The sequence below is a fragment of the Rhinolophus sinicus genome, linkage group LG01, assembly GCF_036562045.2.
Source record: "Rhinolophus sinicus isolate RSC01 linkage group LG01, ASM3656204v1, whole genome shotgun sequence".
Lineage (NCBI taxonomy): Eukaryota > Metazoa > Chordata > Mammalia > Chiroptera > Rhinolophidae > Rhinolophus > Rhinolophus sinicus.
Genome location: NC_133751.1, coordinates 96,961,752 through 97,105,930, shown reverse-complemented (window position 1 = coordinate 97,105,930; position 144,179 = coordinate 96,961,752). Strand labels below are relative to the sequence as shown.

Below are 144,179 nucleotides of genomic sequence, written 5' to 3'. Positions count from 1 at the left end.
CACTGAACCAGCTGAGTTTCTTTCAGATCCCAGTTTGCTGGCTATGCTGCTGAAATTTGATTTTCTGGCCTACAGTTTCCTAGAAGCAAGAGTCCTAGCAGTTATTTCAAGGAGAATTTTTCAGCCTCCTTTCATTGTTATGAATGTTGCTGTAGCCCCTGGATTTCAACTTGGAGTCTAGTTTATGTGGAGGACATTTAATGCATGTTCTTGGGCATGACCTTCTCTAAGATCTGGTCAGTGTTACCTGTTTGTTAGATGGGTGCTTAGATCCAAAGTTTTAACTTCACTCACCACTTTGTGTTTCTGTTAGGTTCTCCATTTCCCTAAGTAAAATACATATTAGTGTATTTAGAGCACACATGTCAGTTCTTAGTTCTTTTTAATTTTCCTAATAATTTTCCATGTATTTGGAGCAGGGCTTACTTAAAATTTGAAAGTGTAGACATCATAAAAATGACGGCGTGAGGTGAGCCTCTTGAAATCTCCTCTGAAATTTACAACAAATTGAAAAACGATAACTCCACAAAGGACTCACTGTCCAGCAGACAGGCAAGACTAATAGGCACACTACAGAAATAACCTAAAGGTGGGCAAATTGCAAAAGTGGGGGAGGAGAGAAGGGAGAAGTGTGGAGATGGGGCCGCGTGGGTGCAGGACTCAGACGTAGCTCAGTGCTCCGAGCTCGCTGCATCCCAGAACTACCGCAGCTGCGGGAAAGGGAAGAACTCGGACTGCTAGGACTCCGCTTATGGCCCACAGGGCTAAGGGGACAGCATATAACACGGTTGAACCCAAAGCTCATGGCAGAGACCTCAGAGCAAAGACTGAGGGAAGAAGGCTAAAAACAGTGGTTTAAGCCCTCACTGCTGAGCAGAGAATGGAAGACTTAGGCAGTGAAACTAGCTGCCCCCTCCCTACCCTCACAAAGCTCACCCCGCCCCCATCTGCCCAGTACTAGAAGTGGAACAGTAGCAGTGTCAGATCAAAAGAACAGACTATTTGCTGTTCTGAGAACTGGGGTCTGAAGACAGATTCACAGCCCAACTAGTTCCGGCAAAGAGGAGATAACTGTGGATGCCGGACTGGCTGTGGTGGTGGTCCCCGCCATTGCTCTGGGTCACCTCTCACAACCCACCCTGCCCCTGTCCTCAACTATCTGGGCAGATCCCTGCAGGTGTAAACAGAACTGCTGAAACACACAACCTCTGAATCTGGTGCAGGAAGAGCTTTGGAACTTCAAAAGCTCTCTGCATCCCCACACGGACGCGACACCCTATGACCCAGGTGAACAGTTAACAGAGGAGAAGACCACCTTCTAGGGAATCCCCCCATTGTGTGACAAGCTGGAATAGTGCAGAGAAAACATCACCCTACAGTGTGAGAGAGAAAAAGGCTGCAGTCAGAGATAAAATAAAACATTCTACGAACATATACTGGAAAACAAAAGAAAGACCTCTTCCTATCTACCTGTTGCAGAATCCACTCCTATAGCTGTCCAGGAAGAGAAATAATAAATCATTACTTGCCATGAATAACCAAGGCAACAAGATAGCCCAGAAAGAAAGTGAAAAGACTCCAAAAAATGAACTAAAAGATATGGAAATATGTTATTTAAATGACAGAGAATTCAAGATTGCAGGTCTGAAAAAACTCAACGAGATGCAGGAAAACACAGAGAGGCAGTTTAATGAACTCAGAAACACATTCAGATAACAACATGAACATTTTACCAAAGAGACTGAAATTTTAGAAAAGAACCAAATAGAATTTCTGGAGATTAAGAACTCAGTAGAAGAAATGAAGAATGAAATAGCCAGTTTAGATAGTAGAGTTGACCAAATGAAGGAAAGAATCAGTGATATCAAAGATTGAAACCTGGAAATGACATGGATGGAAGAAGAAAGAGACTTGAGACTTCAAAGAAATGAAAGAAATCTACAAGAACTTTCTGACTCCATCAGAAAGAGCAATATAAGAATAATGGGCATACAAGAAGGAGAAGAAAGAGAGAAGGGACCAGAGAGTATATTTAAAAAATTGTCAATGAGAACTTCCCAAACATGTGTAAAAAACTCGATCCCCCAATCCAAGAAGAAAACAGAGCATCTAATTACCTCAACCCCAACAGGCCTTCTGCAAGGCGCATTGTATTGAATCTGTCTAAAATCAACGACAAAGAAAGAATCCTCAAGGCAGCCAGGGAAAAGAAGACAGTAATATACAAAGGAAAGCCTATTAGAATATCATCAGATTTTTCAACAGAAACTCTACAAGCCAGGAGGGAGTGGAAGCAAATATTTAAACTATTGAAAGAGAGAAATTATGAGCCAAGAATAATATACCCAGCAAAGATATCCTTTAGATATGAAGGAGGGATAAAGACCTTTCCAGACATACAGAAGCTGAGGGAATTTTCTAATGCATGACCTGCATTACAAGAAATACTAAAGGATGCTATTAGACCACCATCAACAGGGACAATTTGTGGCAACCAAAACATAAAAAGGGGGAGAGTAAAGACCTGAACCGGAATACAGGAATGGAGAAAGTAAGTATGCGGAAGAAAATGGAATACTCTAAATATCAAATTTTCTTTTACATAAACTTAATGGTAACCACTCAAAAAAAAAAAAAATCCAAAACTGAAGTATGTACTGTAATAAAAGAAGAAACAGTGGGAAAAATCATAGAATACCACCATACAGAAATAATAGACAACAATAAAAAGGCAAAAAAAACAATGGAGACACAGCCTTACCAGAAAACTAAAGATAGAATGACAGGAAATCCTCACATATCAATAATCACCCTAATTGTAAATGGACTGAACTGACCAATAAAAAGGCAGAGTAGCAGATTCTATCATAAAACTAAACCCAACCACATGCTGTCTCCAAGAGATACATCTCAGCTATAAGGTCAAGCATAGACTCAAAGTGAAAGGGTGGAAACTGATACTCCACGCAGATGGTATCCAGATAAAATCAGGTATAGCCATACTGATATCAGATGAAACAGACTTCAGGGTGAAAAACGTAAGAGACAAAGATGGACATTTCATAATGGTAAAGGGGACTATACAACAAGAAGACATAACAGTCATCAATATTTATGCCCCCAATAAGGGAGCACTGAAATATACCAAGCAACTACTAACAGAACTAAAGGGAGAAATTGATCAAAACACAATTATACTAGGGGACATAAATACATCATTGACAGCTATGGATAAATCATCCAAACAGAAAATAAATAATGAAATAGCAACCCTAAATGACACATTAGATGAAATGGACATAATGACATTTATTAGAGCATTTCATCCTAAAATATCAGACTACACATTTTTTCTAGTGTACATGGAACATTCTCAAGGATAGACCATATATTGGGGCATAAAACTAGCTTCAGCAAATTTAAGAAGATTGAAATCATACCAAGCATATTCTCTGATCATAAGCCTTTGAAATTGGATATCAACTGCAAAAAGAAAGCAGGAAAAACCACAACTACATGGAGATTAAACAACATGCTTTTAAAGAATGACCGGGTCAAAGAAGAAATTAGAGGAGAGATCAAAAGATACATAGAAACAAATGAGAATGAAAATACATCCTACCAAAATTTTTGGGATGCAGTGAAAGCAGTTTTAAGAGGGAAATTTATATCATTACAGGCCTATCTCAAGAAACAAGAAAAATCCCAAGTAAATAACCTCACATCACAACTTAAAGAACTAGAAAAAGAAGAACAAATGAAACCCAAAGTCAGCAGAAGAAAGGAAATAATAAAAATCAAAGCAGAACTAAATGAAATAGAGAACATGAAAAATTATAGAAAAAATAGACAATAGAAAAATGAATGTGACAAAGAGCTGGTTCTTTGAAAAGATTAACAAAATTGACAAATCTTTGCTAGATTCACTAAGATAAAAAGAGAAAAGAGAATAATAAACAAAATTAGAAATGAAAAAGGGGAAGTTATCATGGATGTCACAGAAATACAAAGTATCATCCAAGAATCCTTTGAAGGACTATATGCCACCAAATTCAATAACCTAGAAGAAATGGACAAGTTCTTAGAAACATACAGCCTTCCAAGGCTGAACCATGAAGAACTGGAAAGTCTAAACAGACCAATCACCAGTAACGAAATTGAATCAATCATCCAAAACCTTTCCAAAAGCAAAAGTCCGGGACCAGATGGCTTCACTAGTGAATTCTACCAAAGCTTCAAAGAGGATCTAATACCAGTCCTGCTCAAACTCTTCCAAAAAATTTAAGAAGAGACAATACTCCCTAACTCATTTTTTGAGTCCAACATTACCCTGATACCAAAACCTGGCAGGGACAACACAAAAAAAGAAAACTATAGACCAATATCTCTGATGAATACAGATGCAAATATTCTAAACAAAATTCTAGCAAATGGAATGCAGCAATACATTATAAAGATTATTCATCATGACCAAGTGGGGTTCATCCCCGGGGCACAAGGATGGTTCAACATCCGCAAATCCATCAATGTGATACATCACATAAACAAAATAAAGGACAAAAATCATATGATTATATCAATTGATGCAGAAAAAGCATTTGACAAGATACAACATCCATTTATGATTAAAACACTTAATAAAATAGGTATAGAAGGAAAATACCTTAACATAATAAAGGCCATATATGACAAGCCCTCAGCTAATCTCATAATTAATGGTGAAAAACTGAAGCCCTTTGCTCTACGTTCAGGAACATGACAGGGCTGTCTCCTATCACCTCTGCTTTTCAACATAGTGTTGGAAGTCCTTGCCAGAGCAATCAGGCAAGAGAAAGAAATAAAAGGCATCCAAATTGGGAATGAAGAAGTTAAATTATCACTCTTTGCAGATGACATGATGCTATATATAGAAAACCCTAAAGACTCCACCAAAAAGCTATTAGAAACAATCAACGAATACAGTAAAGTTGCTGGCTACAAAATCAACGTACAAAAGTCCATTGCCTTCCTATATACTAACAATGAAATCTCAGAAAAAGAAATACAAAAAACAATTCCTTTTGCAATTGCAGCAAAAAGAATAAAATACCTAGGAATAAACTTAACCAAGGACGTGAAAGACCTATATGCTGAAAACTATAAGACATTTTTGAAAGAAATTGAAGAAGACACAAAGAAATGGAAAGACATTCCGTGCTCATGGATTGGAAGAATCAACATAGTTAAAATGGCCGTATTACTCAAAGCAATATACAGATTCAATGCAATCCCCATAAAAATCCCAATGGCATATTTTAAAGAAATAGAACAAAAAATCATCAGAACCACAAAGGACCCCAAATAGCCAAAGCAATCTTAAGAAAAAAGAACAATGATGGAGGTATCACACTTCCTGACTTTCGCTTGTACTACAGGGCTACAATAATCAAAACAGCATGGTATTGGCAGAAAAACAGACACATAGACCAATGGAATAGAATTGAGAACCCAGAAATAAAACCACATAAATATGGACAGATAATTTTTGACAAAGAAGCTAAAAACATACAATGAAGCAAAGACAGCCTCTTCAATAAATGGTGCTGGGAGAATTGGATAGCCAAGTGCAAAAGAATGAAACTGGACTGCTATTTGTCACCATGTACCAAAGTTAATTCAAAATGGATCAAAGACCTAAGCATAAGACCTGACACAACAAAATGCATAGAAGAAAACATCATGCTTCTTGAGAAATTGCCTTATTTTGTGCGTGGCTCCTCAACACTTAAAGTCTTGTTTGAATTTCTGGCTCTCTAATAAGTTGTGAAAATGCCTTTGTTCACTTTCTTGTTCACCATTGAAAACTGACATACCATAAACTTAATCTTTCTGCCCAGGATAATTTAGATAGGGTACTATACAAAGGTGGGTAAATAGGTTAGACGACTTTTCAAGGAAAATTAACAATCTGTTATTTCTTGACTCATAAACGTCTTTATTGCAGGAGGGCTCTATGGACAGCTTATATGAGCCAGTCCCAGAGCAACAAGGTAACCAGGAAAGCACCTCTGGTAGAACTGGTTCTTTCGTCTCACCTCTTGGGGAGAATGGAAAAGCACACGACAATCTTTTCATGGTGAGTGACCCCTTGAGTTGAGTGGATTGCTTCTGTATTATAAATTTAGAATCACTTGCTTAATGATACCTGTTAATATAGCAAAAATCCATTGTTCTCAAAAAGTTCTTCGTTTACTTTTAGTGTCTGATTTTCTCTTCATTTTGTCTCTTTCATGATATTGGCTTATTAATATGAAGTACCATTTATAGAGTATGCATTAGGTGATTACATGAATTAACTCAGTTAATCCTCAAAGCAACTTTATGACAAAGAAACAATTGTATCATTTTCCAGATGAGGAAACTGCAGGAGAGAAAGGCAAAATAACATTCTAAAGGCTATAAACCTTAAGTGTTAAAGCTGTCAATTAAATATATATATGTGTCTGCATCAATAGCTTGTCAGCAGTTACTAATAAACCAGGTCCTCAGGGTGGACAGAACCCTGGAATAGCAGCATTTACCAATTGCCATGGTGTAAATGCTCTTACTATGGTCAGTTTCAAGCTACCAATAATTTAATAACAGGCTTACAATATGTGAATATTTAATTACTCTTTATCTCCAGGGCCGACTCTAGCACACCACTGGTGGCTTTAAAGTCTGTGCTAACCACTTATTAAGCTGCTTATAAAATTTATGGATACACACCATCAATTTAAAAAACACGAATATTACTAGAATACAAATGCAAATGGCTTTTGTGAATTATCGTTATCATTACTAGAGGCCTAGAGCGCTCCATGCTCTGCAAAATCAGCCCTGTTCTTGATTAACAGTGTTCTCTTAGTCAATTGTGCTGTATTTAAATTAACACCCTACTAATAATCTTATTTTGCTTCTATTGTGGCTTTGGACAATAAAAACCATTGTGTGTCTGCTGCAAATAATGAATTTCCCTATACTTAAAGATTTAAGTGTCATTTCTTATCCTTATAATCACACTTTTACCCCATAGCAACACAAAATTTAATATTAACCATCCCTTATTCAGTGCATCCTTGTTCTAAGGCACTGTACGAGGTAATGTTATGTATGAAATTATTTGTGTCGATCTTTAGAATAACTTTAGAGAGGGTTAGCAATATTGAGAAAGGTTAAATAAGTTTCCCATTAAAGAGCAGATGACCCAGGATTCAAATCCAGATCTTTTTGTGCTCTAAAGAAAGGGTAATATATCATTGAATTTTATACGTACCTTCACACCTACCTGTTTCATTCTTTGGGGACATTGAACACTTCTTATTTGCATAGGTTATGGGGCATTTCTGTTTCCCAGAAACTTAAATCAACTAAAAGGCGATGTAATGTTAGTTAGAAAACAAGTTCAATCATAAGTCTCAGTAAGTAAAGTTAACCCAAGAAGATTTTTATTTTTTATTTTATTTTTTTAACTTTTCATTGGATTTTTTTTTATTAGTTTCAGGTGCACAAGACAAAGTAATATGTAGACGTTTATCATTTATATCCCTCACACTGTGTGAACCCCCCTCCCCCATCAACTATCCCTCTGACATCGCACACAGCCATTATATTTCCACTGTCTCTCTTCCTAATGCTGTACTCTGCGTCTTGTAAGTATATACATACATATATATGCATATATATATATATATATATATATGTATATATATGCATATATATATATGTGTATATATATATATGTATATATACATATAAACTTGTAGTTGACATTCATTATTGTTCAGCTTCAGCTTCAGGTGTACTGTGATGAGATCAGGCATCTACATCACCCCTGAGGTGGTCTCCCAAATGGGACAAGTGTCCATCGGATACCATACAAAATCTTTACAACATTTTGATTTCTGGGCTCTCTATTTTGTTCCATTGATCTATGTGTCTGTTTTTATGCCAGTACCATGCTGTTTTGATTACTGTAGCCTTGTAGTATAGTTTGATATCAGGTATCATTATACCTCCCACTTTGTTCTTATTTCCCAAGATTTCAGAGGCTATCCGGGGTCTTTTATGGTTCCATATAAATTTTAGGATTATATGTTCTATTTCTGTGAAAAATGCCGTTGGTAGTTTGATAGGGATTGCATTGAATATATATATATATTGCCTTAGGCAGTATGGACATTTTAACTATATTAATTCTTCCTATCCATGAACATGGTATGTGTTTCTATCTATTTGTATCTTCTTTCATTTCTTTCTTCAGTGTCTTCTAATTTTCTGAGTACAGATCTTTTACTTTTTTGGTTAAATTTATTCCCAGGTATTTTATAGCCTTTGAGGCAATTGTAAATGGGATTTTTAAAAAATTTCTCCTTCTGATGTTTTATTATTGGTATATACAAATGCTACTGATTTCTGAATATTAATTTTGTACCCTGCTACTTTACTAAATTCATCTATCAGCTCTAATAGTTTCTTGGTGGAGTCTTTAGGGTTCTCTATATATAGTATCATGTCATCTGCATATAATGACAATTTTACTTCCTCCTTATCGATTTGGATGCCTTTTATTTCTTTTTCTTGTCTGAGTGCTGTGGCTAGAACGTCCGGCACTATGTTGAATGGAAGTGGAGAAAGTGGACAAACTTGCCTTGTTCCTGATCTTAAGGGGAAAGGTTTTAGCTTTTCCCCATTGAGAATGATGTTAGCTGTGGGTTTATCATGTATGGCCTTTATTATGTTGCGATATGATCCCTCTATTCCCACTTTCTTAAGGGTTTTTATCATAAATTGCTGCTGGATTTTATCAAATGCTTTTTCTGCATCTATTGATATGATCATGTGATTTTTATTTTTCATTTTGTTAATGTGGTGTATCGCATTAATTGATTTGCGGATGTTGAACCACCCTTGCATACCAGGGATAATCTCATTTCCATTTGCATAAAATATCTTACTCCAACCCTTCACTTTCAACACTTTTATAATCAGAAATGAAAGAGGAAAAGTGACAACAGATACCACAGAAATACAAAAAAAAAAAAATGAGAAATTACTATGAGCAACTATATGCCAACAAATTTGACAATCTGAAAGAAATGGACAATTTTCTAGAGGTGTACAACCTTCCAAGGCTAACTCAAGAAGAAACAGAAAACCTGAATAGACTGATTACCACCAGTGAAACTGAATCAGTAATCAACAATCTCCCAACAAGCAAAAGCCCTGTACCAGATGGCTTTACAGGTGAATTTTGCAAAACGTTCAAAAAAGAATTATCGCCTATTCTCCTCAATCTCTTCCAAAAAATCCAGAAGGATGGAAGGCTCCCAAACACTTTTTACGAGGCCACTATCACCGTGATCCCAAAATCAGACAAAGACACCACAAAAAAAGAAAACTACAGGCCGACATCTCTAATGAACATAGATGCAAAAATCCTCAACAAAATATTAGTGAACAGAATTCAGCAATATATTGAAAAGGTCATACACCATGATCAAGTGGGATTCATCCCTGGTATGTAAGGGTGGTTCAACATCCACAAATAAATTAATGTGATACACCACATTAACAAAATGAAAAATAAAAATCACATGATCATATCAATAGATGCAGAAAAAGCATTTGATAAAATCCAGCAGCAATTTATGATAAAAAACCTTAAGAAAGTGGGAATAGAGGGATCATATCTCAACATAATAAAGGCCATACATGATAAACCCACAGCTAATATCATACACAATGTGGAAAGCTAAAACCTTTCCCCTTAAGATCAGGAACAAGGCAAGTTTGTCCACTTTCTCCACTTCCATTCAACATAGTGCCGGACGTTCTAGCCACAGCAATCAGACAAGAAAAAGAAATAAAAGGCATCCAAATCGGTAAGGAGGAAGTAAAATTGTCATTATATGCAGATGACATAATACTATATATGTAGAGAACCCTAAAGACTCCACCAAGAAACTATTAGAGCTGATAGATGAATTTAGTAAAGTAGCAGGATACACAATTAATATTCAGAAATCAGTAGCATTTGTATATACCAATAATAAAACATCAGGAGTAGAAATTAAAAAAAAAAAAAAAAAAATCCCATTTACAATTGCCTCAAAGACTATAAAATACCTGGGAATAAATTTAACCAAAGAAGTAAAAGATCTGTACTCAGAAAATTAGAAGACACTGAAGAAAGAAATGAAAGAAGATACAAATAGATAGAAACACATACCATGTTCATGGATAGGAAGAATTAATATAGTTAAAATGTCCATACTGCCTAAGGCAATATACATATTCAATGCAATTCCTATCAAACTACCAACGGCATTTTTCACAGAAATAGAACATATAATCCTAAAATTTATATGGAACCATAAAAGACCCCGGATAGCCTCTGAAATCTTGGGAAATAAGAACAAAGTGGGAGGTATAATGATACCTGATATCAAACTATACTACAAGGCTACAGTAATCAAAACAGCATGGTACTGGCATAAAAACAGACACATAGATCAATGGAACAAAATAGAGAGCCCAGAAATAAATCCATGGCTATATGGCCGTTTAATCTACGACAATGGAAACAAGAATGTATGGTGGAGTAAAGACAGTCTATTCAATAAATGGTGCTGGGAAACCTGGACAGACACATGCAATAAAATGAAGCTGAACCACCTCCTTACACCATATACAAAAATAAATTCAAAATGGCTTAAGCACTTAAATGTGAGATCTGAAACCATAAAATTCCTAGAAGAAAATATAGGAAGAAACTTCACAGACATTATCTGGAGTAAGATTTTTACTGATGTATCGCTTCGCGCAAGGGAAGCAAGAGAAAAAATAAACATGTGGGATTACATCAAACTAAAAAGCTTTTTCACAGCAAAGGAAACCATCAATAAAGCAAAAAGTGATTCTACTGAATGGGAAAAGATATTTGCCAATGATATGGGGTTAATATCACAAATTTATGAAAAAAAACTCACTCAACTCAACTCCAAAAACACAAATAACCCAATTAAAAAATGGGCGGAGGACATGAAGAGACATTTATCTAAAAAGGACATACAGATAGCAAACAGACATATGAAAAAATGCTCAACCTCACTAACCATCAGAGAAATCCAAATAAAAACCACAATGAGATACCACCTCACCCCAGTCAAAATGGCTATCATCAATAAACCAACAAACAAGAAGTGCTGGTGAGGATATGGAGAAAAGGGAACACTTGTGCACTGTTGGTGGGATTGCAGCTTGGTGCAGCCACTATGGAAAACAGTATGGAGGTATCTCAAAAATCTGAAAATGGAACTACCTTGTGATCCAGCAATTCTTCTCCTAAGTATCTTTCCAGAGAAATCCAAAACTCTAATTCAAAAACCTTTATGCACTCCTATGTTTATTGCAGCACTATACACAATAGCCAAGACACAGAAACAACTGAAATGCCCATCAGTAGATGACTGGATTAAGAAACTGTGGTACATTTATACAATGGAGTATTACGCAGCCATAAAGAAGAAAGAAATCTTATTTGCAACAACATGGATGGACCTAGAGAACATTATGTTAAGTGAAATAAGTCAGACAGAGAAAGACAATTACCATATGATCTCACTTATATGTGGAATCTAAAGAAAAGAATAAGTGAATGAACTAATCAGAAATAGTTTTGGAGACATAGAGGAAAAACTGAGGGTTGCTAGATGGGAGGGGGGCTGGCGATAAGGGGGAAGGTGAGGGTATTAGAAAGCACAGTCAGTAACCACAAGATTGCCGTGGGGATATGTAAGTTAATTTGGGGAATGTAATCAATAACGTTGTAAAGATTTTGTAGGGTATCCGATGGACACTTGTCTCGTTAGGGACAGTATATATATATATATATATATATATATATATATATATATATATATATATATACTGTACTTACAAGAAGCGGAGTACAGCATTAGGAATAGAGACGGTGGACATGTAATGGCTGTGTGCGATGTCAGAGGGATAGTGGTTGGGTGGAGGGGAGTTGACACAGTGTAAGGGATATAAATGATAAACGTCTAAGTATTACTTTGTTTTGTGCACCTAAAACTAATAAAAAAGAGAAAAATAAATAAATAAGAATATATGCATATACACAACATAAATGCATGTGTGTGTATACACTGAAAGGCACCTAGTTCAACTCCTGATTTCATTAATTATTTAATTTTTGAATTATATCAATCCTATCAAGTTATCACTGATACTTATTTTATTTCTAATGAAAATGATTCCACAGCTTGGATAAAATAAAGTCTATCTTTTAAAGTAAAATTTAGTGATTTAGAACTTTCCTGATTTCCCCTCCAAGCCTCCAAAGAATGGATGCTGTTTTTCCTCCTAGAAGTCTCACTTCCTGTTTTTTTCCTAACTAAAGGAAAATAAAGTTTTAGATCAGTATTTACAGTATCATAAAAAGATTATTATTTTAGATTCATATTCTAGAAATACTGTAAAGTCATCCCAAAGTTAATGAAATTATGCCTCAATCTCTCAGTCCTCAACCCAAAAGTATTTGTAACTTTCCCCGAGATGAGAGGTGCTCCCAAATTCAAACTCAGAACAAATCTAACAGCAAAGCTAGCTGTTACAGTGGAAATTATAGGCATACTGAAAATAATATCATTTGCCACATGAATTGAAATGAAAAATCAAAATGACAAAAGAGTCCTATGCTTCTTGGTTTCCTTTAAAGATATTTTATTTATGTGTATGTATTAGGAGTTTTACTAAATGGAAAACACTGTTTTAAGCAAGGCAAGACTTACATAGATGAGCATAAGATGGTCTAGTGTCCCAAAGGAAACGATCCAGTGCAGACCAACTGCACAATTAAGAGGTATTAAAAGAAAAGATGTTTATTTGGGTATTTTAAATGAGGAACGTCAGAAATATCCAGCTTGCATTTTAATTGCAGTTCCAGGAAGGTTTGGTAATGGAGAGCTGGTCCAAAGAGAAATCAATTTAAAATATGACTTTATTAAATTTTGTGGAGAAGAATAATAAGTGATCCACTTATAGTATATTAGCAAAGCCAGAGAGGTTTGGAGGGCTACTTACAACAAATGAAAAAGTAGTGGGTAAAAGTTTTATAGAGTGAATAATCACACAAGTAAATAAATATGCTGAAAGAAAATATACTAATATACTAGCCTAACTAGGAATCACTGCTTCATTAAAATGTAGGCTGTTACTCCTTGATTCTGGACCTATTTTAGTACCTATTTATTATGTCTGAAGCTAATAAAAGATCTTGAATTAGAAATAGAGTGAGAATATAAAATGTTTGTACCTCTGCCAATTTGGGGTTAACTGGATCAATCTGAATTATCTAGTTTGCCATCTATATTGATTGAAGTAAGCAAATAATTGTCAATTTTCCACTTCATTTTGTATCTCATAAATTAAATTGGTAAGAAATTTTAGCCTTTCCAAAAATGAGCTTAAATGTGGGACAGGGACAATGTCTCTATTATTTATATGTTACACATATTATTTGTGTGTTGCACAAATACTCATTCAATAAATATTTGTAATCTAACCGAATGGATCAGTGAGGGTTCATTAACCAAGCTAAAGAAAGTCTTGATAATGGAGAATGTATGATGTGGTATCTAAAAGCATGAGCTTTGGAGTTGGGCAGATAGGAATTTTCATTCTAGCTCCGCCTCTTACCAGCTATGTAACCTGGGGAAGTTGCTCAAACTCGCTAGACCTCAGTGGCCTCGTCTGTACAATGGGGAGAACAATGCTCTGTGTAGATTTAGCCAAGTTACATTGCACAGAAGAGAATCTCCTCTTGCTACCCTAGGCAGGGAGGATTTAACACAGAAGTCAGAACCATAGGAAGGGCTGATGTGTCACACCGTAGCTGAAGCTGCAAACTACAGCCTGAGGCAGCCTGTATCTGTACAGCACATGAGCTTTTACACTTAAAACAAAATTTTGCTTAAAAACAAAAACAAAGAAAGAAAGAAGGAAGGAAGGAAGGAAGGAAGGAAGGAAGGAAGGAAGGAAGAAAGGAAGGAAGGAAGGAAAATGAAAGGAAGGAATGGAGAGAGAGAGGGAGGGAGGGAGGGAGGGAGGGGGAGGGAGGGGGAGAGAGAGAGAGAGAGAGAGAGAGAGAGAGAGAGAGAGAAGGAAGGAAGGAAGGAAGGAAGGAAGGAAGGAAGGAAGGAAGGAAGGAAGGAAGGAAGGAAAGAAAGAAAGAAAGGAAGAAAGGAGGAAAGCAGTGCTCTCTCACGTCTGGAGCCCCTATATAGTGCTCCGGGAGGGTGGCTGGCTTTCTGAAGTTGCTGTCCTTTGTCCCTATAGAAAATGATTTGTATCACTCCTACCTCAGGCTTACAGTTTTATGCTAACATTTAAAGTGAGTTAACTATAACAGCTCTTCTGCAATATTTGGGTCTTATAAAGTGGTAATACATGAAGCCTTTTTATTTTTTTCCAGTTTAAATGGAGAGAAATCACACACACACACACACACACACACACACACACACACACAGCCAGACTATCTAGTATCATTACGTTAGAAAATAAATTACAAACAAAAAAGTTGCTATAAAATGACTTTGCTACAACTTCTGGCAGTCATTCTCAACAGAGGCTGTACTTCTGGGTCACCTGAAGATACAGATATCAAGACCCCACTCTGGATGTACTACGTCAGTAAGAAGGAACTAAAATAGCCCTGTCCAGTAGAAATACAATGTAATCCACAGATATAATTTTAAATTTTCTAGTAGTCACACTGAATCTTTTTAAAAAGATAAACAGGTGAAATTAATTTTAAGATATTGTATTTTAGCCAGTACTTCCAAAATGTTATCATATGAACATATAATTAATATAAAACATTAATGAGTATTTTATATTTTTGTTTTTAAACCAAGGCTTTGAAATATGGTATGTATTTTATACATCTCAAGTCAGATGCTAACATTTCAATAACTAAAGTGAAATCCAGTCATAATGAAACAACAAAAAGTGTGTATTTTTTACCCAGCTTCAGATTTTAAATTAAATTAAGTTAAATTAAATTAAAATTTAGTTCCCCGGTCACACCAGCCACATATCCATTGCTCAATAGCCACGTGAGGCTAGTAATGGCTTCTGTATTGGACAGTATAAGATTTATAGGCTTGAAGTTGCTAGTGGTATTGAGGCATCAAAATAACTGGATAACATCATACTCCACTTCACTTAGGAACTATAGATATTAAAGTATTAAAATGCTTGATGATACACATTTAGTTATATACTTTTAGAAAGAGATGAAACCATAGGGAACAGGTGTGTTAACCAATGAGGAAGTTGAGATTAGTGACATGCCTGAAAAGACAGATGGAGCCTGGCTTCCCAAATATTAATCTTGTTTTTGGCCTCTCTGCCACCAGTGCGTGTGTGTGTGTGTGTGTGTGTGTGTGTGTGTGTGTGTGTGTGTTGTGGTACGCATATGTGTGTAAGCAAGAGTTAGAAAGAGTAAGACAGGAATGAGTGGGCGAGTGTATTTTTGGCAGATGAAAAGTGAAGAGGAGGGAAAGATAGTAGAATAAAGAATCCGACCTCGTAACAGACATGCTAAACATAATTTGATGATATATGATATAGGGAACATAGCAGCAAGAACTTGAGATGGGCAATATAGTTAATAGACTTGAGTTTTATTCCTGCTCCCCAGGCGGATGAGAACTGTGTGTCCTTGAGAATGTTACTGAACTTCTCTGACCCCAAATTTTCTGAGCAATAGAATATAGATACAAATTTCTATCTCTTGGTTTGTACTGAGGATCAAATATTATCACACATACCAAGCACCTAGCATAGTGCATGTTAACGTCCATTTTCCTTCCTTCTGCAGCCTATTACACCAGGGCAGTGATCCTTTAATTTAATAGCCTTGATTCAATGACGTTAAGTCAAACTCTCACTGGAGCTTGGATGTTGTTTTAAAATAACTGCTTAAAATAATTTGTAATCAACACTCCTTACCTAAAAGCATTGATTTTTACCAGGCTGGACAAGAAGAAGCAACAGGATTTATTGTTGATGTGCATTAGAAAACCCAAGATTGTAATCTCCACAAATTACCTCAAATCATGAACACTCAAGTTGAGTGCAGTTTTTGACAATTCAGCCCTAGATGTCCCACCATGTGTAGACAGCAGTAAACAAGAAAATCTATCACAGTTGCTCTTGTTAGCCTAATTCATATTTCAAGGTGCTTTTTTATCCATTTTAACTTAAATATTTTTAAGATGCTAGTTAATTTTTTTATATGCTCTCCAATCAATATTCTGCAGTGATTAAAAGTGCTGGAGAAGTCAGTTAAATTGTTTCCAGCTACCAGATGTTAATGAGAAAGTAATATAGCAGATTCAAACATAGTTTTAAAGCAAACGATACAATGCATGTCTAACAGTTGGTTTGAGCTCAGCACTAATGAGGCCACGGTCAGGGGTTTAATCCCTTTATGGCCAGTTATTTTTGCTGTGCCCCGTCGCCACTGGCAGCATCCATGACCCCAGCCTGCTGTCTTGGGTACGTGCATCATTGATCATTAAGAAATCTGGGTTGGAGGATGGGGAAGCACCAGCACAAAACCATTGTAAGAAGAGCAACCCCAGGGAAGAACAGCCCTGCTAACTAGTAGTTATTTGTCCATGAACATTTTCCTTTACCATAATCAGACTTCGGGCCACCACCGCAATTCTCAGCCTTCAACTTAGGCTAATTCATGAGGCAATGCTAAGAACATTAAGAGAGAAAACCAAGTTCTTGCCCTGGCTATGTTCCTAAATAGCACTGAATAAGTCATTACACTAATCTGGGTCTCAGTTTCCACTTCTATAAGATAATAGGGTTAGACTAAATGGTCTCTAAGGCCTCTTGCTGCTCTAACAGAGTTCCATGAATGTATTTTAAATGATTTGGAATAGGGAGTATTGTCTAACACAAAACTATTATTTTCCTTTTAGAACTACAGAAGTCAGTCTTGTAAGATGACTTCTAATGAACCCTGCTGTGTTAGTCACGGCATTTTAGAGACACAGAATAGGATGTGGACCTGTAGAGAGAGACATTTGAGGAACTGATTCATGTGATTAGGGAGGCTGGCCAGTCTGAAATTTGCAGGACAGGGCAGCAGCCTGGACACCCAGGAAGGAGCTGGAACTAGAATCCAAAGGTAGTTTAGAGGCAGAATTCCCTCTTCCTTGGGATTCTACAGTCTTTTTGTTTTAAGACTTTCAACTGATTAGATGCGGCCATCACCACATTATGGAGGGTAATTTGCTTTACTCAAAGTCTACTAATTCAAATATTAATCTCACCTAAAAAAATACTTTCACAGTGACTTCTAGGATGGTGTTTGACCAACTATCTGGGTACTGCGGCCTACCTAAGTTGACAAATAAAATTAACCACGACATCTGCCTTCTGGTATTTATGTCCTTGTGTAATCCCCACCTTTGTGTGTAACTTGATTCCTATAGAACTTGGGAAAGGTGATAAGATGTGTCTTTCATAACTAGGCTACAAAAGACCGTGACTTCTGTCTTGCTAGCAGGCTTTTTATTGCCTTCCTGGCTTGAATATTATGATGAAGCAAGAGTCCATCTAGACAGGACCATATGACAAGGAACCGAGAGCAGCTTTCAGCCAACAGCCAGCAAGGAACTGAGGACTTTCATTTCAACAGCCCTCAAAAAATTGAATTCCACAATTACTGCGTAAGCTTGGAAAAGTGTCCTTTCCCCCAGTTAAGTCTTTGGATAAAACCTCAGACCTTTCAACCAGCAACTTGATCACAACTCTGTAAGAGGCCATGAAACAGAAGATACATCCATGTCATGCCCATATTCTTAAGTCACAATAACTGTGAGATGATAAATGTGTGTTGTTTTAAGACTGCATTTTGGAGTTATTTATTGCACAACAGTAAATAACTAATACAGGAACTAAAATGAATTTGACAACTTAAAATTAATTTGATTGGGTTATTTGCAGATAATGAAATCCATACTAGCTAGTTTAAGGAGAAAGGAATATATTACAAGAGTTCAGAATTGTTGAGAGGTTGAAGACAGATACTCTAGCTGAGCTTGCAGGAATTACTCTGAGAATCACACTACAAAACTTGCTTCCTAAGAGAACTGCTGCTTTTGCCACAATCAGGAAGTGGCCAAATCAAGAAGCCATCATCAGAGCAGCAGGCTTCAGAACAACACTGTCTCTGCTGAGATTTGTTACATTAAAAATGGGTGCCCACAGCATGTCTTTTCTGCAAGGTTAGCTGGTTTTGTTTCAGTGTCTTAAGTTGGTGCATTTGTGGATAGGACTTAAACCACACATCTTATTCTAGTAACAAGGGAAATCCATCTTTCCTTTCTTTCCTTTCTTTCCTTTCTTTCCTTTCTTTCCTTTCCTTCCTTTCCTTCCTTTCCTTCCTTTCCTTCCTTTCCTTCCTTTCCTTCCTTCCTTCCTTCCTTCCTTCCTTCCTTCCTTCCTTCCTTCCTTTCTTTCTTCTCTCTCCCCTTCCCTTCCCCCTGTCCTCTCTCTTTTTTTTCCTCGTCGTCTTCCTTCTACACATTGCTTTCAGGCTCCGTGAATGATAGATGTCCACTACAGAAAGAAATATGTATACCCCAAATATCTAGAGAGTAACATAAATAACTATGGTATATTATAAGCACTTATGCCCAACTCCTATAAGAATTCTTAGAAGGAATTTCAAAAAGAAAATGATGTACTTGTCAGGAGCACCAAATTTGGGAGTCAAACAAACACTATAAAAAATCCCAACTTTGAAATTTACTAATTATGTGATCTTGGACAAATTCCTTACCCTCTGTAAGCCTGTTACTTCTCCTATAAAATGAAGAAACTGTTTCTGTTATTCATCATTTGAGAACAAAAAGTGACAATGTAATTAGCATTATTCATGCAGAGGCTAACACAAGGTAAACAATCAATAGTAAGTGCTGTCTCTAAGAACATAACGGTGGTTTGCGATTTAATAGTTCACGTTCCATGGAGAAGTTAAGATTTAAGCTGGACTTGAAAAGGAAGAACTAGAGTTACAATTGGTGAAAGGGAGGTGGCTAGACATTATCATTGCACACTGTCCTAGCATGTTTCACAAAAGGCATTACAAAGCTCTTAGAGTGAAGTGTCTTATAAATGGATAAATGGACACATTGAAATGTGACATGTCATCTTAGAATAGGTGAGTAATGGAGAAGGCAAGGTAAGTGGCTCCCAGGTTGGTATTCTAACCACTCAACAGCATTTCTTACTTGTCTCCAAACTATTAAAATTGGGAGTTTTTTGTTCTGTCTGCATATTAGCATCAGCATTGACATATCTATTAATAACATAGACATTGAAGGGAGAAAATGAGATTAACAATGTCATCCCATCAGCTAGGTCTTCATCAAACTATGAACAAGAGAAGTCAGTGTCAAAACAGTGCATGTAATCCTTTTCTTGATTACTAGATTATAAAATGACTTATAACAAGCTGACATATAAAACATAGATTATAACTCCATCAGAATGACTGGTCTTTTATTTTTTTACCCATTATATCTACGATCACTTACAGCTGTTGTTCTGCCACCAATTCATATGTGAACAATTTCTGGTGTTTTTAATTACTTTCCTCTCATACACAGAGACTAATGTTAAAATAAAATGAAATCAATAGATTAAGGTTAATTATGCTCCACTCTCTTCATTTTCAAAACTTATGATGCAATTACTAATTGAATCTAAAGAAAGCCATGGTTATCTCTAATCATGTTTTAAAGGAAAAAGCTGTAAAGCAAAAAGGCCCATCCCTACTTTTATTTTCTCTTAAAAGCTTCTGTCATTCATACTGCCTGGATTGGGATACTGTAGATAAGAAACCATGGATTGTTTCTACTGGAAGAGATTTTAATATTTTTGCTCACCAACCTTCATTCTATAAATGTAGAGGCTGAGGTTTTGAGAGGGTTCTTGGATCCTGCCCAGTTTAGTAGCAGACCTGGGAAAGCCAGCCAGGCTCTGGAGTGCCAGTTCAGTGTTTTTCCATTGTAAGGATGAAATTTGATATTTTCACCCATCTTATTTCCTATCACACTTCTTGCAAGTTTGTTTGGCTTGCTCAATTTCCATCTGTGGCTATGAGGATTAAACAAGATACTGATATACGATTAAGTGGCAGGACACAAGAAACTTACTAAACGTTAGTTGTCCTTCCCCGTTCTAAAACCTTGTGGAAATATAATTTCATAAATCACAACACACTTAAGGATACTTAAGAAAGTTCACTATTCCAAGAAATCTGAAAGGGGATCTTTTTGAAAAGAATCTTTTATAATGCATATAACCATCCCCTAGGTAACCCGTTCTGCCATCCTGGATATTTGTAGTGCTGTGAGAGGAGTTTGTCAGTCCAGGATTGGTAGAAAACTTACTTAGCACACCAGTAGAGAAATGGCAAAGTTCCATGCAATTTACCAGCTCTGTCCCTGATAAATTAGATATGGTACATGCACATTCTTCAGGCATTAGCAGCTATAGGATCTGCCCTAGGATGATGAGGCATGCGGAGATGCTATATACCACCTCCTTCTCTTGGGGAAACCAGAATTCATTAGCTGTATAGGGTTGATACTCTTTGACAGGAGCTGGACAGCCTGGCAAGAAAGTCTACTTTTTCCCATCAAGATAAGCTGACGTTGCTTCTTTTTTTTGCTGCGTTCTCCTGGAGGGAATGAAATCTGTTTTCCCTGAGAACCATAACATTATTACAGTAATATACTGGGGAGCCTCCAATGAGCAGACTGTCATCTAAATTCAGTGATTCCTAAGGTGCCCAGTTTTAATTAAATGGGCTGTCATAAATTACTGGGTATTGTTTAATGATGATGATGATGGTATCCACAAAATGATTAATACCTTTAAAACAAATCCATGAGCTATCTCCATACTTGTCTTCAAACAACACTAAACTATTAGTATTAGTGCTTTAATAAGGGTGTGCTTTCTGAGGTTTGTTTAACAGTGGCATACAGTATTACATTTTCTCTGCATTTTTGTAACCACTCTCCCTCTGGCTCGTTTGTGAGGTCTCTGATCTAGATGGCAGGTTGTTTCTGCATCTGTGCAGCCAAGTATAGAAGTTGTGTTGTGTACTAGTTAAGACATCAAGCATAAAATCCCATGGTCGACACTTACTGGCTTTGTGATCTTAGGCAAGAATCTTGACTGTTTTGTGCCTCAGTTTACTCATCTATAAATTAAGACTGATTGTGATTAGGATTGTTGTGGGGAGCAAATTATTTACTACATGTAAAGCATTTAGAACTGTGTTTGAAAACACATGAGTGTTCTTCCATTATTATTGTGCAAATGTGTTAAACCAAGAAATTAGAAAAGCAATAAGATTGAAAGTCTCGTCATTCTTAGCAACTTGCTTTAACCTACTGGGCTCAGACCAGCTACACTTACTAATGTTCCTCTTTGCTGTGTGATCTATTTGATAAACTAGGAGACCTCTTTGTTCATAGGTTTTTTTCTCCACACATTTGAAATCAGGTGTAGAGGACACCTAAGGAGAGCAGCTCATGGACAGTAGGTCTCTTTTCCATGGGTGATGGCTTGTCACACAAACCTCCTCCTTGTTTGGAGCACAGAACTGATAGCTGGGTGTATGAGTTTTCATCTGTCTGGTGGGTTTAGGTGACCCGCAAATTGAGTCTACTTTATTAACTTTGAAGCATCATAATCATTGCCATTGCCAGAAGTCCATTACAATTTTTAGAAAAGGAACTTATATTTACTTCCCTGTATTCTTCAGACATCTGTGGGAAACTTATTGAAGAATAAGAGGCCAAAAAATGTCAAAAACAGGCTCATTCAGATTGGTTGTGGCATTCCTGAAATCACTGCATTTTAATATTAGTAAAACCATTTTAGTTATGCAAATGCATAATCTTCATTCTTGCAAGACAATGAGATGAACAAAATAGATATTGGGTTACCTCATTTCAATGAAAAGTTGTATGAAGTATACATGGGTGTGTTTAAATTTCTGTTCAACTCTTGCCTCAATATCAGAATTCTATGTAACTGTTAATGAATATACAATCTAAGGAGAAATAATATCTATAGGTATCTTCAATGTGTTTGGCATTATATAAGGATTTTATAAAGGATTTTTTTAAAGTTGAGAAAATCATGGAACTCAGCAGGATGCTAAGATCAGCAGTCAATGATGGTGAATACCTGAGAGAAAGCCCACCTGTAATTCTTTGCATCTTAAACAGTGTCTGGTATATAGTAGATGCTCAATAAATGATTGTTCAATGAACTGTGGATGTATGAAACAAGGAATTATATAACTCCAAAGGAATATATTAGAATGAAAATAAATGACTAGCATTTAATCAAGATAAACTACTATATGCTTGACCATAGACAAGTCCATTTCCATGTGGGCTTCAGTTTATTCATTTGCAAATCAAAGGTCAGATCTCATCAGCTCTACAGTCTTAAAAATTCACCATGACATTTACACCATCATTTACTGCCAATCAGTTTTCTGTGGTGCAGAAACACCTTTCACATTTCCGTTAGCTAGGCAACAACTCCCGGCATATTCACTTCATTTTTTCTTTTGATTTTGTGATTTGAAAGTAAGATTAAAAACCAATAACACAGGAAATAGGCACACATTAAACGCAAGCCCAAAGGACAGTCAACTGCAACCTGTGCGTGAGAACAGAAATATAGCAATTGGTATCCAAAATTTCTCTCTTCTTTTAAACGGCATCTTCTTCTTCATGTCTAATTGTGTTTTGTAATTTGATCTACTTTTACCTTGTTTCAGGATTACGTGAAGATGATTTGTTCCTAGAGCTTAGTCTTTACTTGAAAAGTAACACAGGTTGGATATATTCTTTAGTTTCTACTGGCCCATTTGTAATAATTTGCCTACATTTCATTTCTTATTTTCCTAATAATTGCCAGGGGTTAAAATTCAATCAAGCCACAAACTCCCTAGTGAATGAAAAGCAAGACTAATGATTAGTGCTTGATTTAGGGGATAATGAAATGAAGGCTAGCAGGAGCAAGTTTTGCCTGGTATTTATGGAAAATGTCAAATTAATGGACTTGACAGAATTATTTCATTGACTCTCTGAAGTGGTATCTACGTTTTGGAGAGAGAGAGAGAGAAAGAGAGAGAGAGAGAGAGAGAGAGAGAGAGAGAGAGAGAGAGAGAGAGATCTAAAAAGTAAAGCTATACAAGTATACAGTCTTTCTTTGACTTGCCTTTCTAGGAATAAAGAACCCAGGGTCTCAACTCCAAAGGACATGACAGTCTGCTTATGTAAGCAGAAGTCAGAATTTAAAAATAGGTGCTTTTATTCTGGTATAAGCAGTACTAAAAATTGCTTAACCAGTTCAGTAATAATCTACAACTAGGCAACACCCAGGAACCAGGTATATTATTCTAATTAAGTAGATGTTGCCCTATTTGACTAATCCCTTTCCTTCATGTAATCGCACTTCAGACAAGCTTTTAATGTGTTTGACTCTCTCCCTACCCTCTTGTAGGAAGCAGGTGGCCTAAGCAGAACTACATTCACTCTTTCATCTTAATAGGGATTAAAAAGAAGTTTTAGCTCGAAGTCTGTTTCAAAGTATTCATTACAAGAAAACTCTTTAATCGAAGATCTCTAAACCTAAGCTGATTCATTACAAGCAAAAATGGATGACTTGGATTCCAGTAAAACAGTACAAAGTAGATAGTCCCTAGAGAATGTTGTTACAATATATGCCCTGAAAATAACCAATCTCTATCTATGGTCTCATGAAATTCCTTCAGTCTTGGTCCAGATGTCTCCAAACCTCAGCCCAGAAGTTAATTATGTCCCTTTCACCATAATCAGCAACCACAGATCTTTCACCAGCATTATGTGAGCCCAACACCTGATGTATGAATGTAGCCAAGGTTTCACTTAGGCAAAGCAGAAGACTGTGCTTGAGAAATATGCTCCCTGCCCCAATTCAAACACTTGGGGCTTAACTGTATACACATTTTGTGAGACATCTGGAATTCATCTCATTGGTAGAAAAACAATGAATTACTGATATAGTAAGTTGATGCAAAAGTACAGTTGACACTTGTACAATATGGGGGATAAAGGTACTGACTTCCACACAATTGAAAATAACTTTTGACGCCCTCAAAACTTAACTATAGTTGTCTCTCGGTATCACAGGGGGTTCCAGGACAACCACCACTGGTGCAAACACCAAAATCCTAGGATGCTGAAGTACCTAGGATGCTGAAGTCTCCCTTCTATAAATTGGTGTAGAACAGTGCATGCAGTCAGCCATCCACATCCACAGATTTCCAACCAAGAATGAAATACTATTTTAACGGATGGTTGAATCCATCTGTGGGAAACTAACAGATACCGTTTTTATTTAAAAAACAAAAACAAAAACAAACAAAAAAACAACAACAACAAAAAAAACACACAGACATGTGAGTAGACCATGCCATTCAAATCATGCTGTTCAAGGATCAACTGTACTGTGATTCGAATTATCAAAAATACAGATTGCTAATGTTTCGCATCTTTGTTTTTGCAAATCCACCTTTTATACTGGTTAACTCTAGGCTAGACACCTCTTTTCTCTATACTCAAAAGAGGTGGAAACTATTTTGAAGATTGCAGGATTCTCAATGCAAAGAGACTTATGTAAACCCATACAGCAAATTAATGATAGTCAGGACAGTGGACTCTCATTATTGAGACATATTTGTCCCAGACTGCATAGCTTATGTGAACATGGAATTTGCCTCTTCCTAGCAATTTCAAATATATATGACAGCAAAATGCTACTACAAAGATGGATGGTCATCCTCTTTCTCAATGATCCTCACAAAGCTGGTGTGGCTGCTGATTGTGGTGAAAGGGGCACAATTAGCTTCTGGGCTGAGGTTTGGAAACATCTAGACCAAAACTGAAATAATTTCATAAAAAGACCCTGGATAGAGATTGGTTAATTTTAGGACACGTGATGACAAAGCGTAGGGAATTGAAGAAGTGGTCAGTATAACCTTTAACTCTTCAAAGCTCTGTTGCTATCCCAACTCAGCTCAGGGCTTGGTTCTTGACTCCCATCTCTTTACCTCCACTCCCACCTGTCTCCTACTAGACGTTATCCTCTGGGTGATCCACAGACATTCTAAGTTTGCAAAATTTGTTCCTCAAGTTCAGGTGCTAATTGTTTCAGCATATGGGGTTTTCAGTGATGTGCTACTCATCAGCTTGAAATAGGTAACTCAAATTATCCTTGAGAATTAAATCTTGATAAAAACACAATAAAAATTAGAGGAACAGCTCCCTCAGTTACTACGTAGGGGAAAGGGTATCCTGGACTTGACAGCGCTCAGACTAATAACTATCAACTGTTGGAATAATAAAACCATCTTTCCTTTTTATGATTTTCACTAACCACTCTCCCAGCCTTTACATTGTGTTTTTCCCACTACGTGGAATATTGGTTTCAACAATTATTTACTACATAAATTCTTACCATGCCAAACAAACCTCTCCAGAACATGAACTGTTGCCTATCATGTAGTAAATGTTCAAAAAGTACTTTGAACATCAAAAACATAAATGGTTTTACAATGAAGGAGTGAATGAATGATAACGAGAGAATCTGAAGAGTTCTTAAGGGTGCCTGGGAGCTTTTTCAAGGATGGTGGAAGGTGTGGTGACACATTCTTTCCCCAAAAGTCTAAGGGATTTTACACAATTCTCAGTTCCTCTGAAGACAAATGCCAGATGAATCACAGGTATATTTCTACACACTCAGGGTAGGCTACTTTCCATCTTTCTCAAAGAAAGGTAATCTATAATGTAATTAATCTCGTATGGAATGTATCTCTTCCCTTGGTCTTAGTGGGTTGAGGGGGTATAGAAAATTGGAATCATGAGGATTTCATTGTTTATTTTTACTTAAAAGACTTGCTTTATTCACTGGCAAAGGCTTAGAATAAAGCATAAGACCTAGTTAATAAAGAAAGCATTCGACATATCTCATTGTTACCAAGATAAAAGGAGGGAACAAATAAAAGCTTGAATCAAGATTCTATGATATATTACTAAAATACAAGGGGGAAACACCAACCATTTTACTAGGAGAAAGCAAAATGAACTATATTTGGATTATACTCGAAAATGAACTATACTTGAATCCTCTTTCTGATTTTGGTGGTAATATTATTTTATTTTATTTTATTTTTTATTCTACAGGAAGTTTCTAATTTTGAGAATGTAAAACCAAAAAGAAAGTAAGTACAATTATTTTGAAAACTTTATGTTATCTTCTGTAACGCGAAAAGGAATATTTTAGTGGTTTTCCTGTCAATGTGCTTTTTTATAAGTTGTCATGTGTAAATCTAGGTATGTTTTACTCTGCTACCATTTATCTGTTTATGCTGATGCATAAGAAACCTACATTGTGACATTCCTATAGACAGGGATATGGAAATTAAGTTTTCAGGAGAAGAAACGTGTTTAAACTAGGGTCAGATTAAAGTAGAAGTTTACTTGAAAACGTTTCTATCAGTGACCTATTAATCTTCTGAAGAGTTCTAATCCAAATAAAAATGTGTTTGCAGAGAGATTTGGGTTATTTAGGTCAGGCATTGCTTTACATTCAGCACATCAGGACTCCAGAGGACGTGACACATACGTGTTGCATAGGCAATGGGATTTTAACTAATAAGCAGGAAATACATAGGGACGGGAAGTGGTTTATGAGGAAATTTCCAGACTTGTTGCTGATGACACAGAAGAATGGCTTTCTTGCACTCCAGAACAGTCTGAGACCAAATTGGTAATATGTGAAACTCTGAATGCAGTTTTTTGTTTTTGTTTTTGTTTTGTTTTTCCAACAGACCTTGCTCTCACTGCCTCATAACCTGCTTCTCCAAGCACTGTGTGCTTTCTTAGTCTTTCTTCCCTTTCCAGCTCAATGTTTTCTCCCAGTAAGGATACAAAATGCATAACATCTTAGAGTGCCTGCCAGTCAAGGGTAGTTGTGTTTTAGACACAGTTAGCTACTTAACCTACACCAGTGGCATTTTAAACATGCGCTGCAGTAAAGGAGGTTTTTAGTTATTTTTGTTTTTTGTTTCTCAGGGTTCTTCTCAATCTTAAAAATTACCCCACCTATGTAACTGTTTATTCTATCCATGAATAAGGAACTCACTAATTCCAAATCAGATATTTAAATGAAATTATAGCTGTTGACTTATGATTGATGCTTCTACACATTCGAGGATACCAACACAAGGAGGGGCAGAAAGCAGATGAATGAAAGGGAAAATACCTCATGCTGACTGAATTAGGATTTTTCAAACATAAACCAAATTCATTAATGTGCTCCTCAGAGTCCAACCAGTTAAAACAAGATTGAATTGTTTTTGGAGTTCCTCCATTTTTTTTGGTCCACTACTCCCCTGAACAAACACCCCATGTTGTTGTATACCTACCTCACTTTATAATATTGTAAATAGCTCTTTTGGAAGATTTCTACTTGCCAACAGAGGTTTAAGTGTTTTGCATGAAAAATAGAAAAAACAAACCCAAATAAAAGGGTTAAGAAAAGAAGAAACATTATTATGTGTAGGGTTTTGCCTACCACTTTGAGATTTAAAAAAAGTTGGACTTGGCTTTGATTTAATGACTACTCAGAATGTAAATACAGTGTTTCCCTGAAAATAAGACCTAACCAGAAAATAAGCCATAGCATGATTTTTCAGGATGACATCCCCTGAACATAAGCCCTAATGCATCTTTTGGAGCAAAACTTAGTATAAGACCCGGTCTTATTTTCGGGGAAACACGGTAGTGGAAAACATTCAAGCTATAACAAAGTTAGTTATACGTACAGGATATGTGTGTGTTCACCCAACACATAAATTGATTAACATGGTCGAGTCAGCATAGTCTTATCCTCTGTTTCTGTTTTAGACAATTTATTATGGACATTTTCAGTTATACACATTTTCAGTTATAACATTTAGTTACACACTGATGAACTCACATCTCCAAGTCTGAACAAGTATCAACTTGTAGTCAATTTGATTTCATCTCTACCCATTCGACTTCCCACTTGCTCACACTCCCACTGGTTTGTTTTCTTTTTAAAGAAGCTCCCAGACATATATTTTAATGTTTCAATATTTATCTTTAAGAAAAAAAGAACTTAAAAAAAACATAACTACAATACCACAACTGCACTTACACAAAATAAGAAAAATGACATATCACCAAATATACTGTCAATGTTAAAATTTCTTTTATAGCCTCAAGTAATTTTTTATAGTTAATTTGAATCACAATCCAAGCAATGCTCATGCAATGCATATCTCTCTCTCTTAACTGGATTGTGGAATTGAAGAAACTGGATTGTTTATTCTGAGGAATTTTCCATATTTTTGAATTTTGTTGGTTGCATCCACTTTAAAAAACATATTTGTCTGTCCTCTGTTTTCTGTAAATTTTTAGTTAGATCTCAAGGCTTGATAAGATTCAAGTTTTTTCTTTTCTTTTTTTTTTTTTTTAAAGTAGTTCATCAGTTATTTTGTACTTCCTTTTGCATTACACTGGAAGCCCATATATTTGGTCATCTCTATTTTTGTGACTGAAATTGGTTAATAGGTTCAGACTTATCAAGTTGATCTATCCAGCACAAAGTTACCCATTAACCTTTCAATTAAAAGCTTTAAAAGCAATTGGTGATTATTGCCCAGAACTATTGTTTTAAGGATTTTATGATGCTTATATTCAATTTGCATCATTCTTTCTGTATTTATTGAACATAATTATTTGAAAAAGAACTTTTTCACATTAACTATTTGATTATATTGTGGTACATGCATGTAGAAGTGGCCAGTCTTTTTTTTTTTTTTTTTAATGAATGTTAGTTTTTTCAGATTACATGGAAATTTCCAGGCCAAGATTATACTTGTATTAACTGCACTTTGCCATCTAGGGTCAGAAAAATTCAGGACCATCTGTAGACCTTAGTTACAGGTAGAATTTATTTCTATTGTTAAAGGCATTGCATACATGTCTAAATGACCTAATTTCTGTTTGGTAAAAGTATTATTTATTAAATATAGACTTAAATATCTCTTTATTTTATTTTTCTAGGTCAATCCAGAGATCCATGTCTGAAAACAATGGATTTGGTTAGTAATTCATTAGATTACTCATACAGATGATGTGCTCTGTTTCCCTAAAAGTTATTTTCTTCTGCTACTGCCATAAAGCAACAATAAGTGATTAATGAAAATCAAATGGACTTGTCTTTTAATTCTATCAAATAAATTTTTTTAAAACTATGGTTCGATTCTAACTTTAAATGGCTAAAACAAAGAAATCATTGATTTATTCTGAATAACTTCCTTTTATATTAAAAGGTAATTTTCTTTGGTGATGTATTAGTTGATTATGTTTCAGCTTCCCAACTTTAGCTTGGCTCACTCTGTCAAGTTGACCTCTTAGATAACTTTTCAGATTTAGAGACCTCGGAGTTAATAATAAAGAAAAAGAAAATGGTTGAATTACAAGGACTCTTCCACAATGTTTCAAAACCCAGTCCTTTTCTTTAGTTTCTGTGATTCAGTACCCAGAATAATAATAAAGGCAATTGGCGTGATTTGTATTTCAAATCTGAAGTAAATCTCTAATTCTGTTAATTACTTTTTGAAAGCTAATGGATAATGTCTTTCCTTCCCTTACAGAATATAGGGTGTCACTAATTATTCACTGTGGCAGACTGTGAATTCACAGTGGCAAAAAATTTGGGTTATTCATTCAATAATTCGTTTTTTAATGCATCTCATCAAACTTATGGATACATTTTCTCATTTCTTTCTCCCCAGAAGAATCTAGGGGTTGAATGCTCAAACTACCCCCCCCCCTTTTCAAAATCAGTTTCCTGGATAGTTCTGTACAGCTCAATGGGACCAAGGTGATGATGATCAATCCTCCAAGGGTGTCTGTGTCTGCTCTTCTTCCAATGGCAACATCCTCAGGGCAGGGTCCAATCTCATTTGGGAAGGTCTTGTGGTTAATTAGTTGTTAACTATTTTGAATATTAGCCCTGATTTGAATAGTGCATACTCTTAAAGAAGTGAAGCAAAAATTTATTTCCCATCTAGATCCATTCTCATTGTACGCTATTGTCAGAATTTGTACACACAAGACTACAAATGTTTCCATCCTAATATAATTTTTGACGATCAATTGCCTTCTCTGTAGTCAAACATAACAGTAAATGACTGTAAAAACAGCACGGCATGCCGACTTTGTTTCCATGGGATGCTTTGATTACATTATTTAAAATTTACTTTATCAATGGTATGATACAACATGTGGAATGATTAGCCTTTGGTAAGTAGATTCAAAGGTTCCAATTCTTCATTTCTGTGCAGTTCAGTTCTTCACAACATACCCAGGCCCTGCTCCAGGTATTAGAAGAACAAGACTGAGTTAATCATGGTTCTTACACTGCAGGATCTTAGGGTTTCTTGAATGTATCACAGCTCAATGTTCTCTCTACAAACTTAATCATTTTGTTAAAAATTGTGAGGAATGTGGAGGGTAGGGATACTTTAACTTATGCATAAAAATAAATATTTATTAATTCAAGAAAAATACTCCAAAGAGTAATGTAATCATAAGCTGTTAAAAGTTATTTCAGTAGCAGCATTCTACCGTATACTCCTTAGGGGCTCATGGGGTATCCATCAGGGACTAGAACTCCCTAGAATGGATCACAGAGCTCTCATGTCATATCACCAAGTTACAACCTTGTGCTGAACTTGTTTTGATTTCAAATTTTTTACACTTACTGTAAATTCTGCTAACCAATCCTCTGCTTTACTTTAGAAAAGAAAACAGTCAATGATATCATCTGGCAGGAATCCAGCAAGCCTGAGAATGATTCCCACATCAGAAGACTCTGTCAGCTAAAAGGTAATTGCTAAATTTAGTTCTGCTGACTTTGCATTTTCCTAGCGTAGTTTAAAGGGCAGGTGAGAAAAATTTCCATCTTTCTCCATTAAAATAAGCAGAGCATCGTGGTCTACTTAAAAAAGGAAAGACAAGTAGAGTAGAATAAAATGCATTTATTATTAATAGACTATATACATGTGAATGTAGATACACACAGACATACAGAAAGGAAATGGAATTTAATTAAGTTGCCTGTTGAAGCAAAGGATCAATTGCAAATAATATTTGAAAGTCTTTAAGTCTCTAAAATAATTTAATATTTTAATAATTTAATAATTTATAATTAAAAATCAGCACAGAAAAACCTAAAATAACTCCAAATATTAACAGTTATTATATTTAGGTTTTCTTTTAAAATTTAAGAAAAATTAACCTTGATCGTTAATGCAAAATTATATCATTTTATAATTTAAAAATTCCCAATAGCAAATTAGCAGCCAGATGTAAAAAAAAATATTAATAATAAATCACTTCATAATTAAAATTACTTAACTTTGGGAAGGTAAGGAATAAACTAAAAATTCTTAAGAGTTCACAAAGATGAACAACAGAATAAAAAGTTGATTTAGTTGGTATTCTCTCTCCAGTGTTGCTGGAATAAGCAATATTTGATTATATTAATTATTGATTATTTAAGAGTTTCTGATTTAAAATTTTTTAGTTTACAGATGTAGTCTCTTTTAATAGCACAGATAGTTAGAATTTTTTTGTTAATCTAAAAAGTTAAGGTTTTTTAATATCTTGGGATAAAGGAAATTATAGTGTATTTTTATAGCTAGCTTAACGGTTTGATTATACACTCTGTTTAGATTTTGCCTTTCGTTTTTTTTTTTTTTTAACAGCTATTAGCTTTACAAAGTAATTATTTATGAAAATAATCATTTTTCTCTTGAAATATTTCAAATTTGTCAAATATTATATAACATTTTGGTGAATAATTTTAACTAAATTTTAAAATATTTACAATTTTCTCCATTATAAACAAATAAATAGGTGAGACATTTTGGGGTCATTTTAATATTTTCTTTCAGTTGCAACATAGACAATGTTTTAATAATACCATGTTTTGATTGGACTCTATCTTTACCTCATGGGTGCCAGCTATCTTCATGCACACTTTCAATAGGTTAGTCAAACATCCATACACCCATCCCTTTAATAAATACATGTTAGTTTTAGATTATGGTATATTGACCTATGGATAAAGAAGGTATAACTGTATTATTAATTTTAGTTATAAGTTTGACCATAAATCTCTACCAAGTATTCTAATTTCTAAAACTACTTTTCTGTGAAACTTATTTTTTTAAGAGTAATAAGTAGGTAATTCTATTATAGCTACTTCTGACAAAGCAGCAAAAAACCTTGGACCCTAGGTGAGGTGCTTTGGACTAGTGATATCTGTTTTGTCAGAGAAGAAAGAAAGCCTGTATAGAAAACTTCTCAGCTTTGATATTTCTCAGATTCTTGAGTGACTGCTTGCAGTGTGCGTGCGTGCATGCGTGGGTGTATAAGAAGTTTAGCTGACATTTCAGCAGTAACAGCTGAGTCATAGAACATTTCCTTGGGATAAATGATGGGCTAGGAAGAGTTGATGGTCTGAGACCAAGGCTATTGATGCCACTGTAAATTGAAGGGAGAAATGCAGTGGGGGATAGAGGACCAAAAGTAGTGGACTTCAGTTTTATGGGTATAGTAACTTCATTTGGAATGATCAGAATATTTCTAAGCAATTAGTGCCCTACATATCAACGCATAATATTTCTTTCTCATTTTAAACACCACTTTTTAACTGTTCATTGCATAATTGCTTAAGGCTAGTTTACTGTGCCTGAGGATAGGCAGTCTGTGAAGTTTAGTGAGATGAATATTAGAAGGTGCAATATTGCTATCATCCACAGCCCATGGTTTTATTGAACACTAACGATGAAATTGTAAAGACAGTCTCAATAAAACAGACAAATACATGTAGGGAAATAAGTGGTAGGAGTGCCATTAACTCCCGAAGAATCTGTTATAAACCCCAAGACCAAAAAAAAAAAAAAAAAAAAAAAGGCCATTTCCCTCAATTTCCATTTCAAAATGGTATTCCTATATGACCCATATTACATTAACAGCATTGCAGTCCTAAAGAGTGTTGGGGCCCCATGAAAGAAACATCTACAGGCTATATTTAGCCAAGGATTGTACCTGATGTTTTAGTCCATAAAGAAATTTACATAGTTTGATAAAATGACTGTTGTATCAGTTAAGACAAAATTTATCAGAACAAGTTGAGTGCCAGAAGCATAAAATTTTTAGTTTATCTAGTCCATTTCCTTCTTCTAAAAGGATTTTGTCCAAACCTATGTCTGTGCTATTAAGGGATAACATCTGTGAAATAAATGTAGGATAAATTGTGTGCTCAGGACTTTACAGCTGAAAAATTGGCATAGTTTAGATACCAAGGGAAATTAATGTGTAATTCATATTGTTGCATTTTCAGCATCATAAGCAGGCAGAATATTCAGAATATCCATTTTAGTAAATTAAAATCAATTTTAAAACCTTTATGTTTATTTTGGTTTTACTCTTATGAAAAAAAAAGGTACGCCTGAAAGAACAAAAGTTTGAAATCTATGAATTGAAATTTATCTAAGATCGAGTTATGATTTAAGTAAAGAGACTTTTAAGTACAGGTTTTCATATTTTATACCAGAAAGTACAAAGAATAAAAACAAAGCAAACTTTAAAAAAAATTATTAGAAAGGAAACAAAACATGTTTGGAGATTTAGAGATTTTTCAGTGTGACTGCAATAGACTATTCCATAAAACAGAAAACATGCAAAATAAATTGACATGTTAGTAAAGGATGTAGGGACTGGATAAGGTCAGGAAACACGGTTAGTAATGAAAAGAGTATTACCCATATTGATGCAAAATCATTTAAAAATACATCCTATTTAGATATCGTTTCGATGAGATTTACTTTATATATATGTCGTTAAGGCCTTCCAGTTTAACATTCAAATTGCCATTGCTTTGAAACCTTTTTCCAGAATTCTAGTCAATATTATTATTTGGCCAACCTCTTGAGAGTAAGTATATAAGTATTTTGACTTAATTGTTCTAGACCTTATTCATTTTTTTTTCTTTATTGGCTAGATACTCTCATTTTCAAGATGGCAAATGTGTAAAGTCACAAATGTATTTACTATTCTGTTTAATTTTCAGGAACTACAAATTAATTTAAAAATTGTTCCCCAAGAGCATGTGATTTAAATCTGGTTAGACTGGACTACGTGAGGAATGACAGAGAGAAGTCCTATTTCACAGCTGAACATCTGCTTATGATGTGGGAATAAACTCCCTGAGCAAAGGCTGCCTGCTGAGCAGGTCGCTTCTTTTTCCATGAAAGGCTTTCCGAATTGAATGATGAGAATACTCAGAGTTCTAGTGTTCTATACAAATGAATCTTGGGATGACTTCAATTCATGGGGAGTCCTTACCAGGATTGTAATTACCTGAGCATAGTCAGAAGTATCTCTGTTAGAATAACCTAGAAGCTTACTGGAAATACTCATATTGTTTGTTTGTTTTAATTTTACTTAATCCCATTTTTTTCTGCATCTGCTTTTGAGGAATAGTTGGAGTCTGATGTTTATGATGGATGGTACATGTTTGTGTACACTCTTACTTGTGACCCACTTGTGTAGTTTATGCATGTTCTGATGACCTATTGCTGCAAACAAACCACCCTAAAACTTAATGACACCAAACAACATTTCATTAGTCTCATAGATGTTATGGGTCAGGAATTCAGTCAGGGCCATGCTTCATAATATCTGAGCCTTCCTCTGGGAAGACTTGAATGACTGGGGAAGACTTAAATGTCTGGTGGCTGGAATCATCTAGAGGTTTCTTTTCTTACGTGTCTGGTACCTGTTCTGGGATAACTTGAAGACTGCTCAGCTGGGACTGTCAACTGGAGAACCAATATGTGGCCACCCCATGTGACAAGCTTCTCCCAGGTTAAGAGCCGGTTTCAAGAAGGAGGGATGTGAAAGGTAGCTACACACATCACAGGAGGAAGTGCCTGGAGAGTGAGCTTTCCAAAATATCAAGGCAGGAGCTGCAAGCCTTCTTCTGACCTAGCCTTGGAGGTGACAAAACATTACTATCACTGCCTTCTACTGTGACAAGTGAGTCACTAGTTTCAGTTGAATTCAATAAGAAGGGAATTGAACTCCATTTCTTGATGCAGGAGTACCAAGGTCACATTGCAAAACATGTGATTTGGAAGGTATTTTTTTGTCCATCTTTGGAAAATACAAGGGCATATTGCCTAATTCTACTATTGCAACTTTGTTGCTACTTAGGACAATATTGCTTCTGTTTTTATAAATGTTCTCTTGTAAGGTAATATTTGGACAATTACAAATAAATAAGAAATGTATAAGACCACAAAACAAATGGCTAATCTTTATAAAATTCCATTTTCCTGGTGTCCCTTCCTTAGTGCAAAACCCTTCAAGGTCCTCCATTTTCCGTAGCAAAACTCACAAACTGGTAACTCTATAACTGAATTTATTTTGAGAAAAAGCTTGCTTGGGCCATATGATATTTTAAAAATCAGGAAATTTTACATTAAAATACATATATTTACACTCTTTTGGAAAAAAGGAGAGGCACAAACATCCTGGAGTCAAAGTCTGAGGTGATTTCAAGTGAAAAACTTGAGAGCAATGGCTGCCCTTTAGCAATGGTGGCCCTTCAGCTCACCACATACCTTCCACTGTCTCCTTGACAAAATTCACTTTATTTAGTTAAGTTACATGTTTGATTCCTGTAGATATTTATATTTGTAATATTGGTTTAATGGGTTATGTCCAAATTTTTCCACCTATCACTGAAGGCCCATTAAAATTTGGTCTTATTTACTCTTCCAGCCCTATCTCCTATGCTATACTCAGAATTGCTTATTCCAGGCCCAGTCTCAAGCTCCGCACCTAATTAAATATATTCCACTTATTTTACACTATAGGCTAGTATTCCTAACATTGCCATTATATTTGTAACTTTCCTTTTTCTTTTACCTTTCCAAACCACATCCATTTTTCAAGCTTTCATGGCCATCCTTCCATGAGTACGCTGGTCATAGTGATCTCTCCCTATAGTAGTGTCTGAATCACTCATTTTATCGCCTTGCATCATTATGTAAGTGATGTAAATGTGTTGTGCATGTTTCTCAGCTGCTTCCAGATTCTAGAGTACAGGTGATGACTTTACTGTTCTTTTCCTGTATCCAGAAGAATAATTAGAGAAGAAGATCTCTAAAACTCATGTTAAAGGGATCAAAAAAAGGAAGAGATGGAAAAGAATAAAGGAATAAAGGAAAAGACATTTTTATTTTTCTAAATACTGAAATTTAAAAAAAAAATAAATAAAACTGCACAATTTTGCTTCTAGCATCCTGACTCTGTCATGGACGATATTGCTTCAAAGAGCCAGACCACAAAACTAGCTCATTATAGTTCTTTTTGTTGTTGTTGTTTAATTTTTTTTGCCTATGAGACATTTAAAATATTTATTTATTTATTATTTATTTAATTTCAATTACAGTTGACATTCAATATTATTTTATATTAGTTTCAGGTGTATAGTATAGTGGTTAGACATTTATATAATTTACAAAGTGATCCCTTCCAAGTAGTCTAGTATCCACCTGGCACTATACATAATTATTACAATATTATTGATTAGATTCCCCATGCTTTACTTTACATCTCATTGACTATTTTGTAACTACGAGTTCGTACTTCTTAATCCCTTCATCTTTTTAAAACCAGCTCATTTTAAAACAAGTATTTTCTAGAATTTTGTTGTGTGGTTTCTCTGATTTTAAATATTAAGTTACTGGTATAAGTACCTCTGAGACTGAGCTGTGAATTTAACATAACTTTTAACCACAGCTCTGATGGGAATTTGAAGGGAAATCTGCACTTATTTTTTACCGAGCATGAAGGCTAGATCTTATCTGCCCTTTCCTCCCTGACAGAGCATGTGAGTAAGGAATGGTGGAAAATTGAAGTAATGATTTCAAGTATAAAGGTGTGAAGGTGAAAGGAAAAGTCGCCAGTCTGTGGCCAGTGGCTTCTGTGGGTGTCAGTATCCTCGTCTGTAAACTGAGGGGCTTGGATTAAGTAAGTGATGCACCAAGTCCGGCCCTCTTTCAGCACACTGCGTATTCCAGATTCAAATAAATGGAGCCCAATAAATGGAGCCCCTTTTACAGGGCTTGAAAGGGAAATGCTACCACTTTTTGAAAAGGTTTAGCTGCAAGCAAATGGATGCCAATCCAAAACTTTTACTAAAGTGTGCACACAACAATTTCAATATAAATGATTCATGTTGAGAAGGCGTAAACTAATGAAGCCTCAAACTTCCAGGGGTGGAAACCTTGGTTTAACAGAAACTGGTGTGCTGATAATGTCATAGAATCATAGCATTTGGAGTTAGAAGTAGCTTTAGTATCTATGTGCTACTCTTTTATTACGGACAGGGAAACTGAGTCCCAGAGAGGTTCTGCTTGTGCCGGGACACAGCTCATCAGTGGCATTCTTCATTTTAATTTTGTTAAATTTCTATTTTATTTTCATCTGTTTCTAGTAAGAATAACATTGTAAAGAAAATAAACATTTATGATCTAGTCAGTATATAATAGTACCTTAATAGGCTAAAGAAAAATAAGAGTATGAAATTGCACTCAAGGTTCTTAAACCCTATAATTTCTGATAATCTACATATAACATGTATTTCTTTTCCTAGATCTAAATGAAGATGGTTTTCCTTTGAGTAATAACATACATACTCTTCAAGGAGAAAAACTACAAGACATTTCCTATCAGGTAATGCGAATTATCAACATTTACGTAGTATTTTGGAAAATCATCTTATTATTGAGCTCTGTAATGAGCTAGAGTCGTGTACAATACTGAGACAGCATTGCAGCTGTTTTGTATTTAGTTATTGTAGGTTGTTTTGTAATTAATATGCTTATGTCCCTGTGAATTGAAAAATAAAGGAAAAAATCAAATGACGAGTTAATAAACCATTTTGATTATGTGAAACATCATGCTCTACAGCCTGTTGATAAACAACTCTGAGCCTGTTAAATTAATATACTGGGGTTTTCTCTGACAAGACCTGCTAAGTGCTTAGAACCATCTGGCAACCTTCAGCATGGGGTACATGCCTTGTTTTCTTACGTTTGCTATAAAAACATATAGTGTGATTCCTGACATATCCCTTTTAAAATTGCATTAATTTCTCCAAACAATTAAAATGCCTGAACTTTGGGCCTCTCTAATAATAATAACTTAACATTCACTGGCAGCCAGAGAGTTGCTATTCACCCTGTAATGAGAAACAGTGTTTGTGTCAATAGGACCAACTCAGGCATTAAACTGATTTTTGATGTTTCTGACAGCTATGCGGTTCTCTTTAATCATTCTGATAGTTTTACTAGAAAATTTAGAACTACCATTCCTTGGTGCAGTAGATTGATCAATAGGCAGAGGGTATATAGCATATGAATTGTGAGGGGCTGGTTTAGTGAGGAAAGGGAGCTCGGATTCCTAAATCCAGTCTGATTTCTGAGGCTGTCAGAGGCCCTCCAATGAGTTAAACAGTGGACCATAACTTTTGATCAGCCGCAGTCTCTGCTGCCTGTTCTGAAGCGTCTGGAGTGATTGACCTGTGGTCTCGAGGCCGGCTGCACACGGCTGCACATGGCCTGAGCACCTGTCAGCCAGTGGGGTTCTCCTGCATTGCAAGGTTGAGAGCTCTGAAAACAGACAGAGCCTTGTCAGAATCTTAGCTTGGCCCTTAGCAGCTATGTGACTTTGGGCTATTTCCTTAATCTTTCTCTGCCTCAGTTTTCATCATTTGTAAACATCAGTCTATAAAAAGCCTATATATCTTATGGTTGTTGTGAGAATTAAGGGAAATCCTTCATTACAGCAGTTAGCTTCATGGCTGGCATATTGGAGATGCTTTAAAAAATTCTTGAGATTCTCATGTTAAGTGAAATAAGTCAGACAGAAAAGGTCAAGAACCATATGATTTCACTCATACGTGGGATATAAAACTGAAACAAGACAAAGAAATAAGCAAAAGTCATAGACACTGACAACAGTTTAGTGGTTACCAGAGGGCAATGGGGAAGGGTTGGTGGTAGATGAGGTAAACGGGATCAAATATATGGTGGTGGAAGGAGAACTGACTCTGGGTGGTGAATACAGAATGCAGTATACAGATGATGTATTATAGAACTGTACAGTTGAAACATAAAATTTTATTAACCAACGTCCCCTAAATTAATTAATTAATTAATTAATTAAAAGACTAGAGAAGCAGGAGGGCATGGTGGCTGAGAATGTGAACTCTAGTGCCAGACTCCCTGTGTTCAAGGCAGCTTCCGCCGCAGTCTCTCTGTGGGACATTGGTAACTTACCTCAATTATCTGTGCCTTTGTTTCTGTGTCTATAAAATTGTGATAATACTACCTACTTAGAGGGTTTCTGTGAGAATTAAATGAGCTAATAGATACATTACTATGAAGAACATCAAAAAAAGAAAAATCGATTGTTGTCATTCAGGCTCCTCTCTTCTCTTCTCCCTCCCCTTCCTCTTTCTCTTACCCTTTGCAAGGGCTTAATGACACTTTTACAAGCACAGCTGGCAGATCATCTCTGAAATATGCAGTCTCATTCTCCTAAATTTAGACGAGGCCTCAGATATAGTATCTAAGTTAAACACTGTCTAATAGCTGGGGAAAAATAACAACTGGTTTATAGTAAGAGCTCCCAGACACGTGTTGTACCAAGAGAAACCCATCTTTAGTTTTTTGGTAGAAAAATAGAACCGATTCTTAGAAATAAGAAAATCATATAGAAAGTTCTTAGAATAAGAAAGGGTTAAAGATAAAACTTCACTCTAGGACCAACCTTCCTGGGTATTTTAACTGGCCGTGAAATGATCCTCCTAGAAGGGTAACCATGCAATTCTGCTCTGTATTAATAGTTTGTCACTAAAGATTAGTTGAAGATGTTCATTCCCAGTAACAGACAAGCAGGGCTCTTTCATCTAGATATCTTTGTTTGAGAGTAGGGAGTGGTCTTATCTATTTTTAATCTCTCTCTTCTCATTCATTGTAGGCATTCAATTGAACTTTAACTAAGAAACACTTTTTTCTGTCTGACAGAATACTTGGGTGTAACAGTATTATTAACTATTAGGAAGGGTTATGCAAATGATGAATGTATTAACTCCTTGTGACTGAGGGAAAGTAGAAACAGTTACCCCCTGAGAGATGGGGCACAGAGGGAACTATTCTCAGAAGGAGAAGAAACTCTGGTGTGAATGGGGAACATGGTCTGTGCTATAAGCACAGATTCGGGCACAGACTGTGGCCTCTCAAGAGAGCAAATGACTTAGAGCAATGCTTCCCCAGCTGTTGCCCATTTGTATCAGAATCATTTGGAGTGTTTATTTAAAAATGCAGACATCTGAGCCACATCTCTGTCCAACTGAATTGTCATGCCTGGAGCCCAGGAATTGATATTTTTGTGAAAGTTTCCAGAAGATGCTCAGTGCAGAAACCACCAGGCAGACTCTCTGGGATCAGGACAATTGGTGGACGCTTGTCTACAGACATCGCGCCCCATGAATTGTCACTGTATGTGGGGACAGAGCCCCAGAAAGTAGTTTACAGGCTCTCGGCCTCACGTGGAGGAGTGCTGGCTTGGGTAGTAGATGGCCGTCAGCTGTGGCTGATTGGCCGTCAGCTGTAGCCAGTTAGCCAATTAGCCGCTAATATAACTGCTGCGGCTACAGAGGAGAGAGAGAGAAGAGAGGAGGAAGAATGGGGGCTAGCAAGAAGATGGTGGCTGGGCTGGCAAGTGTGGATGGCGGTTTGCGGACAGTGTGAATCCAGCCTCCATTGAGAGTATAGTACCGCCAGAGAGAATATAGTGGTATGACTCCCCTACCTATGGCTCCGTGGGTGTTCCTTTTTGGCCTCACCATATCCTGCGTTCTTGTATGGGGAGCGGGAGCAGAGACCGAGCAGGGTCTCCCGTACGACACTGTACAAGCCCAGACTTGTCTCAGGTCTCATCAGGGAAGACAAATTGAAAACTGATTTTTGTTCCATATTATGGGAATGATGTACATTGATTATTGAACTTTTCAAAACTACTTGTATGTGAAAGTAGAAAGAATTGAAATGAAGACTATCTTAACAGGGTAAATATTTTCATATGGCTAGCCATTTTACTGAATATCATTAACGTGGGACGAACTTCATAAGATGTAAACCATATTAGTAATTACAATGATCATCTGACCATACCTAGAAAATATACTTTGGACAATAAAAAATATACAGAATAAAAGATTTAATCATTAACTGAGTTCCCAATCAGAAAATATTCAACAGGTGTGTTTCCTTCATGTTCTCAAAATGGGAGGAAAGATCTTAGACATAGAAGAAGGTACAAGGAACCAAATGGCGGATGTTTATGGAATGCTTTCCCAAATGCCAGCTTTGCTCCATGAATATTTCTGACTGCTTGGCCTGAGATAAACTTGCTGGAGAACCCGGCTTGCGGAAGTGCTGATGGGTCGAGTTTGAAGCAAAGCAGACTGCTGGTACTGCGATCATTACACTAACCATAAAGAGCATCTTGAGGGTAACTTGACTCCCAGCATTTATTTTTGTATCCTTGTTCTTGTTTGTTCTTTTCTGGCAGCATTCAGTTAATGGCTCAAACCCTTTGTAGCATATTGAAAAGGGTATAAAATATGCAGTAATACAGACTTTGGGCTAATATATTTTCAAAAATGGTTCATGCCTCATTTCTCACGTAAATTCTTAGGTTGCATTCAGCCTTCAGAGCGTCATTCATATTCATGATAGAAAAGAGGGATAACATTTATTACCTTCAGAGCTGGTGATATTAAGCACTGTCAAACACACCCACCCAGAACTGCACCAAAACGTTTTCTCCCTGAGCTCCTTCAGTAGAAAGTGTTGCTGAGTGAATTATATATATATATACACACACACACATACAGGCTTAGGTCCCCTTCTGTGGCAGATATTAACATACTTAGGGTTAGTACTAAGGGTTTAAGTACTAACCTTTAAAGTACTAAGGGTTAGATCACTCCACACACATTTCAAGCAATTTCTTTCTTGACGTTCTTTTCTCTAGAGCCTGTAAGTTTAAGTATCTGAATTCTCAGAATCTACTATCATTTGGGGTGGTCATGGGATCCATTTCTGGCCAGTGAGATGTTGTCAGAAATGCCTAGGGAGGACTTTCTTTACTCAAAGCAAAAACAAAAGCAAAAGAGAAAACAAAGTTTCAAGAGGAGAAAGCTTTGTCCTTTGTCCTTCCTGCCTGGAACTGGGTGGGACATGATACCCGGAGAGTTAGCCGCTGTCTTCCAGTCACCAGGGCATTAGGCACACGTGAAAGATAGCAGAGTGTGCAAATGCATGGAGCCTGATGCATTACTGACATGCTTGAGTAGCTGCACCAGTGCTGAACCACCGATATCTGGACTTCTTACTGTGTGGAAATGTAAGCCCCATGTCAGTTTGAGCCATTGTTATTGGGTTTCCTGTCCCTCAAAACTGAATGTAGTCCTAACTGATACACTTTATTTTTAAAGTTGTTGCTGTTGCTCGTGCTGAACTCTAATTGCTCTAAGACAATAGATCCAATTGTGCTCATGGAGATGGATGGTGTGTAGACACAGCTCTGACTGTGCAACCTTGATTAGCCTCCTTCAGGTTCTTATACAGTGTAATTAGCATCTACAGTTGAGAGTTAGTCATTCAGTCCTTACGATGAAAATTAGACTAATGACACATAAACCATTGGCTCTATACAGACTTAAAACTGTCTCCAGTGTAACATGCCATGTTAGGAGAGGTGTGTAGACTGGATCAATGTAGGACTGCTTTTTGGTGAGCTTAACTGAAGTCACAGCACCAGATGACTGGGGAAGAACTTCAAGGTTATTCTGTGATCTGTTAACAAGCAGGAGAGGTAGGTCCCTTATTAGGTTTCATCAGACATATTTTGGGTGGTTCTAAACTAGGGTGTGAACAATCTATAAGGCGGGAAAAAGGGGGCCAACACAACAGATTCTTTAAATAGCTCCTGCAAGTGTCAACCATGAAATCGTCTTTATGTGTGGTGTGATAACATAAAGATGAACTAATGATGCTGTGCGTTGTGCTTATTTTCAAGTACTTCTTTATCCGTTATGTAACTTTAGCTCATAGTTAACTATATTAGTTATCTATTGCTGTGTAACATATTACTCTCAACTTATGGGCTTAAAACAACAAGTGTATTATATCACAGTTTCTATGGGTTAGAAGTTGGGGGTCCTAGCTCAGGATCTTTCATCAGATTGCAATCAAGATGTCATCTAAATGCTACCTGTGGCTGAAGGATCTGTTTCCAAACTCCCTCTCATGGCTGCGGCGGGAGGCCTTGGCTCCTTGCTGAGAGCTGGTTGGTGGCATCTGTCCCTCAGCATGTTGCTCTTTCCATGGGGTTATTGAGTATCCTTATAACATGGCACTTTACTCAAGTGAGTGATCCAAGGCACAGAGTAAGGAGAAAACCATAGTACCTTTTAAGATCTTGTCTCAGAAGTCACACAGCATTACTTCTACTTTATCCTATTTGTTAGAAGCAAGTTATTAAATCCAGCTCACACTGAGGAGAGGCACATTATGACCCACCTTTTGTAGGCAGCCAGATAAAACAATTGGCAGCTATATTTTAAAACCACCAGAGATACCTAATAATATTTTGAGGTTATAGATGGAGAAGTTTTCCTACACCCCAAGAGCAAGATTATAATTCATTTTACAAATAGAAAAAATAGAAAGAATATAGAGTTCTATTTGTTAGGTAAGAGGAGAATGCAATCTCTCTCTCTCTCTCTCTCTCTCTCTCTCTCTCTCTCTCTCTCTCTTTCTCTCTCCCCCCACCCCAGCCGTCCCCTTTTAAAACAAGCAAAAGAGGTTAATCAATCTTCCATTTTCATTTTAGTTTATTCACAGAAAAGGAAATACCTCATTCTAACAAATGAATGTTATGAATGAGCTACTCATATATTATCTAACCAAATTATAATACAAGTGGGTATTTCCCCCTCTTGATCACCCTAAAAAGGCTTACGGGAATTATTTGGGTATTCTTCAGCATTATTTTCATTTTTAAATGAATTACATAATTCAAAAAATGGCAAGTAAACACATTCAGGCAACTCATACTGTGTCAAGCACCTAAAAATGTGGGCCTAGTCTTTAAAAAGTCCACATGCTACAACAACTAGTAGCAAAATAAAGCCCGTGTACTCAGGGCTCGCTTCAGTCACTTCAGCTCCTCTGTCACTTTCTACTTCTTCCTTTCGGTCTTCGGCTAGAACTTGTGGGACTTCTCCTTGGCTTTGGACTTTATAGTAATCAAACTTGCTTTACCTTTATATGAGTCATCTCCTGACTTCAGACTTGTTGTTTTAAACTCTCTGTGCCTCCATTTCCTTATGTGTAAAGTGGTGATAAAAAACTTCTTATGCTTGTCATAAATATTAAATGAAACAGTATGTGTATACTACTCCCAGAAGACATTCAATGAGCATTCATGTCCTCTCTCTAAACTCCTCTTAATCCCATTGTAGGCCTTTCCCTCAGAATACTAGTTGAAATTTCCTTCTATTCTTTGTTATAAACTCCATCAAATATCCTCTGGTGCAGTCTTGAAGTGCCATAGGTAAAAACTGTTTGATACTAAGTATATGGATTTTTCAAAAGAAATAGTAGGCCGGTTAGCTCAGTTGGTTAGAGCATGGTGCTAATAACACCAAAGTTGCCGGTTCGATCCCCGCATGGGCCACTGTGAGTTGCACCCTCCTTAAAAAAAAAAAAGTGAAAAGAAGTAGAAATTGATAGTAAGGAGCTTACATTGATAGGTACCTAACATAATCAAAAATGGACTGTGCTAAGACTCCAGATATTACCCAACTCCAGATGTGTATTTATTTGATTTAAGTTTATGTGTGTACTTGGTTATCAGATTTTCAAACATGGATGCCTATCATGTGTCCAATAATGAAGGGCACTGAGGGGATAAGGAGTAGACTGCTTCATAAACCGCTTTCCATACCCAAATTCTCTTTCCACAAACTTTCCTCTGGGTTTTGGACCATGTGTTGGGGTTCACATAAGGAAGGATGGGGCGTGAACCCCCTATATACTTATAATGTATAAACACAGTATATATGCATACATGTACACACATATTCATCTTTGTGTATATATGAAGATGAAGCCACTGATGAAAAGTAATCAGTGCTTTGATAATGTGATACTTATTATAATCGAGAAAATGTATCTTTTCCCAATTATTTTGGTAGCTTTGTGGAGGTTTTTTGTTTGTTTGTTTGGAATGTTAACATCAATGTTCTCCTTTTCCTTTTCTAATGCTAGAGAGGGTGACCTTTGAATGTTGGAGTCCCTCTCACTATCAAAAACATGTTAAGCCTACTGCCAATGAGGTGACAGGAAATTTTCCCCCAGATAATTCTATATTTAAGTGGTTTTCCATTTCTTTCCCTATAACTTTAACGTCCTGAGCGTTGTTTCTTATAGTTCTTTATTAATTTGTTTATAACTACCACATGGAAGTATTTCTAGAGAACATAAAACACTTGTTCTTATTGAGAAATTTCTTGACCTAAATTTCATTCAAAGAAGGATGAGTTTTATGTAAAACATTTTTCCTAAAATTTGGCAATTCCTTCTGAAATATGGAAAAAAATTAGTGTTAAAATATGTGTCTTTTTTGTGTGCCAACTCTCTTTTATAGTATTAAAATCATCAGATCATGTGAAGCTCTTTCCTTTCATTGTTGAGGTATTGCTAAACAGAGGTTCACTGACAGGATATGTTTTAGAAGATATGGAAAATTTCCAGGACAATCATGTATATAAGCCAGTCTTACAGTATTAGGGACTTGAATAAATGGTAAGCCTTCTTTGCAGTTCTCTTTCCGGACTGGCTTTTAGGAACACTGCAAGCTAAATTATTCAACTTTATTTGATTATTATTTCCAAAGTGTAATATTAATTTGCAGATTATATGGCAAATAACTACTTTCAATAAATCATGTTTCTTTATTTAGGCATGAAGATAACAGTTTTGAGACTCCTCCATTCACAGCCCTCTCTTCCCAAAGATAATTAATTAACATGTTAACGTCTAAGTTTCTTTAATAGTTTTCTTCTTAGCAGTTTTTTGTTGTTGTTTTTATTTTATTTCATTTTTTTTTTTAAATTTTTTGCCTAAGTGATGATAACTATGCTAAGTAGGAAGACGTGATGGAAAGGTACTATTTAAATATTGCTCCTGTTCCCCATGCCTTCCTAGGTTTCAGTAACTACTTAAATATCAAACAGCTGTGGGAACAACAACTGAATCTCAGTGAATGCCAAAAGGACTTCCAGTTCAAAATAAAGCTATGCACTTGGGACGACAAGCAAATAACTTAATTAGGAACAGAATCAAGAGAATAGACGAAGAGACCTGGAGCTACCAATGACAGTGCTCTTAGGCAACTAAATTCACATTCCTGAGCCTGAGTTTCCTCATTTTTTCTATTCTTAGTTTCAGGTGTACAAAACAACATAATGATTAGCCATTTACAAACCTCACAAAGTGGTAACCCCAACAAGTCTACTATCCCTCTGACATTGTACATAGCTATTACAATACCATTGACTATGTACTTTATATCCCATGACCATATATATACATATATATAGTATATACAATTATAGTTGACATTTGATATGTTATATTAGTTTCAGATGTACAGCACAGTGGTTAGGCATTTAATAGACTTATTTAATAAACTCACATATACAGAGAACAAACTGATGGTTGCTAGACGGGAAGGGGGTTGGGGAGGATGGGTGAGAAAGGTGAAGGAATTAGGAAGTACAAACTGGTAGTCACAGGGATGTGAAATACGGTAAGGGAAATGTAGGCAATAATGTGTAAAAACTATGTATGGTGTCAGACTTATCAGGGGGATCACTTCATAATGTATAAATGCCTGAGTCTCCTCATTATTAAAGTAAGGTATTGGGCTAGATGATTACAAAGACTTCTTCAAACTCTAATCATCTGTGATTAGCAATAGCTCTTTCCTACTTTTTCCTTGATACTCTTCTGAGGTCCAAGAGTTTATATAAAGTAACAAAAGGAGATATGTAGCTTAATGTCCTTAAACTTATTCCTCATTTCATGAAAGTGCAGAGAAGCGACTTGCTCAAAATCACATGTCTAGTCACAAAGCAGAGCATCACAGCAGAGCAGGACTGGTTTATTAAACCAGGTTTTCCTGACATATTTTGTTTATTTTTTCTGTATATTAAATTATGACTCCTAGGTGTGAGGGTTTTTTTTTTTTTTTTTTTTTTCTACGTAATTTCCTATACTCAACGCTCCTTGAAATGCTAGGAATCCAATAGGTGATTAATAAAAGATCATTAATTTGTTTACTGGCTCTTAAAGTACCTATGGCCTACAATTTTTTGGTCAACAAGGAAGTGTACCCCAAAAGAAAAATGTTATGAATGGTTCTAGAAACTTCTTCAAAATTTCAGAGCAGCGGATATTACACAAGAGGTAAGAAAGATGTTGCTTCTGTGGACTTTCCTCTTAAGCCAACACAACTGCATTTGCATTTCTGACTTGTGTAATCCTGGCAGCTCCCAGCTGGCTTGGCGTTGTCTCCACCTTAACGGGTTGACCCCAGCCTATTAGGGTCAAAGAGCAAAGAACAGTCTTGGTTCTCCTTACAGACATGGAGAAAAATAGCTATGAAGTTGCAACTTCCTTGTGTCATGGAAAATAGAGCCTGTGTGACACACGATTCCAAGACCAGAATTATGTACCCCAAAATCTGCTTAAGAAAAAGGAAAAAGAGCTAGAAACTTGTATTAAGTTATGAGTGGATAATTTGTATTTGTGTAATGACAAGTGGGAAAAGAAGGAGGAGGAACACACGTTAGAATGGGGCTAATTAATTTATTTAGCAATATCTAATCAATTTATTTAGCAATATGCAATAGCAAAAGACAGGCAATTAATAGAATGTGCTAATGACAGAAAGTGAAGGTGGTTAAGACTAAACTATATACATTGATAACAATGTCATGTCAAAGGAGTACACATACATATAAGTTTAAGAGATCCCAACATATGTTTACTATTGATCAAAACTCACTTGGCTAAATACACAAATAACATCAGTAAGGAGTATCCAAAAGCAGCAACAAGCGCTATAGGATAGTAACTATTACAGTAGATGCCAAAAGCTCACCAAACCAGGGGAGAACAGCACTGGAAAAGTCATAAATCAAAACCTTGCCAGGTCTGTAGCTGAGAGAAACTCAGGCGACTCTTACACCACTGCTTGCTAGTTTCCAAGAACGCTGCTGCTGTGTCCATTGTTGTTGTTGTTGTTGGAGGTTAGGAAGTCTTCTGATACTGTAAGCTGCAAACTTCATATAAGTTGCCAAAGATGCTAGAATGATGACAATTCACCAACAAAAGAAGTCTCTACTGTCCCTTGAGGCAAGTTCCTATCTCTTACTCTGAAACAATCCAATCCTGAAAAGCAGTCCTGAAACACTTCTGAATAGCAATCTTCTGAATAGCAATTTCTTTTTGTTTTGTTTTGTTTTGTTTAAGATTTTATTGGGGAAGGGGAACAGGACGTTATTGGGGAAACAGTGTGTACTTCCAGGACTTTTTTTCCAAGTCAATTTATTATCCTTTCAATCTTAGTTGTGGAGGGTGGCATTCAGCTTCAAGTTGTTGTCCTTTCAGTCTTAGTTGTGGAGGGCGCAGCTCAGCTCTAGGTCCAGTTGCCGTTGCTAGTTGCAGGGGTGCTGCCCACCATCCCCTGAGGGAGTCGAACAGGCAACCTTGTGGTTGAGATGGTTGAGAGGATGCGCTCCAACTAACTGAGCCATCCGGGAACAGCTCAGCTCAAGGTGCCGTGTTCAATCTTAGTTGCAGGGGGCGGGGCCCACCATCCCTTGCGGGACTCGAAGAATTGAACTGGCAACTTTATGGTTGAGAGCCCACTGGCCCATGTGGGAATCAAACAGGTAGCCTTCGGAGTTAGGAGCATGGAGCTCTAACCTCCTGAGCCACCAGGCCAGCCCCTGAATAGCAATCTCTTGACACAGCAATCAATCAATATCAATCCACCCGAGGACTGTCTTATATATCTTTTTAGATGCACCCCAGAGCCAAGTTTTATGTTCCTGCCTCCCCTCTCAAGGAATGGCCAGTTCTGGGAGGGTCCCGCAGTTACTGATATGAGTGCTACCCATCCGGCTGAAGGGCCAATTCATCCGGATAAGCAATGTCTACTGTTCTTGCTCAGGACCATGAGCCCAAGGTCTTCTAAAGCCTGGCAACGTGTCTGTCACGTCGTCCTGATATAACTTAGCTACTTCTTCACTTCATCTGTTGATGTGGGTGAAACAAACAGAACAAAGAGGGAATTCTCTCAATCCCTGATCAAGAATTTCTTTAACCCTAAGCTAATCATCACCTCACAGCACAGACAACAGCAAACATCATCTCATATCTGCCCTGCTTGGGAGAATGAGACCAAAGGGGGAATTTACTCAACCCCTGATCACAGCACAGAAATCACCTCACATACAGGAACAGACAAAAGCTAATAGACAAAAGCTCACATCAACGAATGAAGACATTTTCTTCAACATCTTCCGTATAATTTGTACAGTGGGATAAGACTATTTCATAAAGAGCTTTGTTAGACACGTTAAATTACATTGCATAGCTGTTTGAATGCCTGCTAATCCCCTGGACAGGTGCCTTTTCCTTCCTCACCTTACCTGATGCAGTCTTTCTCTCCTGTGAATAACTATCACATTTTATTTGTATTTCTTATATGACACACATTAACCTTTTCCTCCAGATGTATTTTTGACCAACTGTTCAGTTTACATGTATTTATTGAGCATATTTGAGATGAGGTTTGAGTTGTGCAAACCAGCTCTGGAACGCCAAAAGACTCACCTTTTAGTGGAGAGGACAGGCAAAGAAATAGATGACTACTTTTTTTTTTTTTTTCCACTTGTATTAAGCAATGAGCATCACAATGCAGATAAAATGTCTTATTCTCCTTTGCGTCTCCCACAAGTAAATGTGTGTTGAATGAATAAATAAATATCACATAAGCCTTCTAGGAGAATGTATATATTCTATTTCATTTATTAATCCATTCAATGACTGTTTTTATTGTGCTCAGCCCTGTTCTAGGTGTAGGTCCAGGCTTAGTTTAATTTCAATTTCTATCACTGAAGAAAATAAATAAAATTTGTAAATATATATATATATATATATATATATATATATATATATATATATATAATATCAACATGGCAAATTTTCCACTGATTAGTCACTTTTATTTAGAAGAAAATGGAGATACAGATTTGGGCTCTTAATAATATTATCATTTAAAGTGAATTCTCTATTTTTGTTTTTACCATGGAAATAACTTTCTTCATTTTATCTAGTCCCTAAGTACTTTTCTATTCAAGTAGCTAAGGACAAATTCACAGTAGAAAAACTTGGTACTTCTGTACTGATCAGCGGAAATAGATTTGATTACAACAACCTGTATTCTACTGACAATTAAGTTCCCGAACTTGTTGCAACGATGTTGCTAAACTTTTTTGATATCAGAGGGATTATTCATTATGAATTTGTACCATCTGGACAAACAGTTAACCAAATTTACTATTTGGAAGAGCTGAAAAGGCTGCAAGAAAAAGTTAAACAACCTGAACTTTTTGCCAACAGTTCGTGGCTCTTGCATCATGACAATGCACCGGCTCGCATAGCACTATCTGTGAGGCAGATTTTAGCCAGTAAACAAATAACTGTATTGGAACACCCTCCCTATTCACCTCATCTGGCCTCCAATGACTTCTTTCTTTACCCAAAGATAAAGGAAATATTGAAAGGAAGACATTTTGATGACATTCAGGACATCAAGGGTAATACGACAATATCTCTAATGGCCATTCCAAAAAAAGAGTTCCAAAATTGCTTTGAAGGGTGGACCAGGTGCAGGCATTGATGCATAGCTTCCCAAGGAGAGTACTTTGAGGGTGACCATAGTGATATTCAACAACGAGGTATATTGCACTTTTCCTAGGATGAGTTCACACACTTAATTGTCTGACCTCAATATATGTCTTTTAAATTATAGAGTATCTCCCAACTATAATACTAATTGTACAAGACTTGGAAAATGCCGAATATATATAAAAAAATAAAACCCACTTAGAGTGCTGTTTATACTGTTTATACAAATTTACATTCTGACTTTTCACTTAATTGTGTATTTTGAGCCTAAAAATATATCTAAAGCCCTAATAATTGGTAAATATTTAGTAACTAAGTGAAAAGTCGTGAGACTAGGCAGCTTCGAGAAAATTGCCAATGTGCAACACATTAAATTATCTAACGTTTCACTTCAGGAAGTTCATTACAGATTTCTTTAAAAAAAAAAAACCCAAGGCATTAATTAAAAAAAAAAAAAAATCACTGTTTCCCCTGTTGAAGAAATGATGTAAAACAGGCATCAGGTGATCAGCCTTTTTCTATTTAAATAATTGTGAAAAGGTCACTGGAGAGGAAAACGTTTCTAAATCAGAAATTAAGAACAGAAAAGGAACAAAGGGAAGTTATTTTACTTCGTTCAAGCTCTATCACATTACTTTCCAACTTCTTTTTCATTAGTAGGGTAAAGAGAACACAATTCAGACAGTTAGTGGATTTAGTTAATCTCCATAAGCCTAAGTTTCTCCTGTGTAAAAAGTAAAAATAAATTGGAAGAGATTTAAATTCACTTGTAGCAAAATATATGTATGAAAGACTATCCAGAGGGTGTCAACAAATTTTATACAAATTTTAAGAAAGGAAAAAACTGTCTTAAAATTGTAATACTCAATCCTAAGGGTGCCAAAAAATGTATACAAGTGGACACTTTGGTCAATGTTGCTCAAGCAGTAGTTCGCCATAATCAGAAGTGTCTGGACTCTGATGGTAACCACTTTGAGCACCTCTTGTATTTGCAGAAGTCAAACGTGACTTGTATTCAGCTTTTGTTATCAGTATATATTGAGTATTACAATTTTAATACAGTTTTCCTTTCTTAAAATGTGTGTACAAACAACGAAAAAACAAACAACCGAATGGAAAAATGGGCAGAAGACCTGAAGAGACATTTCTCCAAAGAGAACATACAAATGGCAAATGGACATATGCAAAAATGCTCACCATCATTAATCATCAGAGAAATACAAATAAAAACCACAACGAGCCATCACTTCACAGTTAGAATGGCTATCATCAACAAGACAAATAGTAACAAGTGTTGGAGAGGCTGTGGAGAAAAAGGAACCCTCATACACTGTTGGTGGGAATGCAGACTGGTGCAGCCGCTATGGAAGGCAGTGTGGAGGTTCCTCAAAAAATTATGAATAGAATTACCATACGACCCAGCAATCCCTCTCTTGGGTATCTAACCAAAAAATCTGAAAACATTTAGAGATAAAGACACGTGTGCTCCAATGTTCATTGCAGCTTTGTTTACGGTGGCCAAGACATGGAAACAACCAAAATGTCCTTCAATAGATGAATGGATAAAGAAGTTGTGGTATATATACACAATGGAATACTATTTAGTGGTAAGAAAAGATGAAATAGGACCCTTTGTGACAACATGTATGGATCTTGAGATTATAATGCTAAGTGAAATAAATCAGACAAAAAATACAGAGAAACATTTGATTTTACTGATACATGGTATATAAACCAAAAACAACAAAAGAACAAGACAAACAAATGAGAAACAAAAACTCATAGACAGAGACAATAGTTTAATGGTTACCAGAGGGTAAGGGGGGAGAAAAGGGTGGTAGATGAGGTTAAAGGGGATCAAATATATGGTGATGGAAGGAGAACTGACTCTGGGTGGTGAACACACAATGTGATTTATAGATGATGTAATGCAGAATTGTACACCTGAAATCTATGTAACTTTATTAACAATTTTCACCCCAATAAACTTTAAAAAAAAATGTGTATACATTTTTGTGGTATCCTTTGTATATATTGATAACAAAAGACCAATACTAGTCATGTGTACCCTGGCATATGTATGTATATTGTAAATATATTAAATATATATATGAGGAAGATATATATATATATATATATATATATATATATATATATATATAACAGAGGATATATATATATATTTATATACATATATATATACACACACATATATATGCCTATAAATCTAAGATTGTCTATTTGATGCTTATCCTCTATATCGAGAACCATATTGCACTTATAAATCAAAACCCTGAATTTTATTGGTTTTAATTTGGCTGTCAATACTAGATAACTAGCAATTATCTTGGCTCCTAAAAATCTTGTGAGAAAGAACATTAGATTGGATTAAAAGTCAGAATACTTGATTCTCATCCTAGCTCTGTTATTAATGAATTGTCTTTCCTTGAATAAGTCACTAAGCTTCTTTGGGTTTTCTCATTTTTAAATAGGCCAGTAGACTAGATGTCCAATAAGTTTCACTGTGGCTCATAAAATATGATTGTAGGACTAATCCAGTTCAATAATTCATTAATGTTATTTTCTAAAAATGATTCTATCATCCTAATAGTGAAGCAAAATGTCAGAAAATGGGGTGTATTTAATCCAATATTTCTAACAAAATTTTTACATTATTTAAGGAATATGAATAACATTAACTACAAGATATGCACATTTATATTTAAAAGATATAGTATGTACATATACTATATACATATGAAAATATTTAATTTATATTCACATACAATTACCATTTTTATGGAGAAAAATAATAAGGAAAGTAAACACAATAATTTTATCTCCTCTCATTTCTCAATTACTAATCTCATTTTTTGCATCATTACATTTCAAAGGTCAGATAGATTTTACCAAATCAATTCCTCATCCATTTACTCATTCATTTATTTAATATCTGTATTTCAACTAATTAATATGGAGTATCAACTATGGACAATGTTATAGGTACTAAGAATACTGCATGGTACCTACATGGAAGAGAATGGTTCCTTATCTTCCTTCAGTGAGAGAAAATTAAACCAAGCTGGCAACATTGGAAATGGAAAGAAACAGAACAGATTCAAAATACATTTTGGAGAATAGACCAAACTTGGTAATGGAATAAATATAAATAAATAAACAAAGGAGAGGTAAGTGGCAAAAGTGGTAATCTGTTTTATGAATGTGCATTGGGGTGCATTCACTGAGTTGAAGAAGACTAAATGAGAATCACATTTGGGGGTCAAGAGGTCAATCCTGATTGTGCTTCTAAACCACTTAAATAGACAGTTGGATATATGAGTTTGAAGCTCTGAAGAGAGCCTTGGAGAAATAAATTAGAAAGCATCATCATACAAGTGGTATTAAAGCTGTGTGTGTGTGTGTGTGTTTGTGTGTGTGTGTAGATCAGAAGAGAAAGAGAGTGATATTAGATGAGGGCTTAGAGCTAAGTTCCATAGGAATTTAAGCATTTAACTTTAAGAGAAAAGGAGGTGTCAACATACAGGAGTTAGAGAAAGAACAGCCAAAACAGGTGGAAGGAAAACCAGGAAACAGGGCCTCACAAAAGCCAGGAAAAAGACAGTGTTTCCCAAAGGTCATCATGGTCAACACGGCTGAATTTCAAGTAGTAATGGAGTTTGAAAATGGTTCATTGGACCACAAAAGCAATTTAAATGGAATAGTAGAGACAAAAGCTGATTGATGAGTACGTGAGGTGGGTTGAAAGGATGAGAGATTAAAGGAATTAAAGGACTCATACACAGTTAACTTTTTAAGAGAAGCATGCCTAGGAAAGGATGTAGAAAGAGTAGTAAATAAAAAATGGTGAATTAAAGATGGATGATATTAGAGCATGTTTGAATGCTATTGGGAAAAGTCTTTTAAAATGGTAAGTGATCAAAATTCAATAGAGAGGGAAGATGAATAAAAACATTAAGTAAATTGTGTCGTTCCCCCATTAGATAATGTATAATACATATTCCTCAGCCTGCTCTACCAAAGCCTTCTTTGAAAGCCCCTAGTTAAGTCTGTGTCCTCATCACATGACATTCTTCCCTTCTTTCCCATCCTTGGGCATACACTAAGAATTCTTCCAGGCATTCCAGCATTAGAACTTCTGTACAAGTTGTACTCTCTTGCAGGAATTCTCTTCCCTCTGTGATTTGTCTGGCTGACTCTTTTCTGTCATTCAAGTCTCAAAACCATCTCCAAATCTTCGCATGTTTCCTTCCTGTCATTCAGGTTTCAGTTTCAGTATCCTCAATGACGCCCTTGATCACTCAAAGTAAATTCAGAACATCAGCCCCACATCGCCACCCAATCACCCTATTAATTCTTAGCATAGCACTTCTTTTGTCACATTTTTATGTTTATGTACTGGCTTATATGTTTATGATATGTTACTTCCCTTAAGAATGTAGAGCCTATGAAAGCAGGGATCACACCTTACCTATCAATGTCATATGCCCAGAGTTTGTTGATTGGTTGGATGGTAAGTTTAATTCACGGGTCAGTCTTCTTAGAAAACATCTAGACATTAAAAGGCACGTTATTATACATTTTAATCAAATTCAGTACAAATATGCAGGTAATAAATTAGGGGATTATTAATAAAATTATTGTTTTGAAAATATTCTTGAAGATTTATTTTTAACAGATAATGACCCTCTATTTTTATAATAATATTTCACTCTAACTTTCCTCCCTCAGGTTTATACTACCTAATAGCAATAAAAGGCTTTCCAGAAATACTTTGCTATTAGAAGGTAGTCAATATGGTATAAAAAATTTACTATAGATAACCCATTTGATAAATAAAACAGATGTATAAAATCAGGAGTACGTTTATTACACATTTAGCAAACATTTATTAAGCCATCCATTACCCTAGGCATATGGCATTCAAAAATTAATAAAATACAGTAGACTGATCTCTATTAACTGAACGATGAGAGAGTTAAATAAAGATACAAAAGTTACCAATCCTGTGCTTTAAAAAACGCTATTAGAGAGTTTGAACAAAATAATGAGGGGTCAGTTTGTTTTAGCACCTCTAGGCTGTGAGCTCTCACTTACCTGAATTTAGACAGTACACAAATGTTACCATTCTTCCTAGGGGCAAATCATTAATATAAGGTTTGGTTACCCTGGATGTAACCCCTTTCCTCAAATCAAGTGAGAGTCTTTTTCACAAAGAAGGGAGAACGAGAAGGCTATATTGGGTGCCAGTGTTTCACTGAAGCAATTAAGCTTTGGCTGTAACAGGAGGAGGTTTCCCTAAGAAAAGAGGCACAGCAAAGAAAAATACCATGCACGATGATTGTGCAGTGTCAGCTTATCATTTCTGGAAGGGCCAAAGATGAGAAAATGGCTCTTCCTGAGTTGTAAAAGGTGTGTGAAACAGACTAACTCAGAAAGCACTGAAAAGAAATACTGAGAAAATAATACAAAAATAAACAGCAATAGAAATTGTGTTGAACCGAGCATGACCTTTGAACAAAAGAGGGAAGATTTTTGCATGACTAAGAATATCTTATCACAGTCCTCTCTGAAAGATTAAAATGATTTCAGTATTTTCTCATTTATTTAATGCAAACAGGTATGGCTTGCTCTGACAAAATATCACATTTCCTACTTATGCGCTATTATGCAGACATAGAACATCAAGTTTATATTGGTTGCTCAAAGCCATTCTTAAAGACCAAGAATCGGAGCTGAAATAATGATTTGAAATGTTTGCATGCCAGACAGCCTTTTCTTTGAAACATATCTTTCTGCTTATAGCCTCTCTCAAAGGATTGGAAAGCACTTTTATAAATATGTTTCATTCAAACATTAATGAGGAAGCAATCATTTGCCTTTTGAAAATTGCTGTATCTATTTAATGTAATTTATCAGCTGTTTAATGCAAAGAATGAGGCAGAAGCAGGGGGTGGGGTGATATTTCTGAGTCCAGAGCTTTACTGGACTAAAAAAGAATTATTCCTCTGTGTGTTATTTCACATAGAGTTAACACAACAGAATACAACTATTTTTACTAATTTATATCAAATTTAGCACATAAAATATCTGCTTTCAAAATATTTTGAAATCCTTAAGAGTAATAAAGCTTTAAAATAATAAATAAAAGCAGTATAAATACAAATTTGCCAACATTAAACTAGTGAGAAATAGTTCTGTATCTTCCAAAGAAACTTTGAATAATTAAGGCAATGCTAATTCTTTCATTGATATTCTTTGCCATAATAAACCAGTGACACTTATATACTAAAACACAATATAGTAATCTGTGGCTGTGTTTTGTTTTGCTAGTATGTATCTTATAGAGAGCAAGAGGCAACTTATAGAGAAATCTATTTGAAAACATTTCGTACTTGAAATAAAATACTGTTTACCAGAAATTTCCAAAAGGAAAATGAAGAAAATTTGAAATCTGCCTATTTTTTGTACACTACCAGTCTATTCCAATACTTGCAAGTAGCAACTTTAAACCTCTTGTTCCATCATGTTATGCTGCAAAGTCCTTGTTCTTTCCCACTATTTCACATTGAGCTGCAGCGAATCATTTATAGATGGCTCTGGATTCAATCCATTCTGCTGCATTTTGAAGTAAAAAAAAAAAAGTAAAAAGCACCCTGTTTTAGTATGACTGGCTAGTTGCAATATATTTTACAAGTCCGGACTCTCCAAAAATGTGCTGTGGTTTCAAATTATTACTTAAATTGTCTGAGGGTACAACTTTTAAGGGCACATTATTGACTTTTCCCATATTCATGATCTCTACACATTTTACATTTAATCTTTTGTGAAGAATAATTTGTCTTTACCTTGAGCTGTGTTTGGACTAGGCCTTAAAATCAGGTGATGACCCAGTGGAATCAATGGGGACATTAAAGAGACTACAAAAACTGGTTTGGACCAAGAAAGACAGAGTACTGAGTCTGGATGAGATGCAACCTCCGTTAATAAATCTCCGTAAGTAAGAACTCAATGAACTGCTAAAAATTCCTTAGGGAAGAATTGGGGTAGCATATATTAATGAAGGCCATTTTGATAAGGCCTTAAAATAATCACTAAACATTGAGGGTTTTTTTTTTTTTTTTTGCCAAGTTATTTGTGAATCACCTTATTCCTGAGTTTCACCTTATACTTACGCCCCACCCCATTTCTATTTCCCTTCAGGGCCAGGCGCAGGGATACAGTGAGAGAAAACAATGGGTGACACTCAGCAAGGGAATAGGGTCAGCAGTGTCCACTGTTCCCATTCCTTGGCCACAGAAAACAATATTTTTCAGTTGTCATGTGAATGCAGCAAATTGCCATGTCATGACACGAAACTTTGATTTTCATTTATTTATTCACAATAATGCCATATGAATCATTATCTTTTGTTTGTTAAATATTTGAACATAAAAAGAGTCAATGATATGCTGCAATTTACCATGGGTGATATACAGAGGGTGCCAAAAAAATGTATACACATTTTAAGAAAGGAAAAAACTATTAAAGTTGTAATACCATGAATGATGCTACTAGCATTCATTTGATTAACGCCATCTTTAGAACGAGCATTATACTACACATTGCTATGTAATTCAATTCAACTTCTAAAAGCAATACATAGATAACATCTGTTAAAATGTGTATACACAAGATGACCACGGGGTTTTGAAAATTAATTTGGGGAACGTACAGAGGGATAGTGGATGGGGGGAGGGGGGTTCACACAGTGTGAGGGATATAAATGATAAACGCCTAAGTTTTGCTTTGTCTTGTGCACCTGAAACTAAAAAAAAAAAAAAAAAAACCTTTAAGAGGAAAAACAACAACAACAACAACAAAATGTGTATACATTTTTTTGTCCCTCCCCACACCGATATATTTCTATTGTCTGTCACTGTTTTGTATATTACTAGAAATTTCATCAGACTTTTCACACATGGAAATCTAGGTCTCACTAATTAACTTTATAATATTAAAAAGGTGTCTTTTTCTTTTATTTTCTCAGTTCTGTTCTTGCTTTTCCAAAATATTTTACTATGAGACACACTGCACTGCCTGCATAAAACTCCTTGCAGATTGATATTAAGATAGAACATTTTATAATACCAATGGGACTTCAGCCGATATCCACTGAGGTTTCAGGCAAAGATTGCATTTGCTTCTTTATGTTTTTCTTACACACGTCCTCAAAAATTTAAAAATATTTAAGAATAGAAGCACACCATATCATGCTTATAAGAAGTGGAGAATTTCTCTGCAAGTGTAATTTTCTTCAAATATCTTTCAGTAGACTATTTGCTTGTGGCTTTCAGTCATTCTGATCTAAATGATTATAATCATTAAATATGGTTTGAAAAATTTTTAGGTAAATTCTGTTTTTACAAATCATTCAATATACAAACAACTTATTCTTTTAAAAGATGTGTCGTACATTAGTTTGTTAAATTAAATGATTTCCTGGTTTATCCTCTGGTGTTCATTCATTTCTATTACATAAAGAAAAGTATCATGTTAATAATTCCTATATGTATAAAAATATTTGACTTAATTTTTAACTTATTTTTCCTTATCATTCAGGAGATGAAGATGGAAACTGGATTTCCTGTACGAAATTAGCCAAATCCCAAGAAAAAAAAGTTAATAATGTTAGCACAAGGAGGAAGGAGGAAATGGAGATTAGAGTGGATTCCATATCTGCACCACTGGTTAGATCCAGCACTTCAACAGGATGCAGCTTGGCAGAAATGTTATCCCACAATGAAGGTCAAGTTCAGACGTGGAGCCCTTGGAAACCTTTTTCGGATAACCCACTCTGGACATGTGTTGATTTCCAAATTGCCCAAGAGGGCCCCTGGGACATGCGTTTTCACTGCACTCACCACCCACGTCTCACGTCTTCTTGTACAGATATGGATCTCACACATCCGTGGGTAAGTCTGTAAACTACAAAAATGTATCATCTTATCTGTATGTTTGTACTGGCAGGAAAGAAACAGATAACAAAAATGCTAATCAGTCAAATTTATCAGTGTCAGGACAGTTACCAGAGCTAGAGTTGCTTTTCCAAAAAGCGATGCGGCTCTTGCGACTTTTTGCTATCATGTTACTATCGCATATATTCCTTTGTGTTCAAAGAAACTACTGCATAATATTTTCCAGGGATTATGTTTTTAATTGAAGGAAGACTTGGGATGTTGATTCAGATCAAGAAAATGTGCATTAAGTTGTCTAAATTATTGCTTTTGTCATGACATTTCACTAATAAATAATAGCATTTTCTTTGGGCCTGCTATTCTCCTGAGCACTTTACATGTATTATTTCATGTAAATCTCAAAACAATCTTACAAGGTAGGGAGTCTTATTCTAATATTAATTCCCCCCTGTTTCACAATTGAGAAAAATGAGACATAAAACAGTAAGTAGCAGGTACAAGGTCACAGAGCTAACGAGAAGTGGAGACAAGATCTAGAACCTAGTCTTATGTTTGGGATCTTGTTTTTAGCTAATACCTGTAGCACTTCCCATACACTAAGGTAGGCTGTAAGGCCATGATGGTGCAGGAGAAAGTGTATGGACTCTGCAGTTAGACAAATTTGGGTTTGGATCTGAGCTCTGCTGTTTGTGCAGCTTGGGAAAATTATTGAAACCCTTTCATTGTAATTTTCTCAACTGTAAATGGAAATAGTAATATTAAGCACATGAAGTAATTGAGAAATTAAATTCAATAACACAACTATTCTAGGACTTAAGAGTGTCTTTTTTTTTTTTCAGGTTGATTGTAAGTTACTTAAGGCATGTACTGTATGTACCTTTATTTATCTACAGTTCATGGTTGTTTGTGTTTGCAGTGAATGAACGGAGCAATTTTGTGTTTCCAGGAACCCTACTCTATACCATTTTGCTTTAAGAATCAGTGCCTCATTAGTCAGAGGCAATATTTCATGGTGCATTAGAGATCTCTGAGGAAGCTTATTCTCTCCTGGAGTCCTTTTCCTCTTTTAAGATTTGTGTATCAAGTTAGGTCTTTGCAGACTAAAGTAATCCATGTTCAAAGTGCGACATTAAATATTCAGGTGTCTAATAGCAGCCTTGGCACTGATGAAACGGTCCAACATTAATTATTTTTAGAATTGTCTCTTATATTCTTAGTCTTCATCGTCTCCACTTGGACTGGTGGACTTCACAGCCTTCTTCTTGGAGCAGTTTCTCAGATAGCAGCTGGTAATATAATTAGGAACTATATCTGAAGACTCTTCCTGAGAGCTTCAGATCAGGATCAAGAATAATGACTGCTTAGCAAGTGGCAAGGCTGGTGTATAAGAATCTAAACACAGTATTCAGAGTTTCCTTCAAGAATAAAACTTGGATTCTGAAAATGAGCATTTCTGGATTTCAGGAGTCTGGCCTCAATCTAACTTTTCAGCTTTGTCTAGTACTTCTTTTGTATAGATTTCCTTTTTTTGTTTCCTATGTTAGACTGCCAGGCTGATCGTCTTGCACTTTCTGGCCTCTCTATCTTTGGGTTTATATAGTGACCTCTGCCTGGTATGCTATTTTCTCCTTCATACCAATACCCCATTCCTTAAGACTCAGATCAAATTCTCTGTCCTCTAGAAAGCCTTCCTGGGTCATGCCAGATAGAAGTAATATCTCCTTCCTTTGGACTTCTAGACCATTTAAGGACATTATTGTTTTACTATATAGTCATCAAACCCATTGGCATCCACTGTACACCAGCCACAGTGTTAGGCTCCTGGGTCACAGAGTTCAGCAATGTGTACACTGGCCCTATCTTCATGGAGCTTAGCGCACTTCACCCTATAGTGTAATTATGAGCATTTGTTCATTTGCTACAGGTAATTTATCTTTTTATCCTCCATAGTCTCTAGAATATTATGGGCCATTGGAGTAACATTTGCTCATTAAGTGAATGGGGTTTTAGAAACCAATGGATTTTGTTTCTATAGATCTGTAGAAAACACTTCTTCTCATCCTTCTAACTCTTCTTATCTTCATCCAAATATACCTAAACTCTGTTATTATGTACATGTGTGTGTTTGTGGATGTGTGGGTAGATTTAGGTATGTATACAATAGTAATGCTTTCTTTTTGTTTGGGTAGTTTTGTCTATTTTAGTACATCAATCAATGATTGAGTCAGTTTTATCTGCAGAAAGTCAAATATATCTGCAGAATGCTCAGAATTTCAGCATTTATGACAGGAAAACCTCTGTGGATTTGGAGAGAGGATTCAAGAACATGTTAGAATTAAATTGGTTTGGTAAGCTTAATGAGACCATGTACACTCAGAGATCTGAGACATAGAATGAAAGAAGTTGGGTGAGTGCAAATTATTATTTTTATATTCTACACATACATTCTATAATAATAACAAATAAAAATATCCAGTTTCATTTTAGCATTGTTGGTATTTTTTTCTGTAGAAATTGCAGGGTTATTATTTGGGTTATACTTTAACTCTCATTCTATAGAAGGTACAGAAGGCAGATAGTGTGATAGCGTTGAGGGAAAAGATGTGCTTCTAAATGAGTGTTACTTACTATCAATGACAGGTAGTCAGAGGTGACATTTTTGCAATTTTAAAGGGTAAAAGTGTGACCAGATTTTTAAAGAAAGTATCAACATATACAGGAGCTGGGCCTAAACTCCACATTTCAGGGGAAATGAAACCAATCCACAAGGGCACTTATTTCTCCTTGGCTTCAGAGATTTCAGCAACAGTAGATTCTAATGTCTATGATCCCATTATCAGATCAGAGTTTTGGGGTGGCCGAAATGGACTTATCTTCCAGAAAGTCCTTATTCACCAAGACATGACTCCCTGGTGAGCCCACCATAAGCTCACACACTCAAGGCTGGTTCTCATAGAACTGCATCCAATGCCAGCTCTGACGTTACCAGCAGAATACGTTTGAGCAAACTCTTGGCCTCTTTAACACACTAATTCCAATTCTGCACATTGAATTCAGACCCTACCATCCTTTTTCCTCTGGGAAACTCTCTGCATACTGAAAACACTCCATTTGTAAAGCAATGTTATTTATGTCTACCATGAAGGGCTGTTGGGAAGATTCAATAAGCTGGTGTCAGGACTCAGTCAATAGCACATAATCTTTATACCGAAATCAAAGAATCCAGAAGCTCGTGCTAAGCTTTGGAAGAAGCAACATTTTATTCCATTGAGGTACCATAAACAGAATCCAGTCAGTGAAACGTATGATTTGTGAAGGGCTCTTTACAGGAGTCAACAGGAGAAGAACAAGACACACAGAGATGTTTAATGTGCAATTCAGATGTCTGTAAGATCTATGGGATCTGAGGAGTGGAGAAAGGTATGTGATTGTTAAAATGATATAAATTGAAAAAGGTAAAAGATCAGGTTGATGAAAGCATATACTCCACAGGAGAAATGTCAAAGTAAAAACTACTTAAAGATGTGGGTCTTTCCTAATATCTGAATGAGTGGTGTTGAGAGGGGATTTCAGAGGCATCTTAAGAAAGGTAACCAAAATTAATATTTGAAGCCAAGTGTTTAGAATCAATTTACAAGAAGAGTGATTGAAGGGTACTTAGGAAGCTCGGCATGCTAAGAGCTTGAAACATCTAAACTAAAAGAGGAAAGTGAACCATAAGCTTGGTTGGGAATGAGGGCAAGAATAAATAAAGTTTGTGTGTTACAAAAGAGATGAGGCCTTCCTTTAATATAATATTAGGATAAACATATTTTTTTAAATGGGACAAATTTTCAGATTTGTAAGAAGGATAAGCAAATTATTTTTATAATATTAAGAAATGGAAGTAATCTTGGCATGAAAAGGGGGAGCAAATATCCATTTCTCCTGTCAAATGTCTAAAATATTTTGAAATCTATTTTATAAAATAATGATAACAAAATTTTCAGGACATCAAAGGCCTGAAAGAACAAAACAGAGACCCAAGTATAGAAGAGTTCAAATGCTATGCTGCATTCGATAGTATACATAGAAAGCTGATAATAATGACAAACCCAATTGCATAACAATAAAAAAATGTGTGAATCTAAGGTGAGAAAAAAAGAAAAGCTCTACTTAAAGCATTCTAAAGTGTATAAGAAGAGGATGAGTAGAATAGAGATTAAAAGTCTTATTGGAGTATTACCTGAACCCGTCAAAATTGTACCAAAAGAGAAAGTGTGGATAATGGAAAATTTCTTTACAAAACTGTTTCAGGGAGAGGAACAGGATATGTGTTAAGGCCAACCAAGAAATAAACGAACAAAATATTTTACAGTTAATCTTTCAATTCAAATGAGGAGTAGTGGATGCTCTAATTATTGACATGGGAAAATGCTCTCAGGACATAGAACCTCACTGGTAAGTGGTTATACGTAAGAATTTTAACAACGCCCAAGAAAACCACTGATCTATGGGAGAGACGTGACAAACCAGAATAAGCTGTCTGTTCCTGTTCTCTACTTTATGTCTCTATTCTCAACCTTGGCAATCTCTTCCAGCCTCTCTGACCCCAATGTACTTTCTTCAATCAATATGACACATTGTTACCAGATTAATCTACCAGATTAATTTACTTGACTAATCTACCTGATTAATGCTACCTGATTAATGATTCTAAACCTCAGACCTAATAATGTTACCGCTCCCCTCACAAACCTTTAAATGTCTCCCCAGCACCTACAAAGCCAAATGCAATCTGTCAGTTAATCTGCCTTTACTACGTAGATTCCCCTCAAGTCTCTTTTACACACACCCTGTTATAGGCAAAACGATATCAACCTTTTGCCAACCATGATGATTGTTTTACCATCTTCATAGCTCTGTTTATTCTTTTTCCTCATTTCGGCCTTTCTCTCTTCTCTAACTATATGACTAATAGTACAGAAGTTTAAAAGTATAGATGGATGAGTGAGATGTATGAAAAGGGAGGAATGAGGATTGGGAGGACCAGTAAAGGAGAATAAGACAGCACATGGTTTAGAAAAGAGGGAAAAATTAATTTCATAGATTCTATTTTCCTTTTCTTTGTACCTTAGTGATATTATACTCCTGCCGAAAAGCCTCTGTGGTCCCATGGATGGGATAATTTTTCTGACGCAGTAAATAAGACATACCAAGAAGACTGCTACATATCCACCCAGAGGACGGCACACTATGAATCATCAGTGAATAATTCCTCATAGTTTAATGCCCTTGTGTTCAAATCTGAGAGTAAAAACCATTCGTTAGAACAATTTAAACTTTTATCTTCTTACATTGGAATCATGGTGATAGAAAGAAAACTAGTTTCATGAATAGATTTGGATGACTTGTAAAAAGGAAGGCAAAATAAATGATAATCTGGACTGAGAAATTCAAAAGAAAAAAATAAATGTGGTAGAAAAAATATCAAAAGATATCTCTACTTATTGCACTGAAACTAATAAACTTGAGAATCAAGATTCTAAAAATAATTTCAAGAACCTAAATGAGCAAGATCAAATAATTATGAATACTTTACATGACAAATTTGTAATTATAGCCAGTATAATGTTTGATGGAAGGAGAATTAACATTTACTCTAGAAAAGGATTTGAAAAATAAGATATGCTGCAACAGTTTATTCATTCATTCATTCATCCATACATTCATTCGCTCGTTAGCAAATTCATGTCAAGTGCCTCCTGAGCCATTCAGTCTATGAATGTGAGAACTTAGACAAGTGTGTGGGTGGGTGGTGGGGCGAGGAGGGTATAGATAATCTACCATTTTACATGTATAATGAGTATAAGGACTTATTAAAAGTAAAAAGTAAAAAGGAAGAGCAAATAATCACAATTGTTGGTATAAAACTTCAACAAGATGGAAACACATTGCCGAACTTGTATATAAAATAATCCTGAAAAAGATCTGGCCAGATGTACAGAAGCATTTTACATTAAAAAAAAAAAAAGTTTATAGAAGAAACACTTAAATTATAAGCTATAATAGTGTAAAATATCAGACTTATGGAAATTATTTAAGTTGAGCATGAGGAAAGTAAATGTGAGTGTGTGTAAAATGTTTAAACGTCTTTTCTAATAAAGTCTTATACAATAAAAATAAAGATAAAATGAGAAAATATAATTGCTCTGTGTGAAGTATTATTTTGAAAGTCCAGGATAATTAGAGATATTATTGAATAAGACTTTTGAGGCAGAGCAATGTAGAATGCAGACCAGTCTAATTATTTGGGTTGTTGTTTGACTTTTCCCAGTTACACAAACCTCATGCATATCAGTGAGAATAACTGACCGTGATCTAGTTTTAGAACTGTTATAGAAACCAAGAACCCCTCTCCTTTATGAATTACTCTAACTATTTTGTCCCTCTTCTATCTTTGTTTTTCTGTTTGTTTGCTTTTTTTTACTCTGTACTTGTTTACTCAAGTGCATCAAATAGAGGAGAAAGTTGAATCAGCACTCTCCACGATAAAATATTTGTAGTCATCATAAAATATCTGTCATTGAGAATAGTTCTCATGGTAATGAAATAAGACTCAGTATAACCAATTATAACTACATTTTGGCTTCCATACAAGAATTGAAATTTGTTTCATTGGCTCCTCAAATGGAAGGAGGAGGACAGTGAATGTCAATCTGAAGGGGGACCAACTATGCTCATAGAGCATGGAAGACCTAAAGCTCCTACTTCCTTAGAGGCTGAATCTTTGGCATGGTTCAACAGAACAAAGCAAATCACCAAAGCTGGACACTGACCGTTGGGAAGAGAGAGGCTTGAATGTTAGAACATTTATGTAATGAGACTTGGGAAACATACCAAGTGTTGGTAGATCTTCTTTTATGGCAGAGAAACAAGCTCATAACTCAAATAGTGCTAAGCATGCTAAAAACAAAGCATATTTTTGAGTATGTAGCATGGTGTATCACAGGCTCTGTTATACATCAAAGGAGAACAGGTCAGAGCCAGGAGAGTCAGGTGTGAGCTCAGCTGTCACTGACTAGGATCTCTTTGGGTCAAGTTGCTTAATCTCCACAGTCCTCTGCCACCTTACCTTTAGAATAAGGGAGAACTATCAGTGATTTTTAAGGTTCTTTTTATCTTCAATACTTTGGGCTATAAGGGCACACTGAGGAAGATAAATTCCACGAGCAAATAAAGATCAGTACATAAGGATTTTTAAAAGATTTTTATTAAAATATAGCTAACACAATATTTTATTCATTTCAGGAGTACATCATAGTTGTTCAACAGTGCCCACCTAACACTATACAGGAGGACTATTACTCTGCTGTAAAAAAGGAAATCTTGCCATCTGCAACAACATGGATGGACCTAAAGGGTACTGTGCTGAGTGCAATAAGTCAGACAGAAAAAGACAAGTGTCATATGATTTCACTTATAAGTGGAATCTAAAGAACAAAATAAACAAACGAAACAAATTCATAGATACAAAGAATATTTAAAAGTTTTTTTAAAAGATTTGTATTGAAAATGTAGCTAACACAATATTATATTAGTTTCAGAGACACACACTTGTATACCTAAAGAAGTGATCACCATAAGTCCAGCAATCATCTGACATTGTACCTGCTATCACAGTATTATTGACTATATTCCCTATGCTGTACATTACATCCCTACAACTTATTTATTTTATCCCTGAAAGTTTGAACCTCTTATTTGCCTTCCCCTTCCCCACTTTTTAAATTTATCAATCACAGTTGACATATTTCCTGAAATTAATATAAAGTAACAGAGAACATTTTGATGGTTGCCAGATGGGGGATTGGGTGAAAAAGGGAAGGGATTAAAAAGGATTTTTTTTTTCAGTTTTTTCAAAGCAGCTCTTTTCTTACTCCTCAGATGACCATTGCTGACCTTATTTTTATCTTTATTTATTATTATTATTATTTTTTTTTTTGCTTTATATAAGCTATTTTAGGTTTGGGGTTTGTTTTATTCCCTGACCAACTGTACTTCCTCTGTCCTGGATACTTCCTTTCTCCCTCATGTTCTGAACTAGCATCTATGCACATGAATACAGTCTTCACTTGAGATACAGCCAAGTTCTCCTGGCCATAAAACTTTTCCATGAACCAAATGTCTACATTTCCATCCTCAGTAGCTAAGAAGTTTCCTGCCACTCAAAAAGAACTACTTTAAAACATCCTTTCGTATGCCATTTCAGAAGATTAAAATTCTGCTTTGAAAAATGGGTGGGTGAAGTTTAAGATTGTAGAAGGGCAGAAGAATAGGGGCTATGCAGTGTAAAGAGTGCTGGGTTGGAGTGAGACATCCTTTTTGCCACCATCACACACCACACATGCACTAGGTGCCACCATCACCCACTACGCATGCATACACAGGTGCCACCTTCAGGGGTTCATGCCTTTGAGATCTTATTCTGATCATGCAGACATGTTGATAAAGTGATAATCATGGTCTCCTTTGACTTAGTACTGGACTATGTTTCCGTTGCTTTTCTATATGCTATCTTTGTGTTATGATTCAGGTGGTATTATCCCCATTTTAGTGTTAAAAATCTGAAGCTCAAAAAGGTTCAATAATTTATGCAATGTAATAATAGTGCATGAGCTGAATTTTGTGTCCAAATATATGAGTCCAAAGTTTTCCTGCAAAAATCATGGCTTTGAAACTTTTGAGATCAGGCTAGTAACTTATCTGTAATTTTCTTATCTGTAAAAAATAAAGACATTTAGTTTCTAACTTGAAATGCAAAATATAATGATGCATGTGAAAGTGCCAATTCAAGATAGGGGCTTAACAGCTTAATAAATGGAGTCCCTGCCTTCTAGAGGCAACGTGACTTGTCTCACATTTTATCTTATGCTAGTGCTATAAATTAGGCAAAACATTATTGGCATTTTACAGATGGAGAAATTGAGGCACATGAAGATTAAGTGAATCATCTGAGGTCCCACAGCAGATGATGGCAGAGATGGTACTGAACGAACGTAAACCTCCTGACTCTTAGTCCAGACTTATTCTATCACTAAGCTGTCTTTCAATTTTTCAATAGAAAGGTAAATAAACATGGCAGTAATGAGGAGTAGTACATGGTTAAAAACTCCATAAACCTGGCCTTGAATTGTAGCCTCACTGTTTTCCATCTGTGTGACTATTAAGTTACTTGATTTCTGAGTTTCAGTTTCTCATCCATTAAATGGACATAATGATTTTTGTTGTGAAGTTCCTGTAAGAATTGGATGTACAGTTTTTAACTGACATTCAACTGGAACTTAATGAAGAAGGGCTACTGTTTTTTTTTTATTTCACATTTTAGTTTCATGTGAAAATACATTTTAAGCAAAATTCAAAACTAACTTTTGACGATATAAACGAAGGGCTTAAGTACACTTTTTTCTTTGTAACTATAGATTTTAACAATTTATAGATTCAAATTTGCATTATGTTCATCACTGGTTCTATAATAATATACTTCAAATATAAAAAAAAAATCCTCAGCCATCTAAGACACTGGTTTAAATTGTAGATAACTATTCCCATATGTACAAGTAATTTACACGAACTTTAGCCTTAATGGTACAAGTGGAAAAAAAAACTACAGTGGAGTTTAAGCATCTGGGTTCACTGGATTTTGATTAAACCCAAGTGACATTTCAACTATGAAGTTAGTGAGTAGTGGAGAAGGTATTACTTTTAGTGGCAATTATTACTGCTTAATTACAATTTATAATTTTATGTGGTCATAATTACTTATCTCTCATTCAATGAACAGCATAATGTCCACTTTATTTCAGGTATTGTCCTGGGCTGTGGGGCCAGAAAGATTACTAAAAGATGACTTGCATTAGGACCTCACCATCAACAATTCTCAACACTTTTGTATCATATAAGATAATGATTTATTAAAAATGCATGACTAGTTTTCACAAAATTTTAAGATTTTTTAATAATACAATTTACCCAATTTTCTCCCTGGAAATGTACACAGTTCGGGTAGGATGAGATTCTGCTTTTAGCTTCCTGGAGGTGCTCTAGTGACCCCACATGAATCTCTGACGCATGCAGATCAAAAGGTGGGCCTGGGGGTGCCTGTGCTGAGCTCACCATTTCCCTTTTTTAACCTCCCAAATTATCACAATTATCACCTCCCAAATTACCAGTGTCTTACATATGTAAAATGATTCTATCCATTTAAAACCCCTTTGATATATTTTATCATATCACATCACATATGCATTTCATGATATTTTATTTCAGAGTCAGGCATAACACACCTTTTTCGGAAGAGAATAAAAAATGAAGGAAAAATATTCATGTTCCCTCTCCTTCCTGGAAGTTGTAAAGCAACTGATTGAATTCACGCTAAAAAATACTTATGAATATTCGGTATAAGATCTTTATGCATCTCATCATTCCCAGCTATTAAATATAACCATACTGATGAATAACTGTATTAGAAACATGGCCTTATTGCAGTTCACTTTGAACCCAATGCAACCTGAAGTCCATGTCTCACCCACAGAAAGGAATTTTTAGCCAAGGCACAAAATGGATTAAATTCAGGGACTCATTTATTTGTTCATTCAACCATTTGTTTTGGAGTACTTACATTGTGCCAGGTAAGGGGGATAAAATGTTGGGCACATACAGACACTGTGAGCCTCATAGTCCAATGAGAGACAAAAATAGAAATAATCACACAAATAAACATGAAATGAAAATTTGATAAGAGCTATGAGAGCTACATGGTTCTATGAAAGCCTATAATAGGCAGATTTGATTTAGTCAAGGAGCCAGGAAACAGTTTCAAGGGTAATGATGATTAAGCTCAAGTCTGATTTTAAAAAATCAGTTGTTCACTAGCCCAAACTAGGGAGAAAATTATCAGAATGGGTGGGGCAGAAAGTAAGCAGAGGTGATAAAAGGCAAATCTGAGGAAGGAGTGAGACCACTTATGACTTCGTAGGTTATGTTGTTTCATTGTTCGTCTCCTAAAAGCAATGGGAACACTATGGAAAAAATGTTTTAAGCCAATGGCTTTTTTGTTTGCTTGTTTGTTTGTTTGTTGAGGGTATGAGATACATGCTTAAGTTTACATTCTCCATACAGTGATGAGAACAGATTGGAAGGGACAAACAGATGCAAGATAACGGTGACTTGACCTCTGGTGGTAGAAAGAAGAGATTAATTAAAAGCTCTCAGGCTCTCCTTCCATCACCACTCTGGGTGGTGAACACACAATGTGATATATAGATGCTGTATTACAGAATTGTACACTTGAAACCTACGTAACTTTACTAACTATTGTCACCCCAATAAACTTTAATTAAAAAAATAATAACTCCCAGGCTCGTAGACTTATGTCCCCCACATACACATTTTTCCAAATGTAAGAAATATTAGATTTGAAAGTCACATTTTGTGATGGAAACCAAAAAGTCCCATTCACTTTAGGACATATGGTCACGGATGACAGTAGAGAAGTAATACAATGACATGACTGCATATTCCAAATCTGCCCTTTAATTTTTAAAACTTAGAAACTCATAGCCACCACACTGGCTTAATGGAATCATTACCAATGGATAAGGAAATGTCAGCCATTTGCCTCCCGACTCCAGTTGGACATAAGCCATTGTTTCTACAAAGAGTGGCTGGGAGCCATGAAGGTTTCAAAGGAAATTGGCCTTTCAGAGGGGCATACAAAGAGATAATGCATATTGCCACCATAAAATCTCTAATGAATATTAAGGGTGGCTTTCATTTGTGATGATTGAAATGTACTCATAAATTCTCTCTCTGGGATGCGGGAATTTCTTCTTCCCTGTGGAGAGATTTAATGGATTTGTGGCATTCTGAACGATTTGGCAAGAAATCAGAGGTACCTACTCAGTCACCTGCAAAGGGCACTTAGTTTCTTGCATGTGATAGTCACCACCACAAAATATTTTCTGTGAGAACCCAGAATGATTGATGCAACCCACTGTAAGTCATGACAAGCTGTCAACTGAAAAACTGGAAAAAGAAGTGGTTAAAGACACCACAGCTTTAAAAACAAATTTGACTTTTAGAGTAGGGTTATTTCCTTTCTGAAAAAAATAGTTAGACCTGCCACCTGCAAGAAATTTAGATCACAGTCTTGTGGCAAGACCTATCATATTTTGAGGCCACTGAGAGCTCCTACTGCTCTCTGTGTGGAGTAGATTAAACTCTTCTCACACAGTGATAAATATATCCCAAAGAGCCGTAACAGGAATACAGTATGTTACAGCAGTTAATGGTACAATTTCCAGTTAAAACAATATTCTTAGGGTTTCTTTGGCCAGTTCCCATTTTATGTGTGCTATTTTTGAAATGTTAATTTTTCATATTTACTGAATCAATCTTTCAAAGCTTTATAGGAATGAACAGGACAATTAGAGGAAGGGGTTCCAGGGAGCTAGCTGTGTGGGCCTGCGGTAACACAACGCATTCTGACAACTGCAAAAATAATCTATGAAAACAGCAGATAAGGATTAAGATTAAAATACCATAAACTCTGAATTGTCTGTATATGTGGAAAGTAAATGAGGAAATAACCCAAAGCAGCAATTACCCAAAAGGTAATTCCCTAGATTTTACTAGGGGATGTGGCAGAGACTCTCTTCAGAGAAAATAACTTTTTAATGCTACACATTTAATACTTGAAGTACAAACAATTGTGAGTAATTTTGTTCTGTTAGAGGAGCATAGTCCTTTGTGGAATGAATCCATAATCCTGCTACTTATGCCATGAGTTAGATACTCTGAAGGAAGTTAACACAAATGTCTTGCATCCTATTTGTATAGGATTATTATTTATAGGAATTATTACTATAAGACACTGGATTGTTTTTTGACACTGGATAGCAGACCTTTGCTCAGTGGGAAATTTTTTCTGAGTATAGACTTGGCTCTCAATTGGGCTTCCCTTGGATGGAAAACTTCTTCATTTGTTAAGATTCTGGGTTGGAGGACAAGCTAGATGGTGTAGGTTATAATTTCCTTAGCTGTAGAATAAATGGATAAGACTACATGATGGCCACTAAAACCTCTTCCAGGGATAAATATTCATGAATCAACTTTTTGAAGGTATATAAAGTAATTGTGGATTATACTAAACCATCGTCGGGGTCAGGGAGGGATGGAAGACCTGATTCCCATGAAAATATTCCCAAACTCAGAGCTGTGTATTTTAAGAGGTAAAACAGTGACTACCTCTCATTACCCACTTGTACAATAGTTAGGCAAGAGGCAATCTGTAGTGTTATTCCGACTTGCATGACTTGCCATTGCACACTCACTAGATCTCAATGCTGCTTGGATGTGAAAGGTTGATATAGTTCTTTTATGAGGGAAAATTAGGTAACTCATTCTACAAGAGAATCAGAGGCTTTGGAACCTTGAAAATTTGGAGGAAAGAAATGATATTGGAAGAAAGAATTATAACACAACTGGTGTTTCCAAATAAAACAACCTTTGTTTCAAAATGTTGCTAGAATATTATGTTCTAAAATTGTATTTATCAATGTGTGGTTCTATGAACCAACTCCCACAGAATCAACTAAGGCATTTATTACTAAGGTCTGCCTACTCCAGACTTACTGAATTAGAATTTCTAGAAAGGACATTTTTTCACAAGCTCCTTAGGTGATATTTTTATGCTTATCAAACTTTGAGAATCACCTCTGAATAGAAGAAAACATTTTATTGTGCTCTAATTTTTCAATTTCATTTTCACCTATCCAGGAAGTCTTCTTGAGAACCTTCATATGTATATCCATTTCCCAAGTTATTTAACCTAATAAGCTCAACAACCCTGTAAAGTAAATACTTCAACTTTCCAAACAAGGCAATAGGGCTGTGAGGATTGAGGAAGTTGCCCGTTTCAGTGCCAAGTTGGGATTTCAGTCAAAGTCTTCCTAATCACATTCCTGTAAAACGCCAAGTCACCTTTTGGATCACACAACAACCACAGAGCAAAGGAACGCCCTGGGAAGCCCTTGGGGATTCTCAATCCTCAAGACCCTTATGGTTAGCCTGTATGACATTGCACAGAGCCTCTAATGGGTGCAGCTGATAAATCCCCAGTGGGGTTTTGTGCTTTCCAAACTGATTTGGTTAAAACTCCCATCAGAGAATGTTTGGGGCTTTTGGTAAATCACGGAGTAGAAAAATCCCCAAACAAACTACCAGGCCACTTACCATATATCTTCCAGATTTTACAAAATGTATTTAAATATACATTGCTCTTATAATAATAACATAATGATTATTTTCTTTAGTAACCATGGAAATGGAATCTGATTTTCTTAAGTGAGTCATTGTTGTGTTCTTTTAAGTTTAATATTCAAGCTGAATTAAAAACCACTCACCTGACTCATTTGTCCAATTTTCTCCAATTTATGGGTGCCTCTTTTATTTTCTATGTTGCCACTTTGCAACCTCTATTTTGTTAACTCATCCTTATTAGTAAGGATGTTTTGGTGAATTGCCTCCCTATGGTTCTAATAGCCATGGAATTATCTGACAACACTTCTGTATGAGCTCAGGCCCCTAATGCAGCATTCTACCCAATCACTGAGGAGCCAAAGTCATTCCTTCTGTTGGAGGGTCGAAGAAAATGTCCAGTTTTGCCAATTATGCAGCTGATTCTTAGTAAGAATTCCCAGTATAATTTGGTCATGATCTCTAGATTCTAAGATGTTTGAACCATGTGGTGGGCTTGAAAGGGGTCTTGAGGTAGAGTCTGTTTGTTTCTTTGCATCACATGACACTAACATAATTCAAAGAATGTGAAAAGGGGATCCGTACATTATCATTAAAAATTGGGAGGTATATCTCCACTGCAGAGATGCCCCTGGAAGAGTGAGGAGTCCGAGCTCCACACCAGGGTCCCCACCCAGGGTTTCAGTGCTGGGGAGAGAAGTCCCTATAACTTCTGGCTATAAAAACCAGTGGAGATTGTGGATGAGTGAGACGAGGGTGGCTGTAGTCCCAGGTGCTTCTCTTAAAATGATCACACACAGACTTACTCATTGGTGGACTCACTCATTCTGAGCTGCAGTGCTGGGGAAGCAACTCGAAACACACCAAGGACACATGGGGAGAAACTGAGGTGTCCGGCTGCAGAGCGAGGGCTGGAAGAGCAGCTTTCTCCCAGAAAGAGGAGTTGGCAGAAGCCATTGTCTCTTTCTTGAGCCCTCCACCCCTACATGCAGACACAGGCAGCCATAATATCTGAGATTCCCTCAACCTGGCTAACACTGTTTTTTAATCCTGATTCCCTGAGATCTCACTTCACCCAACTTTCAGGGCAACCCAATCTGCTTCCAATGGCTTTTCCATATAAATAGCCTGCCTTGGCTCATGCTGTGGACTTTCCCAAAATCTCCCAAAGGTTCACACAACCCAAAAATGCAGCATCTGGCTTTGGCATGTCCTGTACCTATGGCTGAGTAGCCTGAAGCCTGGCACTAGCAACAGTGTCCTTGGTTCCCAGCTTGGCCTCTCAAGGTACCTCAAAGTCCAGCGTAGGCAGCAGCCATCTGCAGATTGCTTTATGGCTCAGGCCAGGTGACCCCAGGCAGGGCATAGGCTGTAGCTATACTTGGGCTGAATTTGGCCTGTGGTAGAGCCCGTCTCAGGAGGCCCTGGGGCTGGCATGCCAGATCGTGAGTTTCAGATCCAGCTGGAGCATCACCTGGCCACCTCCAGGGACAACACACTCAAAGGGGACAGTGGGCACAAGAGCCTGCTAAAACTAATCCTTCTCCATAGAGTCAGCCCCTTGAAAACAGCTCCTCCACTGTAGTCATGGTCTGTCCTCACAACTAATCAGCCTGAGGGTGAATCCCTCCCACTGGCATACAAACAGCAACCAAAGCTCAACTACAACAGGAGGGGACAGACAATCTCTACAAGGGACACACCCAGAGTACCTGGCTCAGGTGACAAGACAGATTTAGCGCTGAACCCCACAGCACACCTACTACATAAGGCCACTCTACTAAGAACAGGAGACATAGCAGCCCTACCTAATACATAGAAACAAACACAGGGAAGCAGCCAAAATAGGGAGACAAAGAAAGATGTCCCAAATGAAAGAACACAACTAAGCTCCAGAACAAAAAAAAAAAAAAAAGAAAGAAAAGAAAAAAACTAAACAAAATGGAGACAAGCAATCTACCAGATGCAGAGTTCAAAACAGTGGTTATATGAATGCTCAATGATCTCAGGGAGAACTTCAACAAAGAAATCAGAAACATAAAAATGGAGATTGAAACCTTAAAAAAAGAACCAGTCAGACATAAAGAGTACAATAACTGAAATGAAGAGTACTTTAGAAGGAACCAACAGTAGATCAGATGAAGCAGAGACTGGACTCAGCAATATAGAAGATAAAGTAGCAGAAAATATGCAATCAGAACAGCAAAAAGAAAAAAAGAATCCAAAAAATAAGGATAGTTTAAGAAACTTCTGGGACAACAGCAAACATAAATACAGTCTCATCATAGGGGTACAGAAGAAAAGGAGAGAGAGCAGGGAATTGAAAACCTATTTGAAAAAATAATGATGGAAAATTTCCCAACCTGGCAAAAGAAATAAATATACAACTCAGGGAGCACAGAGAATAACAAACAAGATGAACTAAAAGAAGGCCACACCAAAACACATCATAATTAAAATGCTAAAGGTTAAAGACAAAGAGAGAATATTAATATCAGCAAGAGAAAAGCAGTTAGTTACCTACAAGGGAACTCCCATAAGACTATCAGTTGATTTCTCAACAGAAACTTTGCAGGCCAGAATGGATTGGCAGGATGGAAACCAATGACCTAAAACCAAGATTACTCTACCCAGCAAAGCTATCATTTAGAATCCAAGGACAGATAAAGAGCTTCCCGGACAAGAAAAAGCTAAAGGTGTTCATCGCCACCAAACCAGAATTCTAAAGAATCTTAGAGGGACTTCTTTAAGATGGGGGAGGAAAACATGAATAATGAAATAGTAATAACTACATATTTATCAACAATTACTTTAAATGTAAATGGATTAAGTACTCCATTCAAAAGATAGTGTAGATGAATGGATAAGGAAACAAGACCCTTACATATGCTTCCTACAAGAGACTTATTTCAGATCGAAAGACACACACAGACTGAAAGTAAAGGGATGGGAAAAGATATTTCATGGAAGTGGAAACAAAACAAACAAAGAAAAAAGCTAGAGTAGCAATACTTATACAGACAAAATAGACTTTAAAAAAAAAGGCTATAACAAGAGACAAAGAAGAACCCAATAATCCTACTTCTGAATATTTATCCAAAGAAACCCAAAACACTACTTCGAAGGGACGTGTGCATCCATATGTTCACTGCAGCATGGTTTACAATGGCCAAGATGTGGTGGCAGCCTGGGGGCCAATCGATGGAAGAATGGATAAAGAGGAAGTGGTACATATATACAACGGAATGTTGCTCAGCCATGGAAGGAAATGGGTTCTTGCCATCTGCAGTAGCATGGATGGACCTGGAGGAAACTGTGCTGAGTGGAGTATGTTAGACAGAGAAAGACAGATGCAATGTGATTTCACTCATATGTAGACTCTAAGAACAAAATTAACAAACAAAACAGAAATAAACTCATAGATACAGAGAACGTTTTGAAGGTTGTCAGCTGGGAGGGGAGTTGGGTGTGTGGGTGAACAAGGGGGATGGGATTAAGAAGAAAAAATTGGTTGTCACAAAGTAGTCATGGGAATGTAAAGTATAGGATAAGAAATATTTTCAATAATATTATGATAACTATGTATGGTGTCAAACGGGTACTAGATTTGTTGGGGCTGATAGATGGAAGGGGGTTGGGGGGCAGGGTGAAAAAGGCAAAGGATTAAGAAGTACAAATTTGTAGTTACAAAATAGTCATGGGAATGTAGAGCATAGAGTATATAGGTAATAATATGGTAATAACTATATATAGTGTCAGGTGGGTACTACACTAGTCAGGGGAATTACTCCTTAAATTATTTAAATGTCTAACCACTATCTTGTACACTTGAATTTAATATAAAAGAATATTGAATATCAACTGTAATCGAAATATTTAAAAAGGAGGGAAAGGTGAAGAGGAATAAGAGGTTCAAATTTCCAGGTATAAAACAAATTAAGTCATTGGGATGTAATGTACAGCTTAGGGAATACAGTCAATAATATTGTGATAACATAGTACAGTATCAGATGGTTGCTGGACTTATCAAAGAAGTGATCACTTCTTTAGGTATGTAATTGTTGAATAACTATTGTGTACACCTGAAACAATACAATATTGTATATTAGCTATATTTTAATAAAAAATCTTTTAAAAATGTGAAAAATGTTTCATTTGATTTGCCAAGGCCAACCTTCCTCTGTCTTTATCTTTATTCTAAACCAGTAAATTTAAGTACCATTATATTGTGATAGCCATATCTGATGCAAAACTTTGTTTTTTTTAAATACTCGTTTAAATGTCAGAGTAAGCCATGGGAAATGAAAATCATTGGTGTTAAATGGTAAAAAGCAAAACAAAACAAAACAAAAAAAACGAAGAACAAAACGGTGATGCTTTTGAAATATTTGTGTTAAAAGGTTTTTTGAAATTAAGTACCTAGCTTCTGTAATGTGTTTTTCCTGACAGTCTACAACACTTGGATATCCTTACTTACTACAATTAGTAAATTTGATGGCAATATTTACTGTGCATTAATTCAGCTCAGCTGAAAGTAGAGTCTCCCTTGACTAAAAGACAACTAATAGAAAGAGAAGGGTGATCTTTTCTCCATCCTTTTTGTTTGTTTCATAGACAGGGAGATACTAAGACAGTATAGTGGTCAATAAGCTTTGGAAATTTTGCAGATTTTCCCCATTCCCCATCTCCAACCTATGCTCCACATCTCAGCCAGACGCTATTATTTAATACGCAAATCTGGCCATGTTGCTCTCTTGCTGTGCCACAAGTTCTTCCGTAGTTCCCATCCCATACGAATGTACACTCCCATCTCATTCCACACTATTTAGCATGGTGTATTGGTTTACTAGGGCTACCCTAAAAAAGTACACAAACTGGGTGACTTAAAATAGGAGATATTTATTGTCTCAGTATTGGAGGTTAGAAGTCCAAAATGAAGGAGTTATCAGGGCCGTGCTATCTCCGAAGCTTTTAGGGAAGGATTCTTCCTTGCTTCTTCTAGTTTCTGTTAGCTCCAGGTTGTCTTTGGTTGGTGAGCAACATAACTCCAATTTCTTCCCCTATCTTCACATGGCTATCTTCTCCCTGTGTGTTTCTACACAGTCTTTCCTCTGTGCATGTGTGTGTCCAAATTTCCCTCTTCTCTTAACGACACCAGTCATATTGGATTAAAGCCTTGCCCTACTCCAGGCTGACCTCATCTTAACTAATTCCATCCGCAACAATGCTATTTCCAAATAAGGTCATATTCTGAGGTACTGGGGGTTATGACTTTCAACCATAACACACAGCTTCCAGATCCTTCAGAGTCTGGCGTTAAAGCAACTGCAGCCCCATCAACTCTCTTTCTCTTTGTTTATCACACATGCTTGCTCCACAAATTACTCCTCATTCCCAGACCATACCAGACACTCTCGTGTCTCTGTCCCTATTATATACACTCTCAGGGTTGGAATGTCCCTGTCTTTTCCCTCATCTACCTGGCAAATTCCTATTGGCTCACCATTACCTCAAGCATTGCCTCCTCCATAAAAATTTTCTACATGTTTTCCAGACAAATCAGCTATTTACACTCCATGCTTTCCCTGCTCATACACCTTGGATTGATGCAGACAGAACATGTTACATTGAATTCCTATTGTCTATTGGTCTGTGCATCTTCCCACTAAACTATAAATTTTCAGAAGGCACTATGCATGACTTTCCACCTCTGGTGGAGTGAATGACAAGCCCATAGTAGATGTTCAATCAATATTTGTTAAACAAATAAGAGGGCCCCTCCCCCATGTATCAGAATATGACAAGAATGAGGAGAGGAGCCCAGAAGCAGTATTGTGGTGCCTACGGGACATTCAGGTCCCACTCAGTCTTCTCTCTGTCTGACTCATTGAGGGATTTTGCCAAGTCTTCCTCACCAGTGCAAAACCGTCAGTCGTGCGAAAGACCTCAAAGCATTTGAAGGTTTCCCAATGTGGTGGCAAGAGCTGTGATGACTGAAAGAACAGCAACAGACTTCTACAGTTTCTAAATTAGTACCTTCTCAAAATGATATGAATAGATTCGGTTTACCTACTAACTACCAGCAGAGAAGATGACCTTTGCTGGCTGAAATAAAGAAGTTCACTTTGCGTGAAGCATATGACAGACTTACTGATTGTAGTAAGGCCCAGAAAGAAAAAAATCCACATTTTCCCCCTGAGTATTTATTGCATTGTAAAGAAAATTTTTTTTTCCCACTTTTGAAGAAGTGTTAGTTTTCTAAAGTACCATCTCCACAAAGATGAGCTGATAAGTTCAAGTCAAGCTCTAATATTCAGAGAATGATGAGGCCAGGGTTTTAGTGGGAAGAGTGAATACAATTTCTTTCAATGGGTAAGGAGCTATTTCACTTCAATGACTGCTTTGCAGGAAAGCTTACAGGCTCAGAAATAGAAGCCCTAGAATCAGGAGCTGAGGTGGTAGATGAGGAAATTCAAAGAGTCAGTTTTCAAAATGCATAACATCAGGATAAGTGCTTCATAGGAAAGCTGTTAGGGTGAAATAATTTATGTTAAAAGGTGTTCAAGCCTTGAGAAAAAATGTTATATAAATCAATAATAGATCATTATCATCATTAGGAATGTATGTTGACATATCTTATGAATGTCTCCATAAGAGAGAAAGTATTTTTAAAGTGGTTTATAGTGTCTGAAAAAATTTTTAAAGATTTTTTTTCTGATAATATCTAGTTAAGCATTTATTCTGCCTGCCATAATCCCTTTTGGTTTTGAGGGGTATGAATTTTGAGATTTTGATCCTGATACTTATTAATCCTAGGAGATGGTATGCAAACCTATGGAGCTGAGTTTATTCGTTCATTCAACAAACACTTTCTGGGCCTTTCCCCATGCCATGTAAAAAAAGTCCGGGCCTCTGCCATCTGCAAACCAACCCACCAAACAAATGTACTAAAAACTAACGAGCACCTATATGTATTTAGTTGGAGAAGATCCTCTGTGGAGGTGGCATGGAGGCTGATGCCTTAGGGATGACAAGGAGCTGGCCATGTGCAGAGTGAAAGGAAGAACCCTTTAAGCAGAACAGAGACCTTGGCCAAAAGCCCAAGATAGAAAGAAGTGAATGGTGTCCAAGCACAGAGAAAAGACCAGCATGGCAAGAGTAAAAGAAAGGGGAGAGGTGCATGGACAGGCCAAAGCCAGAGATTCAGGCCTTCCAGTTCATGGGAAAGAGCATGGAGTTTGTTTTAAGTGCAATTGCAAACCCACGTGAAGTGCTTATCACCAAATCTAAGTGAAAGCAGAACTGAATGCCCCTGGAGAAATTTCCCCTAGCTGGCAGCTGGCGATAAACAACATATTCAAATATCATTCTAACATGACAGTGAGAGCACCTCAGGTTAAATTAGCAATGATATATGTACCGGCTTTGGGAATCAGAGATTGGGCATGTTATCAGGAAGTTGGGTAACACTCACCACATCCTATAATGAGAGTGGGTCTGAATCCCTAAGAATCTCATAGTTTTCTACCTTTGTATTTGAAATAGAATAGATGAAACTAGCATTTGTTAAGGCTTTCTCTGTGTTGGAAGTTTTATACATATCGTCTGAATTAATCCCAACAACAATCTTATAAGGAAATATTGTTTTCCCCTTTTACAAATGAGGAAATTGAAATTCAGAGAGGTAAAATGTTGTTTACATAGGACCTAAGTTTATATAGTTTGACTGAACTCAAAATTATGTCAGTCCTCCAAAGTCTACACGCTTTAATCATACCAGAGGGCCTCCAAGGATCAGTGGCATGAGGAAAAGCAGACCCCCCCAAGCCAGGCTTGCTCAGCAGAGGACTAGTCACCAGAAGGTATTAAGTTGTCACTGTTGTAGGGACAACTTCGGGGGTTAGAATTCCATGCCCTTGAAAATAAAACAGGCAATCTCATTTCTCTCCAACTAGATATTAGTTTTCAGTTAATCTGTTCATTTGCTTGAGCTGCTGGGAACAGATATTAACTTAGCTATTTGGTTCACCATACTATTTGACTGACAAAGAAAAACAGACTTTCCTTTCATTCTGACAAGTATAGCTACAAAAGTTAGGTAATGTTTTTCTTATTAGAGAGGAAAATAGAGTAGAGTTGCAGGTAACACACTTGTAAAATCCTGTAAATGATCGCCTGATTTTTTCCTTCCCAGAAATGACAAATACTAATGCTTTAAAATTAGAATACAGGAGGTTTTTGAGAAGTTGTGCCTCATTGTGGCTTCACACTTTATGTGGAAGCCTCATTTTATGTGTTGGCTTGGGGAGGGCAATGTATACCTATTTACAACATATCCAGCCTCTAAGAAGCTCTTCCATTACCCTTTGTATTAAAAGGAAAAGACGGAATTCTGTCTAAATCAAGGGTGTCCAAACTGCGGCCCACGGGCCAACTGCGGCCCATGATTCATTGTTAATTGGCCAGCAGCAAATTCCAAAAAATATATTTAGTTTACTTAAATAAACCGGGTGAGGCAATGCGTACTTCACCTCAAGTGAGTGGCCCGGGTGTTTGTGTATTTTACCGCATACGGCCCTTGGTGAAAAACGTTGAAAAAAGTTTGGACACCCCTGATCTAAATGAACATACACACACACACACACACACACACACACACACACACACACATACATGTATATGTGATGTAAATATATATATGTATACGAAATTTGATTTTGCTGCAGTAAACATTTTTACATAAAAACACCACCACAATTATATTCTATTCATTTATTTTGTATGTAAACTTACAGGCAATGAAATTATTTAATTTGATTTATAATTACATTGTAGTCAAAGTTGAGGGGATGAAGGTCACATAAGGGGTTTTGACTGTTTAAATAAATAGGTTATATAATTATTATCTTACAGCTTTACAGCTTTAGTGTAGTTTGAAATGGTAAGATCTGAAAAGTAATCTGGTCACTCTTGAATCTGCTATAAATATCTCTGATGGGTGAAGATAGAAAGGAAATAGAAATAATTCTGTGCTTCTTGTTTAAGAATAGCTTTTCTGAGGAAAGGAAGTTTATATATATATATCTTGAGCAATATTTTGTTAATTATAGTTTTCTTTGGTAGACGAAGACAGAAATCATGGTCTATTGAGCAGCACAGCCTACCTTCCTCTTATGTTTCTGGGAAAGAAGTATGAATTAAGCAGAGGATTTGAATAGTACATGCGAAGGGTACTGTGTTCAGATATAAGTTAATTAAAGCAACACTTTTGTGCAGAGTTAATTCAATTTGTTCTGTCAGTATTGTGCTACTGTGTTTCCCCGAAAATAAGACTTAGCCAGACAATCAGCTCTATTGTGTCTTTTGGAGACATAAAAATTAACATAAGACCCGGTCTTATTTTACTATAAGACCGGGTCTTATATAGTATAATATAACATAATATAATATAATATGATATAATATAATATAAAATATAATACCCGGTCTTATTTTACTATAAGATTCTGTATAATATAATATAATACCGGGTTTTATATTAATTTTTGCTCCAAAAGACATAGCTGATTGTCCAGATAGGTCTTATTTTCGGGGAAACACGGTATGGAGAGAATTTTCTTTCAGCGTAATGAGGTATGATTCAGGTAGTACCGAATTACATTCTTAGTTTAAAAATTATTTTGAAGATTTTTTAATAACATCACGTTTTCTATTATCTTATACTTTCTATAAAGAATGAAAAGATAAACTCTTTCAAGGATACTGTATTTCTGTGCTTGTGAGAAGAATCTGACAATGTGGAGAGAGCTCATCACTTAAATGTGAGAATGAGCTTCCATAGAAACACTTCATGTGGGTATCCTGCCTTCTTCCTACAGTGTCCTGCCAGTAGCCATGTCCTAGAACAATCTTAAAAATTGTGAGGTAGGAGTAGTGGTGCCAGAGAACAATTTTATGTAATTAGTCACATGTTGCATATACTTAGGAGTTTAGCAAATATGATAAGATGAAGATATGCAAATCTTTTAAAGGGCAGGAGAGAGTAAGTGGTGATACAAAATATGATGAAATATAGTTGACAAAACTAGACTTTGCTTAAATATAGTATATTATTCACATACATTAACCAAAAAGATGCAAACCCACAGAGACAAAGACATTAGATGAAAGGATAGGAGAAGAGGAGCCAACGATGGAAGGTGAATGGAGAACTGGAGCAAGAGGCAATCTCAGAAGCTGTAGAAAGGCTACTGCAAAGGAAATGAGTCAGCGAGCACCCGAGTCCCTGAGACAGGCACTACTATCATGTTCATTTTATAGAAAAGTTAGGTGATTGCCAAGGACATCCTAGTAAATGGCAGAGGCAGAATTGGAATGCTGGTAGTCTACTTAAAGTCTACCCTCTTACCCATTATATTGTACTACTTTTCCAAGAATTAAAGCAGAATGTTCTCCAAGGCCCATTTTTTGTTAGTTAGTTTTAATAATATCTTGAAACACATGCCTGGAATAAAAACTAAAAACCTCAAAATAACCTATATCCATCTATTCTGAACCTCCATCCCACCCACCCCCTGACTCCACCCAAGTAAGTCAATATGCTAATTGCTCCTTTACTTAATTTTTTTAAAGCTGTATATGTGTCATTAAAAAAAAAAATCATAATGCTATATTGTGGGGACAGAGCCAGGAGTGTAGTTTCCAGGCTCTCGCCCTCATGTGGAAAGGTGCTCACTCAGGTAGTAAATTGCCAACAAATGTGATCGGATGGCCATCATCTGTGGCTAGTTGGCCGTCAGCAGTAACCAGTGAGCCATTGGCCACTAATATAACTGCCGTGGCTACGCTAGCAGAAAATGGGGGCTAGCAAGAAGATGGTGGCTGAGCTAGCAAGTGCAGATTGCAACTAGCAAGTGAGGTTGATTGATTGTTAGAAAAGCGGATGGCAGGTTGCAGATTGTGTGGCTCCTGCTTTCTGTGTCTCCAGCCCAGCCGCCAGTGAGAATATAGTGGTATGACTTCCCTATCTATGGCTCCATTGGTGTTCCTTTTTGACCTCACCATGTCCTGTGTTCTTATGTGGGGAGCGGGACCAGAGACCCCGCATGAGAACCCTGCATGACATATATGTATTTCATTTGGGAACTGTTCTTCTCACTTAATGTTTTATTTCTAAGATTCATCCATATTGCTGCATGTCAATTGATTTCTTTAATTTCATTGCTTTGTTTAAAAAATAGAATGTTTCAAAAAGGGAACAATCAGAAAGAATTTTTGCAAAATAAAATATTAATAAAATATTTTAGAATAGTTAGAAAAAATAATGGAATTTCTTAGAAAGAAAAAACAAAACAAAAAAGTTTTTGAAAAAGTACAAAACAGAAATATAATAGAATGAGAATGTCAATCAAGGGTGTCTAACATTGGACTAATCAGATTTCCAGAAAGAGAGAACAGAGAAAGAGAGATGAAGAATTCATCAAAGAAACACAGATCAGAAGGTTGTGTGTTTATAGTTGAAAAAAAGTCATTGAGTGACCAGTACAGAGAATGAAAAAAATAGCCCATATCAAGGATGAGAGAGAGAGAGAGAGAGAGAGAGAGAGAGAGAGAGAGACTATATACAATAATCCAGGAATCACAAAGGCATTAGACTTTTCAACAACTCTGGAAGCTAGAAGACAATAGAGAGGCCTTCTAAATTCTGAGGGAAAATGAGGCTAGAATTCTATTTCAAGTCAAAATAGCATTCAAATGTGAAGGGTCTGCAAGGACTTAGAGCATGTCCATTAGGGAGTTGTGCTTCTGCAAATGAGAGAGTAGACCAAAAAAGATGATCTGAGACTCAAGACAGAAGGCATCCAAACCAAGAGACGACTGAGAAGTACCATTTCAGCTTCAGCAAGGCATACTTAGAGAATAACTAAACCGCACTAGAACAAAGAAAAAATAAGTCTGAAATGTTTGAGCATTTGAAATTACAAGTATTCAAAACAAATATGTTGATAGATTTGTTGGCACATTTCTTTGGGATATGTTATCAACACATATGAAACCAAGCATAAAAAGGAAGACAATTACAAACTCCAAAAATGTACAAGAAAGGAAACATAGGAGTAAAGCACTAAGCACCATTTGACTTATCCATGAACAATATTTACAAAACAATGATAACTAGTAGTTTAACTGAATAACTGTAAGGGAGTTGGGGAATGAAAAGAGTGCAAATCTCAAGGAATGAGGAGATAAATATTTAATAATGAATCAAGAAATTATGTGCCTATAATGGAGAAAAAATGAATCTAACCAATGAGAAAAATAGTTTTAAAACTGAAGGGATCAGAAAAAAAGTTGAAATAGGAAGTCTGGGAGAAAAAAGGGATGTGATGGGGCTTCTGTGTTTTAATCTTTTGAGCAGGTATTTTAATTTTTATGAAAGTTAAAATGATATTTAGAAGTAAAGAAAGGAAAAATATACTATAGAAATGTGAAAATTATGGCTGTAATTTGGGTGTGACATAGAGGCAAGCAAAACTGGTAAAATTGATAGTCAAAGGTAAAGAGAATAATAAATATATTTTAGAAAATAAATTGGGGAGCTATAGTTCCAGATCAAGGAGGAAATAGAATATGCTTATAATAGTAACTTCACAGATCATATATTAGTTCATAGATGGATATCTTATCAAAACTCCATCAGCAGGGAACTTCAAAACCTAGGGAATTTCGTGAAGTCTGATCTGTGATCCTACCATGATTTTTATAACTGTGATTAGAGAAAATGATTATTTAAAATAGCATTGAGGGGGTGGGGCTGGGGGAGAAGGTGAAGGGATTAGAAAGTACAAATTGGTAGTCACAAAATAGTCATGGGATATGAAATACAGTATGGGGAATATAATCAATAATGTCGTAAAGATTATGTAAGGTGCCAGATGGGCACTGGACTTATCAGGGGGATCATTTCATAGACTCTGTAGATGCTTGACCACTGCGCTGTAGACCTAAAGCTTAAGTAGAATAATATTGAATGCCAACTATAATTAAATACACACACACACACACACACACACACACACACACGGTCACAGGATGTAAAGTACAGCATAGGGAATATAGTCCATGGCATTGTAACAGCCATATATGATGTCAGAGGGGTGGTAGTTTGAGGGGGTATTACTTTGTGAGGGGTGTAAATGTCTAACTAATATGCTGTTTTGAACACCTGAAACTAATAAAAAATTTAAAATAAATAAATAAATAAAATAGTATTGAGGGGCTCTTGACTCTTAGAATCACAAAAAGGTAGCTTGCGTTGGGGAAGGGCAATTAAGTGGTAGCAGATTTGTCCCTGTGGTGCTGAGCCTTCAATAAAGAAGAGGATTCTAGATTGGTTGCACACTTAGTGGTTTCAAATTTTTATACACATAAGGATTGAAGCATTCTCTCTGAAGAGTAGCTCAGCGTTACCCTCTACCCATCCCTTACTCTTCCTGATGCTAACCCGCAAATAAATCACTGCCTTTTTATGCTAGGCCTCTAAGTATGTCAAAGCATAACTATGAGTCTTGTGAGCTAAGGCTTTGGGATTGAGTCCTGACTCCACCACTACCCAGCTGTGCAAACTGGACACATTACCTAACCTCACCTGTAAGTTAAGGATGATAACATTAGTAGCAGCTCATGGAGATTTTGTGAGGATTTCATGGGAAATATGTATAAAGCACATAACACAGTGCCGAGCATATCAGAAGCACTCAGAAATGATAGTCATTATTATTATTATTTTTATTATTAAATTTTGAGAATGAGATTATTTCGTGAATATTGTAACTTTTAATCATAAATGGATGAAATTTTATCATTGCTTATTGTGGCAACTACTTAGAGAATATATATTTATAAATTATTGATGTAATCTGAGTAATCTGCATTTATTATGAATTTATTCAGCTCCCCTCATTGTTTGACACTGTTGAACTGGTACTCTTCACTTTTTGATTAATAAGTCTTCTCTTATATCGTTTTCAAACATCTTGCCATGCAAGGATGTGAGCTAAGAAGTTCTTTGTCTCTTTCTAGAGTTTCTTCCTGTTTGATTCTTTAGGTTCACCATTCATCTTTGACTATTGGTCTTTTTTATTTATCTCAATCTTCTACAACTAATATAATGAGATAATGTGCTATATCATCTCTGTAGAAACTTAAAATAAGAAATAATGTTGCAGGCTGTCTCCCAAATGTCTTCCCAAAATATCTAGGGCCTGGCTAGCAGTTCTCCTCTCTCAGAAGCATAACGTTTTGAGCACACCAAGAGTGAATCTTTTTTTGGAACACACCCTAATTAACCACCATTGTGATTTATTAATTTATAGTGAGAAACAGCAATTGCAGGGTTTCAGAGACTTGAAGTTCATATGAACAATGCATTCTCCTTCTGAAGACAGTTACTCAAGGAGCCAAGCCATGGTTAGAAAGTTACTCACAGAGCTTAGAATGAAAACAAAGAGAAGTAGTTAGACATGTTTATTCTTTACTGATATCCACCTGAAATTGCTTGATGCATCCATCTCCACATAATTTTCTTGTCAGGAGAATTAATACACTAAAAGTTCACTGAAGCTCACTCTTTCATGAACTCAGCAGCTTGAGTAGATACTACCAATATTTGCCTCTGTTACTCTCCTTTTTCTACATGAGGCAAAATGAATTAAGACCCTCCCCCAACATTCCTAAGTGGTGTGGACATCACCCCATCACTGTTAGTGATCATATGAGAACTCTGCAGTGAAACTCAGGGAAAGTATCCTAATACAAGGAGAAATTAATAGCTGAAACATTAATTTCTTATGTTGGCTTGATATAGGATCTTGGAAGAAACTTAATCCCTATGCTTAATTTCAAGCTTTGCTGGGAGAAAGCTCCTTTCTTCTTTACACACTCTGTTAGCGGGAACAGAATTTTCCCTTCTCCCAATCATCTTCTCAAAAGTTAAGCTCATCACTCCCTAAAGCAGGTTACTGGGGCAAAGCAGAAAAAAACAAACAAAACAAACACTGTAAGATGTTTTAATTAGCAAAACATTGGAAGGGATTTCAAGAGTTTGGGGAAGGGGTTGGGTCCCTTACTGAAAAGGATGAGTAAATAGAGACTCCAGAAACAGAGAATGAGTAAATGACTTCAAAGAGCTAGGAAATATAAGACATTCACAGGGAAGCCACCTTCCCCCAGATCTCTTCACTCCCACCATAAACGGGGGAAGATCCATCCCGCCATTTCTCCATAAACCCCCACATCTAAACAAGGAGGTATTTTATCTACTATGAGGTAAAAATAAGCTAAATATCTAGAGGAGGGACAACACCCAATGTGTTGTATGTGAAAATATGACTTTAAAACTAATATCTGAATCACTGAGTAAAGAACTGTAGAATTTCATCAGACCCTAGTGTGTATTTGCTTCAAGAAATCCTGGGTAGGGCTAGATTTGTATAACAGTGTAGGATCTCCACTTCCAGTAAGCCATAAACAGGCAAGAACAAAATTCTCCCACTGGACTTCTTTCTGTAAAATTCCCTTCTCTATTTGTAGAGAGAAACTTGCTCTGAGGGGCCAGAAAGAAGAGAGGAACTATCAAGGTTAAAATGCTTTTATGATTTACTTGTTTTTTTCTATATCATAAGTGATTAATTTCTGTAAATCTGAATAGAACGTAATCCATTCTTTTTCTATAATTATTCTATCTTACATTAAATGTTAATTTCAAACTGTACTCCATGGTAACCATCTTATTTCCTTTATTTTTCAAGTTCCTGGAAGATGTCTCTCTCCTTTCCTCCTCCAACAATGCATTTCGGTGTAGTCAGAAGTCTTTTCGGTTATAGTTACTAAAATGGCTTTTGGTTATGGCTGCCCCAGCAATACATGGAAGCATTTGATTTACTGTGACCATGTCCACATGTTGGAGAAAATATAAATATTAAGGCAGTGTCGAGATCCTAGTCCCATTTTTAAAGATTTGGTTTGAAAACCCTCCATCCATTAATAAATGTCTTGAAATAATAATTAGGTTAGGATTAATCCAACTATTATTATCTAATTATATCATTCAGTTTGATGACAGGAAGCAAAGAGATATAGATGGACATCATCGGGTAATTAAGATGTCAGACTCAAAGACATTAGACAACATTTTCTCATATCTATACTTTTTCTGATACCTATGATTTGAATTTGATAATTCATGTTTTACAAACATATCAATAAATATTTGTTGGACTGCTGAAACAACCCTTTTATATCTCACTTTTCTTTCTCATAAAACACACCCCAATAGCTATCATTTGATTGCAATGTCTTTAAAGTTCTGACTCACCCTCTATGACGTATATATATGCCCACAAAGTCCCAACCTTGTTTCACCCTGCCTGTGTTGTAAGACCGTTAAGGTAAGGTGTAAAAACAACGCACTGAGACTTTGCTCTTTTGCAATTTCCCTGTTTCAGAACATATCTTAAGTAACATGTGGCTTACTGATTGAATCATGAGAGGGTGTTAGGTGTGCTCAACACAGACTCTCTACCCTATTCCTGTTCTGTCTGCCTTAGATGTTTGAATTTGCTGGATCATCCCGGGCCACTTATTAAATATCTTGGTGGTCCAGGAACACCATAGAGTATTAGATAATTAATTTAAAAAAAAACTTTCTACATTGTTACCTGATATTTTGAGAAGCAAGGAGTTTAATACAGATTGTAATAGGACCTCAAATGTCATATCTGTCTTTTAATCTCCAGAAAACATTACTCTTGAGTAGAAGAGAAAGTTGGAAATTGCTTCTCTCATCTGTAATTCTGAAGGAAAAAAATTCAGTTTTATTTGCATGTTAAATATTTCTTACAGTGTTAATGATGGTAAAATTCCTAGAGATCATAAATTGAGACTTTACAAAAACTGCTTGGAGTATAACACTTTTTAAAATGCATTTAGTCCAGCCATCATCACGATGAATATGAGTATTCTCTATTCTTTAGGTATCATTGTAGAAACCAACGTAAACACTACCCCAAACATAACTGCTTGAAATCACATGCTTCTTTAAGATCCACAAACACTTCCTAACATAAAACATTACTTAAATGATAAGTCATAGAATAAGTATGTTTTTTATTGTTATTTCCTTTTACCTTCACCAAAACCCTCTCGTGTAGTAAGCATATTATCATACCCATATTATTGATTGAACTCCACAGCTGAATTAAATTTCTATTCACATATCAAGAAATGGGGACACAGAGGGTGCAGATGTTTCAGTTAACAAATATATTTTTCTATGACTTTCAATTTCTGAAGATGAAACAAACAAAAATCACTTAGGCTACTGACTTAAACCTAAAATAGAAAGTTTCAAAGAAGGCATACTTCTAGGGAATTACCCAACCTCAAAGTCCTGAAGTGTTTTAGTGTTATCCTTTGTGTCATTATTTTGAAAATACCAGCTTGGTATTTCTTGAAAATAAAATTCTGCTCTTAGTATCTACTAGAAACATATTAACAATAATCTTGACAAGTGTATTCCTTCAATTCTATTATAGAACAAAAACTTTTTTTAAGCTAGTCAAGAGACTTGTGTTGGCAGATAGTACACAATAGATGCTCAGTTCAATATTTGTTAAACAAATTAGTGAAATTTGAACACTAGAACTGGGCCTCAGGGGGGAGGGGCTTAGAGATGTGAGGAAGACTAAGAAATAGGGTCAGTTGATTTGTTATCTAGAGAAGCTGCTCATCAAGAATATGGAACCACTGCTTTTTAACCCAGGGGTTTTATAAAGATAAATCTAGATTAATTTCCCTAACAAGCCTGTTTTAACAGAACTGGAATTTCAGACATTCTGCAAGTCTCCCTTTGGAGCAAGAAGGCATGCATTTCTTGCTTTTACTTCCTGGATATCTTGGTTTTGGCATCACAATAAAAATGTTAAACCGTTTCGTATAATGAGGAAAGTCTTTCTAAGTCATATTAGTGCTATTCCAGGCCTATTAAATACGGATTCTGGATGCTTCATTTGAAGGTACCATTGGTCTACTGGACCATTACTGAAACAGTGATTATCAGTATATGGCATTGTAGTTTGTGGCAGAAAATCATCTGGTTAATTGAGGGTTCTGTTAAATTAATTTCCATATTATTCAGGGCTTTACAATATAGTGTTATGTTAAAAATAACAATATGCATAGTCGTTTGCTTTTGGAGTCATATCCCCATTTATATTTACATAAATTTCATTCATTCTAATTTTTAAATACATGCATGCATGCTTTAAACAGGATTACTATTTTATAAAATCTAGTTTATTTCAACTTCTGGAAATGTAAAATTGACTACCCTGAGAATGGTCTTCATTTTTTTTTTAATACCATAAAGCACACATCTCAAGTTTTAGTTTATTTATTGGCTCAGATGTTTTCTTCCCTAAACCCATAGAATGTGTCATAGATTTTTATTTTTATATAAACTGAAAAAAATGAGTTTTATTTTGAAATCCTCATGGCTCTTATACGTACTGCAGGCATGTCAAAATGTGAAGTTCCCGAATGTACCTCATAGAATATAGCAGAGGAAGAACATTAAAAAGTTACCAAAGAATTACTTAAAAAAAAAAAAAAAAAAAAGCCAAAAACCTTTATCCGTGTCGATGTGAAGTCATATCCTGACCAAAGAAGGAAGTGGCAGGTCACAGGACTGAGACTCATTTACTGCTGCTGTACATCACAGGCAGCACTGCTGTCTGGCCTCAGTTCTTCCTGTAACAACACAAAGCATACTCACTTGGATTAGTCTGAATTCAAAATGCTGAAAAGAAAACCATCCAATGTTTCAGAGAAGGAGAAACATCAGAAACCAAAGGTAAGGTAATTTCATACATACTATTCAAACACAACTAAACCATTTAATAGAACTCGCACACACACATTGTTCTTATCTGTCACTCACAAATAAATTCAACCATAGGGTTGAATGCCTCATGGCAAATGTGGAAAAATTGAATGACAAAATTGAACCTGACAATTATTGTCTTTGTAATTTTATCTTGTAGTGCCTATTTGATCATTTGCATCTGTAACTGAACTTTGAAATCAGACTATCAACTTCTTGAGATCAATTTGGTGGTCTCTGTTTGAAAGGTTGATATTATAAAATCTTCTTGCACATTTTTAATAACTATAAAGTTGTTAATACCTATTTAACAATCGATCAAATGCATTTTATCTCTTAACTGCTCAGCTCTTGACAGTATACTTAATTATGAGAAGGATGCAAAAATAGATATTTTGGTTAAATATTTGATTTTTTTCCACTTTCCTATTAAAATATGACAGCCTTTTAGAGATAGTGTTTTTCTGTTCTGTCTCGTGAACTAACAGCATTACTGAGGAGAGGACTGTGTTGTGTTTTAGGAAGCATCAAAATCCCATAAATTGACAGATTTGTCAAATTGGTTTTATTTGGAATGTTATTCTATTTTTAGTCTTGACAATAATTGCTACTTTAAAAAAATAAAGCATAAATAGCAAAGTTCAGATTCTATTTTAGAAGTCTAAATTAGTTATTTATTATGAAATACTGGTGGAGACAATTTCTTTAATACTTGTGCATTTCTTAAGTTTCTTAGGTAACTAACATTTTTAACCTGCTTGTAAATGAACAATAGTTGGTTTCAAATGTGTTTTTAAGGACTGATTTATTATATGTTATTGGTCTTTAGTTGTTTAGCACCCATTCTGAAAGAAAGGATTGGGAATTAATTGTGAACTTTTGAATTGATATGGCATTGAACACTGGTCAATGTTTTAAAACTCTTTGCAAGTTACACACAATCTCTCTGAAGGAAACTAGAAATAAATGATTTCCAATCTTTGGAAACTAAAGATAAATGACTTTTAATATTAATTCTTTCTCACACAAACATCTGATAAAAAATAGATAAGCAGTTTTAGTTAAAAATACAGCTGGGTAACATATCATAATTTCTGTTTTTTTCCCTAATACAAAAATTCAAGATAACATTTCCCAGAGTACAAAAAAGGTTTCTGAAAGAATCACTTACTTTTTTAACTTAAGATTAATTTTATATAAAAATTACTTTATTAAATGCAGCCAATATTGAGTTTATAATAGTAGATTTAGGAAGATCGCAAAAGTTAGCACGAAGTGGTGGTTTTCCTCCCAGTATTTCAAATCTGAAGTTAGAATATCTCCTAAGGCATGCATTATGTAGTGAGTTACTATGTCATTAAACTATTTTCAAAATGATACTTTAGTCTATTATCATCATTCACCTTAATTGCAGGAACTATAGTAATAATATGGAGTATTGTTCATTTTAGTGATGTCCTTATTCATAAAAGTAAAAATATATTTGATAAAATATGCACCTGAGAACAAAATATATCACTGAAAATAATCACATTGAAACATGTTAACTTTTGTTGTGAATTAATTCTCATTTTCTTTAGATGGATGGTTTCATTCTATATAATTTTTTAAATCAATTTCTTTTCCAATTGCAGATGACGTACAATATTACATTAATTTCAAGAGTATAGCATAGTGGTTAAACATTTGTATAATTTACAAAGTGATTCCCCAGATAAGTCTAGTACCCACCTGGCACCACACATAATTATTACAAAATTATTGACTATATTCCCTTTGCTGAACTTTACATCCTCAGCACTATTATGTAACTACCAATTCGTACTTCTTAATCCCTTCACCTTTTTCACCCTGTTCCTCCCAACCCCCCTCTCATCTGGCAACTATCAGTTTGTTCTCTGTATCTGTGAGTCTGTTTCTGTCCTGTTTGTTCACTGATTTTGTTCTTTAGGTTCCACATTTAAGTGAGATCATTTGGTATTTGTCTATCTTTTTTTTTATTTATTTCACTTAGCAGAATACCCTCTAGATCCATCCATGTTGTCACAAATGATAAGATTTCTTGTTTTTTTTAACAGCTGAGTAATATTACCACATCTGTATATATGTACCACTTCTTCTTTATCCATTCTACATGAATTTAAGAAGATACATGGGTGTATATGTGCAAGTGGATTTTTCATACATTCCAGGTCAACTAAGCCATTTCCTTTGAATATGGAAGATATATTTGCTCAATTATTATAATTATGTCTTAGAAACATTTATTTTACCGGGTAATTTTCTTTGTGTATCTTATGGGAAAAAAACAGAATCCATAAGAGATGGGAGAGATGGATGTCATGATGATCCCTAGAAGTAAATGAGTAGTAGAAGGAGGAGTTCAAATCCCTTCCTCTACTGGATGAACATAAGGCCTGTGTCTAGAAGATAGAATAGAACCATCAAGAAATCAATCTGAAATATAGGGTACCACTGTCTATACTCTTTAATTACATACCAGACGATAGTTCACATCTCCTGACTTAGAAACGTACACTCCTTGTGCTATACTATTTCAGAATCACTGAGAGAGATTTCTTTTTGTTTTATTGTAAATACTAAAGTAGGTAATGAACAGCATTAAAAAGTGATGGAAATATTATATAATCATCTGTTTCATGTTAACTCCTATGGGTTATATTTCAGGTGACCTAGTACCCAATTCAAATGGTGAATGCATACTAGGGGTGCCAAAAAAATGTACACATTTTAAGAGATGTTATCTGTGTATTACTTTTTGAAGTTGAATTGAATTATAGTAGCAATGTGCAGTATGAGGTTTGCTCAAAAGATGGCATTAATCTAATGAATGCTAGCGTCATTCAGTGTATTACAATTTTAATACAGTTTTTCCTTTCTTAAAATGTATATACATTTTTTGGCACCCTCTGTATTATAATTAATATTACCTCAAATAAAAGTTATGAAACTGTCCATTTGAAAAGGAATTAAATGCAGGACTTTGTTATTAGTGTTTCAAAATAAGTCTTATTGTTGTGAGAATAATTTTTAAAAAAGGATATAAAATGTAGCAATAGATTTTACTAGAGTCCTATATGCAAAACAATTTATTATTTTCTTATATTCACAAGACTTATTAATAAACATGTCCATGAATTTAAGAAAAAGTCAAAATACGTGTTAAAATACTGTTTTACCATATGTAATTTTATCACTAATGTGTCCTCTTTTTCACCCTTTATTCTTCTGTTTCTCCATTTTTGATATGGGTTCCTTCCCTCAAATACCTCATAAATAGGATCAGTAGTATCCATAGTTATTACAAGATTTCCATAGTGTACATTAGGAGGGAAAAACCAAAGGTATCCCGTAAGGGAAACTGGAAAAGCCTTGGAAAATTATTACAAAAGAAACCCACTATGTATGCTGGAATGTTAGTAAATTCCAACAAATTCAATTTGTGTCTCAGAACTCTCTATCGTGTATAGGTACATTGCAGATTAAAAAGAGAAATTTTATAAATAGTGGTTAATTATTCTACATGCAGTCAATCAAAAACAGCCTTGCTTAACATACATGCAAGGTACTGTACTTTCCTTTTTCAATTTTATTTGCAGCTTATCACTAGTACCCCACTACTGACAATGATTTTTTTTTTAATTAACCATATCCAGGATTCATATTTGGTAAGACATGATCTCATTACACTCGATAAATCCTTACATTATAAAACATAATTCCCTTTGACTGGTTTTCCAACTAAAATGTACTATTTTTAGTTTTCTATATTTATTGTGAGTTTATTACATATCTGTTGCTGTGTTCAGAGCTTTTTGTACACAAATAATTTAATATTTGTAACAATTCTGTGAGGGAATCACTCTTATTTAGCCTTATAGCCTTCCAGAAGGCATAGAGGAGGTTACTTGAGCAAAGACATGTAGGTTAAACAAACAAACAAAAACACAAGAAAATGTGATAAGAAATATAGATGTCAATTTCTGGCACTCCTGTTCTTAATTATTAAGCTGCCATTACAAGCATAGGGACTATAAATATTACTTCTATTTCTGTTTTAATTACCAGCTAAATTTTAAGGAAACCAGGCAGGATACGTCTTTAAGAACTTCTGTAAGTTGGAAAGGAATTTAGAAATCTTCCATTTCTGTCTATGATTAAATGCAAGAATTCCACCTACAGAATCCCTCCAGGTGTCCACACAAGCTGCAATACTTACTATAAAACAACAATAACAACTTTCAAATTGTTCAAATTGTCAAAGAAAAATCATGATCTAATATTGAGCTAAGTGTAGCTATGTATCTCCTTCCTGCACCTAGCATAGCACCTTCAATGTAATATGCTCTTAATATTATACATATTTGTCAAGTTAATGAAGTTTCTTGAGTTTTGTAGCCTAGTTCAAGTATGAAGCTCACTAGTGTTATGCACTTTCATTTTTCTTGGTTGCAAGTCTTTTAATGTGTACGTAAGAAAGTTTGTATGTATGTGTTTAGAAATAACTAATTCATGTTTAAGTTTGATTTTAAGAAGCACACCAATACAGCAACTGTTGTGCAAGAATCCCTAGAGAGGCCAGTCGACCTTTGCAGTAGAGCTTTGTTCCAGGTCAGGGAATATGGTAGATACTTAGAAAATAGAAAAGGAATAGACCTCACAAATGAAACTGCAACTCAAGAAACTGGCCTTTGTTTGGCTGGGATTAATGATCTATGTTAATAAATTTTAACTGAGGCTTTTCTTTGAATAAAAGAGATTCAAATACCACTGTTCATGTAAAGGGAAACATTGGAATAATGGCAGTTCTGGAAAAAGCTTTTTTTTTTTTTTTCACCATTTAAAAAAAATCTAAAGTGCATAATAAATGAGACACCATTAGTGTCACAGATGCTAATTTTCACTAGCAATGACTGAAGTGGCATTCTTTCCCATTTGCATTTGATCCTAGCGATGATGAGAGGTGATGAGTTGATTATGAGCTGTTTTCACTACACTGCCCGCTGTGCAAATTTATGCTCCTAGACAAGGATGACACATAGTTGTGGCATTAAAGAGCTTTTTTCCTTTGCTTTTCCTTTGAAGACTGTTAAGATACACTTTAACTCTTATCTGACTAAGCAAAAGAGCTGATGAAATTATTTTTCCCCCAATTTACAGGAAAGAAAATGGTCCTGTAAATGTGAAATATGTTTCCCAAAATATAATAGCTAGTAAAAAAAAAAAAGGAAAAAAAAAAAAAAAGTAATTTGGGGTTACATGGGACAGTTTTTTTTTTTCTTCTAAACCTTCTTCTAAACTAGTTTCCACCCTACTGCTTCTTTTGGATTCTTCATCTGGGGTATAATTTTCAGACTTCAATTGATGGGAATTCAATTGAATGTTTTGTCTTTTCAAACAAAGTGATCTCGGATGTGTGATATACAATGTAGGTAATATTTTAAATTTACTTTTCCTGTTTAAAAAATGGTAGGTGTAAATACACGTTTATTTTTACTTTGGGTTATTACCCCCCTCTGCAGCCCAAAAATATCTCTCAAGAGGTTCTCTTCATTTATGTATTTAATTAGTATTTATGCCATATTTGTTTTCCAAGAAATTTTTAAAGTAAATCATGATGCAAACCTAAAACTAAGGAAGATGAGTCAGGAAAAAACAAAGTATAGACCATGATCAAAGGTGTACCAGGGCCATTGGGTTGAGTTAACTATGTATCTAAGTGTTTCTCCTCAGTGTGGTTGGACAGATTAGCAGCATTAGCATCTCAAGAGTGTGTTAGAAAGACAGATTCTCTGACCTATCCCAAGCCTATCAAATCAGAATATACATTGCAACAAGATACCCTGGGAGTTCTGGGAGCACTTTCAAGTTTGGAAATATGTTCATATTGATGGTTCTCAACGTAGGTGGCACAGGTGACTAACTGAAGAGCTTGAAGAAATACTGATGATTGGGTTCCATCTTCAAATATTCTGATTTACCTCATAGGAAACATACCTGAGCATAAAGAACTTTTAAAATTTCCCTATATGGAGCCATTTATTTCTACTAATATTTTCAAAATATTTAGAAGTTAATTCATTCACCCATCCATCCATTCATTCATTCGTTCTCCAAAGTCACACATATCTATTGAGTGCTTACTATGGACAATATATACCATATGCTGGGGAGACAGTGGTGTTTAAAACAAAGATCCCTGCCCCGGACAGGATTTACATTTACTGGGGATCACAGACGATAAACAAGATAAGTATGTTAAATACATAGCATGCTAGGTAAATGATAAGTGCTAAGAAGGGAAGGAGGAATATGAAATACAAGGACCAGGGAAGACTTGGTAAGAATGGGACATTTGAAAAAAGACCTGGAGGACATGGAGGAGCTGGCCATGACACTGGCTGAGGAAATCGTATTCCAGGCAGAGGGGAGAGCCCATCGGAAAGCTCTGAGGTGGGGTTGTCCCTGGGGTGTTTGAAAAGCAATGAACCAGAATACATAAGGGGAAGAACAGTCACTAAGAGACAGATCATAGAGGGTCTCCCAGGTCATTCTAAAGATTTTGGCTAGTGATGAAAGATTCTGTGAAGAGAAGAGAAGGATCTGGCTTACCCTATGGTGGGTTGATTCTCTTTTGTGTTTCAAATACATTGAAGGGAGTAAGGGAGGATGCAGGGATATGAGACCCATTAGGAAGCTATAATAGAAACTAAAAAAGAGATGATGGTGGCTCAGACAAGGGAAGTACCAGGGTGGACATTGAGAGATGTTGAACTTGGGACCTAGTTGTACATATTGTATACATTTGAATAAGTATAAGAAACTTATTACATGTGCTTGAAAGATGCGAAACAGAAAGTCAGCCACCACCCTGCACTGTTCTTGCTTCCAGCTGGTGCTTACATTTCAGAGAAGTACCTGCATTCTTCTGTTCATAGAAATTCACTCCCGAAATGATGTGCCCCTTCCTAATGGTTTATGCTTGTTTCTTCAAAATACAGGGTTTTTTGTTTTGTTTTGTTTTTATTGGATTTCATTTTCATTTCTAGGATACCTCAACTCAGAACAGTTGAACTATAATTTTTGTCATTTCACCACATTTAATTGTTTGAAAGAGTTAAATAATTTTAACCTTGAAAACTCCTCTCAAAAAAAAAGCACTCAATCATTTTAGCCTTCCCATTGTACAGAATATGAATCTATAACCAGTTTTTTTTGTGTGTTTTTTTCAAGCAAGTTTCAAAAGGTTTGGGGTCAAACAGACTGGTTATACTTGAGAAAAGTGCTTAGACAATATACAAGAAGTTCAGAAGACATACGAGTGAGAGAAATGATGGAAGTGTAGATAAACCTTTGGAAATCTGGATATTATATCTTATAAGAAGAGCATAAAGTCACTACTTTGACTACCAATGCACTGGATTTGTTAAAAATCAATTTAATGAGACACTTATCTCTTTAATCTTTTCTTGCCTTGCTTTAGAGATAAATGGCTTCATTATCCCTTCAGATTGTGTTTTTTTAAAGTATATAATGGAATTAAGTCCATACTCCACATATCAAAGTTTCCAAATTTAGCATTACCAAACTGATTCATTTCTCTTCCTTTCTCGTGTTAAGGATTTAGGTGAACTTTTAGAAACAAGACATTTGTAATTAGCTTCTGAGTAGAGAACAAAAATGTCTTTCATTAAGAATTGATTAATAAGAATAGAAGAGGGTTTTAAGCTGTCTCTCGTGGTAGATGAAGTGAATCTTTCATAGATAGAGCCATTTGTCAACACAGCTGGCTGTGTCCCCTTTCTCCCCTCATGTGAAGAGCTCTGGAATTCTTCACTCAGTCTGTATTGGATATCTAGGGCGTCCATAACAAAATACCACAGGCTGGGTGACTTACAGGACAGAAATTTATTTTGTCACAGTCCTGGAGGTTGGAAGGCCAAGATCAAGGTGCTGGCAGGACTGGTTTCCTCTGAGGGCCACACTGAAAGGATCTGTTCCAGGCTTGCAGATCACCTCGCTGCCGTATCACTTGGTTGTCCTCTTGTTCCTGAGAACTCCTGGTGCATTTCTTCGTGTATCCACATCTTATCTTTGGGTGGGTCTGACCATCATGCTTTCCTGTCTGTGCGTCCCTTAGCCTAGAATGTCTTTGCTCATTTTTTCCAACTCATGAATTCATATCTATCTATCTTTTCATACCTGGCTGGACTCTCACTCCCTCAAGAAAACCTCCACCATTTCGCCCGAGGCAGTGCTTTAGACGGCATTCTGATGGAGTAGTGGGACATGAGTTTGAGGTCCTATTTTGATATGTCCTCACAATGGGAGGTTGAAGGTTTTATTAAACTTCTCTAGAGGTTTGGTGTGCTTCTCTGAAGAAGGGGATTTGTGAAAACATGTCACGTAGGACTGATGGGAGAATTAAGTTAATTACACATGAAAACTCCCTAGCACATAGTGCATGTTTGATTAATAATCTCCCCCTCCTTTCTATACTCATAGTGCTTGCTCCACACCTCCATTCTGTCTCTTACCATAGTTCATCCTAATGTGTCCTTCCAGCTAGAGTCACCATCAAGAATGGGATGTATCTTATTCATATTTGTATCCCAGCAATTTTTGTTGGGGAAAGAGGGGAACTGAACTCTGACTTTCAGATTCCATGTGCTTTCTATTCCACTTTGGTAACCATCAAAAACATTTGTAATATGGAACGTAGTCGTGATTTCTCAATATATGTACAATTAAGTGTGGAATGACGAATGGGTAATATTAATCATCTAAAGAAGTAATCTACTTCAAAACATTTTTTAAATGGGTCATTGATAAAGATCTGAACAACACCCACATAAAACAAAGTAACCATCCTTAGAATCAGAATGAATGAAACAAAATAATCATCAAAAATTGTAATGCAATCTGTCCAAAGGGGGAAAAAAGTATTTGCAAAGGGTGTTGCTTTTCAGGGAGCTTAAAACGAAGTGGGAGAATGGAAATTTGCCACTGTGTTGTGTTGGTAGAACAATCTGGATTAGCTGAAGCAGATATTTCTTTCGGCTCAGACTTGCTCACTTAGGTGAGATGTGTACTTTGGGCTATTGTAACTTCTTGTCTACAGCCTTTACTGTCACCTAATTCACTTTCCTATGACTCTACTATACTAAACAAACAAACTCCCCACAATGATTTTGTGTCCCAGGTAGTGTTTCTTCCAGGAGAGACAATTCTTGGCTTAGTCAACAAGAATATATATTCTTCTTGGCAGTTGAATTTCTCATACCTAATCAATGCTTGGTATTACCATTTTTGGTATCTTATTAGTTTATGAGTCAGTCCTCTCTAAGTTTATTTATTTCTGTGAGCTGGAAAAGTAAAGATGGAAAAATCATTTCTATACTTGTCAAAATGAGGGCCTGATACTGGACATGGAGACCTGGCCAAGGAATTGGGTTGCTAGAAGGACTGGCCGAGTTGCCAACTGGCCCCACCTTTTCTCTATATACATACAATAAAGACAACTATAATAAACCTTCTTTGCTATGTTTTTCATAATTTTATTAATTTAAAGTCCTGGGATATGTATCAAGGCAAATATACCTTGTATCAATTCTATTTTACAATTCATAGTGCTATGACAGTCTGGATATTTAGTTCAATTTTTTTCTGAATATTTCACATGGTAATAGCTATGCAACTTTCATTTTTTAATTAAGTAAAAGTAATAAATAAATAAGTCAATATATAAATTTTGTAGTGCTTATGAGTATATACCGGGGGTGCCAAAAAATTGCATGCACATGACTTGCATTCATCTTTTGTTATCGGTATACACTGAGTATTACAATTTTAATACAGTTTTTTCCTTTCTTAAAACGTGTATACATTTTTTTAGCACCCTCTGTATTCTTTATATTGTTAGTTATTATACAGCCACCATCATCTTTTGTAAATTAGGCTATCTACAAATTTCAAATGACTTTAAGTTTATGAATATATCACTATAATTATTTATCCATTTTAAAGCAGCAAGTATCAACGAAACAAATGTTTATCATTTTAAAAATAAAATTATTTCAAATACCGGGGATGCCAAAACAATGTATATGCATGACTTGTATTCATCTTTTGTTATCAGTACATATTGAGTATTACAATTTTAATACAGTTTTTTTTTTTCCTTTCTTAAAATGTGTATACATTTTTTTGGCACCCTCTGTATAAATGTTCTGCAATTATTGGACATTATCTTGTTGGTTTAGGAATGATCATAAACTGAGTTCATTTCTACCACTACTATCACATTTCAACACCACTATTAATCCCACAATAGACTGAAATACTCATATAGCCAAATCCAAATTAACTGAAAGAGAAATAGGTGTAATAGACAATGACGAAGTTAGAGAACCCAAACAATTCTTCCAAATACCCTAGCATGAACTCACTACAATTTTTTCCACCTATTCTTTCCCTGTTTGGGATTACATACCATGTATTTATCCCACATAAACATGTCTTTCTGTTCTTACTAAGAAAAAAATGTTTAAATTCCTAAGCATAGTGGCAGCAGGTCCTGCCTGAGATGGGAATGTTTATAAGCTTTATGATATTAACTGCAGCACTCAACCTCAGGTGGCATAAAGCATGCAAAAAAGAACTTTCTGTCAGTTTTATTATTTCTAAAAAGGTTCCCCTTGAAGCAGAAGAGTGACCTTGCTCTGCTGAGCTGACATATGCCACTGGATTAATGGTCGAGCTCTGCTGGAAGGAAGCTCACAGAAACATTACAACTCCAGAAGCTGGGCTGGCGGTGACCATTAATCAGGGAAACCAAAATCATGCATCAAACACACTCATTTAAAAGTAGTAAAAATGACTTAAAAAAAACTTTTTGAGAATTAGCTTATTGTTTGTCATTACTTTTGTTCAAGGAGATTACTGCACGACTAAAATGTCCTTTGGGAGACCTTTAGAAAGGTTATTATGTACCCACGGGCCAAGTGAGTATGGAGGACATTTAACACTGATGGAGGTAACTAGCAAGGAGTTTCTGTTCCAGAGAATTTGATGGGGAAGCTTATTAAATGGATTCTATTTTTCATACTTAATTTTTACTCCTTTATTTCACCATGATTTCAAAGCAGTGGTTACTATGGATGTTTGCCTCTTTGTGATGATTTCATTTTAAGACGAGAGTAAATGGATTAAGTGGTAGAAACATTTGACTGGTAAACTTGTTAGGAGATTTTTCAGGAAACTAAATTTGAATCAACACATTCAACTATTAAATATGTTAAAAAGTATCTTAACATGCTTAAAAGTACTGTACATTCTTCCACCATGTGTTAGCGAATGAAACATTTTTAAGACTTTTTCTCCCTTGGATTACTAAAAAGGAAATAAGGCCTAACATCCTGAAAGAAAATGTTCCGTTTTATTTAGCGGATGATAAGTTCCTCTTGCTTTTTAAAAATCTTTTTAACGATAAAATTGAAGACCTTCTCTTTTATATTTTTAATAGTTTGTCTTTTAGATTAATGACACTATACATAATACATATGATATCATTTCATTATTAGGTAGAAAAAAATAGTAGAATCAGGCCTTTATTAAGAAAACCAGAATATTTGATACTTAAGATTGTGGTCAATGTAGTAAGGCCTATTGCTATTAGTACTTCAAAGTTATTTTTCTCCGTAAAGCACTGTTGTCTTCTTTTACCATGATATTCAATATTATCTTCTTTTGTTAGCCATATCCTATAGAGGAGAATTATTTATAAAGAATTATTTATTTGTTTTTGAAGTTTAGTCATAGGATTAAAATATTTGATAATATTGTGACCACAGTGAAGAACTATTTGATATTTGGTTATAAGTAAAAAAAAAAAAAAAATCAAATATGCACACAATAAAGAGTTAATTTTCTAAATTTATAGGAGGATAATACATATTTCTTGTAACTGGAAATGTGAATCATTCATCTTGGTTGTTGAATTCTCTCTGTCAAGGTACCTAGAAAACAGAATTAGTAATGGAAATTTGCTCAGGGAAATAACTTATCTTAGGGTAGGGGTGGTAAACATAGGAAATATGTTACCCGTAATCTCTCATTCCTCTGCTCACTATCTTCCCTAAAACACACACGATCTTCTGTAGCTATGGTAGACCTGTGTTAAGCATGAACTCGTTGAGCATGAAAATGGCTTTAGAACCCTTTTCAACACAGCTGTTCATGAAGTTCTTAACAAACTATCCACACTGGTGCAAGGATTGAAAACTTCTTGGTTTCCAGAGATAGACCATCCAGACAATGGAAACTCCTAGTGAAGTATTCTTGTACCCAATATACAACACTTATCTAGTGCCCAAAATGATTATGATCACTCGAGATAATGTTTCTTTCTCTCCCTTGAAGAGTTCACGAGATAATTATATTAGATACGTTTCTGTAATCTAGTGCTCCTTTTAATATACAATGCATAGTAAATCGCCTTTATTGTTACTTTACCACCATTTTAGCAATTATGATCTTTGGATTTGGTGATTTCTAAAGAGTTTCTTAGTCAATAACTACATAATCTCTTAGAGTAAATAATTTTTTAAGATAGTTAAGCAGATTCAAATTGTATTGATTGAAATTAATTTCACTTCCAAAATCTGTGATCATTTTAAGGGGACTTTCTTAAGATTGACTATAAATTATGTAGATATAGACACATGAACACAAAATGTCTCTCATGTACTAAGACATGAGTAAAAATTAGTATTTGTAAAATGGGTGAATATAAATTTCCAAGTTGACATCTATTATATATTATTATGTATGTATGACTTACATTCTATGGATGCAATGTCAATCATGAGCTACAGTAATAAATCATGCAAAGGTACAATTGAGACTTTTAAGTATTTGAGTCTTTTACTCATAAAACTTGTTTTTTTGTTACATTAAATGGGCCGATATGAATAACCACTTTTACGGGTTATGGATCATTCTGCATTGATTTTTTTAAAATTCTAGTTTCTTTCCTTTGAGGCAGTTTCAATTTGCAGAAAACATCTCTAGTAGCACATCAAGGTTTGAAAGCAAAGCTTTAGCATGGAAATTTTGACACAACTTTAAAACATATAGTGGAGTCAGAATCTGCACTTCCTTTAGATATTTTGCAGCTGGTAGAAAAGATACTGACCCAGGCAGATCAAATAGACTAACTTTTGTTCTAAGAGTGCAGATGTACATTGAAAATATTCAGAGTATTGATATACAGAAGGTGCCCAAAAATGTATACACATTTTAAGAAAGGAAAAAACTGTATTAAAATTGTAATACTCAATATATACCGATAACAAAAGATGAATACAAGTTATGTTTGACTTCTGCAATTACGAGAGGTGCTCAAAGTGGTTACCATTCATGTCCAGACACTTCTGATTACAACGAACTACTGCTTGAGCAGCGTTGACCTAAATGTTAACATCTCTTAAAATGTGTATACATTTGTTTGGCACCCTCGGTATATTTGAGCATTGGGTTGCCTTTACCCAAGGTTAAATGTTAGTGTTAAAGACCATGTTTCACAGCTCTGGTTGTCTTTTAGCCTTCAGCCCCTCTGATGCCCTATGCAACCGTCTTCCATTGGCACTTCATGAGAGTATGATTATTTAACACTGAGGCAAAACTAACAGATTATTTTAAGTGAGTTAAATTTGTTTCACACTCTTCAAAACATCTCTGCAGTTGAGTTAGTTAGAACAATTAAATCCCCAAATGTCTTTGGACATTATTGAAATTTAACATATTATTATTCTGGAATATTTATACAAGTGCATAATGAAACAAAATTCCGATCTTCTAGAACTTAGTACTAACCAACACTCTATATTCAGTACTGAGATGATGTGAGAACTAATTGGCAGAGTGTGTGTAATTTTTAATTTGCCAGTATATTTCAAAATACTGCGGATGTCTGACTCACATATGCAAATTTTGTCTTTGAAATAGACTGTGAAACTTTTCTACCAGTGTCTTGCTCAAATATTAAGTCATGCTGAAGATAAGATTTTACTTGAGTGCTGGAGATAAGATTTTACTTGAGCACCCCCAAAGTTGGTAGGTAGTTAAGCAATGAAAATAAGGGTCAAGTTCTTTTGGTCAAAAGGTTGATTTACACTTCCAGAAAGAAACTTCCTAATTCTTCTTCACGTTGCTAAATTTAGGCTGGCCATTGTTCAAAGAAGCTTATTCAGTTCCATCCTTTCTATCAAGCTAATTTTCCACAGTTTCCATCCTGCTCACATAGCAAATTTCTTTGAAAACAGAAGAAAGGATCAAAACCTTGGAATAGAATGGCGCAATTGAGAGTACATCAGGGTGGAGAATTATAAAAAAACGATTTTTTTTTTTCAAGTTCTGGGTCCTATACGTTTTCTCATTGAGAAGGACTAGATGATTTCTAAGAACCCAACCAGCTTTATATCATGAAATGACATTCTGTAATAACTAGAATTACTACAAAACTGCAGAAGAAATGTGACTAACAAAAAATGAATCCTCTAAAGTTCTTTAAATTATACATTGCATTGTGTAGAGATACACACATACACAAACACACAAATGTGCTCAAACAGCCCCAAATGATACTTGTTCAATCCTACTTTTGTGGAACCAAGTAGACTATGTAGAAGAATGTAATCTTCACAATGTAATCTCAGTCTCTCAAAAGACACTCCAATAACATACATTTTTATCACAAAGTTAGTTGTACTCGAATAAATTTAGAAAGTAATACTTTCTTTTCTCCTTAAATATGTCTATACTTTTAAAAGAACATGACCTAAGCAACACTAATGATATTTTTACAGATTAATTCTTTAGAAACTTATGCTACCATCAGCTCGTTTATTTATTTACTTGTTTACTTACTTACTTATGGAGGGGCACCTGGATTAACATAAAAAAACAAACAAACTTTTTTTAGAGCAGTTTTAGGTTCACAGCAAAAGGAAGGTATAGAGTTTTCCCATATATCCCCCAGTCCCCACACATTATTGACTCTGTACATTATTTTCTAGCTTTATATAAGTACATTTATGTTTTTCTAAACTAACATTTCATTATGAATATTTTCAAGGATATGTAAAAAGTAGAGTGAAGTGCAATCTACACCATATATCCATCACCCAGTTAATCATTAAATAATGGCCAGTAATGTATCCTCTTTACGCCCACACACTTGCTGCCCCTCACTAGAGTATTTTGAATTTTAAATAAAAAATAACAATACTTCTTTAACTTCTTCAAATAGCTAGTTATTTTTTAAAAATTGCTTCATAGTCTTCTGGATGTTTTTGTTATAGTGGTTTATTTGATTTATATCTAAACAAGATTCATGGACTGTATTCGATTGACACAACTCTTCAAGGTTCTTAATTTATACTTTACTTTTCATCTTCTTTTTCTTTCTATTGATGAGTTTAAAATATCAGATTATTAGAACTTCAGGTCCTGTGGGTTTTCTCGTTGTCTAGATTTTTATGACAGATGGAACCCTCTTGGTGTGAGTGAACATGCTCCTCTGTCTTTGTATTTTATCTGCTAGTGAAATACAAAAGCTTGGTGTGATTGACTTTTTTTTTAAAGACTATTTTATTGGTGGTACTAGGTGCTTTCATTATGAAGCATATATTCCAATTCCCTCTTTTTGTGATTTTAGTAGCTATTGCTAATCATTTCCTAGATCCATTATTTCATTAGGGGTTTACAAAATGGTAATTTGTAATTTCATCATTCTTAAATGATTACCTAGAAAAAAAATACATACATATATGATGTCTAACAATTAAGTTCACCAACTTGCCATGATGCACTTACGAAGGTATGACAATTAAGTTCGAGAACTCATCTTAGAAAAAGTGCTACATACCTCATTGCTGAATATCAATACAGTCACCTTCCAAGTACTTCCCTTGGGAAGCTATGCACCTATGCCAGTGCCTAGTCCACCCTTCAAAGCAATTTTGGAACTCTTTTTCTGGAATGACCATCAGACCTGTCATCGTCGTTTTACTCTTGATGTCCTGAATGTCATCAAAATGTCTTCCTTTCAATATTTCCTTTAATTTCGGGTAAAGAAACAAGTCATTGGGGGCCAAGTCAGGAGAGTAGGGAGGGTGTTCCAATACAGTTACTTGCATACTGGCTAAAATCTCCCTTACAGACAGTGCTGTGTGAGCTGGTGCATTGTCATGATGGAAGAGTCATGAATTGTTGGCAAAAAGTTCAGGTCGTCTAATTTTTTCACACAGCCTTTTCAGCACTTCCAAATAATAAGCTTGGTTAACTGTTTATCCAATTGGTACAAATTCATAATGAATAATCCCTCTGATATAAAAAAAAGGTTAGCAACATCGCTGCAATAAGTTCACGAACTTAATTGTCAGACCTCATACATTGGCAGCAACAGGTCCGTAAGTTTTCATAACCTTGGTATATCAGCCTCATAGCTGTGTTTGCGTTGAGGTGCAGCAATGTCTTGCTGAGTGGCATTCATTATTGTTGTTGTATGTTTTTTTTGTGCCATCACAAGAATGTCTAAGCTTGAATTAGAGCAATGAACATACATTAAATTTCTCGTTAAACTTGGCAAGAGTGAAAGTGAAATCAGGGACATGTTAATCCAAGTTTATGGGGATAATGCTATGAAGAAAACGGCAGGATACAAATGGATTAAACAGTTTTCTGAGGGGAGAGCACATCTCTGATGAAGAGAGGTCAGGTTGGCCAGTAACGAACGGAACTTACAAAAACATTGCAAATATTTGTCAAATTGTGCGTCAAAATCGTTGGCTGCCTATGAGAAGCATAGCAGACCAAGAAAACATTGATAGAGAAACAGTTAGGAAAATCTTAACTGATAATATTGGCATGAGAAATGTGTGTGCAAAAAATGGTCCTGAAGAAGCTCTTGCATCACGACAATGCACCAGCTCACAAGGCACTGTCTGTGAGGCATTTTTTAGCCAGTAAACAAATAACTGTATTGGAACATACTCCCTACTCACCTGATCTGAACCCCAATGACTTCTTTCTTTACCCAAAGACAAAGGAAATATTAAAAGGAAGACATTTTGATGACATTCAGAACATCAAGGGTAATACAACGACAGGTTGGCCATTCCAGAAAAGAAGTTCCAAAATTGCTTTGAAGGGTGGACTAGGAATTGGTGTGCATAGCTTCCCAAGGGGAGTGCTTCAAAGGTGACTATAGTGATATTCAGCAACGAGGTATAGGTATATAGAACTTTTTCTAGGATGAACTCACAAACTTAATTGTCAGACCTCCATATGTATGTATAGAGAGAAGATTTTCCTCATTAAGTATGTAGTGACTCTAAAATATATTTCATACAAGAAGAACAGATTAAATATTTAAGTATTTCCCTTTACTTGCCAATTCTAACAATATAACTGTAACATTTCAAAGACAACTACTGAATTTTCTTTTTAGCGTCATTATAGACTCATGGAATTTGATATAATAGATGTATTTTAATATAATTCAGTTATTATTTTCATTGATAATAAAATTATCCTAAGTTTGGATAAAATCTACTGCAGTGAGAATGTTTTCAATATGGCCCCTGTATTGTTTTGACATGGCCCCAGTAGACTTTGAAAGTCTACTTGCTTTATGGTAGGACAAGATGAGAATTCTGAGAATTCTGACTGAGAATCTTGACTCCAAATGTTATTGACATTGTTACTTATTTTCATTGTCCCTCAACATATGTATTTATATATACCAATGTTATTAATGACAATATGATTACTGAAAGTAGGTTAAATTTTAATTTGTCATTGCTTTTTGTCCTTTGGACAGTCAAATTACTGTTTTTTAAATTCACTTAAAATAATTCCTCTCTCTAAGCCACCACTTCAATATGGAATTAAATTCATTTGTTTCATTTTTATCTGGAATCTTTGGGGGTTGTTTTATTTTAAAATAATTTTTTTTTAATAAATATGTAAAATATAATATGTGAATGGTCTTAAAGTCAAATCTACAAAACAAGGTATATTCAGAGAAGTCTATTTTCTGTCCTGTCCCTTTTATACTTTATTTTGCCCCATTTCTCTAAGAAGGAAAATACATATTTGCCTGTATTAAACCACACTCATGTATTTCCACCCCTAGAAAAATGGTATCCTACTATGTACATTTTTCTCCACTTAGCTTTTTTCACTTACACTGTATCCTGGCAATCATTCCATAGCAGTATAAAGAGATGTATTTCAATTTCTTACAATGACTTACATTTCCATTGCTTTGCTATATATTAGTCAATTCAGTTCCTTCTTGATAAACATTGAGATTTACAGCTTTTTGATAATATAAAAGCTTTACAATTAATGTGAATGTGCAAGTCAATTTGTATCTCTGGTGCAGATGTCTAGAAATGGAATTGCTGGGTCAAAGGGGAAATACAAAGGTAATTTTTCTAGTTTTGCCAAAGTACTCTTCATAGGTGTGCCATTTTTCAAGCATATCTAGTTGGACAACAAAAGACTACATAGATTTATATAGAGTCTAGTTAGGACTGAATATAATCTAATATCAACAGAAACAAAAACATTATCTAAAATATGAATTGCACTTTTATTTAAGTTACTCTTATTTTGATAGCTATTTGTATAATAGCTCTATCTTGATGGGAGTTTCTATCACAAGATAACATTTGCTAAATCTAATCCATTACAATTATGCAATGCAAAATTATCAATATTCAAATACATTCTCATTTATAAAAGACTATTTTTTATGAAGCCAACTCACTTCCACATGATTCACCTTTTTATTCAAAACTTAACAGTAGAAATTATAAATTTATTCATTGTCTATACCTCATAGTAGACATTAGCCCTTTTTCATCATAAGCCGTAACCTATACATAATGAAACCATCTCAGAACATCACTAACTTTTAGACTAGTGAGTAATGAAATTTTTAAAATGTCATTTAAATACGTAGATTTGCCTCTTAAGGGTGTCTTAGCATGGATTGATATACTCCTCTGGCTTATAGCTGTTGAGTGATTCATAATGAGATGAATGACAAAACCAAAGTAACAGTCCTGAAGACTTAAACCAATATTCCTAAACCTGCTTCTCTTTATTGATATAATGAGGAGAAATTAGTTTTAAAATGTGGTGACTATTTATTACTTAATGGGAGAAGATAGTGTAGAGAAATGCTGAAGCGAACCCATCCTGTGCCCTCCTGGGCAACACAACCCATTATCCAGTGGTGGAAATCATGCTGTAACCGTCATTAATATTTAATAGGCGGGACAAAAGCTGGATGTAGGCTACAAGATTGCCCTAGGGGTAGGCTCCCACTGGCCCTAAGAAAGTTTCAGGTATATAAAAGAGTAACATTTTCCTGTGTGCAGAAAGTTTATCAGCAGAGTAAGAATACATTCAATTCCCTTTTGTGATCTCTGGGCGATGATGGCCTGGTGGAAATGCCTACTAGGCAAGTTGAAGTAATTAATGCGTTGGAAGTCATTCTAGGTTAGTAAGCTCTGCATGAGAAGACGTGGTATTTTCCAGTGTGGTTCTTAGTTTCAGTCCTTTTCTTTCTCTCCTCTTGCCACAACCTGAAGGGCTTGTTCAGCAGGGGTGGCAAGTCAGCAAAAGGCGTTAATTGTGTCTAGCACAGCTATCATCCTTGGGGTGATATTCTGTATCACATTGTCTGTCAAGCTAACCCCTGTCACAGTCAGGATCTTTCTATTTCCACTCATTTAAAAGGGAAACAAGGAGTTTTAAAGATAGCTGGTGGGGGAGAGACAAGTGTCAAGAGTGCTTGTAAGGACTAAGAGCCTTTGAAGGTCACTTGAAATAAAGTGGGCCGTGACTTCTAAAAGGACAATACAAGGTTTTGTAGATTACTGACTCCCATTATTAACTTTTCTAATTACCAGGTTATTTTTCAGTACCACCAGTTCATTTTGAAAATACAAGCTAGAAAGGAGATAAAATTCTTAAGATAGAACATATTTTGGGGAATTATGGGTACTAAAAGACAATATCAGATACCCACCTTCCCAAAAAAGATATAAAATTAAATAGATAGTGAGGAAATATCAATTTTTTGACTTAATGACTGAAGAATTGAGTTGCATACGAATAAAAAATTTAGCTTTGTAGTACAAAAAGTAACCAAGGGAACAAGTCTATTAACATGCTGAGCTTTTTCTCAAAAACCAGTGAATGAAATTGACCCAGAGGTCTCATTGCAATTCCACGTTAAATGTGGAAAAATTCACTGTTATTCCAAAACTTAGACTGTGCATGCCTAAATGCTGTTTTCACATTAATAGAGCTATTCTGACATCAAGTAGAGAATTTCAAATTATCTAGAGTCAACAGTGGAAAATACAACTGTGTTCCTTTTTTTTTTTACAAATATGATCTTTATGAGGCATAATGTTGGATCTACTAAGATGCTTTTTGTTTGTTTGTTTTGTTGTTGTTTATTTGTTGGTTGGTGGGTTATTAATACATGCCGTTCCTAAGAGCAAAAGTAATACTGTAAAATAAAAATTTAATAGATTTTCTCCAAGGTGTTTAACACTATAACATAAAATGCATGAAGATATTTTATCTACTGTAAATATTACAATGTTAATAATAGTTACACCTTCCAGTGCCGTTAGCTCTTGCAGCGAACTTTTTAAATCCTGTACTTGCAAGACTGATGCTTATTGAACCATAATCGAATGTATTTCACACTTATATATTTTATCAATGAGAGTCACAAGTCCTAAATTTCCTTCCCTTTTCCTTCCTTTCCTATTTTATAGCGCAGCAGCAGCCTTGGCAATTTTGATCGTTTTCGGACTAATTCCACCTCAAAATCAGATAATCCAACTGAGGTTAGTATTTACTGTGTTTTTAAGAATAATATGCAAACATATTATGAAAAATTATGAAAAAGCCAATATCACTTTTGCAAAGTACAGTAAAAAATAAATATATTTAGAAATCATAGCCTTACATATATTTCTATAATACATGAACAAATAATTATTTAGTACTTAGTACTATAGTGGATATAAAAAGCTATCTAAAAAGCCTAACAGATGTTTGGAAAGTGAGAACATGAAATTAAGGAGAGAATAACTACTTAACGTAACTCAAACAATCCCAAATTTTCTGAGCATTTTCACCATAAAACAATATAGTATACGTTAAAATTTATTTAAGTTGTAATTGCTTTGATTTAGAAATGATTAAATAGCTTAATAGTAAATTTGTTAAGGAAAGCATATAGCTACTTAATTGTACTCTCACACTTCTACTGTCTGCATTGAAATGTCACATGGTGACCATTCCATACACATTTGCAAACCATGAACACTTTAAAGGTACTTTAAGAAAAGCTTCCCCACATGTGATACATTTGTTTTAGAGCAACAGGTTTTAGATTTCATGCACTTTTTAATTATTCATTCCAGTTAGTGTATTTTTTCTTTTATAAAGAATTTTTCCCTTTATTAGATCTAATTTATCAAAATACTTTTCAGATTCCTATATGCATCTATCTATAATACCTTAAAATATGTTAATTTCAATAATGGATATTCTAGACAAAATAAATGGAAATAAAATGACATCTATTATTACTTTATAAATGTCTCCATTAATACATATATGTGTGTGTGCGCATAATATATCCCCTTTTATACATATATACTATACATATTCTCTTTTATCCATATATATATATATATATATATATATATATATATATATATATGCATATGGATAAACTTGTATATAGCTATATGGTCTATCATCATTTACATAATTGTATATAAAATGTAATATATGTATATAAATGGTGAGAAGATAGATCTACACAATTTTATTTTCAGTTAACATACTGTGTAAACTTTTACTTTCCATAATCATATGTAGATATATTCTATTGTTATTAAGTTTATAATTCGAGAATTAACCTATGAAAGTTTCTCAGGATCATTCAAGTTCATTGATTAGTAATAGTAGTAATAGTGGCTTAGTCATTTGTGAAAGTTTAGTAAACCTGGTAAAGTAGTTTGTACATTTTTCAGTAATCCAGCATCATTCATTTAACAAATATTTACTGAACATGTATTTTATGACATGATTTCCATTAGACATTCAGAAAGTACTATTTTAATAACAGATGAAAATCCTTACTTTATGAAGCCTGGAGTCTAGGAAGAGACAGATTAAAACAACAATAAAATAAATAAAAATCTAAATAAAATTGTGATTCAGGCTATGAAAGAAAACCACATAGAAAAAAATGTTAAAATTAAAAATATGTTGAGATAGTTTCTTTGAAGCTTCTGTAAAGAATTCTAGAAACATCTAAAATTAAAAATATTTATCATACTTTTTTTGAAGTTAAGGCAATGGTAAATTAATGCAAGTAGTGATGAAATAATACACTTTCTTATTTATTTTAGCGTTTAATTTTATATGAAGATAAAGTTTAAATAGAGAAAAGAGAAGAAAAGTCTAACTCTAAAATTTTAAAGTGTTTCCAAGTTATATTTTATTCAAGGTTTTTGAATTAAACAAAGAATCTTTGCCTTTATAACCTTGAATGTAGAAATTAATTAAGTGCAATGAGGGCTTAAATTGGCTGTCCATTCATATTTATCATAGACAATTTGGGGTAAGATGTGAAGCAAAACATAATATTGATTAATAATGATGTTAATTATGTGGTAAAACCTTCATATTAAAATATTCAAGTTCACTAAAGAGAAGTTTCCCATTATTTTTTATATGCAGGGAATGACTGGATGCCCACCTATTCAGAATGGTGGGCAGCGCTAGACTAGATGACCTTCAAAGGTCCTTTCTTGAAACCTGAGATATTAAGGAGACATGTAACCCAAATATGTTCTCCAACAACAACAAAAAAAATCATTCCAATGTTGTTCATGAGAAGTTTTGCTTATTCAAAATATATTGAGGGTCAGTTATGTGCCAGCAAATAGTCTAACCACTCAGAATAAATAAAACAGATAAAATATCTAATTTCACAGAGCATACATCATATAGGGATATGCAGGTTGTAATCAAATGAACGAACACATGTTATCAGGTAATGTTAAGTGTTTAGGAGAAGAATAAATCAGGTAAACATGCAGGGAGTATAGACATGCGTGCTTATTTTAAAGAGGGTGATCGATCAGAAAATTTCTCTCCTATTACTTGGCATGTGATTAGAAACCTGGATGGAGGAAAGAATATATTTGTGGATATCCAGGGGAAGCCAATGGCAAAAGCAAGTACAAACTTTGATGGGAACATAAAGAGAAACAGCAAGGGGACTAGTATGGCAATACTTAATTACAATTGTTTTCAAACTTTAGCATGTATCAGAATCACTAGAAGAGTTTGTTAAAACACAAACTCTCCCCAAATGATGCTGAGGCTGCTGGTCTTGGGACCATATTTTGAGAAACACTGCCACAGTGAGCAAGGGAAATGTGAGAAGTAGCGAGGGGTGAGGTGGTGAATATATTATATTTCATATACTCCATATAACGTAATGTACAGCACATTATAAAATATATTAATTATATCATATTTTGTTATGTTGTAGAGCAATGTTCAGATTAATGTTTTTATTGCTTTATTTTATTGTCTTTTGTAAACAATTCTAACTAGATATATCAGGGGGAACCCATAAATGAAAGCAGAGAACAAGATAAAACTTCACATCATGGAGGAAGTTTAGGTAAAAAAATGAGAGCTATTTCCTGGACAATGAAGAAAAAAGTGGGTAAACAGTACATCAAAGCCCTTTCTGAAGAAAAGGTAAGTGTACTCGTTAATCACTTGTATTTTTCTATTAAATTTTTCTTAAAATATTTAACTAGTTCTTCTTGACATAGACATACTTGTGCTTTATGAAGGACTTTGACATCTATTTCTCCCTCAATGACTGTGCCCAGAAATTGGGTGCAAAAAAATACTGTTGCTCCCATTTTAATAGAGGAAACAGGTTTAAAAAGATCGCACATGTAGTATGCGAAGAACATAAGTCATTTACGTTCTAGAAAACATCAGTACCTCATTCCTTTCTCCTGCCAAATAATATTCCATTTTATAGATAAGGCACATTTTATTTATTTTTTCATCAGTTAATGGGCATTTGGGTTGTTTCCACATTTTGGCTATTATAAATAAAGCTGCTATGAATATTTGTGTGCAAGTTTTTGTGTGAAAATATTTTTTTCATTTCTCTTAGGTATATGGTAACTATATATATATAATATACATATATAACTATATATATAACTTATATATAACTTAGGTATATGGAAACTGAAAAACTGTTTCCCAAACAGTTAAGAAACTGAAAAACTGTTAAAGAAACTGAAAAACTGTTTCCCAAAGCAGTTGCATCATTTTACATTCCCACTAGCAATATCCGAGGCTCTCAATTTCTTCACATGCTTGTCAACACTTATTGTCTGTGTTTTTGATGGTAGCCATCTTAATGGGTGTGAAGTGGTATCGCAATGTGCTTTTGATTTGTACTTCCCTGATGACTAATGATATTGAGAATCTTTTTGTGAGCTTATTAGTTATTTGTATATCTTCTTTGTAGAAATGTTTATTCAAATCTTTTGCCCACTTTTTAATTGGGTTATTTGTCTTTTCATTGTTGACTTTTAAGCATTTTTAAAATACATTCTGGGTACAAGTCCTTTATTAGATATATCATTTGCAATATGATATATTTTCTCCCATTCTCCCATTTTATTTTCACTTTCTTATGGTATCATTTGCAGTGTTTACAAGTGTTTATAATTTTGATGTACTGCAATTTATCTATTTTTTTCTTTTGTCACTGTGATTTTAGTATTGTATCTAAGAAACCATTGCTTAACCTAAAATTTAAAATATTTACCCCTATGTTTTTTTCTAAGAGTTTTATAGTTGTAGATCTTAAATTTTGGTGTATGATCATTCATTTTTCTATATGGTATGTGGTAGGAATCTAATTTCATTCTTTTGAATGTGAGCACCTAGTTGTCCCAACATTTTGTTGAAAAGACAATTCTTTCTCCATTGTATTGTGTCGGCACCCTTATTGAAAATCAATTGATCATTAATATATGGACCATAAATATATTGGTTTCTATAGGTATTTTTCTGGCTTCCCATCTTTTTCATAGTTTCACTTATTGGCTCTGCTTTCTACACTATCCTTCTAAATATTGAGTCTTCCTAAGGCTTGTTCCTGGATGTTCTACTCAATGTACTCTCTTCCATCCAGTCTCATGACTTTGTTTTTCCCAATCATATCTCTAGCTATGACCTCTTTACTTACCTATTGTACTTACACAATCAATTATTTATTTAATGCCATCACTCAAATGTACACATCTATCTGAAACCTAATGTATGCAAAACTAAATTATTGATTCTCTATGCTATACAAGAAAGAAAAAAGAAAAAAATAGTTTCTGCTCAGTGTTCCCTGTACCAATAGACAACACTGTCATGACTGTAGGTGAGGGGAAAGACAGATAGATAGACAGATAGATTAACATTAGGAAGGAAGGGAGAAAGCCTGAGAATTATTCAAAATTCCTTCTTTCTCTCACTTATCACACCAATTCATCAGCATATCCTTTTGGTTCTAACGCCAAAGTATATCTAAAACTCCTAATTTCTCCATGTAAACTATTCGTGCTTTAGAATAAGTAATCAACCTGCCTTGCCTCAATTACCATAATAACTCCCTAATTAGTTTCCCTTCTCCCAATTTTTCTTCCATACTCTACATGAAAGCCAGAAAGATTCCTGAAAAGTGGAATTCAGAACACATCACTCATTAAACACATTAAAATTGTATAATACCTTCACAGGGCATCCTTTACTATGGTGTGTTCATTCCAATCTTCTGGAAAGCAGACCCCAAGAAAGGAAAAGACACACCAAAGATTTGGCGAGGTAAATGTCTGTGAAGGATAAAGAAGAGAAAGAAGAACTAGGCAGGGAAAGCCTGATCCTTGTAAAAGAAGAGTAAGAAAGAAAGAGAATTGGTTAGTCTCAGACTTCAACACTGTTCTGAGAAAGCTTTGGCCAGGTTGATGGAGAGTCCTTGAACAACAGTTTTCCATTAGAGGAGCCCCACATCCCACCAGAATGGACTCAACCAGTATCCCTACTGTTTCAGTCATTGACAGAGAGCATAGCTTCCACGCAAACAGTGGTGGATCCAGAGAGGTAGTAGCTGGGGCTGTCAGTAAAGCAGGGTCCCTCAGAAGGAGATCTGGCCACCACGTGTGGTCCATAAAGCTCTTGGTGATCTGGCCCCAGTCTACTTCTCTCAGTTCATATGCTAACACTCTCCTTTCCCTCAGCTCCAGTGACATTGTCCTTGTTGTTTTCCCCTGCATAACCCAAGCTTATTCTGAGTTTAGTTATTTTGATCTTGCTGTTCCTTTTGCCTGGAAAATTGTCTCCAAATCTTCACATAAGTTATTTCTTCTGATCATTCAGGTAAAGAATTCAAAGGATATATTATTACCTTATAGCAGAGGTCGCTGAGGTCTACTCCATCTAAATTAGCCAATTGTCCCCAACCCTAATCCAGGTAGCTAATCCGCTCACATCAGCCAGTTTTATTTCCTGCATATAATTTATTATTCTCTGAAATTGTCTTGCTTATTTTGTTTGCACACACCTCCCCAAATACTACCTATGTACACACACACACACACACACACACACACACACACACTCACACAATCTAACACAATAAATGGTACCTCTAACCCTGATATCGTTTACCATGGTATACCTAGTTCCCAAAATAGTGTGATGTAATTAAAAGGTGTTCTATGACTGAACAAATGAATAAAGGAATAGATAAAAACATGGAGTCAAACTGAATGTATATCAAATGTATGCTCTGAAGTGTTATCAGTGTTTAGAAATGTTAAAAAATGAGAAATATTGAATTACATTTTGATGAGTATTAAGAAATTCATAGTTTTTGTCCAAACTATCTAAATGTGGAAAACATTTTAGATGTTTTCAAGCAGATGTAATTTGTTTTGAAATTGTCTGTCTTTCTAATTTTATGCAAGATTTGCTTTTCACTTGACTAGGTGGCAAGCGTGGTATGAGATTTGTAAAGCTTCTTAGATAAGCTTTGCTTTAGAATTGCAAAGTGTGCATGTTTTATTCATATCTAGTGATCTGGTGGGGTGCAAATAACTGACATGAAACAACTATGTAGAGTTTAAACTTCTACTATCAGATCTCAAAGGATTAGTAATGGTGGTAAATAGATGATAAAGAGAAAATAAAGAAATAAAAGTGCCTTAGCAGATAAAGCATAGATCTCAGTAAATCTAACATTTCTGTAACCAGTCTTGATAATGATATTCATCCTAATTTACAAAATGAACTGTTATAATTTCAGTTGAATTCCATAATGTGGAATGTTTCATCTAAAGGATTTTTCCAAGTATACTTAAAATGTTTTGTTAGAAATTGAACTAAAGATTAATGACTATCGTATTTTATGTTGATGTATTCCTTAAGCATTTTATTGCTAGACTATGTCTGCTTGGTTAAATCAATGCATACAGCAAACATCTCCATGGAAATCAGTTTTCTGACCTCAATCTCTCATATATTTTTCTGAAGAATGACGAAGATGGAGAGGATTCCCTCCCATGTCGGAACAGTGACCCCGTGATTGGGGCCCACACAGAGATGTCCCTCAAAGCCAGTGACTCCATGGATAGTCTCTACAGTGCACAGAGCTCATCAAGTAAGGCTATAGGATAAGAAACAAGATCCTAGATGGGAGGTCTCAGTTAAATCAGATCAAAATAACAGACTTGCTTCTCTGGGACTTGTTTGTCAAATTAGCAACAAGGTTCCAGCTACCTGATAAGAGAAATAGTGTTGAATCTAAAGAGTTGTTATTGTTTAAAATAATATATTAGGTAGAATTCTATATTATTTCGAAACTTTCATCACTATGGTCAGCAGGGCTCTTGGGGACATGCCTCAAAAAGGTCATGTTGGGGAATTAAATCTGCATCCCTAAAATAAAAATGCATGCTGGGGAGAACTAGCATTATCCTGAGTCAACAACTGTAAAATGACTTAAAGTTTCAGATAAATAAAATCCCGTTCTCTGCCTCTTCTTTCCTTCCTCCCTTCTTTTTCTTCCTTCTTTCCTCCCTCCCTCCCTCCCTCCCTCCCTCCCTCCCTCTCCTCCTCTCTCTCTCCCTCTCTCTCTCTCTCCCTCTCTCATTTTTTCCATCATTTCCTTTCCTTTTTTTCCTTTACTATTCTGAAAAAAAGCAGGACTTTTACATCAATTCTGGCATTACTTTTTAGGTTTCTATGCAGCATTAGCGCTTAAAGACAGAAGTAATATGTAAACATTAAATAGTAGGAATATCACTAATTAGTTGACAAAAAGGAATCCGTACATATTCAACAAGGATTTTCTAAAAACATTGGTATTTTCTAAAAAGGATATCACTCAGGATTCAGTCACACATCCTGCTATGATATTTGGATGAAACTACTAATGTTGCAGGGTGCCCTATATGTACACTGTTACACATGTCTCTAATCTTTTAGGATCTTTTAAATTTTTTTTTTTTGCAAAGTTTAGTTTTCATTTCCTTTTAAATTATTTGTTGTTATTTGAAGATGGATAGCAAAGACCAGATGTTTCAAATATCCTGAATTTTATTCTTATTTTCCTGATAGCTGTAGCACAGTTATTTTGTGGGAGAAAAAAACAAAAACAAAACTATTGCACAAACATTTGAAGGATACATTTTTGTACGTGTGAAATTCATTATCATTAGTATTTATTTCTGCTGAAAGTTTTAAAATTCTAAGTTGTGATGCTCAATGTGGGAAGAATTTTATTATCTAGAGTGCACCATGTAAAGCCAGGGCATGGGGTGGTCTTTGGAGGGAGGGTGTGAGGAGATGGTGGCTCATTTAGCTATTATCATATACAACCTACTTCCTATGATTAGAAAAAACTCACCTTTCTTTTACACCAGTTCATATATTATATGGAGCATCTCTTTGGCTCTTCACCTTGTTTCCATAATTACTGTAATGAATGGTAGAGAAACTGGGACTGTTCTCTCATCGAACTTAGCACCAAAAGGCCACAATGAAGGAGAAAGTGACAGTTGAAAGTGATGGAGAAACTGAGACTTACTTTCACTGCGAACCATTCTTGCCCTCAGACAAGGAGCAAAAATGGAATCACTCTCCTCTTTTTCCCTTGAGGTTCAAAGTCAGAAAGGGAGAGGACACAAAAACAACAAGGATTTGGAGCCGTTTAAAAAGCGCAGTTTAGAACAGTTTCTAACCACTTGGGAGTACAGGCATTGGAAAACACTTCCTCTTTCCCTCATACTCACACAACAAGCAAAAGAGCTACCCTCTATGCATAGAGATGTTGCCTCAGAATGGCTTTTGGTACACAACAGGAAGTCTGGGAGAGCATTTCTGCTGCATTGTGGTAAGTTGTAGGGAACCTTATGTCTCATGCTTTGACCATTTGTGATGAATAACACACAAAGCTCAAGTTGTTGTTATTGGTTTCTTTATTTACATGTACAGGATTAATAATCTGGCTTGTACAGGGAGTTAAGTCTGTACTGTCTGCTTCTTTAACAAGTATCCAATGGTCAAAACACTGTCCTTCTGGATTGGATCATAGAGATGGACATCAGAGGGTGTTTGCGTTAGTGGTTGAGGAAAGAGTGGTCCGATTGGCTGGAGAAAGGTCAGGAGTAGCTCAGAGGACAGAGGTCACTGGTGGAGACTGACTGGGAGACAGAAACAGGAGGGGTCGCTTAGAAGCCCCTCATGAGGCTAGCATCCAGTGTTTCCGCATTATCCCTGCTTAGTGGTGTCAAGACGATGGTTCAGAGTGTTTTGAACCTTCAGTGAGAACTGTTAACCTCTGCTTTGCCTTCCTCAGGTGGAATAACAAGCTGTTCAGATGGCACAAGTAACCGGGACAGCTTCCGACTGGACGATGAGGGCACCTACTCAGGATCGTTCTGTGGCCGGGCCCGAGTGCACACCGATTTCACGCCCAGCCCCTATGACACTGATTCCCTCAAAATCAAGGTGCGTGCACGGCATCGCTGCGTTCTGTATGGTGTGTCTAAGTCTGGGTGTGTGACCTGTTTCAGAAGTGCAGGCAGCGAGAACTGGAGGGAGGGGTGGTGAGTGTGTTCTTCCCCATAGTAAAACCTGGGACAGGTTTACTCTGGCCACAATTTAAACCAAGCGTGTCAGGTGGGGTAGGGGGATAAGTCTGTTGAGCCTATTTGCTTAAGTTGCTGTTATGTAGAAAATGCAGAATCAGAGCCTATCAGGGGAGAAGGAATTATCTACATTTTTCTGAAAATGGGTGCCCAGCTCTGCCCGATACTTTCTGGAGTAAAAATAATACCGAGAGAGAGAGAGAGAGAGAGAGAGAGAGAGAGAGAGAGAGAGAGAACTCAGGAGCTTCAACCAACACACGTGTATTATTACTTATCCCAGAGGTCTTCACATCATACATTTGGGCATGGCTCATCTGCTTAAGGTCTCACAGGGCTGAAATCAAGGTATCAGATGCACACGCGATCGCATCTAAGGCCAGGGATCCACTTCCAAGTTCACTGGCTGTTACCAGAACTCAGTTCCTTGTGGTTGTAGGAGGGATGCTCCTGCTCTCTTGCTGGATATAACTGGGAGCCATTCTCAGCCCTTTGAGGCTGCAGCTAAGGTCCTGTTTACGGCATGGCAGTTTGTTCCTTCAAGGCCTGCAGAGAAGAGCTCACCTGAGTAAATAAGGAACACCCAGATAATCTCCCTTTTAATTACAGAATTAACTAATTTGGGACATTAATTACATCTGCATAGTCCCTTCTGTCATATAACACAACATAGTCACGGGTGAGAAATCCATCATTTTCATAGTCCTGCATACACTCAAAGGGAGGAGCTGATTACAACAGCACAAATAGAAGAAGACTTTATGCTAAAACATTTTATAGATGTTAAATTATTCCTTTTTGTAACACAAAGTGCTATGTAGCAAAAAGGACAGATTTTATGCATTTTTTTATACTGTGGACACCAAGGCAATGTTAATCAATAATTATGATAAGTTAAGAAGTCTTGATATGGTTGTTTAACATTCAAGGCATTCAGCTCTTCTTTTTATCCCTCCTATGGTTTCAAATCCGAGTAAGCTCAGCTGGAGAATGAGGAAAAAATTATTCCCCACATGGAAGAAGTCATTTCTTCTTCCATGTCTTGGGGAAAGGATGCTCATAGCCTAGTAGCCATTGTGCAGGACAGGGGAGGGCAGTAAAAGGGGCTAAACTGAACATGTTTTGGCTCAGGATAGCTTGTCAACTTCCCTACAGTCTCATGCCACATACCACTGCTGGTGCTGCCTCGGGCACATTTGTGGAGCTCTTGAGAAACACAATACGAATCACTCACTTTCCACTGAAGATTGAATACTATTGTTTCCATAAAGGGTCTTATCCAACATGAAATTGAAGCTCTGCTTGGTGACCTTTTCTGGAATGTACAGTTTTTTACAAGTTTAAAGGATAATAGGAAAGATGCAACAGAGGGCTGCCATGTTTAGAAACTTCTTTTAGCGCTTCAGGGGATGTTGTGGGTCTGCTTAGCTGATCCCATCTAGCCAGAATTTTATGTCTCATAGTTAAAGGCAGGAAGAACTAGGTGAACAACTAGCTCATTGAGTCAGACAGGCAGGTGGTCACAAATCAGAAAGATCAGATCTTTTCATCATGTGGAATTCTACTATTACAAATACAGTTTAGGTTTTAGATAGAAGAATACACATTCACAGAACAGCAAGGAAAAAAATATATTTAGTAGCAGACTTAGTACTTTGTTTGAGGGTAGACCCCTCAAATGGCAAAAATATTGGAAAGTCCAATGTCCTCTCTGGAGTAGAAAGTGGCAAGTCACAGGGAGTAACTCTGTGCCTTAAATGTAGATATTGCGTTTTCATAAAAATCAATTTTCTTTACAAAGAAATACCCCTGAGGGGTTTCGTACTCTTGCCAATAATTGGCAGCCTGTAGCCAATTAGAGTCTCAGACATGAATAAAGAAAAAGGACAATTGGATTATCCATCCCAATGTGCTTCATTCATATTTCAATTTAAATTTTGTTATGGAGCTCAATCTAAGTATTACCTTCTCTAGAATAATTAAGTAGCATAATTTATCTTACTGCACACATATTTTTGTTTCCTATTTGGTTTTACAAAGTTCTGAACAGTTTTGTTATGTTAGATGGATGCAACACTTAGATAGGTTTATTTTGTAACATAGATGAATTTTTCAGATAAAGTAAAAGTGTGGACAGAGTCACAGACTTCTCTTTCTTCCCGTTTCCCAATATGGGAGCCTCTCCAGGAGTGATGGCGTGAACTTGACTACATATATATTGCTTTGACAGGATGAATGAAAAAAGCATCATTTTTGAGTTCTGATTCTACCGTTAACTTCCTATAAGCTCTTGGGAAGTTATTTAATGTTTGTGCTTCTTTTTCTGTAATATTTAGTGTAATAATGACACCTTGTATATATACCTCAGAGGTGTGTTGTGAGCATAAAATTACTTTAGGTAGGCAAAAGTGTTTTGTAAATTACATTGTGCTCTACAAATAAGAGTTGATTAGTTGATATGATACCCCCCCAAAAAATTTTAAAAATAAACGTCATCAGATGCATGTAGGAGCTTTTCTCCAAGCATGTTGTTTACTTCATTATTACTAGTAAATAGTGCCCTTGAACTTTTAAAGGAAAAATCCTCCAATATTTATTTCTGTCATTTTGAAATCCTTTTAGCATAATGCCCTCATTATTTTAAATTTCTATGATTCCATTATTTTCTCTACCAATTGCCATACCACCAGAGCTCTCTGAAATCTTAGTTTTATATTTCTTTGTCCTTAGAAAGGAGACATCATAGACATTATCTGCAAAACACCAATGGGGATGTGGACTGGAATGTTGAACAATAAGGTGGGAAACTTCAAATTTATTTATGTGGATGTCATCTCTGAAGAAGAAGCGGCCCCCAAGAAAACAAAGGCACACCGAAGGAGTGGAGGCGAAAAAGCCAAGACTCTGCAAGAGTTCTTAGAGAGGATTAGCCTTCAGGTTAGCAAAACTTATTTTATTTGGGTGGTATATGGATGGAATAACTGAGGCGAATGGATCAGTGTTTGCACAGAATTGTTAAAAAAAAATACATGACTTACAGCAAGGGAAAATCTGTTTTCCAAGAATAGTTCTTATTTCTCCTTTATTACTTTTATTATGCAAGGACAGATCTTAACTAAACTCTAATGGTACTTAGCCATGACAGTAGGATTAATGTTGAGAAAATGCAATGAAAAATGAAAAATACTTAGGAAAAGACTCAAAAAAACCCCCAAAAAAAACAGGCATGTAAATGAGAATGATGCAGAGAATATGAAGAGTGAAGATAAAAATCCCACTTCATAGACTGTGTAGATGCATGACCAGTGCATTGTACAACTGAAGCTGAAGTAGAATAATATTGTATGTCAACTAGACACGGAAGTGGAGGTGGAGTATAGCATAAAGATAGTCAATGGTATTGTAACAAGTATATAAAATGTCAGGGGGGTAGAAGCTTGGGGCAGGGGGGTTATCACCTTCTGAGGGGTGTAAACGTCTAACTATGATGTTGCTTTGTACACTTGAAGCTAATAAAAAAAACCAGTTTTTAAAAATATCCAGAGAAATGAAGGGAAAAATGAAAAGAAATTTATATTTTTTATAGATCAGAGATCAAAAGCAAGTCAAGTGAAGATAACTAAATATAATTAATTTAAAAGTAATTTGTTAGGAAATAGTGATCCTTAAGCCAGTGTAATTGTGTTAAGGAAACTGTATTCTCTATATTTATAATCCAATTATTTTCTCGTTATATTAGCAACATTTAACTTACAGTATACTTAACCTCACTCAATTTACTGTTTTGTAATCCATTTTTTAAATTAACACAGTACTACTTTGAGAGTTTTCAAAATTCATTAAGCCATTAGCCAATTAAACTTTCCTTAATTGTTTGTCCTGAATTATCTAGTTATACTCTTGTCTGTCAACACACTATCTAGGCCTTCCTACATTACTCCTGGTGCCCCCAAATAGGGCACGTCTTGGAGGAAGTACAAGTTTGAATTCTGCCTCCTCTACTTGTTTGTTCCATGACCTATGAGAAAACCAAGTTCTAAGGAAGTGAAACAGCTTACTTAAGAACCCACAGTTAGATTGTTAAGTCAGAATGGGAATTTTGGTTTTCTCTGTTCTAATTCCGTGTTCCTTCTAGGATACATTATTTTTAAAATAATTGCTACTCTTTTTTTTTTTTTTTTTGCATAAATGGCTGCTAATAAGTTCTTCCTGATTAGTTAAAATGTTTATACTTCCTCTTATTTAATTTTAGTAACTGAAATAAAGACATTGAAATAATGATCAGTAAAATGGGAGAAATTTTTGAGGAAGTTGAAAAGCATTCAACTCAATTTTGAATTTTTATTCTGTTAGGGAGAACAGAGGTTATATAAATAACATACAGACTTTGAAATCAGAAGCCTATAAGTTTTAGACTTGTATATCTTGATGAAAACAACGGATAAGATATAAATGCTGAAAATAGAAAATAATACTTTCCCCAACAACAATGCTTTTGTAAAAGCTTAATAAAAGCTTTTAATTAAATAGAAAGTCTTGGCTTCCTTAGGTTTATGACCAAAATGCTAAGTCTACTTTTTCATATAAGTTTGATCTGTTTCAAATTCATTTTCTAACCTACTCCAAGAAGTTAATGAGGATAGCTGTTTTGTGTTTTTTTTTCAATCAAGCAAACAAGAACAGATGTAGATTCAAAAGTATTACTGTAATATACTCTATTAGCGGTTATTTTATTGACAGACTTAAGGACACCGTAGCTTTGTTAATTTAGCTATTTGAGAAGTGAACAAATTCTAAATGAGATGAATGATCCAGCTATTTAATCGATCCATGATTTAGCATTGTATAGCTTAAGGTGATTATTTCTTTTTTACTTTTGTCTTTCCATAGGTCAGAATTATATAGCATACTCTTTTAAATGCCCTAGAGTTCATATGTGGAAAACTAGTGAAGGAAAATAAAGTTAAGCAGAAGTTCTATTGGCACCTTTGATTTCCATATGCACATCTATATTTTCGTTAAATCTAAAGAGAACTAAAAATAAAATATTTGAATCTGACTAGTTTACATTATACATATTTTTCTCCCACACAGGAATACACATCAACACTTTTGCTCAACGGTTACGAGACTGTAGAAGATTTAAAGGATATAAAAGAGAGTCATCTCATTGAATTAAACATTAAAAAGCCAGAAGACAGGATGAGATTACTATCAGCTGCTGAAAATCTCCTTGATGAAGAAAGTAAGTCTGTATACCTATTCTTCTTCCCTAGCCGATAATCACAGTTTAATGTACATAGTAAAATCAAAAACAAAGTCCCGGTTGTATTTGTTAAGAATCACATAAAGCATCCTTTCCCATAAAATAAGTATTTTCTTATATATTTGGAGAAAATAACTCTGATCAAATATATAATTAAGGAGAGGACCTTTTTTCCTTATTGGACCCAGAAATTGAAAGGACTTTTCTGGGTACCTCTCTTAGACTCTGCAGAGCTATTAATTTACACACAAGTGAATGTCTGCGTTCCCAAAGGCTGAGGGAGTTAGAGACAAATATTTAGTGACAGCATGAGCCATTAGTGAGAAATGTCACACGCGACTTCTGTGGCACAGCACAGAACATGTCTCTAAGCTAATGAGCCCTTGTGCCACACAGGGAAATTCACTTCATTACCATATACTCAATCTTGTATGTGTTTATAATATTCCTTCAAAATGTTATCATAGCTTGCAAAAATATCCAGCACTCAATTTTCTTCTCTGAGATGGTTCTCTATATTTGTAAGTATAAAACTTAAGATGGAGTAATACACGCAGATTCACTTGTGGACTAATACAGCCTCCACCAACTGGGTTTATAAAGGAAAGACAGCTTTTGTTTTTACCATTGCCAAATCTGAACACTCTTCTTACTAAATCTGGTCAGGCTCCCAGAGCCCTGAGTTTAGGGTGTGCCAAGATCTGCAAGGAATGTTTTGTTAGAAAAAGGAGTGGGGGGGTGTCTAATTTTAAAGATGAAAAAGACTTTAGATCATCTAATCCAATTTTTTCTTCCAAAAGTAGTATTAATAATGATCATTAACTGCTTATTTTGAACATGCTCTCTGAGTAATACTTTGAGCCAAGGTCTTCACATTTATTACCTTGTTTAATGCTCTCTGCAACTGTGAGCTAAATAGCACTGTCCCCACTTTTATGAGAAACTGAGAAGACAAGTAACTTGTCCAAACTCATATACCTAGCGAATTGGAGAGCTAGAACCAGTGTTGGCGATGCTGTGCTATACTTTCTAACCCTACAAATAACAAGCCAGACGGAAAGTAAGGAGGAAAGTTGTACTTAGAACCCAGGCCTCTTGACTATTCTTTTGCGGGCTTCCCTATATCCTCTCTCATATGCCCCCACAAAATGGGCACAGTTGCACATTGCATGTTTGTTATACACTAACCTTTTATCTAGTAGGAATTAATTTCTTTTTAAAAACTGTTCCTCACTTTCTTCTTACTTTCTGTCTTGAGTTTGCATAGCTCTTCATCCTTTTCAAAGAGCTTTCACAGGTACAACTAATTTCACACCTGCAGAATTGATGTCATTCTTAGGACTAGGTGTTTATATGCATTCTTGCAAGCTGTGGAGGCTAGGAGATGCAAAAGAGGGGATGGGGTCCCAGAGGCAAAGGTCAAACTTAAGTAGCCAATGTACTCAACAGTACAAGCCCAAACAAAACTGATCAATGTAAATTGATGTAGCAATATCTTTCAGGTAAAAATGTTCCTTACATCTTATTATTTCAAAACATGTCTCCTTACTATGCAACATGAGACTAAGAAATGGATTCTGTGCCTTTCCTGTAGTTGATAATGTTCAGTATCATTGTCAATAGTCTCCAAAATAATTTGATGCTGAAATAGAGGGGAGGAGGAGACTGAATGTTTTTTGAAGACTTGTATATAATTGCTTTTCTTCTACAATACCATCCATGGAGATATTTTGCCCTTTTTATAGATAAGGAAATATTTCAGAAATGAATTTCAATGAGGCCAAACAGATAAGTAGCAGAGCTGGAGTTTTAATCAAAGACAGGCTGCTATAAAAACCTAAGTTCTTTCTTCCCCACATACAAACTGGTGAATCTGAAAAGAACAGTGAATATTTGAAAATTGAAATTTTCTACTACTTTGCCAATCTTCTCAAGAGCTTCAGTTCAGTTTTCCATCTCAGAAAATGGAAGTTAACATTTATGTGAGAATGGAAACCTTGCAACAGCCTTGAATCCCTGAAAAGTGCAAGGCTACCTTTCATTGCAACAGGATTTGTGAGTATAAGGGGACTTAGAGGCTGAGCAAGCAGAGCTTTCAGCTATGAAACAGTTTTCAGCAGGGCCCCACAAAGGGAAGCTCAATCCAGTGCCAAAAGCTGGGGCCACTGAAGGTGTCCACTTAATTTCTTCATTCCAACCCCTCATCATCCATCTACTTTCTATGTTAATAAAAAAAATAATGATTTGTAAATGAGAACATATTAGAACTAGGTGTAATTTTTAAAAACCATCTGACCCAAATTCTTCCTTTGCAAGATGGGAAACTAAAATTAGAGTACATAAGTAGCTATCTCAAGGCCACTTATCTGGAACCGAGACTCCTTCCTAAATCTAGATATTAGAAACACATTCTATTATATCCAGCTCTCTGAAAACAAAATACAGTATCTCCAAAGCATGATGCGACATTCAGTGTTTGATATAAAAAAGTACAAATTCCCCAAATTGTTTCCCTTATAAAAGTTTAGAAAACTATACTTGAAGGTCGCTAGAAGTAGGTCATTTAACAGTAGCCAGTAATGTACAAACGTATACACACCGATCCAAATTCTGGGAGATGAAAAATGGAAAAAATGCAGATTCAACCAGTGTCTGTTGTCAACTCACAACCCAGAGATGTTTTTTCTTATTTTAATCTTATGGTCTAAAGTACTATTAGAATATACATGTCAAAAAGATGCATATTGCATGTTATGCTACTTTGACTGAAAGCTATTTATCTTCTATGAAACTGCTTTGCTCAAGAAATAAAGAAGAATGACTTCTATTTGCTGATAAGATGTAGAGTACTGATGATTCGGCTTCATGCTGCTGCGTGCTTATTTTTATCTATTCTCTACTCTGTGAATCATATCTTCTACAACCATGCTAAAGATTAAATGCACAACCTTCACATACCTTGAATGATAAAGACCTTGAATAGATGGTTATATAAAACTAAGACATCATTAAAAACAAATGCATGTCATAGTCATAGGTTAAAAATAGTTAGTTTTTTTTTTTTTGTGTGTGTGTGTGTGTAGAAGAATGGGATATGCAAATTGGCCAGGCTTTTACCTATGCATTTTATTTTGATCACTGAATAATGTCAGTTTGGGAACGTCAATAAATTCTTAGTTTAGAGCTTCATTGCTTCCTAGGTTGGGAACTGGAAAGTTTTGCTTTGCTAGTCATTCAATATAAAAAAAAATGGAGCAGAGTGGGCACCTGCTTTGAGGACAAGATTTAAAATTTAGAGATAATATAGGAAGGTCCACAACCCCCAGGTGACCCTTTAATACATCTAACAGGTCCAAGAGGGTGGAGAATGGGACAGGAACAAAAACAGAAATTGAAGACTTAGAGCAAGCAATTTTCCTTTTCTCTTAGGGCAAAATAGATAACAACGTACCAACTTTGACCTTGAAAATGTAAACCCCATCAAACTTTTCAGGTCACTGCTTGACAGGAGGTAAAACGCTTCTCCAGCAAGCTGATAGAAGGGCTGGCAAGTCGTGTTAGAGCTGATCACAGGATTGCCTCTAGAGGAAGAGAACGACTTTGGGGTTCTGCCATCCCAGCAAGACCAGTACAGAGATGCTCTGAATGTGCTCCTGTGTGGCTTTAGAACTGAGCAGAATTAGGTCACTGGCTCCCTCAGCTAGGAATCTAGATAAGATTAGAAGAAGAAAAATTGGGGGGAGACTCGGTTCTTGAAGGAGCAAAAGAGCAGAATCTGTTTATTTTGTGCATATTAGGATTTCTGTATTTATCATAAGAATTTTAAAATGGTCTATTTACTTAGAATAAAGATTCCCAGCAAGTAAAAAGGAGAGTATACATTTGTGCGTGTGTGTGTGTGTGTGTGTGTGTGTGTGTGTGTGTGTGTGTGTTGTTCCGTAAACACAACCTTCCAGACCCTTTTGCCTTGCGGAGAAATGTCTCTTTAGAATAAGTAAACTGCTGTTAATAGTAAACATTTTCTCTTTATTCTGAACTTGTTCCTCTTTTCCCACATTTAGAAACACTTTGATGTGTCTTAAAAGTGTGTCTATAAGAATGTGTACTATTGTCCTTGGGGAAAATGGGTGATGGAAATATCTTGTTTTCCCTTTAGCACAGGAATAATTAAATTTTAAACTGGGGGGAAAAAAAAAAAAAAAGCAACCAGCAGCTCAGTAACTGAACAAACAAACTGTACTAGTATCTGTACGTATTTTAGGTACCTGCAACGTTTGCAGTGCTCAGGGGGGAGGAAGGGGGAAGGGTCGGCCGTGTGCCAGGCCGTTGGCACTAACTGTGGTCACAGCAGCCCCTTATTGCTCAAACTATCCCCAGTTGTGCCTTCCTGCCTGCCTACCTGCCCAAACCGAGGCAGGGCAAATGGCAAGACCCAGCCAGGAGCCTGGAACACGAGCTGCCAGCAGGGAGATTTATAGTCATGCCAAGCAGCAGTCCAGCAGTTGGCTGATAACGTGCCAGGGTAGCCTGGTGCCCTAGCCCCTGACATGCATACCTGGTGTTTCCAACCCCCTTGCCATATGATTTGAATCTAGATTCCAGAAACGTTCATGCATCTTTTGAGAAATGATATGCTACCCATCCACATACACAGAGTAGAGAAGACATATAAGTATTTTACGTTTCTGTATTTATAAATATGGATTTAATTGCTGTTTCTAGTCGTAGATATTTGGTCGTATGCAATTAAATTTCTTCAGATTTCTTTCTGGTTTTACCCCTAAGTTTTAATGTATGATAGATGCCATATTTTATGTAATACAAGGAAACAATAAAATGCAATATAAACGTTTTTACTCTTCTACCACAGAATTATTCCGAGAAGGAGTTTACAGAATTTTCACCTCAGTTCTCTGTCACTTCCACATTCGTGCACTGCTCATATGTGGAGGGCACTCCTGCACTTGTTTTTATATTGCATTGTGATTGTGGATTGGGCACGGCCTTTGTAATAATTACCCTGGCCAAACAAGACTGAATCCTCCATGCACCTTTCCAAAGCCCCTAGTTCTGTGCTTTGCCTTAAGGGGATTGTTAACAAATGCTTGTGGAATGAATAAATGTAGAGTGAGGGAGTGAAGGGATTTCCAAAGAGGAAGCAAGACTTTTTTCTGGTTATAACACTTGAAAGTTCCCTGCTATCCCACCTCAGGCATAAAAGTTTTATTAACAGGCAGGTGGGTCTTTGTGTGTGATGTCAAGATATCTTTGATGCCTGTGTTAACCACCCACACATATATATGTGCTAGAATGTAAATGAGTACATTTCTAGAGGGCAATAATGTATAAACTATCAAAAGTTTGAAATGTACTTACTTTTATATCCAGATATTCCACTTTCTACGAATTTAACTTCAACATACCAATCCATAAAAAAAAATAGCTAAATTAATTACTAATCATTTTAAAAACTAAAACTAACGTGGACTTCCATCATTAATTAATTTGTTAAATAAATTAAAATACATGAAAACAATAAAATAGTATGAAGATGTGAAGAGAATGAAATGCATACTGACATGAGAAGATGTCCAAAACGTACTAAATGGTAAAAGTAAATTGTCGATCAGTAATATGCAGGGAGATCCTATTTTTGTCAAATAATAATTTTTAAAATAATGAAATTAGGGTAATTTTTTACCATATCAAGTAAATAGCATGAATTTAACCTATAAGAAATACGAAATTGGTTTCCCAAGGTCCTTAATTAAGCAATATAAACTGATAGTTTTTCATCTTATTTGGTCATTACCAAAGTAGTCAATCCAAGAAGACAACATCTCAACTAGTAAGTATTTCCTGGGACGAAAGGCTTCCATGGGAGGCCTGGTCAGACAGTGTGGCGGCGTAGTGGTGCTGTTGGTGGTGGTGCTGAGTGTCTGTGATCTTGAACGACTGCCCTGGCCCTGACTGAAACACCCAGCACGGTACAAGCAGAGGGTGCTGTCTGTGTGAGTAAGAAGATTTACTCCCCAGCACACTTCTCATTAGAGGGTAGACTATATAATGCCGAGATACCAAGAGTAATGAACAAAAAGAGGGAGAGTCATTTCAACTCCATATTCTCTCACGGCCTAAGGAAAACAAAGGCAACTGGTTGGTTTTTGATGAAGGGATTTTTGTTTTTCTTTTGTTGTTGTTGTTTTTCCAAAGGGTAGGTTAGTATTCAAATGAAATTAACACCAAAGAGTCACTATAAGTAGAAAATTAAAGGGTTCGGGTGATTTAAGGATGTGCTTGAAATGAAATCGGAAGTACCTAAGAGTTCTGCCATGTTATCTCCATGGACAATTCTGCCTCTGGACAAAAATAAATACAGCCATAGTTACCTGGAGAAGGCCTGAGTTTTGGTCTGAGTGACTCAAAGGGAGCTACAATGTGAGGCTGAGGTCTTGCCTCACAATGAAGATCCCTGGGTTTTCCTCGTTGGAGATGGCAATAGGCTAGAGTAAACCTGTTCAGAATAACTCAAAGAGCTGAGAGATTTCATTTGAATTCCAACAAAATTCCTTATTTGATCTTCTTTAGTTCATATTTCCTTTAGTTAATCTAAACATCACATTCTTTTTATAAAATAAAAATTGTTCACTGGGCACTTTCATTGGCCAGACATTTTCCTATGCCTTCCAGGATGCATTATTTTATAGTACTACTTCCAAGAAAAAAAAAATAGACGCTTCGTACATAAGGCAAATACGAGAGTAAAGTCAAAATCTAGAATATGGATACAGAAACCTGGGAAAGTCAAGCAAAAACTAGTAGTTTACATTTTTATTGAATCCTTAACTTTCTAACATGTGACTATAGGACATATTTCTCTCCTTAGGGCATGAAAACTTTTCCCCAGAATTAGGATCTAATTTGATTTCCTTAAAGCTTCCTTCACTTTTAGTGTAATTGAGATTGCCTATACCTAATTAATTAAATGTCATAACTCAATATAATTATTTTATGAATAATTATATTAGCTATCTTTTGTTTTAATCACCATGCCACTTTTTATCTCCATCGATGACTATCTTGAAATGTGGAACCATGAGCTTTATACAAGTCCATAAAAAATGGATAAGAATAAAATATTTTAATATTCAGATTAGCTCTTGATGACAAATATTTCCTAAATAACATTTTTTCTTATCACAATTGTTCTAGTTTCATTACGGAGAATACAGAATGGTTTGGGGCTGCTTTCTCGGCTTCCTATTCTGCTTCTTGTTAGCTGGCAGCAAAAAAGACATCCCTATTCAAATTATTTAATAATCTTCCAATATACTCAGATTTGAAAACGTACAGCCTTTCAGATATTTGCAAACCATTCAGGGCTTGCTTGAAAATTTGTACCATTTTAATTTTTTTTATTTTTATTAAAATAAAATATAAAACATAGATGCTCTGAGAAATACAGAGGAAATCTATCTAAAATTTTAATACCTTCATTTGCATATTATATGTATATGTTTTTAGTTAATATTATAATAGACTATATAAATTGTATATACTGATTTTTTTTTAACTTAACGTATTATCAGAAATATTTTGGTATAAAAAAAGACACACTCAGCTATTCTATGACAAGTCTAATTTTGGAGGCAAACTCTTTCTTATTCCAATGTTACATGCCTGGTTAGGTCAGAAGATTGGACCATGGGATGAAGGTTATAGTTTCGATTTCTAGGTAGGTCAGTTAGCTTTACTTATGGTCATGTGAAGGGCCTAAATGACTGAAAAAGAAAGTATGGATGCATTACTGTGCATTCATCCCCTTTGCTGGACAAACCACCCACAGCACAAGTATTAGGTTTGTGCCGATCCCTAATTCATCAGTGTCAGGATGAAAAAAAAACAAAAAATCAAAAAAAGGAAAGTCTTGACCCTCAAAATACAGAAACAGAATACTATACAGCTTTCATTTCCATAATATAACATGATGGCCTGCCTTTTCTTTTCATAGTTACTGTTCAGGGTCTCCAGCTGATCACCTGCCTGAAATTATCGAAAGGTTGGTGGGAAGCACTTGAAGAGGCATAGTCATGTTTCCGTTACACTAGGAAATCATTTAGCAAAGTACTGCTGTTCTGTGAATTACTGTGCTACATAACTTTCCTACTGAGAAACTATTTCCTTTTTCCGTCAAAATTGCAGATGAAAGGTTTATGCAATAAATAACCTGTATTTAAAACAAACCAATTCCTAGAATTTAGAGAATGCGATATAATGTTTCTTAGATGAGAATAAAAACAAATACATTTTTATTACTAATATTAAAAAATGACATTCCCTGTTAAAGTCAGATTTTCAGATGAATGTATAGTGGCTGCTGAGGATAAAATAACAGGCTAAGTACTTATTTTTTGAAAGGAAAAGAGCTAATTTTGGAAATCAGAGTTCTTTCAGCCTACGTTTTGTATCTTGAAGACAGCCCCACAATCAGTAATCAACTTAAACAGAACATGATATTGGGAGCAATTTTATTATGCCAAGTCCTGTTTAGATGTCAGCCTGAAGGGAATTAGCTCAGCAATTTTAATTTTGTGTTGAGGTGATAGGCTCAAATACAATCTGGAGAAATATGGCCTTATCCCCACAACCATTCTGAGAGGATCACACTCCCAGTATGGTGGTCACTGCTGATGTGGCAGGAAGCATACAGAAGGACTAATTCCTCTGGCCTTTTCCAGAAACAGGTGGAAAATGGAGATGGCTCATTTCATTTCAGTGGCAATAAGACAGACAAGCAGAGGCAGGACAGAAAGCTTTTGCCTCAGAGAATAAGGTCCCATTTTAGAGCTGCCTTTTTACACACACATAAAAGAGGGCTTGGAAACAAAAGTGATTGCTGGATATTCATAAAGACTAGTGAATATTAAGTATTTCCCCAAACATAAAGGTCGCTATGACTAATACAGAGAAAATGCTTCATAGTAGCTAAAATTTTAAAAAGCAATCACAATAGGTACATATTAAAATTAAAGCTCCTGATATCTAGAACTAGTTGTAATATCACTAGATTTAAACACCTGATAATTGAATCCATAGTTAAAGTTGTGGCAAACATGGAGAAGATTCAGAAAATGGCATCATTGTGGTTTCATTATTGCAAATAAAAGCTTTGAGGGAAAGGTTAAACAGATTGTTATGATTCATTTCGAGGATGAGTAGACTAAGAAATGATTTCTATCATTTTTATCCAGCCTTTCTCAACCTGTATTCCTCATCTAAACCACAGAATACGGAAAATAATTTATCTTTTTTCAATTCCTCCACGGATGTTGTATTACTAGTACCATTCTAGAAACATGGAAGAGAAGTTAATTCATTAAATACAAGGATGCCTTAGGGCGACAGGGCTCAATTCTCTCTTGTAATGGGGGCAGGAGGGGGGGTTAGCTGGGGTGAGGGGTGGGGGAGTGGAGAGGGTGGTAACAATTGGATACACAATGAACCATAAACTAATATTGGCAAGAAATCTGGAGCTTAGAAAATGCATTTAAGATGTGTAGATAGGATAAAGGGCAGATTTCCTAAAGATAAGTTATTTAGCATTATAAGAGTCTATTGAGGAAAATCATACCGTTTCCTTCTCCCAAGGATTTTGAAGTTGGGGCTCACTTTCTCCTGACTGGAATGGGATGACATACACAGCCTCTGAAGGCAGAGGTCTTGTGCCACCCTGAAATGTCTGTATTTGGTTCTTCCAAAGTGGGCTATTCAAATGTCCATAGTGGGGTAAGCTCCGAAGTTCGAAGGGAAAAGAACAAAACATGCTGAAGCAGTTGAGGGGTTTGGGCTCCAAGATCCATCTGCTCTCTGAGGAACCCGTATCATAATGCAGAGAAACTCCCATATACTGGAGTCAGGGAAGGCAAAGAAAGAAAGTTCACACTCACGAAAAGAATGTTGATGCTAAAGAATTCTTGAGAAGAGTAAAACTTTATCGGGCTACTTAGGTTCTGTGGAAGTACCTTTGGTTACATCACTAATATTATTTTTTTTCTAAGAAAATGCCAGTTGAATCTAGAATACTGCTGTGATGATATAATAACCAAACTGAACATAAATGATTGTTATTCAGAACTGCAAACAAAGATATAGAAAACAAACTAAACAAGGCAGATTTGATGAAAATAGTGGTGTTTTACTACCTAAAAGCCACCTGGTTTCTATGTCTACTTTTCTGATGAATGCAAACCTAGGAAAATCCTAAATACTTTTACGTTTTATTAAATTCCAAGTAATTGAAGTCCTGCTATACGTTGTTGCCCATAGTGATCTTTTATTTGTTAATCCACATTGTCATGATTCTAGAATTGATCACAAAGATAACTGTTGATGTGGATTGTACATTTAAACTACAAATTACTTTTTCTCATATTACTTTCTCATATTACCAAGGAGTATTTGGACAAGGCATCAGTCACACTGTGGATACAATCTGCTTTCTTTGGCAACTTATCATTAATGTAAAATGAGAGTCCATATTGATCTTTGCTTGTGCAAGCAGTTCACATGGCTTCCATGAAACTGCCAGTGAATAACAAAGAGCAGACTTTGACTTCTGAGAAAACAGTGGCTTGAATGTTTCAGTGTGAATATCTCTTTTATAGTAAACAACTGTATCATTTACTTACAGAAGTTTCTATTGTAATGACATCGAGGTTGGAAGAGTTAAAATAGCTCGAAGATGAATGAGTATATGAATAAAACTCTCCTCGGCTTTGCCTAACTGCTGCCCCTTTTCCATTTGCAGCTATCCAAGAGCAAGAAAACGAAACTGAGCCTCCATCCTTAAGCCCAGACATCTCCTCAAATAAGTCACAGCTAGATGACTGCCCGAGGGACTCTGGTTGTTACATCTCATCAGGAAATTCCGATAACGGCAAAGAAGACCTGGAGCCTGAAAATCTTCCTGACATGGTACAGAAGATTACTATCACAGAAACAAGTGACTGAACACACTCTCACATCTCTGTATCTACAGATGCATTTCATTTTAACTCTTCTTGAGCTTAAAGATCAAATAGGAGAGGAAGAAAACTATTCTCAGATGCAACTTAAAGTTAAAATGTTTGAATCTGAAGGACTGTACATTAAAGTTCTTATCGTTAACGTTCCCAAGTATTGTAAATAATTTGTATATTTATTATTTTAAATCTTACATGTTAATATTTCATCTGCCTGTGTTAGAAAAGCTATCGTATAAATCTGTATGTGCGACATAATTTTATTTGGCTTTATTTTATAAGTGCAAAATGATAAATTCTACAAAAATCAAAGAAACAAACAAACAAAAAACTCCTGTTTTTTTTTCATACCTGCCAGGTTTGAATTTGTGTATGTTGTTGAATAAATAGTCGTGAAGCAAGTGTCTGTTTAACCAACTGTCCAAGAAGCATTTACACTCATTTTTATACTTACTGGGAAAGTGCAAGTTAACACTGGAGACATTTTATCCAGATCTACAGTGGAGTTTTAGTAATATTTTGCTGTTGATTTCTTCAGTGTTATCTGGTATAAACATATAGATAATATATTGCCAATTCTGATTTAGTAAAACTAATTTTAATAATGCACAGATGTTTCATGTTTAAGTGAAAATATTTTTAATTTTGAAATGCTCTAATTTTAATAATAAGAAGAACTATGTGCATTTGGTATTTTCCAGACCAATGTTACTTAAGGTGTTTTCATATTAGACCTTCAAACAAAATTTCTCCTACCAGACAAGTCCTTATATACTGTGTAAGCGCACGGTGGAAATCTCATGAACTTAATTGTCTGACCATGTATACTTATATTTAGATTTATATATATGTATATATGTGTGTGTATGTGTACAAGTGTGATCAATAAATATGGTTAATGTTTAATTTCTTTAAAGAAATTATTACAGTAAAGACATATTGCCATTTATCCCCCTCAAAATACTCCCCCTCACTTCAAACACACTTATCCCATCGTTCTTGCCACTTTCTGAAGCAGTTCTGGAAGTCCTCTTTTGTGAGTGTCTAGTTGCGCTGTTGTGACTGCCTCGATGTCCTAAATCATTTTGACTTTGGGAAAGAGCCAGAAGTTACACGGTGCCAGATCCGGTGAATAAGGTGGATGAGGACACACTATAATGTTTTTATTTGACAGAAATTGCCATACCAGAAACAGTGTGTGACACAGAGCCTTTCCATTGTGATCACATAATACAGTGAATGCTGCTGCCGAGTGACATCCAACGGAAAGGCAGGGATCTTCAAAACAGGAAGCATCACATCGAACCTTAGTAATAATGTGTGACAAGTTTCAACTTATTCGGTGCAGTCAGTCGGGTGTCAGCTACGGTTGAGAGAAGGTGTATTTTAAAGTGTGCCGTAAATCATCCTCCATCATGACATCAACTCCGTGTACACGTTTACATGTACATATACATATATATATATATATATATATATATATATATATATATATATCAATTACCTCACCTCAGTCTGTCTTCTGAACCCCAGATGTGTGTTATCCAACTTCCTCAATACTTCTATGTATTAGCTCAACCTGCCATAACAAAATACCACAGCTTGGCGGCTTAAACAACAGAAATTTATTTTCTTACAGTTCTAGACGCTAGGAGTCCAAGATCAGGGTGCCAGTATGGTTAGGTTCTGGTGAGAGCTCATTTCCTGGTTTGCAGGTAGCCATGTTACTGTGTCCTCACATGGCACAGAGAGATAGAAGCTTTCTGGTGTTTCTTCTTATAAGGGCAATAATAACACCATGAGGGCCCCACCCTCATGACCTCATCTAAACCCAATTATTTCTCAAAGGACCTATCTCTAAATACCATACATTGGGGGTTAGCGCTTCAACATATAAATTGGGGATCAGGGCACAGTTCAGTCCATAGCACTCCAAGAAGCTTCACCTCAACATATCCAAATCCTTGATTTTCTCTACAAATTTGCCTCTTCTTTTTGTTCCTAATCTGCCTCTCTTTAATAGTACCAACACCCAGCCAGTTACCCAAAGCAGAAAATCATCTCACTTCATCTCACACGTATCCTCTTCATACAGATTCAATGAGTAATCAAGCCCTATTGATCCTGCCTCTAGAAATGTTTTCATATTTATGGCTTTCTAGCCATTCCCCTGGTTGCTGTCTCAATTTGTAACCTCATGACTTCACATGTGAAATAGTGCAATAGCTTTCCAACTGACTTCTGTTCTGCTGGTGTCCTCCCTCATAATCCATTCTCCACACAGCCTCCAGAAAGATCTTTCCAACACACAAATCAAACCATGTGCTTCCCAGCTTGAAATTTGTTGATGGCTCTTCATTGTCTTTAGTATACTATTTGATCCTTCTTCCAGGATACATGTGTTCCTTCCCAACCTTTTTTTTCCTTAACATACCTTAGGAGTCACGTATTTCTTCTCACACCTCTCACTTTGCACTCTCTAGCCATAACAATCTACTTGCAATTTCATGAATTCACTATTCCCTTTGTGACTTTTCTTATGCTATTCATTTTCCTGGAATTTTTCCTGCTATTTTCTACATCTGGAAGCCTCCCTGTTTTCCATTTTAAGGCTCACAAAAGTCACTCACTCTGTGAAGCCCTTCCATGATTTCCTCTGGTGTGCTACACTTGATCTTAGCCAAAAGGCCGAGAAGCGATCCTCTGGTGTGCTCTTTGGGTTTCCATAGCAATTTGTACCTCTGTTGATTATAGCACTTATCATATTGTACTTTACCTTTTGTATGACACTTGCCCTTCCACAAGATTGTGACCTCCTTGTGGCAGAGATTATTTTGTTTCGCATCCTTAACCTCTGATGACAAATATTACTCTGGATACAGAGGGGGCATTTAGGAATGTTTGCTGGACTGCATTGAATATAATGATGATTCCCACATAACACATACTATATGTTGAAATCAATGTACTCAACTTATAGTGATCGAAATTTTTATTTTTAATAAATAAAATATAATACCTTAGGAAAAATTAGGAAACACAAAGTGTCACTTTAGATGCTGTGAAACAATACTGCATAGTTAATCTTCAATGTGTTTGTCCAGATCCATGAGATTTAGTCCCAAATGCAGAGCCCCGGTCAGGAGTAGAGCACATGCTTACTTCTGTCCTTCCCCCTCCACAGCAGGAAGTGCTGTTTCAGTTTCAGGCTTTAACGTGCTGTGCCCCTCATGGTCGTGGCCCCACTCCTGCTATGGCTACCAACCCAAACAGATTCTTCCAGGGACTTGTTGGACACAGCACAGCCACTGACCATAATTTTTAAACTGTAATCAACCTGCTGCCACAGGGAGGTCAAGAGAGTATAGATTTTTTTATGAAGATACCAGGAAATTGTAGGTTAGGAAGCATCTAAAAAATTACTTGATTGTAAAGTGGGCAAAATCGCCTCTGAAGCATACTCAGCCACAACTCCAGTCTCTTCAAAATGAAGATCGGGTACTCTATCAAGGATTCAGGGAAATGTTTTTGAGCAGAAGTGCTGCAGAGGCCTTGAGGAGATTGAAGCAGAGGAAGAGATTCCTGCCAAAGAGGGAAGCAGGGAGGAGAGTGGAGATACCACGACGTTCAAGGTGCTGGAAGGGTGGCCCCATCCTAGAGCACAATACTGCAAGGGACACCTTTGTGGCAGAAGTATATACCACCATGAGGGAGGGCTGCTGCCTGTACCTCCTGGGTCCCTGCAGCCCTAGCCTCACCTTTCTCAGGTTTTTCTCTTGACCATGGCAAGCTGGATAAAGAGTGGAAAAGTAGAACTTAGTTCATCCAAGGTTGTGAAGTAGGTGAGGTTA

The 144,179-nt window shown here is 35.7% G+C and overlaps 1 protein-coding gene across 1 annotated transcript; it reads left to right on the top strand.

Moving 5' to 3' along the window:
• Positions 1 to 29,304: 29,304 nt before the first annotated feature.
• SAMSN1 (SAM domain, SH3 domain and nuclear localization signals 1) lies at positions 29,305 to 141,234 on the top strand. The gene is given in 13 exon segments (XM_074333509.1): positions 29,305 to 29,341; positions 31,047 to 31,133; positions 37,981 to 38,060; positions 45,736 to 45,801; positions 58,321 to 58,462; positions 60,068 to 60,420; positions 114,553 to 114,624; positions 117,422 to 117,571; positions 121,427 to 121,553; positions 123,753 to 123,904; positions 126,772 to 126,978; positions 129,136 to 129,286; positions 140,115 to 141,234. Coding segments are annotated over 13 exon segments (1,812 nt in total). The 5' UTR covers positions 29,305 to 29,319; the 3' UTR covers positions 140,318 to 141,234.
• Positions 141,235 to 144,179: the final 2,945 nt, after the last annotated feature.